Source organism: Ixodes scapularis, unplaced genomic scaffold (genome assembly GCF_016920785.2).
Source record: "Ixodes scapularis isolate PalLabHiFi unplaced genomic scaffold, ASM1692078v2 PGA_scaffold3__209_contigs__length_174095766, whole genome shotgun sequence".
NCBI classification, from domain to species: Eukaryota; Metazoa; Arthropoda; class Arachnida; order Ixodida; family Ixodidae; genus Ixodes; species Ixodes scapularis.
This window is the reverse complement of record NW_024609868.1, coordinates 97,905,244-98,046,739: the sequence shown is the minus strand read 5'-3', so window position 1 is coordinate 98,046,739 and position 141,496 is coordinate 97,905,244. Positions and strand designations below refer to the sequence as shown.

At 45.7% G+C, this 141,496-nt stretch overlaps 2 protein-coding genes and 1 pseudogene across 4 annotated transcripts; 1 reads left to right on the top strand and 2 right to left on the bottom strand.

The window, feature by feature from the left end:
• Positions 1-26,486: 26,486 nt before the first annotated feature.
• Positions 26,487-99,956, bottom strand: LOC8028011 (pappalysin-1). Of its 3 annotated transcripts, none has more exons than XM_029985131.3 (20): positions 99,545-99,956; positions 76,873-77,359; positions 65,673-65,902; positions 62,575-62,963; positions 60,370-60,499; positions 57,426-57,700; positions 55,372-55,517; positions 54,326-54,616; positions 53,019-53,321; positions 52,637-52,914; positions 52,270-52,442; positions 51,383-51,511; positions 50,896-50,981; positions 47,628-47,827; positions 46,394-47,138; positions 38,567-38,777; positions 37,628-37,835; positions 34,683-34,818; positions 27,545-27,702; positions 26,487-26,696 (listed from the first exon to the last, which is right to left on the bottom strand). In XM_029985131.3, exons 2-20 carry the CDS (start codon positions 77,264-77,266, stop codon positions 26,535-26,537), a joined length of 4,644 nt encoding a protein of 1,547 aa, XP_029840991.2. In that variant the 5' UTR covers positions 77,267-77,359; positions 99,545-99,956; the 3' UTR covers positions 26,487-26,534. The 3 variants fall into 3 exon arrangements, with proteins under 3 accessions (XP_029840991.2, XP_029840987.2, XP_042148500.1); XM_029985127.3 differs by having other exon boundaries at positions 37,628-37,793; XM_042292566.1 differs by lacking the exons at positions 26,487-26,696; positions 27,545-27,702 and having other exon boundaries at positions 34,733-34,818; positions 37,674-37,835; positions 99,545-99,930.
• A 10,711-nt stretch (positions 99,957-110,667) lies between these two features.
• LOC121837232 lies at positions 110,668-111,891 on the bottom strand (annotated as a pseudogene).
• A 7,864-nt stretch (positions 111,892-119,755) lies between these two features.
• Positions 119,756-141,039, top strand: LOC121047501 (high-affinity choline transporter 1-like). Its single transcript, XM_042292807.1, has 5 exons — positions 119,756-119,945; positions 122,812-122,919; positions 127,002-127,157; positions 140,719-140,867; positions 141,010-141,039. Exons 1-5 carry the CDS (start codon positions 119,756-119,758, stop codon positions 141,037-141,039), a joined length of 633 nt encoding a protein of 210 aa, XP_042148741.1.
• The last annotated feature ends 457 nt before the right edge of the window (positions 141,040-141,496 follow it).

Here is a 141,496-nt window from a genome sequence, read left to right as displayed (position 1 = left end):
GAATCCACGCTGATAATCCCCGGACGATAACCGCAGTTTCTTTGCGTTGCTGGGCTCCCCCGGTCTGCTTCACATAGACGAGTCCTGAAGTCAGCAGTACTACAAAGAAAAACCAGCAGGCTAGCGATCCTCAGAAAATGCTGACTCGCTCGCTTGGAGCTATTTATAGTTCTGCGGGACTGTACAAAAGAAAAACACACACACGCATATAATGACAGCGTTGGTTCCACATCAATGTTCCAACGTCGCCTTAAAGTGTTTTCTCCCCCACCTTTATTACCCTGCTGTCCCACAATACTTCAACACCCGAAAACCCTAGAGAGAAGTTGCCTCGAACGTTCCTCTCTACACCGCTTTATATTACGATTTTCCCTCTCTCTCTCTCTCTTTCACATTTATAAACACACACACACTTACACGTACACACTCAAAGACACGTTTCACACTAAAAGACTTGGTGAAGCCAAGATGCCAGCGAGTCATAAGCTCGTTACACAGTGCTGTTCACCTCCTCAATGGACGTCATGGCGGATTTAAAGCGGTGAGGCTCGTGCGCACACCGAGCCGCCTGTACTGTTCTGGGGGACACCACAGCTTGGTCCCTCTGCGCGCAGTTACACACGCTGTCCTCGCCACTTGGATCCAACATGCCTGCTAGCCCTTCCTCAGAAACGCAAGTGAGCAGCTCTGGTCGCTGGACAATGTCTGCGAGTCCATCGTCAAGATAGGCTACGTCTAGAGCACTCCCTCCGGTCCCAGCTTCGGCCGGCTGGTTCAAGACGTCCACGGACGTGGCCTAAAATATGGTCCTCTAACAGTAAGCAAGATACGTGCGGCACGTTCACACGCGGGGCCGGATTTTTTGCACGTCTACATTAGGAATGACCATCGAATCGGCTTCGTAAGAGCCCTTGAGCCGGTCCGCCTCGTGGCGGTGAAAGAGAGAGCACTATTGGTCTCCGCAGAAGGCTGGATGAGGCCGCTGATGGTTCTTGTGGTGGTACAGACAATGTGGATGTGCGCAAAAGAAAGGCTCAGCCCTGCATACAGGCAGCAGGAAGAGCGGCGTGGCTCCGGCCAACGTGCATGCCGCCGAGAAGTTGAAGACTGCTTTGCGGTGCCCTCAGTATTTGCTTATGTAGCCTGTAAAAAAAATAAAAGCGATATCATGATTTTTGAAACTTTGACTGTTATAAATTCTACTATTTATAAAGGCTGGACCTTATTAAACGAGAGTACAGCGATACTGCGAACTAGCGATGGATTTATTCTTGGGGTGTTCACTCCGCGAGTTTCGTCAGAACAATTACTCTTCACCCCACGCACAAAAGAATTGAGCGGCCGGTAGAGTTCATCAGCTGTTCTTCAGTGTTCTTCCCTTGTTCGCCACATATTCGTTATTTGGAATCCAGCCCAACCCTCGATTGCTAAAAAAAAGTTGTAGCAAAATAAATTTTGAAGGTATTTTATATGTTAAACCCGAAACCAGTTCACAGAGAAAGGGCAAACGAGCGCCCATATCCCTCTCCAATCTGATTGAGTGATGATTCAATACACCGTTCTAAATCGGGCTTCCTAGCCGGCGCCATTTTTACGAGTGTAGCGCCGCCTATCCTCATCCGGGCATTTGGGCGAATCTGAACCCGCCCGAATGACCGACCGCCATTACTGGACTGTTACCCTGCTCACGGAGTCACACCGATCGCAGCGGCTTCTGCCGGCACGGCTGCCGTATTCGGCGCCCTCGGCTCATCGTCTTCGTCCATGGAGGAAAGCACTATCCTAACTGGTATGTCAGGCATGGGGAAAAGTGCATCCTGCTTGCCTGGCATCTTTTTGTCGGTAATTTTTAGCGCGGTTCTGGGGCAGTCGTCGCTCCCAAACCGAACTCGGCGTTTCGATTGCTAGTGAAATTGGGGATCGCTAGTGAAATTGAGGATTGAAAAAAGCCAGGGTGGCACGAATTACGTCATGTGAATTTTCGCTGAACTCGAATTGTCGCAGCTTGGGGGCACCGGGAACATTTGAACTAACTGCGCAGTTATGCGGCTCAGACCTGCGCTGCCACGTCTGCTTAAATTGCAATAGGAAACCTTAAATTTCAATATGAATCGATATATAAATAGCGAGTGCAAACAGCAAGTGCGACGGATCCTTTTTTTTCTGATTTGGAATCCACTGTCACAATATTGGCCCATTGACGTGCCTCTATAATCGCCTCCCGTGATAATTATTTGTGCGCAAACTGTGTCGCGGCGTTTACTATTAAATCAGTAGACCAGGAGTCACGCAACTGTTTCCTTTTTTCAATGTCTAAGCCGCCCTCTGCTTACCTCTCGGTTGTAGCCCAGGCGGAGGAACGGCACGGGGTTCTCTGCAGTTCGCCGGCCGTCCAAGAAATGGTCGGAACACACACGGCTGCTCTTCGATGGCAAAAATACGCAACAACGTCGCCCGGTCATCTTCGTGGACACTTCGACTGCGATGGCCTTTCCTGTTTAAATTCGCCAGCCACCAGCATCGCAGTTCCGGAGCAGCGCGGAACCGGTGCAGCATAAACATGCCGCACCCACATTCACCCTGCTTGACAGCGTGGGACTCGCACACTGAATCGGCGTTTAATTTACGTTTTCTTTTATTTTTCGTTTTTTTTTTTTTTGTTATTTGTACAACCAATTAGAGCACAGAGCTGCTCGGTCGATTCTTTTCTTCCATAGGCCATGTCACGTGCGAAAACACGCTATAATATCAAAGCCGCACCTAACATTGTCGAAACAGCTTGCCTCCATACACTGCGCACGTGCTTTCTAGCAGTCCACTCCGTGAAGCAGACGAGCTTTCGAGGGAAAGGGTGAGCGGAGCGTTGGAGCAGCGCTCTATTTCAAGAGTGTTTTTCTCTTTCTGCATCGACCTACTTGGAATGGTGTATGCGTATCTAGGGCTTTAATTTTTGCAGTGTGGTAACGTATGCACGGTGAGAGTTTAAATGCTATTGAAGCAGGGTTGAGAACAGATTTTTGCCGACGAAGCTGAATCAAAAGAAACAGGCCCTCTGTCACCGAAATGAAAGTTTGGTTTACACTCGTTGGTCAATAATGGTAAAAGATTCAAAAGCGTCAAAGACACGAGGACCCCAACTCAAAAATAATAATAAAGAAACGCATAAACGGGCGCTGACTTCCAGCAAAGGAGCACAGACTTTCTGTAGGTAAAATTTTGGAAGGGCATTTTTTAGAGCTTGCAAGCATTGTGGATGCAAACGCTTGTAAGAATCGACGACCTTTTTAAAAAAAAGCAAAAAAATAAAACGGATAGAAAGGGGTGTGCGAATATTCATATTTTCGAACACGAATAGTTGGCTTTGAATATCGAATCGAATATCGAACAGTCGAAGGCAGGTGCATTTATTCGCAGATTTTTTTATTTTCACATGTTGAAACTGCAGTTGATTTTTCTTTCAATTTTTAGTCTATTGATTTTTTAACTGCAGAACTGCAGTTGAATTTTCTGCATGACAACTTGTAATCTTCCCTACAACCAGGATTTTCGTTTTTGCCTTTTAGAGCGCAGCTCTTAGGCGCCCGTTTCCGGCTTAAGCGGCGTCGCCGTCGGCGTAACCGCACAGTGCATTATGGGTAAATTTCCCCGCTAAAGCTAGCGGAAAATATCCCCGCTATATCTAGAGGAAAAATTTCCCCACTAAATCCAGCGGAAAAATTGCCCCGCTAAATCTAGCGGAAAAATTTCCCCGCTAAATCTAGCGGAAAAATTGTCCCGCTAAATCTACCGGAAAAGTTTCCCCGCCAACTCTAGCGGAAAAGTTTCCCCGCTAAATCTAGCGGAAAAACTTCCCCGCTATATCTAGCGGAAAAATTTCCCCGCTAAATTTAACGGAAAGGTATGCCCGCTAAGTCTAGCGGAAAAGTTTTCCCGCTAAATCTAGCGGAAAAATTTCTCTGGGGGGTCACGTGACCCCCAGGTCATGTGACCCCCCCCCCCCCCCCGAGGTCACGTGAATAGGGGGGTCACGTGGCCCCTTCCCCAGGTCACGTCACCCTTCCCCCCCCCCGAGAACACGAGAACACGTGACCCTCAGTACCCTTCCGTCCTCCCCCTCAAGAGCTGCGCTCTAATTCGGCGTTACAGGGAGTTGCTATGCCTTTTGGCATGCACATGTCTGTTCGTTATGTTTCAAGATTCCTGCAGAATTCTGTGGCCAGACGGAATTACGGAAAGTGTCTATTAGACCCTTTCCGAAATTCAGTCTGGCAACTTTGGTCACTATCATCATCTGTGGAACGGCATCTCTGCTATACCAATGGCAGCCTTCTAGTGACTGATAAAGGAAGATGTCGAAGATGCTCCTAAGCGGATGATGCGAGGCCTGTACATTCAGGGGGTCAGTATGACGCGACGTAGGAATGTAACACAGGAGCTACTTAATGCATTTATTTCTAATAACTCAGCTTCAGTCAGTCTGTAGGCGCCACACAATCGGCTTTAGAGCACTTTGGTATATATAATTTTCTCGAGGCATCTGAGTGGGTTGGAGCTTTCTTCTGAATGCAGGTTCTTGGTCACCATCGAACTGAAAGTGATCGAGAAAGAACTCACACTGAACAATTCCTCGCTAGCCGATGACTGCCAAAAGTGACGGTGCCGATGCAAGTTCATTTCCGCCATTGATATGGCAAAATCTAACCTGCTTTACAAACCACCAGATGGCACTGAATTTCGGAAAGGGTCTATTTCAACTATAACACAAAAACGAAAATTCTAGTTGTAGGGAAGATCACAAGTTGTCATGCAGAAAAATCGACTGCTGCACATGGTAAGGTAGGAGGCGCTCCCTTCGAACAAAAACTACATTTCCAGCCACAAAAAAAAAAAAAAAAACTCTCTCTCTTGGCAGTGAAGTGGCAGGTATTGCCAGGTATTTTATGCAAAGCTTCACCAGACTCGGATATCTTAAGCAGGCAAACAGTTCGCCCACAACACACGGATCACTCTCCTTCTTTAGCAGTGCTTCCTAAGCATACGCTACAACTTCCCATTCTGAAGCTGAAAGCACTTTGCTCTTCATTGCACTTTTGGCTATGTGGTCAAATGCTTGCCAAATATCTGTTGAGGGCGTTGAGCTCTGCTCTTGTGACTGATCACAGTACTGTGAATGGCAGCCCTGTGTCGAATGTTCATTGTGAACCGCTTTATCGTGAATTTTGGAGTGAGAAGATGGCAGGTGAAGCTCACGTAACTTTTGTTAGCGCGCGATGTCCACATGTCGCTTGTGAAGGCAACAGCGGTAGTGCCGCCTTCAAAGGCACTGTTAAGCTCTACTTTCACCTTCTTTCGGGTGTCGTCATACATGCGTGTCACAAGCACACGCAAGCGTGTAGAGCGGGCACGTAGGCGATAGTTGGGAACGGCTTCTGTCAGAATTTCTTTGAATCCGTGGTCTTCCACAATGCTGTAAGACTGTAAATCAAGTGCCACCTTGGCGGCCCCTTGTTATTTAGCTTTCGCACCCTCTTTTCTGGCTGACAGACTTCGTGCGGCGTACGAAGTCCGTCAGCCTCGGTTGATCTTTTCCTTGCGTACCTGCGGTAATCCCACGATACTCTTTCAAACACGCAGGATGTGCCTTGAGGTGGTTGCAAGGGTCATATTCGTACCTGTGGGCGTGGATACTTCAACGAAATTTGAAATATTCCCGCCGCGTTCAAAAATAGGTTGAATATGATCCACAATATCCGTAAAAGACAATCGCACGTTTGCATTTTGAGCCTGGTGGCTGTATTTTTCGTTATAAACGGCCCACTCTGGCAAGCGCTCGGAAAAGGCCCAGCGGAGACCACGTGACATCCAACGCAATCCTGACGTAGGTCGTCTCAAGACGAGCAAAGCTACGGCGAGGCTGACGTCGAGAGGATGGCCTAGTCGTTCCAGGCACCGAAGCGGCTGCTTTAGTACAAATTTTGAGTGACGGGTTAATATTCTATAATCTTGTAGGGGTTGGTTGGTTGATTTGGTGTTTATGGCGCAAAAGCTACTAAGGCCATAGAGCGCCAAATCTTGTAGGGGGAGAATAGCGACTTCTGTGACACACAAAAGGCATTCTCGGGAAGAGGGGAGTTTCTCCTGCCCCTCTTTTCTCGTCGTGGCCGGAGGTGAGACAACCTCCGTCACTAGCTGCCAAGGTTGCTGGACGGGCATTACAAGCGAGGCGTTAGCAACATCCACCAGGTGCTCTTTGCTAATCGTTTAATTCGTTTTAAAATTCTTTTTCGTGACTTTTTTAACAAGATATTGGTATGTTCGATTTGATGGTGCTTTTTTGAACACATATAGACCAAAAAATGAGCACCGAAATTTCGTTGTAGTATCCCTTTAAGCGTTGACTCGAATGCTGTACATTGCGCGATCGATTCCGTCACCCTCGCCTAATATTTCTAAATAGCGCTACTCTTTCTTCGTTTTGGTGCCATTTCCCGTTCGTTCCTCCACTTCGCAGACGGTTCCCCGCAATCACCTCCATCCGCCATAACAAGGGTGGACGAACGCGAAAGTGAGCACAGGTTACCACTACCGACACCGACGCCACAAGTTTAGGTTGAAGCCGCCATGCAGTTATGTTGCTGTCAATTGCCCTTGCTTACCAAAAACGAAACCTCAAGCGAAGCTTACGCTTCCGAATACGTTCTCGAATATTCGATTAATTTCGAATATTCGTGTTAAGACGAATATTCGAAAAATACCAAAGGCTTAGTTTACGAATCGAATACAAATATTGAATGTATGATATTCGATTCGTATTCAAAATTTCGAATATTCGCCCACCTTTAATAGAAAGATGGTAGAGGCATTCTTTATCAAAAGGAAGGGTGACAATTGCGTGAGCCCGCCTTCTATGTGTTTATTAGATAAAGAGATTAGTCTTTCTTGTGCTATTTTGCGTAAAGTGTCGCGTGGTTATCGACGTATGAGGGAAGTTAGTTTACACAGAAGGTGTTCGAATGGCCTTGCAATAAGTTGTTCAAATAGCGACTGTCCATGTCGTTCGTGTTCTCTTGTACTCAACTCTTTTGCGCTTTTTAATTCTTTACTTGTGTCATTTCCCACCATTATTGGCTCTATCTAGTGTTCCGTGTCTTCGGGGCTTATGCTTTCCTACAACTTCAATGTGTTTTGGTGTCAAATTTGGATTTGACAAAAACTCGGCGTTTATGAACGAATATTTTAAATAAAATAAGACGCGCGAAGGCAATTCCCCAACTTTCCAACCACATGCACGTGATCCAAACACTTACTTGGAAAACGTCTCTGCAGCGATAGGAAAAAAACAAATCTAGGTTTGGTTTCCAAGAAAGAAGCAGCCTTTCGAAAAGCTCGGTAGACACTCTGTTCCAGATTAACACAAGCTAAAACTGTACATAAAAATGTTCTTCTCGTTCAGCTTAGGTTTTTTTGTTCTATATTTATTTCATTCAAAGAAAAGTTTAATTCGGGGTTTTTTGGTGTCCCTTGGTTTAGATAATACCGTTTCGGAGGTTAATTTTCGGGGTGTAAACCGAAAACATGGAACCCTAGCTATATCTCAAAGAGCTATTCTTATATTATGTGCCCTATTGCCGCTTAGGTCAAATATTCCATGTGAATCGCCATTTTCACAAGCCAGAAAAAAATCATGAAACAATATATTTTATCCATACGTTAATGGCGAATACTCGATTGGTACATACCTGTAACTAGACCAGCTTCAAATTTAGAACTATACTGTATTTTCTTGTCCTTCCTTCAAGTTTTTTCTTGACCTTCCTTCAGTTCAAGCTGATCTGTTTACACTATATAAAATGTCGCGAAGTGTGGTAGGTCGTGTAAAATGCCCGTGATTGGTACAACTTTGTATCGCAGTATTAAAAGTGAAATCGTGTTCTTGAACTAAGGAATTAATTACATCACATGAAATTGTGATGTAATTAATACACTTCAAAATATATATGTATATGATCACGACCCAACTGAGTTAAAAGCAATGAAATTTTCAAAATGTAACAAAAGTTTTAGGATAATTCCTTCCAGTCTATTTTTATAGAAACACCGAGCGGCAATCCAAATTCCTGTTGTTCTAACCAAACATTGTTTACACTCAGCACCGCACGCATGCGACTAATCATGGAGCAAGAAGTAATCGAAATTGTTCACTTCGCACTCTGATCGAATCTGGCCCAAAATAGCGCTTGCCCAGGTGAACATTTTCTTATACAGAATAAGCCGGCATAGCCCGGCTGTTGAGGTTTGTACTGGACAAGACGCCGGACAATTTAATTTGCAAATGAGGATCACCCTTGCTAATTGATGATTTTAACACGATAGCGTTAAGGAGCTCATGTCGCAGAAAACCCGATGTCGGTGGCGTGACTGGAAAATCCTGATTGGTCGATAGGTTCATGACGTCAGAGCTACATACCCTCGCGCAAGAATTTCAAACAACCCAAAATGCTTACGTGAAACGTGACATCACGCGTGGAATGAGTGATTAAAACATGACATGTAATGCGAGTTAAAGCTTGCCGAATGTCTCAAATGATTTCACTTTTGAAAGTAATTCCCTTGCCTTAAAGACAAAAAAATAAAGAATTTTAGACGGGATTCGAACCCACGACCCTTTAGTTGCGAGTCAGAGGCTCTTCACTAGGCCAGGCGAGGCACGCTTGCGCGGCAAACGAGAATGCAATGCAAACGAGGCCCGCTGACCCTATCCCGTTCCACTTTTGAAGGCGAAACTTAAGCGTCCTTCGAGATTTTTTTTTTTTTTTGTTAAGTAAAACGAAGTACTATTTCACGTTCTACTCGACATGGCAGCTACTTAATTAGACACTTTCTGGCGGTTTGCGTACGTAATCGTCATAGTTCCGCCGTGCGACCCTGTTTACTTTGTTTTGTCCAGCCCACAGACACATAAAAGTAATGTTCATTACATAAAAGAGGAAATAACAAACTTCTATATGTTTGAGAAGCTATATGTGTGAGAAACACAAAACACATAGTTATTTAAATTCGCTTCAAAATCAGAAATGTATGTAAGGCCGCCCCATATAACTTACAACGTGCCTGTCGAGGATAAAAACGCCGGAAAATATTGGCAGAACACCTTTCAAACAATTTGGGGGCATAGCTCTAGGGTGGTCGGCTCTCTATGTTGTCAAATATTCAGTTAATAATTAAATATATATTTATATTGATCAATAAATTTTACTTGATAAAGTTCACATCACCGCTTGAGACCGACGCAGAAGGACGACACTCGAAACTACGCGAGCTGTGGAGTATGCGTAAAAGTGTTTTTCTGTTTTCTGATCGGCACTGTGAAACATCGGGTTTCAGGGCACGCTAAAAAGGACTGTGTGCTCACATGATGAGTCGGAAGTCAAATACACGAAATGTTCAAAAAAAGAAAGATAATTAGTGTTATTTTTGAAATCCCTGCAAAAAGAGATACGTAAAGATGGCACGCAATGGAATTCATGATTTTACATCAATAGCGCAAAGGACAGACAAATATTCTTACAATCGTAGTATAAATTGCATTTAATTAGCTTTCATGAGCTCGAAACTTCGCGACATGCTGCCTCGGGAGGCTAATGTTATATTCAGCTTTACCTGCACTTGTTTTGGGCCCTCACTTTACAACACTATGCTAGAATAGTCATGCGCTCTAACATTTCTCTAGACTGCCATATCTCATCGCGAGACTGCTATAAATACTGCACAACTTTACAATTAGGACACCTATTGCTAGCGTTGCGAATATCACATTTCACCAGAAAGCTGAACTATTTAGCATGGTATGCACGTGATGTCATCACACTGTAGGCTGGTGGTCATTCTGAGTTCTTCTTGCTGAGAAAATCGAATTCGACGATGCAAAAGGCACGCTGCAGGAGGCTCAAGCTCAGTGAAAGCCAAGTATTTGAAAGGCACGTATTATTACTCTTAGTGCATCGTTGTGAGGAACGGCGCGAGCGTCTGGAACAAGAAAAACGTGCTTTTCGGCAAGAGCGTTTTTGCAAACGAAGTAGTTTCCGGGGTCACGCTTTTTGGTCTGCGCCAAATATGCAGGGAAGAGGAACCTTTAGAATACAGTATGGTTTTAAAACTCCCCCCCCCCCCCAAACACACAGACGCACTTCTTTATACAGCGGTGCTGTTAAGGGCTAGTTTCCCCAGTGTCGTGTCCGTCAGCAAACAAATGATGGCACTAAACTGTGGAGAGGTACCGCCATCTATAAATGACGACGGCAACCAGACAACCGGCTTGTCGGTTGTCTCGATGCCACCGTTGCGCATAGATGGCGGCAACCCCTCCAGCCTTTCCACTCTGGCTTGCCCACTTGCGGACGGCCATTATTACTTCATTCCCACCATAGTACAGCTTTTCTGGTCTTCCTTCTTCACCAGAGTGGAAAGGCTGAAAGTATTCCTGAGGAGTTGCCTCCTCCGTTTGTGTCTGTTAATTCAACAATTTTATTTGACACTTGTTAACCGCAACTCTTCATTGCTTTTATTTTGCACCCTGTGAAGTTTAAAGGGGTTATAATACGATATGGGGTTGGAATGTTCATGACTTTTCCGAGGCGTGCTGGTCCTCTGGCCCAAGTGTACTCGCACAGGCCACCACCGATTCAGAAGCTTCTTTGTCGCGGTGAAATGGCGAGGATTAAACGAGACAATTTCTTTTGGTCTTGCCTTCCCAAAGATGATGTCGTAATTGTGGGATCAAAACCACCCGCCTGTCGACAGTCAAGCGCGGCTCATGGATCGGACAGGAGAACTGCGTGAGCACCGTACATCGGCTCGTAACTCGTGTCCAACCACTGCGGTGATGAGAATAGCCAAACTCTAACAATGCCGGGAGCTGAGCACGCGTTTTCCTCCTTTAAAACCCCAGCGCGGGGGTATGATTAACGTTGGCGGCATAAGACAGGCACCAGGCCACGTGGCCGCTTCTGGCTCCGAGTTGGGGGGACGAACGATGCTCGTATTTCTTGAATTTTTGGGCGACTGCCATTACCTAGAAAAAAAAAGCAAAGCCAAGTTCAATCAGTTATTAACGTTTGGGAGTGATCCTGAGCAGTATTTATGAATGTATAGCAATAGTTTTATACCTCATTTAAGCAAAATACAGAGGGGGTCGAAACTTGGGCGATAACTTGAGGACGACGCTCGTGTGAGACTTGCAGCGACTGCCAACATTCGGCTGTTCCTCTGAGGTCACTCAAATATCTTCTTTTTTTTTTTAGGTATTCCTTCCGTACACACGTGTAGTTCCATGTAGCGTCACATTAATAAGTCGCATTTAGTCATTTCAGAACTTTTATTCTCAGGGACATCTTTGGATGCAGTTCAGCAACAACGAAAAAAATGTTTCGGTGCCTCAATAATGTAAAATTGGTCTTGCAACAGTTTTTTTTTTTTGTACTTTAATAAATAGTGTTAAAAAATAACCCCTGACGTTGATAGCTTGCGGAAACATCCATTAGTTTTTCCTTAATAACGGATGCAGAAAAAATAAAGGGCAGAGATAGCTGCCGATATCTCCTCAACTCGCAATTTGAACAAGCGGCCACGTGATCTGACGCTAATTATATAACGCCAGTGCTCATCACACTCATGCCCTAGGTGGCTAGGGTTTGGAAAACAAAAGCTGGGGCTGAGCTTCAGATATTGTTAGAGGTCGGCTATTAATTACCATATTTAATTGACATTAGCTATTACCCGAATATTTGGCCATGCTCATTCTCATGAACCCGAGCACTCAACTAGGGGTTATGAAAATCGCTTACGTCACGGCGTCACGTAACTCTCGGAGCGAAATCGTAATGTCATGTTGCGTCATGCTGTGAGCAAGGTTAATACATCTAATGACTTCCTCAAATTAAATCGAGTTGACGCAGTGAGTCACGTGACGTCACGAGGCCACGTGACACTACCTGACAACATGTATTGACACCATAACGTCACGTGACAACTTTACATATGGTTACACCTAGTGCCAATACAAAGGTGCCACGAAAATCCACAATTTATCATACATTGCAATTCTCTGTATGCCGATTTGATCAATAGGTACAAATACAGCCGTCAATTATTTATTCCCATATGTTCATTTTGTGATACTAACAAAAAAGAAACATTACCTTGAACCGTTTTGAACCGGTTACCGTTATATTTCTTTTCGGTTCGGTTCCGGTTCAGTTCCAAGATGGCGGCGAAGATTTCGGTACGGTTCAGTTCCGGTGCGGCTAAAAATAACGGTTCTGTTCCGGTTTTCGGTTCGGTTCGGTTCCGGTTCGACACCCTGGCTGGAGCTGCCGTAGACACGCCAGACCTGAGCCGGCCGCGAAAGCTACTCCCAGCAGCGTCTGCAGGACTCAAGCCTCTTCGACGCGTTCGTCTGCGTTTGTTGCAACCTAGAGCAAACACACGCATTGATAGCAACCCTGCCACATCTCTATTTGCTGATTGTCCCGGCTTTGCTCGCACTTTCTGAACGCTCAAGTAATCTCGGATCTGAGGAAATACAACACGTCATCGATGTTCGTTTGGCCCTAAAGATTCACAATGTTATAATCATTATCTGTTATTCATCCTAGTCATTATGCTAGAACGTTCTCAAGTTAGCGTTTTCAAGTTCGCTGTACCAAATGGTTTTATTTTTTGGATTTGTTACATTTGTGGATTCGGGACCAGTCAAAATGCTGCAGAGCAAGGTCTAAACAAGACACTGCCTCGGCCAGCTTTTTTTAGAATGCCTTGATTGAACCTTCGTTCGGAATAGGGGCACTTTCGAATTCTGGTCTTTGCCCATGAACATATTATAAATTAATCGAATAAGAACACCATGTCTTTCAAAGAGTACATAATGAACAATACATAAATAAAGGTGGAGGGCGCCTGTCTTTGTAATTGGGCGTTTTTAGGTAAGATCGATCAACCATGTCCGGTGACCATTTATAATTTTGATGAAAAAAAATATATTTTTCTGGCTCCATACCAAGAAGAATAAAAACAATCCTTGTTTTGGGGAAAACAAATTGGTCTTTGCAACAAAAAATATCATAACCACCCTCTCAGCGCGTTTTGCGCGCTGAGAGCGCGTTTTGCGCGTTCATGCGCGTTTTGCGTATCGTGCGATGTTGGCATTTCGAGGGGATTACCCGAAAAACTGTTCTGGCTACGGGTCTAGAAATATTTACTGACAAATTATGCATAGGAAAAATTGACAAAAAGTATTAACCGCCGAGTATTAGGATTGTTATTTTGAGAAACAAAATCGCAAATAGGAAAACCACTCTGGGCTAATGATTTATTTTTTCGTGTCTAAAAAGCCAAGGTCTTCAACCATTGCCAGTGTGTTCCCCTATAAAAATAGATACCACCATTCTGTGGACATCTGACCGACGTTCTATATCCCCCGTCATCATTCTATCGCTTTTGCTTAGGGGTGGGCGAATATTTGAAATTTCGAATACGAATCGAATATTGTAGATTTAATATTCGTATTTGATTCGTAAACCAAGTATTTGGTATTTTGCGAATATTCATCGTAACACGAATATTCGATATTAATCGAATAGTCAAGAATGTATTCGCAAGCGTAAATTTTGCTTTCGGTTTCACTTTCAGTAAGTCAAGCCCATTGACAGCGACATAGCTGCATGGCGGCTTCAACATAAACTGCTGGTGTCGGTAATGGTAATCTGCGAGTTTCTGTTCCCCTGTGACACCTGACATTTTAAGTTGTGCTCAATTCGCGTTCGCCTACCCATGTTATGGTGGATAGAGGTGACTGCGGGGAGCCGTCTACGAAACGGAAGAACGAACGGGAAACGACACCAAATTGAAGAGAGAGGAGTGCTATTTGTAAATATTTTGCGAGAGTGACGGCATCGATGGCACAATGTACGGCATGCAAGTCAGCGCTTAAAACACCCACAGGTACGACAACGCCCCTTGTCAACCGTCTCAAAGTACATCCTGCGTTGTTGAAAGAGTATCGTGGAATTACCGCTGGTACGCCAGGAAAAGATCAACCGACACTGACGGACTTCGTGCGCCGCACGGAGCCCCTGCCAGAAAAGAGGTTGCGAGCACTAAATACCAAGGTTGCCGCCATGGTGGCGCTTGATTTACAGCCTTGCAGCATTGTGGAAGACCGCGGCTTCAAAGAACTTGTGACAGAAGCCGTTCCCAACTATCGCCCACCATCCCGCTCTACACTCTCGCGCGTGCTTGTGCCACGGATGTATGACGACACCCGAAAGAGGTGAAAGCAGAGTTTAACAGTGCCTTTGAAGGCGGCACTACCGCTGTTGCCTTCACAAGCGACATGTGGACATCGCGCGCTAACGAAAGTTACGTGAGCTTCACCTGCCATCTTCTCACTCCAAAATTCACGATGAAGCGGTTCACATTGAACACTCGACACATGGCTGCCAGTCACAGTGCAGTGAACATCGCAACAATTCTCGACGAAATGTGCCATGAGTGGGAGATACCCGATACATGTGCGAAGTTCATCGTACCGGATAACGGCCGCAACATCCGTGCTGCGCTAAGGAGACTTCCCTGGACTGAAAAAGCGCGCTTCGCGTTTACGCTTAAACTGGCGATTAATGACGCGAGATCCCGTTCGCCGGCCATTGATCGTCTGTGCAAGAAAGTGAAGCATGTTGTGGGACATTACAAGCACAGTTCATCAGCTCAGAAAAGGCTTGAGGAGTGCCAAAAGAAGATCGGAAAGGGCGCACTACGTCTGGTGCAAGACGTGGAGACGAGATGGAATAGCCAGTATCTTATGTTGTCTCGCCTTCTGGAACTCAAAGAATTAGTCACCCTGGAGCTTGCTACCTCGGACGGTGACATCGATGGACTTGGTTCATCAGAATGGAAAGATGCTTCTGAATATGTACAAGCATTAAAGCCATTGTTTGATGGCACTGTTATTGCCAGTGCTGAGAAGTATCCGTCCTTGTCTTCCCAAGTTCCTATGATTTTTGGTATGCTCCACTGTCTAGATAACTGTGCTGGGGCATCAGAATTTCCCGCAGAACTGATAAGATCCATCAAAGCAAGGTTCACTCTGTATGACAAGGACAAGGAAGCATGCCTTGCTATGCTCTTGGACCCACGCTTCAAGTCGACCATTTTTAAAGCCGAAAAGGAAAAATTATTATCGCTAAAAGCTCTGGTGCTGCAAGAGCTAGCCTCATGTGATGCTACTGAAGAAGCCCAGCCGGAAGCTTCAACACAGTCACAAGAGCAAGGCTCAATGCCGTCAGCAGATGTTTGGCAAGCATATGACCACTCGGCCACAAGTGCCATAGAAAACAAAGTGGTTTCAGCTTCAGAATGGAAAGTTGTAGCGTATGCGGACGAGGCACTGCTAAAGAGAGAAAGTGATCCGTGTGAGTGGTGGCGAACTGTAGGGTGCTTGAGATATCCGAGTCTGGCGAAGCTTTGCATGAAATACCTGGCAATACCTGCCACTTCAGCGCCGAGTGAGAGAGTATTTGTTCTGTGGCTGGAGGTGTAGTTTCCGCTCGAAGGGAGCGCCTCCTACCTGACCATGTGCAGCAGTTGATTTTTCTGCATGACAACTTGTAGTCTTCCCTACAACTAGAATATTCGTTTATGTGTTTTATTCTCGTTAAGTTTGCAACCTGTCATGCAGAAAAATCAACTGCAATTCAGCAGTTCAAAAATTAAAAAAAAAACATATATATTTAACTGCAGTTTTGACGTGGAAATAAAAATGCTGTGAATAAATGCACCTGCCTTCGACTATTCAATATTCGATTCGGTATTCGAAGCTAACTATTCGTATTCGATTCGTATTTGAAAATATTGATATTCGCACACCCCTACTTTTGCTTGAACTTTATGGACACTTTACCGCCCCTTTATCGGCAATTGGCACTGACATGGTAGGCGCTAAAATGGCGAAAGAACCTTTTAGCGTCTCTTTATTGACAAGTATTCATACAATATGTGTATATCGTCATTTTATAGTCATCCTATTGTTAATCTAACGCCCCGGAGGCAGTGCAATACCGGCCAATTTCTGCTGCAAGTGAAGCAAACTTCAACTAATGTACGCTAGGGGTTCAACTGGCGCGAGTGCGCCGCGGCAAATTGAAAGGTACTTTACATGGGTAAATTATTTCCAAAATGCAAATTTAATTACAATTACAATTACTTTGCTCCAAAAGTTGTTTAACCTCAATTACAATTACTACTATATGAAAAGTAATTCATCACAATTACAAATTACTTTAAAAAATTATGCAATTACTTTAAAATTACGTAATTCTGAGAGCGACCACCATGGGGCATATAACTTGTGGGAGCAAGAGTCTCCCACCACGGCCAAAGGCCGCTGTCGAATGCCCAAACTGGACAACGGCCGAGGCGCGCAATAGCGCACGTATAGGACAGGCACAGAAGCCTATAAAAGAGGGCACACGCCCACAGAAGGGGGAAGACGGACCGTGGCCACGGAGGCGTGCAGTTCGAACGCTCCGGCAATGTTTTACGTTGATACTAACAATCCATTCCTGTTACTTTAATAAATGTAGTTTCTCGTTTTGGAAACCCCGGCTTCGTGCTGTTCCTCCCGGATGAGCATGCAGCAAGGCAACCCTACCACATGGCGCCCAACGTCGGGCCCTAACCCACGACCCCGAGATTAAGAGTATCGTGCTCTACCGACTGAGCTAGCCGGGCTCAGCAGTGGGAGCAAGACTTCCCTTAGCGAAAACTAATACGTTTGAAATATACCACATTTTCATTTGTGTGTATTTGAAATACAGTTCATAATTGTAAGTGCACGAAAAATCGATCGAAAATATAAACTTTTTTTTTACTTAGTACTAAATTATACTTCTAAAAATCATTTTAAAGTACCTTTACTTAAACTACATTTCAAGTTCCCTTCATGCGTTTTGAAATATGTAAATACTAAATTAATAGGCACAAAATACCTTTCACGTATATTTCTTGAAATATTTATTTAATTCATGCAAAATATACTCCAACCCTAAAAAAATGGAGCAATCAAAAATACGTGCAGAATACTCTTAAAATACCTGAAAATCGTAAATACTGTTGTGTTTTACTCTAAGTACCTTTTGACTGCAATACTTTGGTAGTTTGACTTAAACTACCAAAATATTGAAAATCTCACCTTCTAGAAGCTCACTTCAAGCAGATATGGAGTACACTGAAGCGCCTAAATACAACATTTGATTAGTTTGTCAATTGAATTGCGCAGCATGGCACTGATAAATCAGCCCAGTTTATGTTATTGTTTCCTTTTTTTTTATCAAGAACACACCTGATCAGTTCCTTGCATACCAATCACAAACGGGGTTCGGGAACTACAACCACAACATTTACTGATGCTGGAAAGCTTCAGCAGGTGCCGTGAACAGATACGTTTGGCGTGGTTTTGTTAGCACAAAGTTAGTTCACCAAACGTGTATACTCACCATTGTACGTGATGTGAGCAGTGACTTTAATATAGTGACTTTAACTACCATATTAAATAGTCAACTACTAAAAAGGAAAGGCAAAATAACTACTGTAAAATATTTATTTTTTCGCGGGCTCAATATTACGCGATTTAGGTCAAAAGTGGAGTTTTGGAATAATATGCAAATTCTAATTTTCGCGACGCGCTGGGATTGCAATATATATTTTAATGTTTTTACATTTTGCCGGAATTGTTCACGGGACCTATTTTTCGGAATTGTAGGCGATTCGTGAACTTTGCGAGAATTAGGTCCTCACGAAAATAAAGTCGTTTACATTATTTTAAAGTGAAGAAACTGCCTTGATTCGCTTAGTCCTGAGTGTTGCTACGCAGAAAAGCAATAACATGTATTTTATGAGCCGTTTGTGTGAATATTGTTTTAGGGACTGCACAGAATTGTTATTAGTTGTACCAATGCTTTTTAGTAAGAGATATTGTCCATGAACTTCAAAACACCGTTTCCCCTTTGACAGACACCCGAGGAGAAGATCGAATACTTGGAACCTTAATAAGCGCAGAGGTGGTCACCGAAAAAATGATTACCTTCAATATGTAGGCTACATAAGGCTCTAGAGCAGTCGACGGGACTGTAAATGAGCTGTCCAGTGCGTCATGTTGTTTGTGTTTGTGTTCATTCCTAATGTAGCTTTGTGAGATGTATTTAGTACTGCCTTCAAATACCACACGGACACCATTTGCTGACAAAATCTAAAACAAAAAAAATTGTGCAACCGGTTTTTAATGCACAAATGACATCTTGAATGTGAAGGGATAATAATTTTGTTATATTTAAAATATTTTTTATTCACATTTATAATGTATTTTGAATACCTTACGCGCGTCTTTCGAATTCGGCCAAAATAATGCAGAATAAATACAAAATGAACATTCGTATTAAATATATTTCAACTTCGTTTGAAGTACGCTCTCTTTTTGCTAAGGGTTACGATAAGTTGTCCCAGACTGCGACGTGGCCCGCCATGAGGCAAGATGAAGTGAGGTATGCGCGTAGTTGCCCGTCACGCCAGAAAGCGAAGCCACGTGGTGGTCAACCCCCAGGTCTCATGCAACCAATCGCAAGCCAGGGCCCTTGGAAGATCTGTTGCTGTGACGTCATGGGTCCATTTCCACGTAGCCCACGCGGAAACCAGTACTTGTTCGTAGTAACAGACCATTTCACCAAATGGGTGGAGCTGTTCCCTTTACGAAAGTTGGATTCGCAGAAAATATGGGACTGCCTACTTCAAGTTTTCGCGCGTTTTGGTTTCCCGGCAAGCCTAATTTCGGATAATGCGTCGTATTTTACGAGCAAAGTGTTCGTCGAGGCATGCGCGGTTCTGGGAATCGAACATAAACGGACTTCGCCGTATCGTCCCCAGGCAAATAAAACGGAAAGGGCGAATCGAAACCTTAAGATGATGCTTGTGGCTCATACGGAGCGCCACAAAGACTGGGATGCAAAGCTCCCAGAAATGGCCTTCGCCACTCGCACCACGGTTAACCGGTCAAACGGGCTCACCCCTGCCCAGCTCAATTTTGGCAGAGAGCTTGCTTTCCCTCTCACTAACACTTTCCGTTCGACAGAGCCCAGGGCACAGGACCGAAACTACACAAGGTTCGCAGACGACCTGCGAAAGCGTTTCACCATCAACCTCAAGGAAGCCCGGGAGAACCTTGACGTTGCCAGACTGCAGCAATCCGACCAGTACAACCAGGGACGCCGAAACCTGCAGTTCGAGGTGGGAAACTTGGTGCTCAGGCGCACTCACCCCCTGAGTGACGCGGCGAAAGGCTTCATGGCCTCACTGGCCAACAGGTGGGATGGTCCATTTTGTGTAGGTAAAAAGCTTTCTCCGCTTACATACGCACTAATTCACCATTTCAGTGGTGAGTCCACAGGACCAACTCATGTCGCCAACCTTAAAAGGGCACTGACACATCAAAATCATATTTATTTTTATTATTCGAAACGATTGAAAACGATGCCGGGACATTACCCTCAAAATTCGAAATTTGGGAATTCAGTATTTGTGAAGTAAAAAAACAATTTACAAATGCCGAATTCGAAGTTCCCGCGCTATCCGCGCCGGTGCGTTGACGTCAAATATTCCGGAGTCCTGAGAGTCCACTTTCTTTCACGACTCCCTGCTGTTGCCATGGCGACCCAAGGCGAGGAGGAAAGAAGCGAGCGCCGGCGGGGCCGGCGGACCGGTTTTGAGCGGTGTCGCCTGTTTCCCGTTGTAGGATACAAATCCAGGAGACGGCACCACAACGACCTCCCGATTTTTGGTATTTCAAAAACAAGGGCCGTAGTGCGTTCGCAATTGCGTTAAAAAACATGTTTTAGAATTGCCGTTATTAAATGTTATAGAGATGTTGCCTACAAAGCTTCTAAATTTCATGATTATTGACGTCACGAATCAAAAGAAGCGAGGAGGCCGAGAGGCGGGAGAATCAAACGCCAAAAATAATAAGGCGCTCGCGCGCCCGGGAAATATTTTTTTTTTGCGATGCTTTTTTTTTTATTATTTGCGTGTCTATGACTGCTACTTACATCGTTTTAGCCTATAAAATAAAATACGACCTTTGGGGTGTCAGTGTCCCTTTAAACAATTCCAAATCCCGGAAGATGGTTTTTTGCAGGATCAGACCGATGCCGACGACCCCCCTCGCCGCCACACAGGTGGTACAACCTGCGACGTCGGTGACGCCTGGGGGAAGTTATAAAGCGGTGGACAAGATTATTCTTTTTTCTTCCTTCTTTTTTTCGGGTTTCGAGCATTGTACCTCGATCGCATATCATCCCACGGGTCTCATCGCCTTTCTGAGGGGGGAGAGGGGGAAATATTGCGCGATTGCGCCCACCCCATATCCTTTATCCTTTTTTTTTTATGCATCATGGAGCCAGGGGTTACACATGAGAGTAACCCACGGCAATTGCTCGTTCTGATTCACGAAGATGGATCACGGGCGACGCAACTACCAATCCCGGGCATCTGGACGCCAGGGTCCCAGGACACGTGGCGGTACCAGTCACGGCGGCAACCAGCGAAACTCACCCCACGGAACTGCGGCCAGTGGGCAAGAAGGCACCGAAAACTGCAACTGCCGGCGATTCCGGAAACGGCCACCAAAGCGACCTGGAGCGCGCCCTAGCGCCGATACAGCGCCGCCGTCCACACCCTCGACGACGACCCCTCCCAAGGACGACTACGACAACACTGGCATCGACAAGCCAGACGCTTAAGGGCGGGGAAGGGGGGGGGGGGGGAGTGTGGGAGTGTGGGAGTGTGGGAGCAAGAGCCTCCCACCACGGCCAGAGGCCGCTGCCGAATGCCCAAACTGGACAACGGCCGAGGCGCGCAATAGCGTACGTATAGGACAGGCACAGAAGCCTGTAAAAGAGGGCACACGCCCACAGAAGGGGGAAGACAGACCGTGGCCACGGAGGCGTGCAGTTCGAACGCTCCAGCAATTTTTACGTTGATACTAACAATCCATTCCTGCTACTTTAATAAATGTAGTTTCTCGTCTTGGAAACCCCGGCTTCGTGTTGTTCCTCCCGGATGGGCATGCAGCAAGGCAACCCTACCACAAACTTCAAACGAGATGTTAAGAATGCAAAGCATTTTTTCATTCCTTGCCCCGACGTTTGAGGAGGCTTAAGCGTCGCTGTATAAATGTCACGTATTGTATGCTCCTTTTGTGAATTTTGTTAAATGGATGAGAGAACTTGAAAATTTGGGGTTATGAAATCCTAAGGGCAAACTTGCTGAGCATCATCGAAAAACACTAAATAAAAAAATTAGAGTGCGATAGAAGGCATGCGGTGCATTTTACACCTTTCTGAAAAACAACACGACTTCGACGGGTTTTTAAGTTTTGGTTTGCACTCGGATTGCTTGTCGGTTTAGACGGTACCGCGCCCCGTGGAGAAGTAATGCAACCAACACCTGCTTCGCTTTCCTCGTGCAACGCAGCAGAGGCAAGTTGCACTTGTTTTCCAGAGGGCGCGATGTCGTCGGTGCCGAGAAGCGCTCCGATTGCAAACCGAAACTTAAAATCCGTCGAAGTTGAGTGTTTTTTCAGAAAGCTGTAAAATGTAGCGCGTGCTTTCTATCACGCTCCGTTGATTTTATATGGTGTTTTTTGATGATGCTCGGCAAGTTTCCCAATAAAACCATGCCCTTAAACTCAATATTAAAAAATACACGAAAATAATTAACAACCTAATTATTTCAAACTCTAATAATTTTTCTAAATGGGCCGCTGGCCTAAAACCAAAACGACACCTGCAGCTTGCGCGCGGCGCGAGAGGGTCGATGCTTAGGAGCAGCAGCAAGCTGCTTCCGTACCCGCCAGCAGATTACGCCCGTGGTGCCTTCTTCTCCTGGCGAAAACTGCAACTGCCGGCGATTCCGGAAACGGCCACCAAAGGACAACCGCGACCTGGAGCGCGCCCTAGCGCCGATACAGCGCCGCCGTCCACACCCTCGACGACGACCCCTCCCAAGGACGACCACGACAACACTGGCATCGACATGCCAGTGTTGTCTATAAGTACATTGCTTCCTTTGGCTTGTCCAATAAAGACATTTGTTTTCTTACTGGTACATGCTAGGAGACGGCTATAACACAGCACTCAATATTCTACCTAATAACATGCCGAGACCCTCTGTATTTTCGTGCTATTTCTTTCGCACTTAGTTTATTTCGCTGCTGCCCATGTATACTGGGAGCGGTGAAAATAAACATTCACTTGATAGTCAGCGTTGTCGTCTTTCTCTCCTTTGCTTTGTCCTTGTTTTGTCACGCTCTATTAAACCAAGATGCGTAATTATAAAATACAATTTAAAAAACTTACAGCAACTCTTAAAATGTAAGGAATTGTTTTTCAAACAACCCTGTTTAAAAACAATATCAAATACAAGAACATCAAGCTTAAATTTCCTAGCTGGGCTCAAAATAACAGTTGAAGGTAACGAGGTTTTAAACAACCAAACGCGACTGAGCGCTCAAACTGTTTCAGTGGGTTTAGGTTAAGATTTATTTTAGGGCATACTAGCAAGTATTTACATAACGCGAATATCTTAGACAGTGCTTCAATATCTGTAGGTGCATTATTCTTGGTATTATTTTGCTCTAAAGTGATGAAATATTCAGTTTCTTGTGTAAATATTAAACTTTCACAGTCCAAAAATGTCCGTAACAAAACCATGTCGCCCGTTAGTTTATGCCTTAAGAGCGTCTTTTGTTGCAATAGGCTAATTTAATAGTTTTGTAAACGTGATGAGGTTAACGATGTTAACAATGTTAACAATCAGATTAATCAAGCCCTACGCTTGATTAATCAGTATTACCTCATAGTAATACTGATCAATGCGGAATACGTTTCAACAGTACTGTATAATATTTATTCACTTTAATAATACTTTCCTTTTCATCGTTTGAATACACCCCTGCTCAGGTGTTTTCAGGCCACTTTGAAGAAATTCTAAACATGAGTGTTGCAAGGTACTACACTGGAAGTATCTGAAATGATTATTCTCTATAATGTTGTGTAAATTTGTGAAGCGACATCTCGCGACATTCACTAACAAGATTGTATTGTAGCGAACACATTGCATAACCCTGTTGTATGTTACAAGTCTCAGTGAGACCTATGGCCCAACTGCTCTTGAGCGCAGCGGCCTCTTTGTGCGCTTGCAAATCTTCTGACACAAAAAAAATGAAGAAAGCAAAAGCACACTCCCCAAAATACACTTTGCTGTGGTTACCTAAAGCGTATCTGAACACTCTCACCTCACTGGGCCGTCTCAATGCGGTCTTTTAATATATCAAGATATACGTTGTTTATATATATATATATAAGGTATAAGAGCCCCAACTTCACTGAAAGAACAAAACAAACAGATGAGAAAAAAAACGATATAAATTTTTAAACCAAGGAGTTTCTAAGCTCAGGAGTGCGCCCTACACTCTAAGAAAAAATGGAGGAAAAAAGTAGCAACGGCGCGTCTTCCTCCCTTCTACCGACGCGCCCCCAAGCGGACACGAGAAACAGGGAGGAACGAAACGTTTTTCTCCTTCTCCAGGCACGCGTGAAAGCTTTCGCCCTCCCGACTCATCATCTTTCGGTTTCGTTTTTCGAGCAGGTCGCGCACGTAGTTTAATTAATAGCTGTTGAGTTGATTGAGCTTCAGCAGCAGCGAAGCCCGCCTGTAATTCCGTCTTCTAGTTTAAACGTCCAGAACATATCAGTTGCATTGACGTTTTTATCACTAATTTTATCAAACGAGCAAACGAAGCCGCTAGAAACAGCGAAGTTCCGGAGCAGTGCCAGCAGCGCCACGTACACTGGGGGATGGCCTTCTCCGGATTTCGTGACTCCCGCGGCACGGAACTACAGCCACTACAGCACTACAGTCACTACAGTAGCGAAACCATGCGGAACTGTGTCGACGTTTTCGACGTTATGGAAACCGCAGGAACTGCGTCCAAGACAGGCAGGTTTTGCTGCGGGCTGCCTGGGTGCCTTCCCCCCTGAGTTCGGTTCTGTTTTCCGATGCCGAGTGCAACCGGCGTTCAACGTGGTTCTGTGTTTGTGCGTGTCAGCAACATAGCTGCAACATCGTGATGGCAGTGTTGTGGGTTGTGAACAGAAGACTGGAATTATCGCCGATGTGACCATGTGTTCGCGTATCACTGGTGTAACAAGAAGATGAGATCGTAAACTGTTGGGCATTGATGCCGCTGGTCGGGTTGTGATCGGAGGGGGCGGGGTGTCGCAGGTTGACATTCCGCTTTACATTAAAAAGTTTAATACCACTTGAGGGATTACGTGCAATCGATCAACGTGCGGATAGTCATGTTGGAACGCTGGTCTGAACAGTAGAAGCTCCTATCGTACAATGGCCAATTACTGTCGTAATTGTCTCGTCCCCGAGAGCGATTGCGCTCTGGGGCAAGGACAACAGTACGAAATCGTGACGTAAAGTACGTATATTTATAGTATGGAATTTCGCATTAAAAAACAATAGTAGGTAAAATCGAAAAAAAAAAAAGCTACCCTTTATTTCGCTGTTTAAATATACTACGGTTGCTGGAGCGTGGCGCGCTGGGATGAGCGCTAGAAGTTTTCGGGCTCGCCACGGCGTAGCTCCGTACACTTAACACCTGCCGCAAGTCGCGGCTTTGACTGCATTCAAGTTGATCGAAAAGCTATTTCTCAGTCCGTGAAGCATCACTTCCAGCTGACTGAATATCCGCACTACAGAGATTAATTCAAGACGGCAATTGCAGCTTTGCGCCAACAGCACAAATAGAAAAACATAGAAATGCAGGCTACGACGTGCCGTGTGGGGAAACAAACTCATGGCTTCGAACCGCATTGGAACGGCTTGATTTATTGGCTTTCAAATAATTACGGCATGATCGAGCGTTTACTTTATAGCAAGAGATTCAACCCCTGAGCCATTCAAAATAGTCTCAGAGGTATGATATTGCTGGGAAAAAATCAACATGCTGGGAATATTTTTTATTGCTTAGGGAGTCACCGAAAAGTACCGTACGTTCAAAACGAAAAGTATAAAAGGCGGAAACGCAGAGCACGGGTGTAGTGTTCGGGTTAGTGTGGTGTCCGTTGTATTGATATTTCTGTGTGCAGTGTATGTGCTTAATGTATGTTCACCTGATGCTTGTAATGGGTGTAATGTGTGTACAGTAGAGGATCCTCAAGCGCAGTAGTGGCCTGAGAAAAGCAAATTATTTTTTGTAGAACATGAATTGGGCAGTACCTAGCGCCACCTAGCCTAGCTACTTGCAATTACTCTGCTTCACCCCACCATCTGGTGGCTAGCGATTTAACCTTCTTTCACGCTGCGCGATAAACAGCGGCTTCGAGTTTGTTCTTTCGAGAGCGGCTTTTGGTTTCGCGGAGTGAGTTCGCCCTTCTCCGTGATGTGCGGTTGACGAAGGAATTGTGACTCGAGGAACACCAAAGGTAAGACGGAAAGTGCGCGAAGTGACTGGGTATCGGTTGTCTCCGTTTAACATCGCAGTGCTGTCGGCGAGAAGACTGAGTAACTGCTTTCGAAACGCAGGTTTCTGTATCTGTGGGGGGAATCTGGCTTCGGAAATAAACACAGTTTGCGGAAAGCTCGTGTTACGCTTTCATTTGCTGCAGCTCGCGTCCCGTACAAGAGACGTAGCATCCTCGTTAAGCCTTATTGGGCTCGATTTGCTCGATTCGGGGCCGCCATATTGAGATGCAGGCGACGGAGGAACTTTGCTCCCAGAGACGAAGGTTTCTCCCTTTCTAAAGGAACATAGGTTACAAGACCGTTCCTCCCGTAAGGGAGGACTATCCATACCCTTTTTTCTAAGAGTGTAAGGCAAGTAAACAGGTAGCATAAAAATTCAGTGTTCAGGTTGGGCGGCAAGCCTCTAATTAAATACAAACGTTATAAATATAATTTTAGTTACAAATTAATGTATTTGTACAAAGTGAAGTGCGCGCTAATACTTGCCAGAAAACAAGTATTGGCATTCTTGCTGCTTATTTTCTGTTTCTATTTTTTCTTCACTTAAATACCTCAGATGTGCACAGTGTCACATTCTGGTCTGCCGACCATTAGTTCTACAGGTGGTTGTCGGTTCATAGAGAAATCCTATTTTTCCATTGTAGCTTTTGATCCAAGTACTGTAAACTTTTAAAACTTTCGCATTTTATCGCCACCGCAAGCCTCGTGTCGACAGGCAGTTTCAGTTTTTTGCGATGCGTGGTTTATTTATCCGGACCGATAAACAGGGCTTCGTTTTCTGCGTCCGACCTACTCTACACAAGCCCCGCAGACTGGCTTCCTTACTGAAGTTCTAAAAAAGTCACGTCGGGTCTCGTTTCAATCCATTGTTTATTCCGTTCAGTTCGCTGCTCCCAGCTTCACTGGGCGTCGGGGTCTCGACAGGCGCACTCTTGGGAACAGTTTGGCGGGAACGTCCTCACAAAGCGGCCGGGCACCGTGGATGAACAGCAGTCGCCGCCGTCCCAGCCGCAGTGCTCCTGGTTGTTGGCGGCGTCACACCAACCATCGCCGATGTACTCCTTCCAAAAGAAAAAAGAAATTGGCAGCTGTATTTAGGTTTATTGATCAAGCTGTCATGTGCATATTGGCAATGTATCAGAAAAACTGTAAGTTGCAACGCGGTCCTTTTTTTTCTAATTGTTATTACTATCATTATGAATATTTGTATGACACACGGTTTCGTTTTAGCTTTTGCTTTCTGCACTTTGCTACAATTTTTTCTAGATAGTAAGAGAACCTTCCTTTATAAAAGACCGCCCGTGAACTTTTTCGCATAGCACGAGGGGGGAGGCAGTGATAGCAATCATAGAGAGCAAACAATTAATTAGGGAGCGCGGGGAAGATTCCCACTCAGAGCACTCACATGCGCTAGAAGTCAGGGCACAACTTAGATTTCCTTCTCAGAAAGCCAGCGCGTGCCAGAATTTTAAGAACGACACGTATGCCTGTTTCCTTACTAGATGGTCAGCTTCGCCAAGTGCAACTACTCGGACGGCGGGAGTAACCTAGTGGTTTTAGTGTTTAAAAAGAAATCGCTTCATTTTCCGGTAAACAGTTTATATATGACATTTTGAGAGCTCATCGCCCCAGAGAAAAATTTCCGAGTCACTGGGCTTTTGGGCGCATGTGTGTCGTCCGATATTTCGCTAAGGAGAGCAACAGCGCACGCTCCAAACGCGTTCCCCAGCCCAATATATAAAAATGGCAGCCCGCAGAATGAGGTTTTTGGAATGGTCTATGAGCCCATATAAACATAACCGCATAAATGAGAGAAACCTCGACGAAGTCGCAAACAAACAGTGAGTTTCGTTTACGTAATCATTCAAGAGAAGTAAACACTACGGCGCACGGAATTTAAGCGACTCACGGTGCGGCACTTTTGTCTGCATTGAAGACGCTCTGGATCCGGATGCCAGAGCCCGATACCGGCGCAGGTGATGTTGCCTCCCAGGGGGAGCTGCCTACCATCCAATGACACCACCGGTTCGTGATCCGGCTGGCGGCAAGTCACGTGGCACACCGAGCCTGCATTATCAAGTTTCCTTATTCTCAAATCTTAGTTTGTTTGTTTTTCTTTTTTTTTTAATGAATTCATTATTTTTATTGATATAAGTGTGGCCCCTCGAACGCGTTTCCGACTGGTGTATTTACATCGTCCTGAAAAGAGGTTCCTCGATTTCCGACTGAAGCCGTCACAGGAATGACGCGCTGTCACCTGTCGCGACCTTGCGGCGGTGTCGCAGCCACGGTGGTGTATATTGCAGACGCCTATTTTGCTGCAGGTCTCTTTCCAGCTTGTCCGTCTACAGAAGCTTCGTCAGCCAAAAGTTGAGACGCTTAGACGCCACTGACACTCAGGTTCGCCCGCACTTATTGCCGGTACTCTTAGGGCCAACCGTCGGGATCGCGGCATCCGAAAACATGACAAGCTGGTTGCTGTGACGTCATTTGTTTCTTGACCACTTTTGATGGTTGGGCGACATAAAACGCTAAACACACCAGTCGAAGGTGCATTCCAGGCACAGTCATAGAGGTTATAAAACAATCCTAAAAAAAACTGCGCCTTCTTCACACTTTTCTGACTTTTGTGCCACTAAAAACAAAAAAAAAACAACTGAAGACGTGTACATGAAACAATCGGAACATATTAGAGCACTACCTTTCCTTTTAAAACCACAAGAATGTAATGCCGTGTTACAGTGAAGCACCACACTATTTAAGCAATCTGTACAGCAGAAAATATTTCTCTCAAACCATACTGTGGATTCCTGGCATTACTTGTGTATGAATTTGGTATGTGGTTCAAGCCAGAGCCGTGTATACAGAGAGTTTGGCCATTCATTAGGAAGTATTGGAGTCATATGAGGAGACGCCATTAGCCGAAAACGTGCTGGGCGTGTTCCAGGGCGTCTTCGCAAATTCGACTCTGGCCAAACAGAAGCCAGAAATAATACACTGGCGGTGGTCGCGAGAAACTAAATTAATAAAAGCGTCGAGGTAAATCTCGGTGACTGAAAATGTGGTGCACGTGATGTTTCAATCACGGTCATCCAATATCATGGTGGAAGAGTGTAACTAGCGGAACGATCGACATAATCCGTACGCCTTACACCGATGACCGGGAATCTGTCGTCCGAGCGGTCACACTCTGTCCGAGCAAAACAGAGTTCGAGCGGTACATTCGTTTCTTACATATTTCTGCATGATCATGATCGAAACATTACGTTCACTCTATTTTCAACCATTGAACTCTTAGCCGCTTATTAAAACCACATATCTATTATTAAAACTGTTTCTTGATACTACCGCTAGGCGATTCCTTTCGGCTTCTGGTTGGCCAAGAGAACATGTCAAGCCCTCTTTCTGTGTCTGGTGCACACCCTGGCTCTGCCGCCACCTCCCTATGACCAAACTCTCTCTATACACGGCTCTGGTTCAAACCACAGCAATGCGTAGGCACATAATTATATTTTTTTACGCTAAACGTAAACTGCGTTTGAAATGGTAAAATACTTGAACGTGAATATTTTGCAAAAGCTTGTCAAATCTTCGTCATTGAAACTAACCACTGACGAAGTATCTTCTTAGATTCATAGCACATTCCAACTATATTAGAAAGCAGATTCTTCCGTGCTTTACCTTCGCCTACGTCAACGTGCTTTCTTCGCGATATCATCAACCCAACGAGAAACACACCACAATAGAAAAAAAAAGAAAATACTGCTCTTCAACTGCCATCGTCACAGACGCCCCTGAAGAGGAGGCCGAGAAGGCATTGAAACGTTGAATCCTTAATTAGAAACCCCCTTTTTCCTTTTTTATTGAATTGTTAGGTATAGTTTTTATGCTATTTTAGAAACATAAAAACTTAGGTTTTTTACGTTTTAGACATATCACATGTTTAACAATGTGAAAACATATACAATACATATACATAAATATTTAAACATATAAAACAATACATAACATCCACAATTTCTTGCTTTATTTTAGTTTCTTCGTTGATAACCCTCTGTTTGTAATTGCTCGAGGATAGTAATAAAAACGAACCTTCAACAAAAATTAAAAATACTCTGTAACCTTCATATGTTATTATAGTTTCTTAGTGAATATCGATACTGAATTACAAAGCTCGAATTTATTTGTTTTGTTTTTTCTTTTAACTTTTAATAATAAAGATACATGGTGAACTTTACGCTGCATGTACTATATATAGCTGCAAAGTACACTAGGAGCAATCACCTTTCTTCCTCTTCTCAATACTCACTCACAAATTAAAATTATTTTTGCTAAAAGTTAACTGCACACAGTACCTAAGAAATACAAAGGGCAACTTACGGAAAGCTCTAAACTGGGTGTTTTTTGTTTTTGTATTTTTAAACTTTACAGGTTTGATTTAAAAAAAGTTGTGAAAGATACACTTATGCGGTTTGTGCAGGTGAGTTATACCGCCAGAGGGACATCGAATAGGGGGCTCATCGTGATGATCAGTAGGCTAATTAAGACAAGTTTGTTAATTCACTTTTTCATTAAAAAATATAGTCATATGGTTCCAATTTAAATTTTGCTGGGCGTCATCGAAAACCACTAAATCAGTAATTTTCAGGAAGACTTTGAGCGCATGAGAAGCGTAGTATTGTACTAAAGTTACCACTCGTGGAGCAGGTATAAGGCTAGCGGTTGCGGTAAGGCGCCCGCGCGATTTTTCCGTCTCTTATGAGAGCCCAGCCTTGTACCTGCTGCACGAGTGGTACTGAATCAAAATTAACTGTTGGGCTGGGTGGCTATACATTGTTAAAATTAAAAGCGCAAACACTAACTTTAGCCCACTACTGCGCTTCCCACGCGCTGAAAGTCTTTCTAAAAATGACTGATTTAGGGGTTCTGGACGACGCTGAGCATGTTTCTAATTGAAACCATCTGACTAGTTTCACTATATAAGAAGTTAATTTAAAAAATGAGAGCCGTTTACAAATCCCTGTAACGCCGAATTGGAACGCAGCTCTTGAGGAGGAGTAGGGAAGGGTACTGAGGGGGGTCACGTCACCTGCGGGTAGTCACGTGACCCCGGGGGGGTCACGTGATCTGGGGGAGGGGGGTCACGTGACCTCGGGGGATCACGTGACCTCGGGGGATCACGTGACCTCGGGGGGTCACGTGATCTCGGGGGGGGGGGGTCACGTGACCTCGGGGGGAGGGGTCACGTGACCTCGGGGGGAGGGGTCACGTGACCTCGGGGGGGCCACGTGACCCCCCCCCCCCCGGTTACGCCGACGCCGACCAGGCTGGAAACGGGCCCCTAAGAGCTGCGCTCTAAAAATGAAAGCCGTTTACAACTCCCTGTAATGCCGGATTAGAGCGCAGCTCTTCAGGAGGAGGATAGTAGGGTACTGAGGGATAGGGTGAAAGGATACTGAGGGAGAGGTGACTCCCTGAGGTCACGTGACCTCAGGGGGGTCACGTGACCTCAGGGGGGTCACGTGACCTCAGGAGGTAACCCTCATGGCCCTCGAGAGGGTAACCCTCGCGACCCTCGTGAGGGTAACCCTCCTGACCCTCGTGAGGGTAACCCTCGTGACCTTGGTGAGGGTAACCCTAGTAACCCCGGTGAGGGTAACCCTCGTGACCCTCGTGAGGGCAACTCTCACAACCCTCGTGAGGGTAACTCTCACAACCCTCGTGAGGGTAACCCTTTTGAGGGTAACTAACCCTCGTGAAGGTTACGAGGGTTACCAGGGTTACTCTCATGAGAGTTACGAGAGTAACCCTCGTGACAGTAACCCACGTAAACCTCGTACCCTCACGAGGGTTACGAGATTTATGCGCCCTTCTGAATAGGCACACCTTGAGCGGTTTTCCACTCATCAGGTAGGAGCGCTGTGGAGAGTGTCTTCCCGTAAATTAAATAAAGGTATATAGAAATAGGTGGAACACCGCTCTTTAGTATGCGTGGAGATATGCCGTCTGGATCGTTTACCTTGTTTTCATCTATGTCTCCTAGAAGTGCTTCGATGCCCCTCACGCTTAATTTAACTTGTTCCCTTACTGGGAGTATGCTCATGTAGTATAGGGCTGCGGTTTCGTTTAGCTAAAAAGACAGATTAAAAGTACAGGGTGTCACAAATGAAAATTTACACGGTCTTTTTTACCGCAAAAACAAACTAGGCATCCCCGAACGCTCATTTTCCGCCCAAAGGTAGAGCTAGAGGTCACAACCAGATGCCAAAGTTTCAGCCCCATCCGATAACTTAATAAAAAGTTATAAGTGATTTTCTGAAAATTTCAATGGGAAAATGGAGTCCATTTTCGCCCGTTTTCGGTTTCTGGTGCCATAGAGCCCCATGTGTTTGAAAACTCCGTCGGCCGCCATTTTCCCATTGAAATTTTCAGAAAATCATTTATAACTTTTGATTAAGTTATCGGATCGGGTTGAAACTTTGGCATCTGGTTGTGACCTCTAGCTCTACCTTTGGGCGGAGAATGAGCGTTCGGCGATGCCTAGTTTATATTTGCGGTAAAAAAGATCGTGTAAATTTTCTTTTGTGACACCCTGTATATATCCAAGCACGTTGCCTTTTTCGTATCGTCTATAAAAAGTTGTTGATTACAACCAGTTTCATTTATTCCTACAAACTCTGATCCGCAGGCTTCAAAAAACTTCCAGAAATGCTTGGGATTATTTTTCAATTTGTCGTTGAATGTCTTGAAGTATTCCGCCTTTGCAGTTTTTATAGCAAGCTTATTCTTAAGTGTTACTTGAGATAATTTCTTTATGTGATTATTACCTTTATTTTTTAATAAATAACAAATTCCCTACTTCTCTTTTTTTAATTATTTTGATAATACACAAATTCACCCAAGGTTTTTTTACGTTGGTTTGAGTCTGGTAGAATTTATGCTTGAAACATACTTGTTCGCAAGTTAGAGCAGTTTGTTTTCAAACACCCGCCATAATTCGTGGACGTTATAATCCTCAAAAAGACATTCGAAAACCGGCAACAGGCAAGCTCCTGAGATATGCTAAAGTAGTCACCCTTTCTAAATAAAAAAAGCACTATATTTGATGCGCGCGACGTTGACCGGATAGTTTCTATTTTGACGTTTGCAACGACCAGCGTGATGATAACTTATTCCTCCTATAATATCAGCCGAACTAATAATGTTAGATGAAGTGCAAAACAAAAGGTCCTAAATGTTACCCTTCCAACTTGGAGCATTTACATATTTCGAAATTCCGAAAGTGCCTACCATGTTTGGAATTTCTAAATTAATGCGACTACCGACTTGCATACACAGTCGCCTCCCTTCCATTCCAAATCAAGTAAGTTAGAGTCTCCCACTACCAAGATAGGCTGTCGGGGTGCCACCGAAACTACGTCAAACAATGACTGATCTGAATTCAGTGGTTGGTAGAACGTCCCAAAAATTGTACGAAGAGTTATCAGGTAGAATAACTGAGCACCAAATTGACTCAACATTGTCGCTATCAAGATCTAGAATAGATGACTTAAGAGAATAATGAATTAGCAAAAACAACCCTCCACCGAGGCTGGGCCTGTCCTTCCGATAAGCAATAAATTATTTTGGGAACACTTCACTGTAAGCGAAAGACGGGTTCAGCCACAATTTTGTGCCAAAGATCATGTCTGCCTTAACAGTCTCTAGCGGACCAGCAATTCAACAACTTTGTTTATTATGCTTCTACATTTACTACAACAGCAACGAGGTCATGGCATTCACGTTAATTTTCCTTTCCGGGGCGTCATTGTTTCTTGAATGAAACAACCTCCTCTTCTTCTTTGTCTCACATGAAGGTATTTCCGTTAATAACAAGTTTATCGAAGTTTGGCTTTACCTTGTTATTGTTGTCTGCTTTTTTAGCTTTTGCATATTCCCACAGACGCTTCCGCATATATCGGGTCTCCGGTGAATAATTGAGAAATATGAAACACGCATACCTTATATTCTTTCTTAACCCCAAGTAAACTTATCGAAAGAACAAGCCAAGAATGTCATATTTCAATGGACAGATTTCATACCACTTAACGTGCATCCGATTATTCAATTAAAAAAATCGTAAAAACCGCTTTTGAATGAGTGCTTACAAGAGGAAATAATGACTTCAAAGTAAACATTTGGCAGAAATCTGCCTAGTTGGGTAAGAACAATTAGAAGAGGAGGAAGGAACGCCAACCAAAAATAAAAAGGAGCCCAACGTTTCGAAACCTGCTCGGTTTCTTCTTCAGGGGCGACTGTGTGCGCGAGGAGCAAGTGGTCTTCTTTTACGGCGGTGGACGTAATGTTTTCGCGATCGTAATGTGGCTGAGCCCGCTGACGTAGGCGGATGGTAAAGCGCCAAGCGACCGATTGATGTTTTGCGGTGTGGTTTGGATGTGCCATGACTCGACGAAGAGAAATAAAAAGGAGCGCAACGTTTCGAAACCTGCTTGGTTTTTTTTTCAGGGGCGACTCGTCGAGGCTCTTCGTCGAGTCATGGCACATCCAAACCACACCGCAAAACATCAATCGGTCGCTTGGCGCTTTACCATCCGCCTACGTCAGCGGGCTCAGCCACATTACGATCGCGAAAACATCACGTCCACCGCCGTAAAAGAAGACCACTTGCTCTTCGCGCACACAGTCGCCCCTGAAGAAGAAACCGAGCAGGTTTCGAAACGTTGGGCTCCTTTTCATTTTTGGTTGGCGTTCCTTCCCCCTCTTCTAAGAGGAAATAAAGCTGGAAGAGTCATCACAACTTTGTGACAACTGGTAATACGCTAAACATTATATTCGTCTAACTCATCGTCTTGCTGGGTTTCATTTCTTCTCGAGAATAGTCCCGCACACTTGCTAATATAAACAATAAAATATAATATTTCGGTTTACTTGTGTCATAAAAAATACGCGTGTTTATATTAATTCATGTTGGATTTTAAGACGCACGTTTACTTTTTGTTTTAAGAGTTTAATTAAATGGGCGAGAGAACGCGTGCTGGTATACGTACCTACGCGTGTATCAGCACATCTAAACTGTACTTTGTCGGCGACGTCCTTAGGCAGCGGACAGTGAAGATTGGCGAAGGCACACTGAGGGGGTCCCCTGTTCCAAACGCCGTCCAGCTCACACTTGAGTTCCGATTTCTGAATGGAAATTCCTTGCTTATAAACTGTTCGATTCGAGCAAGCGAGTCCCCAAAACACATTTACAGGGTTCCTTTTCACCGCCAAAAATAAACGACGCGTCACCGAACGCTCATCATCTGCCCAAATGATGTCCTAGCTGTCAATACCAGATGCCAAAGAGTCAGAACTAACCATTATCTTATTCAAAAGTAATAAGCGACTTTTGGGGAAATTGCAATGTGAGAAAGGGGCCCATTCGTGGTGAGTGGTGTCATTCAACTATATGTATTCAAGGACTCTATCGGCCCCCATTTTCCCGTCGAATTTTTACAAAGTCAGCTTTTGATTTTAGAAAATCAAATTTTAGGTTCTGAAACTTTGACATCTGGTTCGAACCGCCATGGCTACATTTGGGCAGAAAATGAACATCCGACAATGTTTTATTTTATTTATTTATTTATTTTTAAACAAATTGTAAACTTTTTAGGGGAGACACCTCGTATGAATTAAGGAACCTTCTGAAATCATTCTCATGGGATCATTCACAGACATACCAACGCCTCAAAGCAACACGTCCTAGATAGCCATTCCGTGTGCTGGATTTCCTTTATCGCCTACCAGAGGCCAACGAGCGCACATCAAAGGAGCACGAGTGATGCATCAGCGTAGTGCTGGGGACTCGTGTCCAGTCGGCCAAGACAGTGTGCCAGTCAATCTGTACCCAGTCCGGGTTTCCGGCGGATGAAGTAGAGAAATCACAGCACAGCGGCCTTGTCATCCGGGAGATGTTGCTCAAAGTATTCGCAACTTCCAGCGATAGTGCTACCAAAGTCTGATGATGAACGGTCGGCTCGCGTATTGGTACCGAAATGTGATGTATAGTGGTACCGGAGTGTGGTCGGATCGCAAATACATCACAGCGCTGAGTCAACGTCATAGGAACAGCACTAATGCAGCACATACTTTGACGTAACTTAACACTGACATAGCGCTACGCGAGCGCTGGATCACTAATACTATATCGCAGAGTCAGCGTAGCACTAACGAGATCAGCGCTATACCCGGCCCCAGCTAATGCTGAGAGCAAGTCGTCTGCTTCTTGCGCAGCAGTTGCGGCGACGTCAAACGATGCCGAGCTCTGATTCGCTTTGATTGAAAGGATAGTGGGTAGACCTCAACGCTAGAATTCTTTGAGGTCTTCCCACTACTTTTTTTTTTTCGATCAGCCAATAAGGGCTCAGCGTTCTGACGTCCTCGCCACCCCTGTGCAGACGAACTTGCGCTCCGCATAGCACTGAGCAACGTTACTAAAACACTCAGTTGGGAAACTCCCATAGAGACAGCTTTGAAAGAGTGGCCCCAAACTGTCTCCGAGCACCGAGCTAATGACGAACACAACGACACCATTTCTCCCGCAGCGGCCACTCGAGGAACTGCACGTGACTTCTATTTTGGCGTTAAGAACAGATATAGCGGTAGAGGTTAAAGGGGTGCCACCCCCGTCTCCACGGCGGACGCGCCGCGTTGAGCTATCGAAGTTAAAATGCACCTAGGGCGGGACGTGCTACCTGAAAGGCCCACTGAGGCATGGTTGTATAAAAACAATATTAATTGTGCCGCAAAACCCTGCAAACTAAAGATTTTAAAAACATAACGCGCCCCTCCTTTGGTACTAAACTCCAATAAGTTTCATACAAAAAGAGTCTTTTTCTTTTGTTTTTACTCAAAAACAGGCTTTCAAAAAGCTCAAGGTGACCACAGTACAGACAAATGATAAAGAGTGGCGCTGTTGTCGCATTTAGCTCGGTCTCGGTGGACGCCAGCGGCCCAGGTTTCGACGGCGAGTTTCCCAACTGAGTGTTTTAGTAACGTTGGCACTGAGGCAGCGCTGTGGTGTCTGCTAAAAGGTCTTAAAGATGCTCGATGACACCCTCCTGACATAAAAATATAATGTAAGGTTCTAAATTGTTTTTTTTTTTTTCATTTTACAAACAAAATGACATTTTTTACACATCACGGGTCTAACCAAGTACTGCTCTTCAACACCGATCATCCAGACGACAGCCATTTTGTTTGGCGCCAGCGCACCCCCTACGGATCCAGAAAGTTGCGAATACTTATTACGCGGTCGCGCGTCTAGAGCGTCATACTTCTTACGTTAGCGCTATGATACATCATACTTCTCGCTGTCACAGTGGCGTGTCACAGGTTCGTCACACGTGACGTATTTCAAGCCCGAAATCTAGCCGAACTCCACGTTTATTACCTTCGCCCTATGCCTTTCTATGGGCGGAGACAGATATTTCCAATTCGTTCAAGTTATTTTTGCGTCGTAATTTACTGCGCCGATCAGGGTTGTTGGTAACAGAAAAGAGCGTCGACTGGTACTCTGTTTTTAAACATACCCGTTTTTATTCGGACCTAAGATGATCCTGCGATCGCGAATTCGACCCGTCGGCGACCAACATGGCCGCAAATAAATGCCGCCGGGCCCCCCTCCGAAAAAAATAACCAAAGCAGGGTAAGCATTGATTTCAAAGCCCCCGGTCACGCATACTGAGTGCTGTAGTCAGCAGAACCAATCGCTATATTTGAGCATTTCAACAACACCAATAACGACGACAGTAACTAAGCGTTTACGTGAAAAACTAATAGGGAGAGTGGCGGGTGCAATTCATCAAGATGGTGGAACGCGGCTTTCCGGAAGTGAAAAAGGGTTTCGTGGAATCACCTTATAACTAAAATTACGCCAAGCTTTGCAACGCGTTTAGAGAACACGAGTGATTAGGGACAGGTGCACGTGCAGTCCGTTCCTGTGCGGTCTTACGCTGGCAGCGCCCGGACAGGCGAAGGCGCAGACAGAGCCCGCGTACCAGGCGTCTGTGCAGGCGTACAGGCCAGTGTAGACGGGGGGTAGGGCCGGACACGAGACCGGGCTGCACCCCGGGCCGGACCAGGCCCCCGTCTCGCTGCACACCAGGTGGAAGGACCGCCTGTGGAAGCCAGGGTCACGCGTTTTTCCCGCTGCCTGGAGCCTTGTAAAAACGTTCGTCGAAATAGATTCGAGTGCCATCAGTGCGCGCCAAAATAGTGAACGCATTATGCAACTAGGTGCTAGGGAAAAAATACTGACACAAAATCGCGAAAACACGTGCATCATCGAAAGATCGCCTCCCTCCTTTTTTCTATATCTCCACCGGGTGATGTAAAAAAAAAATACGGAGTGTTTACTTTACCGCGAACCACCTGGGAAAGCTGATCACTGCAATTTAAAGGCACAGCTCAAAGAATGACCAGGCTGAACCTAAACAAAGATTACGTGTTGCGGTACTGAACATCGAGAAACGTCATGCCCGGAATCACATCGCAGACTGCTTCTCTAGCTCTAGACATAATGTCAACCTCGTCATTCACCCAGCAGTATCTGTAGATTACAGTGATTGACCTTCTCGAGTGGTATGCCGGACCATTCACTACCCAACCCAAGTTTTTTGTAAAGTGCTCAGTGGGCGTTCATTTGTTATTCTAGGGTTTCTTGAACGCGCAAAGTGACCCTGGCTCGTGATTCATTCATTGGCTAATTCACACACACTGAGTGATGAGTTTGTTTTTTTTTTCTTATATTTCGGAAGCTCCTGCAAACACTTGCAGTGGTTCCTGTCATTGATATATTTCACTCAGCTACTGTGATTAGGGATAGCCTTCAAAGTACTAGTTGACGTTCATTGATCCGAAATAGTTTAACTCAGTACATGACGCTGCTCACTTTTTGTTAGCGTGCCCCTTGACGTGGTAGCCCGCCTTACAATGAAAGCGGCATTTGTGACCAAATAGGAGTGGCTCTGCTCCTCGGCAGTTGGTCATCACGGCGTGCGGAGGCGCCGAAGGTGCCGGGCATGCCACGTGACACTGATGCTCCGGCTCGGACCAGCGACCGTCCTTTTGACAGCTGATGCTAGCGAGCCCGCTGATTCCACCTGCAGAAGAGGTAAACCTGGTATCTTCAGCTGCTCAGGTTATCACTTTGTAATATCTAGTGAAATCACGTTAAGAGCTTTGATTTGAAGTTTATAAGATTTAACTTGTAATATGTCACCCCACCAACAAACAAACACTGTTCGAAAAAAAAAATAACAGAGGGGTGCCTCAAGCGTTTCTTCAAGAATTATACATTAGGTCAAATACGCTAGACAAACATGCTAGCCAGGAGCTGAAGAGTGACTATACGGCGAGCAAGTGTTTCAAGATGCGTCTTTCGCGCATCGGAACGCAAAGAGGAGCACGTCAATCAAAGGGCCAAAGAGAGAACGCCCAGGGAACGCGTGGCAATGAGGCAGCCGAGCGAGCGCCATGATTGGTTGAGGTCGGGGGGAAACAAAAGCACGTGGGCGCGTATTGGGGTTAAACAAACGCATGGGCTGAGCAAAAAGCAAACTTGCAGGCCGTATACACGTTTGCAAGTGTGATCTCAGAACGCCGCCATCTTGCCCAGTGAAGTGCGCTTGGGCGTGGCCATAATCCAATTATGACGCCTTAGCAAGGCTTCGTAACCGGATTAGGTCGCGTACAAGCGCACCCCAGCGAGCAAAACGGCGGCGCCCTGAAGCAGGACTTGCAAACGTGTATACACTTCGTGCGACGCGACCGGTTCGCCGCCGCACGGCCGAAACGAAACATTTGGTTCGCATTGAGGTCGGAATGGTGCGGTTGCACCGGGTTGATATCATGATCACTCGCTTCGTTAAGTGATTGAATAGTTGTGTGTAGTTTCTAGTGAGCCGGAGTTTTTTAATAGGCCACTTTCGAAAATCCCTCCATGCAACACTGTGCGCGCTGCACGCTGGGAACCAGTTAGGCACGGAGCGGAGTGGCATGGTTTCGGTTTCGATCAGACAGCCGCTGTCTGTACTCCTGCAGTCCAGCACGTGTACTTCCAAGCCTGCCTGACGTTTCTTCACACGCACGCGAACCTGCTTGCACAACAGGTGCACCAAAAGAGACCTTGCAATTCATCGTTCTACATTTGCCTACCCGTTTTCTCAAAATCCGGCACATCGGGAACCACAAAAACAGTGCCGAGTTTTTTTTTCGGTATCATCTCTCGGCAACACTTACAGTATTGTACAATCGCTGACAGTATGAGCTGAAACAGCGCACCGGCCTGTGCACGGTACTACCTGCGCCGCCTGTCGCATCGCTCCGCAAACACGGCGCACCCTGAGGCCGAGATAAATTCTCACTTCCGCTCACTGCCCCGCTGCGCTCTTCCGGCCGTCTGCTAGCGAAAATATTCGGCAACGGAGCCACCATCACGATGCGTGTGCCGTGCAGCCCAATGTCCACGTTTCCAGCTAACTTGCATTTCAGTGCATTTCAAGAAAGCGCCGAAGTGGAAAATGCGTTGTCACGCTCGTATCTCCTCGAGGAGCGCTGCCAGAAGGAGCTGCCTTGGCCCCCAAAAGATGCCATCTGAATATCATCGAACACGTTTGCAGGCGTATCAAGCTAGCCATGTCACTGCGTCCCCTCTACCGAGCCACTGCCGACAAATTGTGAAAGCGGTGAGTCGTGAATGGCTTCGGGCCGAGCCAGACTTCGTGACCGCGCTCTATGATTCCTTACCAGAGAGGGTGAGAGCCGTGGTCACGAGTTGGGGGAGAATGACGCGGTATTAACTTCTTTCGTAAGTTTTACTGCGCCTCGGGACCCCCTGAACCGGACTTCTGATGATTGGAACAAAGCTTGCTGCTACGGTTGCGACACACTGTTTGATGCCGTTAACTAGCCCATATTTTTGTATAGTGCATCCATGATCCTAATCTTCTTGTATAGTGCAGTTGAACTTCCACGCCGACTAAAAATCTTTGGCGTCTGACATTGTCCTCTGCGAATATTTTTTCGATGAAGTTTCAAGCTCCTTCTCCTGGCAAATATATGATGGTCACACCTTCTTAAGAGTAGGATTTTGTAAATAAAACACTGGTGCCTTGTCAGCAACTTGTTTTGCTTGAAACAAACACGTGGGCCCAGTAATAAACAAATACTATTTTTGAACATTTTACACAAATCAAGGGTACAAAACCTTTGCAGTAACATATATGGTTACAGTTTTCTTTTTAGACAACTGTGCTCAGTGAAAGAGAAAAAAAAAGTAAATACCTTGGAGCCGGCCTAAATCCAGTATACAGATTTTGGCCTATATATTACGATATCCTACTTTGGGCATGCACTTAAATAATAAAAAAAAACTGCAATGTCTTTTGATGTGGCTTTCAAAAACAATAATCGCAGCTGCCATTTAAGATACCTCAACATTTTTTTTTTCATTAGCAGTAAGCGTTTTTGCACGCAATTCTACGCGATAGAACGAAGTAAAACAATTGCAAAATAGGGACGACAACTGTAATCCCCCCCCCCCCCTTCCCTGCACACACGCCCGCTGTCGCACGCGCCGTTTCGCTAGCAGACGGCAGAAAGAGCGCAGTGGCGCAGCGAGCGGCAAGTGTTAATTTATCTCGGCCCCAGGGTGCGCCGTGTGTGCGGAGCGAGGCGACAGGCGGCGCAGGTAGTACAGTGCGCCGGCCAGAGCGCTGTTTCAGCTCATATTGTCCGCGATAGTACACTTGTAGAAAGTCGCAGCAATGAAAACGCAAGCAACGTGTTCCGTCACGACACGATGACCATGGCAAAACCTGAAACTGAAACCACAACTAAATGGTCAACTGGTACCTAGAATTCATTTCGTGCCACCGTGCCACCAGAGGCGCTTCGATTCAGGGAAAGATCCATTCGGCGTTGTTTTTTGGGAGCAGCGACAACGATGAACGCGCGCCGGACGACGCTAGAAGTTTGGTTTCCCGATCATGTCGGCCACTCTTTCGGCACTGCGGACATATTATACTCTTACGTTTCGCGTTCCTTTTCCTTTTTTTTTTTTTTTTTTTTGTCGGAACGTTTTTTATATTTAGGCGCCAATGGGACAGACTGGAATCCCATCCCCCACTCGCGAGTATGCGGTGCCCATTTTGTTGGAGGAATTCCCTCCAAAGACGTTTCTTTCCCATCGCACGTGTCGATGACAATCCCGGACCAGTATCGCATACGATCTGAACTTCGTGAAGAAAGATTCGCACGGCACAAAATGTGAATCTAAAAAGTCACTAGACTATCGACGTTTGAATCTAACTGCGTATAGGCTTGCCTTCTTTTTAAATTAGCCTCCTCTCATACGTGGAAATCGCCTTTTCTCACATTTGGAGCCGTCGGTAGGAAGCAGCTGATGGCAAAACAAAAGGCCGGAATAATTTTGGATCAAATGAATGCAAGGTAATTGCTACAACTAATTCGAAACATATCACCATTAAAATATCGAATAAATAATTTTAATGTAGATCAAAGATAAATTAGAGAAATATAACTTAAATCACATTACTTCAAAAAGATTGATTTTTATTTCACTAGTTGTATCTTTAAACACGGGAAATGGATTCTTCAGTTCTCTCTATCACTGAAAACTTTATAAAAGAAGAATTCACCGTAAACTAATTTTAATGTAAAGAGCAGTATAATTCATTATCTCTTTTTTTCTTGGCATATTACAACAAAAAGAGCTTGGTTTGTCCAGATACAGTGAAAGCTTTTTTTTTTTTGTAATTGAAGTGATTTTTTGTTTGCACAGCAAGCAGTGAATCACTCCGAAATTCATATGGAAATCCCATAAAAACAGCTCCTTTCCACCAAATTATTCTCTATCAGCTGCGTGCACACAATGCCACTGCTGCCATTGCTTTTGAGGCTGGTTACAGACAAAATATTAAGGGTCTATGAGCTGCACCAAAAGTGAAAATCAACAAAAAAAATTCAACGACGTATATTAATGGTTTTTATACTTGAGCACAGTTTGAGAGTTGTTTAATGGTAGTAACTTTTCTTCTTTTTTTTTCTTTTTTTTTTTTTTTTTTGTTAAGTGAGCAAGGCGGTGGTGGTATACGCTCCGAAAAGAAACAGCAAGTTTGTGCAAATCAAAACATATATCCTGGCCGATGCAAGATCAACCTCACATGTGCTACTCGGTCTCTCTGTCTGTGCCTGTATCAGTCGCTCTTTCTTTGTGCGCGCGCACACATACTTTGTTTTCGTTCATTTCATTCGCATTTCAGTTTGCTTGCTTGAGATACCACGCAATTTATAAGAAAAGAAGTGCAAGAAAAAAACAGAGATTACACATCCGATTAGAACAGAAGAGCCCTGCATTTTGCTTGTGCTCAGCCTGCTTTACGCTTTTCGTTTGGTTGATGACTCTTTTTGTTAAAAACAAAATAAGTGCACATGAGCAGAACTAAATTGCAAATAAGCCATAAATAAAAGCGTTTTTATAAAGTTAGTTTTGTGGAAACGTTTTCTTTTTGTGTGTGTATGTGTGTGTGCGTGTGTGTGTGTATGTGTGAAATATAATGTTTTTTGCGAAAGTACTCATTTTGAAACTGGTGTGCCTTAAATCAACTTGATCCTTATTCTCACCTTCAGAACTCAGTGGTTTAGTGGTAAGGCTGATTTCAGGATATGGCTGCCCCACGCGACTTTCTGAAAATGTGCAGTGGTTGCCTTCTCTGGAAGACGGGAAGGTTTCCCGTCAGAAGCCAGCCTGCATCGTGATTTATTGTAAATGTTCAATTTATTTCCTGGGATACATAAAAAGCGGAGAAATGCCAGTTGCAGGACTGCCCCAGCCCTCATGCAACGCCACCATCGACCCATCGACATGTCGGCTTGAGGAGCCGAAGTTCCGTTTGTGCGCGCTTCCGCCGCCACGTCTTCAAACGCGAAAAGACGCCGCAGGCTGCTGGACGCCTCTCACGGTTGAAAGCTAGCCCCTCCACTACTGGCACTACGCGCGTCTTTCAAACTCCGACCAGGACCGATTGGAGCGCTGCAACAGCTGGTGACGTAGTGACACAAGTATCACGTGACGAGACCAGGTATTTGCTCGCCTTTGCTTTGCTTTGGTTGCGTGCTATAGCGCGTACAGGCAGAAACTGTTCGCTAAGTGCATTTTGTTTTTGCTATAACGCAAAACGTGCTTAGGAAGAAACCTAAAAAAAATTCGTATCCGCCAAGCGAAACGATCGAAAGAAATGTGTAAGTTACGATGGAGTCCTCCAACAGCTTCATGGCCGCCAACACCGCTCGGATACTTCGCCAGGTAGACCCACGAGCATACTTCTACGTGGTTTTCCAGCGTTTCCCTAAAGGAGCGAACGAAAGGGAATGCGTACTTGAAACTACAGTCCTCGGTGAATGCCGCTTGATTCACGGATTTCGGAAGCAACGAGAATAAACTTAACGACTTCAGCGGCCGCTCAGGTCTGTGGGAAGGCCTAGCATGCAGGGTGGGTCGGGGGGCCCAGCAAGGCACTCGTCACTCGATCGCTGCCTACGACCAGCGGCCCCGTTGAATGAATATGTTCGCGCAACCTTTTTCTTTTGTTAGGTTGACCATTTTGTATGAATAATTTGAACCTGTCAGAATGTGAGTTTTATATCTTCGTCGTCCCCTTGTTATTTTCAGGGTGTTGCGCGAAGGTGGCGGATGCTCTTTTCGCAGTGACACACTCGTCACTTTTATTTACTGCTTTCTTTGACGTGAAAATCAAATAAATACGCTACGGATTACCCTCGCAGCATGTGGTACAGTTAATTAATCGTGTGTGTCTCTAAAACCGCGCGAGCAAACTACGAAGAAAACCGACGATCGGAATGCCAACTTCAACGTCTGCGCGGTCATCCTCGCGATTGGTTTTTATTTGCTTTGTCTGTTTCAGAGAAGCGTGGAAAAAAAATTTAATAAAACTCGTCCCGGGAATCAAGCTGTCCCTAAATCTACCTGTTTTGTGACCTGACAGGCCTCCAAAGCCACGACGACGACCGATTTACTCGTGGTCAGTACGATAACTCGAGGTGGTGTAACATGGGTCCTGTTCCCTAGGCCGCGACGCCACTGTTGCCGCGCTGCTTAAGTTTAATTTTGACGAGAAGTACAACGGAAGGTCAGAAGCAACCCTAAACTCTCGTTCAAATGAACGAATCAAATATGAATTGTGAACGACACACCTCAACCTACATGCTACCAACGAAGCGCAGAAGTGGTCACGTCATCCTTCCTACTGCGTGAAAAAGAGGAGCCGCCAGGTGGCGCCACTCTATCTTCTCGGGCGTAATAGTTCCCGCACGGAGAGTCCAGATATTGACACTGCCTAAAAATAAAGGAAGCTAATAAAAGGAACAGGAAGTTTTTAGGGGTAAGCCTAAACTTAGCTAAAAAACTTTGCTTAGTTTCGTTTCAATTTAAGTTCAATATACTATACATTCCCTGCGTCAACTAGGGTTTGCGAGCATCATGCGCTAGTACCACCTTACAGTACTAGCTTTTGTCATATAAAGAGATGCATTGGTCTAGTCGTTGTGAGGTACGCTCCTTGGCGTTTAGGTAAAGCTCGGTTAGTCCAAAACTATAAACTGTTCTCACAATTTTTTTTTTTTCAGCATTATGAGCTGCAGGATATTGTTGGCTTTTATGTGCCGCAACATAGCACACCAGTGAAATTCTCGCTCACACGACTGCCTGTTTCTCTCGATTAAGACCAGTTTAGGGGCGTTGGAAATATCTTATCTCGCATAATAGATCGTACTATATTTTGATTTTTTTTAAGGCTCCCACACTAGCTTATTCCCTGGAAACACGTCATCTTGCATTATAAAAAATTTACTGCAACTTGACACTCCAGGTTTAAATAGTGCGCTATTATTAAGATAAAACACCGATAGGTAAAACGTAGTGCAGCTTGCGTCAGCACTGAGCACGGCAAGGCAATTTAGACTTTTCTATTTCATTAATTGAAAAGAAATTTAATAATATCAAATTCTTTCACGCTCAACATTGAAGGCAAGAATCACATAAGATAGATCACACGATATAAAGTCTTTGTTGTATTTGTGTATAGAAAAAAAATATCATTTATAATTCACGTAGTCAGGTCTAACCTTCGTTGCATCAACGTAAAGTCGGGGCCCTAGATGTCGATACAGTATAGTTTTGGCCCATGCGGAAATCAGTCTTCAGTAAACGGAACCAACTGCGCGTCCAGTCAAGCTCAGAAGGGCCCACGCAAAGTACCCGTATAAAACACGACGCTCTTGAATAGGACCTGAAAAGAACTGCTCCTAGAGCGACTCGGCTGCACTTATAGCGTGGTTTTGCTTGCAGTTGTAGCGTTAGTTTGCACTCACAAGGTCCATTATGTTAGCACAAAAAAGCGCTTTGAACCAGTCAGATCTGTCAGAAGGACAGCTCAACATGCAGACGTGAGCTAAACACCACTCATGACGGAGTAATGTAACGATAACATGGGCCGACAGCTAGCCAGATACATTTCTTGCTCTCTCATTTGCTAGGCTTTATGAATCACGACCAACAATAAGCTGCTTATTTTGCATGCAACGAGTTGTAACGCCATGAGCAGCCATAGTAAAATGCAATTTTTCACGAACTTCAGTTGCGTAAGAAATAGGAGCTCAAAATGCTATGGCCACTAACCTTTAAACCTGGCCGGCGGCCTGCACTTGAAGCTGCAGGTTTTACCGAACGTTGTCCCTTCTGCACACATGGGGTCCGCGTGAGCAATCACAGGCATCTTGCAGTCCACTGGCTTGCAGAGAGTTCCTGAGCCCCTCCATTGCCCGTCATCACACACCAGCAGACCATGGTCCCCCTCCCCTTCGGCCAAAGCGTATCCCTCGTCACACAGAAGCTTGCAAACATCCCCTTCTCCGAGACCCTGGCACATCAAGCGAGCGTTCTTCACCAGGGGCTTCTGGCACCGCGGTCGCTCGCAGCTGTAATCCACGCATTTCTGAAGACCTGGATGATACAACTGCGTAGAAGAGCAGCTCGAGAGCGCGACAGGGTTCAAGGCATTCGATGAACGCAGGCGAATCGCCCCGATGGACACGTCTGGCGTTGCCAGGGTTAGCCGCACCGATCTGGTTAGGTGAAAGCTCTTGCTTAGGTCATGCATGACGTTCACTTCGATCGGGTTTGCCTTGCACGAGACGCGCCGGGATTGTACGTAATGAGGGGTTCTGGTGAAGTCTTCAGGTTCGGGCAGGAGCTCGACGGTGAGCAGAGGGGAGATATTGGCTCCACCGTCCGAGGCTATGTAGACGTGAACGGCCGTGGCAACGACGGGTCTCTCAAAAGAGGCAGTTAAGACGGTAGATGATGCATCGGGTGCCTCGCACGGGTACCAGGAGTGAGTTGTGTTCAAATCTGAGCTGCAAACCTATTGGGAAAAAATTTAACAAATCGAAAATTAGCTTCTCTTTTTATTTTATGTGGCGGACTTGAGGGTTCAGAATTGCAAGCATTATCTGTTAAACTGATACAGTCCTGCTTGCTGCTGAGGCCACGTTGAATAAAAAACAAAAGTAGTCCCAAGGAAGTTATGTTTCGCATCTCTCTCAGGATTTAAGTGTCATTTTTTCATACGTGCTGTGTGTGTATTGATGTGTCTTTTTGGTCATAGAGACCGACCTTTTGAAGCTCGGTGCTGGCATTCCGCTTTCTTTGCCAATTTTGCGGGAGATAATCCCAAAACGTTGTTACTTCTTCGACTAAAAAATAGTTTCGACTATATCTCCAATAGCACGTTTTGGTGTTTTTGTCGCAAATGCGGATTTATTATTTATACACTCCCTCGGTTCTTCCGCAACTAACAGGAATTATGGTTTCCCCGTGTGCGAATATAGCGTCAAATTTGTATACCGCTTACCTGTTTCTTAGGTGGAGGACCCAGCAAGGCTTCCGGTCGACACCTATGACTAACGGCGTCTTCAGAGACGACCACCGAGGACGCCCATTGGTCGAAAAATCCGGGAGGAGTGAAGAATCCACAATCTCGGGTATTGAAGTGCTCTTCCGAGGGCTCGCAAATTCCGTCGTCTTCGTGCGCATAGCACAAGCTTGGTGAGCCTTTTTGCCAAGAAAGGAAAGCGCGAATAAGCGATTTTACCTTCATAATAACTAAAATGTTCCCATTCCCATTATATATATATGTATATATATATAATGGGAATGAGTGACGATTAACAAGTGCAGCCGTAGTAATATTGTGAATGAAGAGGAGGGAAGGTGATTATTGAATTTATTGCATTAAAGTTAGGGAAAGGGAAAGGGAGATGGCGAAAAATTGGGCCAGGAACGGGCATTGAACCCGCAGCCTTCGCCTGTCCCGGGCGACGCCTTAACCGACTAGACCATCCCGGCCACTGGTTTCGGCGGACTCAATTTCTGACCAGCTCTCTGTGTACTGTTTAGTTTTGAATTCGCTTAAGCGGATACAATATATATATATATATATATATATTTGTTTTGCGGCGACGAGTTGAAGTTGCTCGAGCGGTTGTCAACTTTACTTAATTTTATACATTGCGCGATTGCGACTTTTTTTTTTACAAAATAAAGTTAGGAAAGAACTGGGGACAGGCCTTAAATTAAGGCGATGTATATATATATATATATATATATATATATATATATATATATATATATATATATATATATATATATATATATATATATATATTGCTTGTTTAAGTTGACCGTACATTAGGTTTTTTAGTACTCTAAACACTCACCGACAACTTAAGACAGGGCGTAACGGGTACTAAGCATCCCATTATCACTTCGCAGCCAAAGAGATTGCAGCATTTGCCGAGAAAAAATGCTCAACAACCAATCACGAAGTAAGAGGCGTAAACATGGTAAGCCACACCCTACGCTTCATCCGTCAGTGACTATGGTTAACAATTATATTGCGTCCGCGCCTTTCGGCACCCGATTGTGTACAGTGGTCAAGGATCTTAATAAACTTAGTGATCACCGAGTATCACCAACACAGACGCGTTGAGTTAGTATAATAATCTAGACGGAAGTTACTATGCATAAGACCCCCTTGGGAACGGCGGGGCATTGACGCCGACATCGATAGTCCCAGTTGGGCTGGCCCCGGTTGGGCCCATATTGCTGGTGACGCCTTAATATGCGCGAGCGACCAGCGAAACATCGCCTTAATTTAAGGCCTGTCCCCAATTCTTTCCTAACTTTATTTTGTAAAAAAAAAAGAAAGTCGCAATCGCGCAATGTATAAAATTATGTAAAGTTGACAACCGCTCGAGCAACTTCAATTCATCGCCGCAAAACAAACGCGCCTAACCTTTCGTCTGCTTTTTTTTCTGCTCTTTTGTCGTTGTTTGTCTCGTCTTTATCTCGGGACCGCCAATGTAAACGCTCAGGATTTGCAGTGTTCTGCTTCCGCCTCTAGCCCATTGCAACGGCGAAACTTTGTAAACGTTTCTGAAAGTCTTCCTATGAAGCTATGTGCAGCCACAAACTTTCTCAGGCTCCCCTGTCCAGTTGAAACAGTGGTTAAAAACGAGTGTAGCCTCCTTGTCCTGATGACTGTAGGAATGTTGGTTGTGAGGGTTTTGATTACGGTGGTTTTGGTCGTGACTGTGGTCTTCTCCGTTCTTGCTGTTATTTTTAGCTTGTGGCACCTACAACTTAATCCGCCGTACGTGAGCTCTCGTGCCGTCGGAGTAGCCGTAGCTCATCGTGGGTGTTACAACACACGAAAGCAGATACACAATTTGCACAGGCACATAAATAAGAGGACATTCACGCAGCGCTAATTTTTTTGTTTTAAATTTCGTTGTCATTATTTTTTCGACGCGTTAAAAAAAAACAATTAAAATCCTCTGCTACTGCCTCCTTGAATTTCTGGCAAAGTAATATAGCTCCTTCCCTAACAAAGGTAGAGACGGGGTGCTAACACACTGGTCGTTTAGCCACTCTACATTTTTGATCTCGATAATCTTCCTGTTGATATGTTTACCATTCCCCCTAGTAGGGTGTAGTTGTTTAGATGTGCCACACAACCGCCATTCCGACAATTAATCCCTAGGTATTCAAAGTTGCCTTTGAGAATGCTGTTCTTGTGTTCCCTAGGTCAGTCATTGAGACGACGTCTAGACTTGGCTATAGAGCGTCTTCCACAAGAAAGAAAATATAGACCGGCTAAACGGCCAGTGTGTTAGCTAACTTAGTCAGGGAAGGAGCTATATAAATTAGCCACAAGTTCCAGGTGACAGTAGCAGAGACTTTGAATTGGTTCTTTTAACCCGTCGAAGAAGAAGAGAAAACGATTACGATATTAAAAAAACAGGTTTGTTAGTCAGCGCTGTGTTAGTGTCTCCCTTGTTGTGCGCATATGCAAATTATGGGTCAGCTCTTGTGCTCTGTGACATCGGAGATATGAACAGCCAAATTACCCAAGCTGCAGTCATGACCCGGTGGTTATGCGTAAAACAAAACTAGGAAGGCGATGCTACTACTCTCCTTTCGCACAGTTAAAATGGCCAAGATGGAGGCCGCAAGCTCAGGCGCATTCTTTCAAGGCAAATCTATTATGAGATGTCAGACATGTTCTGCTCGTCAGCAGCCTCATTTGGTTCTTATTATTTGCAGCACCTTTCCAGTTACACTCGCGTAATTGGTCTCCGCGAGCCAGGATTACACTTCTAAGATTATTTTAAATCTTACGTTATATTATTTTATTGAGAGCAATAAAGCTTATAGCGGTTTAACACGATGCATGCATTACCATATATGTTTGCAAGGAGTTTTAATCATGTTAAAAATTACTTGAAAATATAAACATGTTTTTTATCCGCATTCTACTCGGATGTTCAAATCAATCATGATATTCCACGGCAACATTCCAATATACGAGTATCGAGTGAGTGGTGAAGGAAATAGACCTTGGGAAACATAAAAGAAAAAGGAAACAAATCTTATGAACTCCTTAATCACTGCCTGTAAGGAGACATTAGAATTTTAGCCAGATGGAAAGATGTTTTCTAGATTGTTTTGTGAGCAACGGCTGACACCTGCTTGTACAATTAGTAGATCCCTTCCGGCTGTAAAAATCCACTTGCATGTATGTGCCTTTACGTTTCGAGAAAAAGCAAACTAGGATTCACCTTTGCATTTAAACTTATTTTCGAAGTTGCATTTTCCGCCACAGCCGTCACCCGGAGAAGTGTTTCCGTCGTCACATTCCTCGTTACTGAAAAGCAACGAAGAGAATACATTGCATATGTATAACGCATGCGGCATTTAGTTCGTGCGCGTCCTGTAACCTGCCAATTGTTTGCCCTTGAAACAAGATGTTGCAATAAACGTTTCACTATATTACTCACAATTACTAAAATACAAAAACAAATCAACAAAAATTAATTAAAGTTAGAATAAATCTTGGAAATCGAAAGTACTTTTTTAACACGTACGTCGCTCTAACAAACCCTACGGTTTCTAAGGACGAAAGCAAAGCCCCCATTGAAAAAAGCAGCCGTTGAATTGAGCTTTGAATCTTCGTTAGACATATTACTATCGGGGTATTTTCTTTAACTGCTAAAGAGACAACAGCAGGGGAGAGCGGCAGCCTGTAAAAACAGAAACAAATCTCACGCGTCCAGCTTGCCGTCACCGCAGTACCCTTGCCCGTGCACATATCGAAGCACGGGAGACATGTTGCTGACTCTGTTGCCCATCCAAGCTTGAACCTGGTAACGGTATTCTCCATCGGGTTCCAGTTCTCTGCGGAGCGGGATGAACAAGCAAAAGGGTGTCTGGTCCACGAGTTTCGCTGGTGTATTCGGGAATATTTTAATACGGAGCTGAACACACATGCGCGCCATACCCTGAAACGATCAAACTTTTGAGGTTGTTTGTTAGAGCCAGTGTGAAGGACAGTAAAACAGACGATTATGTTTATATATAAAAACTCATGAGCTAAGAGTGTGGATATATTTTACCGTGCAAACAATAACGACCTAATCAAGCTGACATGCCTCATGTTATCCCCCTTTCATGTTATATTTTATTTACTTTTATTGCGCGAACGAGCTTCCAGACTTCTCCCAAGTGTAGGCTTCGGCAATGTACAGTTTTTTCTATTGTGGCACAAAATGGGAAAACATTCGCAGCATGGCATTAATTTGGGCTAGTTCGTCTTTAACATTAAAATGGTACAACGGTATTAAAAATACGGAGCACACAAAGAGGAATGAATGAATGAATGAATGAAGGAATGAATGAATGAATGAATGAATGAATGAATGAATGAAATTGGGTTTTTTTGGCGCATCAGCAACAAAGGCCGTAGTGCGCCAGAACTATCACAAAGAGATGTACATACAAAAGGCACTGTTCTACTAGCACCAAGGATGTTTAAATCCCCCCCGTAAAACGCCTCTTAAATCATGCACAAAGACACCTCTCAAATCGGTTTTAAACAAATATAAAAACAGGTCAACAGGTTGCTATCCCTCATAATTTACTAATGCGGCACGCACACATCTGTGAAATGAAGTCCGTCGGCCAGTCGTGAGTCTGCTGTTGAGAACGGCGGCTCCCTGAAGACGCGGTAACGAAGAGGCTTGCACGAAGCACACGATGCGTGGTTGGCCAATGAGACCACTTGCACGGAGTCCAGGGCCACCATCGGACTAGCGGCGACGGCAACAATCTGCGTGTAAATATGGACAAAACGTATGTCTCAGAAAAAATATTCGTGTCTCGAAATAAGAGCGACATACGTCTGACATCATCTGCTGTGCACATTATCACACCTAGAGCGAAATTTATCCTTTGGACACATTTAGAGTACATTGTTAATTAAGACAAGAGCAATGTCGACAATGTAGAGAAATATAAGGCTACCTTGACTAGTTCCTTGTCGGTGTCAAGCTGCATGGTGTAAGGCATGTCACAGTACGCGGTAATGTCCTTCATGATATGCTCCGACTGATCCGCATACACCAGCACCAGTTCGCTGAGGCCCTCCCTCGAATTCCAAGGCATCCATAGGGACAGCGCCGCGGGCACGACGGGTGTCTCCAGTTCCAAAGTAAGGGTGCAGTCTCGCCGGTCATTGCAGGTGTCGGCTGCCGGTAACCATGCCCTGTAGCTGAGTGTGCAGACATCGGCGTCCGGTGGGCCTGCGTTCGACATCAATTGAACATATTAGTTTCATGGTATCTGTTTCACCACCAATGCCTTACTTTAGTTTGTAACGTGATAACGACTTTTTCTACAGACTTGCCAGTTGCCTGTCGTGGTTCCCAGGCATCTCTGTGGTTGGCGCCATCTGTCGCCCTGATGGCGTACTGCGAGAGGGCTCGAGTTTCGGTGCACAACGAACACTGGTCTTTTTGCACGCTAGCCACGGACGGCGCCCACGACAAGGTCACGCTGTGGGGTCCCGACACCACCGGCACGGGGGCCATGGGGGGCTCGGGGATTCTCGATGACCCAGCACCCGGCTGCCAGGAGCCGTAGAAGAGGTCCGCGTAGCAGTGCATTCGAGCCACCTGCTGTTGGCTGAACACGCTGGTGCAGGCGTCATCTGGAGACAACATACGACTACCGCTATGTATTACAACAAGCATTCTGTAGCTGCGTTAGAACCAGACATGTACATGTCACTAAAAAGATGTAGTGAAGTTAGTGAGTAGCGGCATTAATGTAATTTGAGTAGATGAAAAATTACACAATTGCAATGGTAATGAAGTAAACTACTAACTACCGTGAAAAAGTATCGATTTACTTCCTGAGGGTGTTTTTATCTTTATGGTAGCAAGGAAGAATATAAAATTTTTATTCGTTAACAAAATCCCATTAGCCTAATAAAAAGACAGCTATTTTTCTTGACCAAAATGCTCTGCTTGCTTTCAAAGGCAATCTATGAAGATTTTCTTTTAATGTGCTTTTGTGCCTGTGTATGTGTGCGTGCGTGCGTGCGTGCTTTCTTTTCGTTTGTTTTTTTTTTTTTTTTTTTTTTGTCAGGTGACGTACGAAGAGGTTCTAGTTTTAGGCACACATTCGGGACGCACAGTTTTTACTGTGAATTTTCGCTCTATCTGAGTCTGGTTTTGCAGGCAGTGCGTTTGTTTGTTTATTTTTTATGTAGAAAGGTGGCAGATTTTTTAAGGTTTTTCAGACGATCTTAAATCCCAGTAGACTCGCATATCGTGAGTAAAGCAAGAAAACTGCACCGCAAAGAGATCCCCTCCACAGGCGGGTACCGTATTGTCTCCTCCGGTTTCCCTTCTTTCCCTGCCACCGGCCAAACCTTTACAAATACTACTTCTCAAAAAAATAATTTCCAATTTGTTTTATCACGCGACTCGCTATGGAAAAAAAAAGACCTCACGTTCAACCAGCAAAAAAAATAAAGAAAAGAAACGTGATTTTTGAAGTCTAGCCCAAAACATAAGAAATGGCGTTTACTGCACAAAAAACAGATTTCGAGTCCCAACTTCGAGGTCGGTGTCCGGTTCCTTCTGTTGGCGTGGCAGAGGGAACCGGTGTAAAAGAGTTTTAATAAACTTGATGGGTCAGAGTGCTCACCTCCGTACCCCATGTAGTTCCGAAACGGTGTATCCACGAAGTTCGTAAGCCCGCAGTGCGCCAAGTCCGCTGGCGGATCGTGGCACTGGTGGTTCATCGGCGTGGGACCGGTGTCTTCGCAGAGGTCTCCTGTGTCCAAAGACGCCCGCGTCTCGAGACAGTCGTCGTAACACTCCACCTCGGACACTCCCCGGTGCACGTGCCAGAGGCCCAGCACGTGTCCCATTTCGTGCACGAGCGTGTCCAAGCGACCCGGGCGCCCGAAAGACTCGGGCTGCACAACCACGCCTCCTAAAAAAAAAAAAAAAAAAAAAAAAGAAATCCATAAAACTCCTTTCAAGATTTTTTTTTTACATTAATATGGAAAGTTATTTTCTCCACTAACTTACGCACTGCATATAGACTAAGAACTAAGCAGCGCGTAGGTCGGCGCGCTCATTTTCTCGCAGATATTGCGAGCATGACGGTTGCCATATACCTTTGCAGATCGATCTCATCATAGACGCTTTGCAGCAGGTGTGCGTGTGAGCCGCCATAACCGACCTTCAGCTTTTGTTTCCTTGTATTCCGCTTATTTCAATTCATCATTACCACAGCCGACCAGGTCATTGCCACTTTAGGTGCCACTGCCCCCTTGTACACAGCATAGGCCTTTATAGAGGCTCGTCAATGCCCGCTTCACTGGCTCGACATCTCGCTAAAACAAAAGAAGGTCAGCAATGGCGGCTGTAATCGGCAGTGTGTGCAAAGCGTCTATGTAAAACAGACGCCTTCCGGGCATCATTATTCACCGAACGATTTCAGCAGAAATCCTACAATCTGTGTCGATGAGACAAGCAAAATTCATAAAAATACTCTCATTCATATTCCAGCATGCGAGCCAATGAGCATTTTTATTTCCACGCTAAAACGGCGTTCAAAAAATAGGCCACGAAAGTTGTTGGATTTCCAGGTATAAATGGTTGTGTATCTGCTCGCATAATTCGAACAAAACGCTCGAATGCTAAGGTTATTAGGATAACGCTAAAGTATAGAAACACACTCACCCTGGACAGAGAAGACCTCTTTTTCCCACGGGAACGTAGCAATACCGATTATGTTTCTGTCGGTCCATTCAGCGAAGAGCACATTCACGTGGAACGAATTATTGAAGCCTAGGAGATCTTTGTACTCTTTTACTTCCACGTATGACCTGCAGAAAAGCAGAGAATCAGAGTACAGGTAACAAATTAACCATGATTAATAATATTAATTTTAATAATGAAAATATTAACCATTGAGGATACACTAGCAAAGAAACTTTTTAGGTTCTACTCTAGGGAGACCATTTCTCAAGGTTGACCAATTTCTCGAATTATTTTACACTTAAACAATGTGTCAATAAACGTTTCTTTTCTTTCTTTTCTTTTTCTGCAGAGTGCATTTTAGCTGAGTTTGCGCTTATTGAAGTTTCTTAAAACGCAAATTTATGTCAGTACAATGCTATAACAATTTTTCTTTCTCACACAACCAGTTGCCGAGTAAGACCGTGTTTATTTATATTTGTTAATTAGTTAGTCGTTTATTTATTTAATATTTATTTTAACTGATTTCTTCTTCCTTAAAAAAATGAAACCTCAGGAGGTGGAGACCCTAATCTCGATTAATTATGTAACTGAAGGAGTGCAAAATTATATTCTTGGCGATGCTATGAAATAACTTTAAACATTTTTCTACACGCTTCAGGCACAACTCTCTAAAGCAAAGTCGCACTACGCATGCATCATACAAAAGACAGTCTGCAAACACGAGTCATCTTCCATATCCGTGGTTCTCGTTTCGCGTGCCAACGTTCTCCTTGAACTCATTGCCATGTTGCATTCGAAGCACGGATCTCGCGGTGACTCGCATTCGAATCTGTATGGGTATGAGACGTGTGTATGATGTACAAGTAGTCTGATCCAGCCTTTAGGCCACTGCTGTCTGAAAAAAATATTACATTGTTTTGTCCACTTTCGATGCCCTCGCATTCGGTTTCCCATAAATGTTAATTATGGTTCAAACCCTGTCTGTGGATGCCAGTTTAAAAAAATGTTTGGTAGAGAATTACCTAAACTATATACTGTTTACGACCTATAGTTTCTGTAATTCATGAGGTGAAATTTAGACCCCCCCCCCCCCCCCCCCCCATATAAAAAAGCATAAAAATAAAAATGTTAAACCGGCAAATTATACAGAGCACTGTTGCGAAAAGCCGGTGATGGTCGCTTCGTCACATTTGGTTGTAGCTTGGGAAGCTTACTGAAATAATATTCAAAACTATTCATTTGTTTTACTAGATTGATCAAATTAAATTGAAAAACCAGCACTTCATGATGAAGTTCATCGCAAATAAATAAAATATCTCAAACATTGCTTACAGTAAAATCCTGCCACTTGGTGCAGGCAAACCTTATTTGAGCCGTTCCGCTATAAGACCTAATTGCGACACCCTGGGGTTAAACTGTAATCACCCTTAGAACTCGCATATTGGGACAAATATCATAGCATGAAATCGCAGAAATTTGTTCGTTCGTCGGTCAGTCCGTTCGCGCATTTACATGGCATAATTAGCGGGAAAATCGACATCACGTAACCTGACGTCACGTATTCCCATACACCAATTGGGTGGTTTCCTCGCTAAATTTGACGGAAATATTGACGTCGTGTGGTTTTTATACCGATGTTCTTTTCCCGCTAAACTTTGTGAGCAAATTGATCTCGCGTCACCTGACGCCAAATGACCTGTACACCAGTGCATTTTCCCCGCTAACTTTAACGGGGAAATTTACGCCACTGTTATCATGACATCACGCAAGCTATACGCTAATTTAGTTTTCCCGCCAAATGCAGCGGAACAATTCACGTCAGCCGACCTGACATCATGTGCCGTGGATTTTACGGCTGAAATTAGCGCTGAAAATAATAAGCAATTGCATGGTTTTTCGCTCCCAAAACGACTGTTCATTTACTTCTTAACGAATGTACGCGATTGCTCTTTAAATACTGCTTTCGTTGCATTTCATAAATTTAAAAATCGAAAACGATGAGATTTTTTTTAATCGAAACAGTGAATGTATACCTTTCTGGAGATGCAGGGTCGAGGCAGTTGCCATGCTCGTGTCCAGCCAAACAACAGTCTCCGCCGTCCCAGGCATGAGCGGCCTGGTTGCACTGCCTCTGACAACGGCCGTCTCCCACCAGCTTAGGCTCGCACGGTTCCGGGTTCGAGTCGCAGTCGCCGCCATCGTTGCCCACCAGCTGGCAGTCAGGGTTGCAAACGCCGTCGCCCAAGCTGTGCGACTGACAGCCCAGGGTGACCTGCCTCCTCCGCAAGGAACTGTTCAGCACAGAGGCCTGCGCAGAAAAGCCGTGTATCGCATTCCGTAGTAGCTGTCTGCTTCACCGCAAATCCTACGAAAAATTACGCAAGTTCGATTACCATGAGCAGGACTAGTGGGCACCGAATGTGTTGAGCGCAAACCACACAGTTCGTGAGTGGATTGTCCAAGTGAGGCGGATGTGAGCGTGACGGGCCCAACGGAAACCGCACACATCATTTCATAATGTCATCTGACAGCATGACCAACGTTATCTCAGTTACGGAACTGCTCATAGACGCTGCGCGCACGAGCAGTACCCCCCCCCCCCCCCCTCTCTCACCGAAGCTCGCCTCCCGTCGTTCGACGCGCCGGACGACTGCTATGGGAACTGCAGTGTATTCTAGGGAGTACGTACGTTTTGAAGCACGGGGGGGGGGGGGGGGGGGGGGGGGGTACTTCTCTCCGCGGGAGTTCTATAAGTAAAGTAATCTAGTAACGGTGACCATGGTATTGCGTGACATCATAAGGTCACGTGGTGCCATGTAACCTCACGGGACCCCATAATGCCTTCAGTAGAACCAGTATCAATATCTTCAACTCGGATATTCTACTGTTAAAGTCTTCTCCAAGTAATATTTAAACATTTATTGCGTATCCTAGAGACGTGCTGAGTTTTGTGTTTTTTTTTATACTGAATTATCATCTTTCTATTATTTGGTATTGAGGTTTAGTGATACGACAAACGTAGTACACCATCTTAGCTAGTTTCATATCCCACATAGAATACTGTTGAACGACATCAGAGAAAGGGCAACGACGTCTCGGAGTGGGTCATCTTTTTCTGTGCATTATAATCAGGACAATTTTGCTGTTCATGAGCACATCTTCATCATCATCATTATTATTGTTATTATTATTGTTACCATAAATATAGCATCACGTGATGTCGTAAGGCACGCCGTCATGCGGCGTCCTAATGTTAAGTAAGGTCACGGTGTCACATGACATTATGACGTTGTTGTGGGCTCTATGGGCTTTGCGTAACATGTAACGCTGGAGTCTGACGGCCGAACGTAACGCTCTTTTCCATAGAAAACGGCTCATAAAATGCATTCTGTCTAAAGCTGTAAAATAATTATGTTTTCTTTTACGTCTCGCTTCTTTGGAAATTAACGGTATTATTTGTTATTGTGTGTATGAAATTCAAAGCACGAACGCATTTCAAGAATACTCAACCCCATAAAAATTAATACCTAACAAAATATGCCATCCCAGTTACTTTTTTTTTTAATGCGCGGAAGAAACCAGTCATAGAGTAACAACCAGCTGGGACGCAACGGAAGGGCATTGGCACAGTAAATTGCTTCACGAATTATGACTGTTTTATGTAATACCTCTCGTCTAAATTGGTGAAAATCTGCATTTCCAGCGGGTCAGATATTGCAATGTTTAACAGAGCTTTAAGATTGCCTATCGTTTAGGTAATTTGTCACCCTGAATAGAAACCTGGGAGCTCGAGCACCGAATGTTAGTTTAAAATTCTATTTTCTACAGATTACGCGATGCAGTTGGCCCCGGAGCGATACTGACCTTTTACCTCGAGTTATAATTATAAAAGTTACTTTAGAACAGAACTTTTCCGCTTCTCAAGTTCGCTTCTTGTAGAAATTGTTACTTGACAAATTTCTATAAGATATTTTATTCGTCGGAAACAGCCAGGCAAATGGCAGTCTCACGTTTTCCGCTCTTGGCATCGCGCTTTATACCTCAAGCGTAACTTCAAACATGCAGTAAAATGTAGAAAATAGAGCCCGAATGGGCTCTATTTTATGACTATTTTATGATTAATTTACACCTTCGTATTAATATCAGATTATTTGACTTTTACCACCTATTTTGTATAACTAAGTGTGCTCAGCGTCTATCGGTAATCATGGTAGGAAACGTAAATGTGTCCTTAGAAAATAAAAGCTTTTGCCTGACTCATATTTGTTTAAAATGGTGACCGCGTTCTGTTAACTCGCCTTAACTTATGGCTGTGTTTGTTTGTTTTTTATATATTGTTTTTTGTTACTGCACTAGCAGTTCCCGTACAAAGAAGGTTGCACCTCAACGACAACTTCGTGCAGCGCTAGTCAGTTTGCAAAACAAATGTCGACAGCATCCCTCGCATCTTCAACCACAAGACACGGCAAGCTGAAACTCTTGGAGGAAAGGGTAGGTAGCCCGAAGTATCGGCGGCACAGTATTCCCAGATACCTTACTAGGAGAGTATATTCTACTCCGCTTATTCACATAAGAGAGTGCTCCAACAGCTTTAAATTTTCCGCTGGCGGTGTGTACATATCGTTACCAAAAGAACACGTGCGCATCGCGCTATGCTTAGGCAGACGGCTGCCGCCGACGCACCAAGATACCGCCAAGACAGCAAACACGATTGCCATCGCTGTCTCGTTGGCTGCACGCCCACGACGATAGATGGCGGCAGGCATTCTTCCCAATTCAAAGAGGAAAACCCCAAGGCTGAACAGGTCCAGCCGTTCCTACTACGCAAAAGCTATCGGCGCCAAGGACATTAGATTTTCGCGGAGTGAGATATGTTTCCCTTATACACACATGGTGTCAAATGCATAAAATTGGAAAGGCCCTTTTTTCTTCTCTTAATTGAAACATGTACGTTGAGCTCGTTCTTGTGTTGCCTACCTGAGTGACGTCCCAGGTAATGTTATAGGGGGAGAAGGCGTCGTTCAATGCCGCATGCTGTCGTTGAATCTGTTCTTCAGTCACGGTGGGATTAGAGCCGTCAGAGTTTTTCACGTTTATTACCAGGTACCTGCGAAGTGCATTGAGAGGGAGGCTTGCAGTTATCGTTCACTCTAAAATTCACTTCTAAGCATTTTTTTTTATTATTATTATTGACTAAACAGTTTTGAACACAACTTTATGCAATATAAACGCTCGTTGTTTTTTGGTCAAATGTCACTCGTCGCTACTTGTGGTAGCTACATGTCCATCATACCACTTTTTAAGACAGAATGTTTTAATGGAGACAAAGCTCTAATTTGTGCGTCTCACCGTTGCCTCACCGTGCCACAAGAAAATTGGCGAGAGGCGTCATTAACTAAATTTAGAGAACTAAAGTACTGCTAAGCTTGGGTTACGTGGCCCGTGCCTCTATCGGTCAGGTGGTCACGTGACTGGTGCCACTATGGATCACGTGATGTAAAGTCAAAAGACTCATGGTGCAAAATCGTGGTTCCACGTGATGTCACGGATTCAACAACGTTATTAGATCTACTAACGTCAGATGTCAAATAATGGCGGTGCAATGTTAATCATGTCACGTAACCTGACGTCACGTCACAAAAACCCTCGGGTCTTTTTATGAGAAAAAAAAAGATATAGCATATAGGTAGTGGGAGATAACCCCATATTAGCGCAAAAGCATGCACGAGCACACACAAAAAAATATATTTCGAGGATATGCTTAGCGTTTTCTCGAATTAAGTATAATTGTGTCTGCATATTCGTTTTACTTTCAACGCCCATCATTAGTCTGCCTTAATTTAGTTCATTCAGAGGGAAGGGGGAACAATATGGCGCCTCTATGTCATAATGACACAGTGACAACATGCGTACCCCCCACTCCTTTTTGCCACTAAATTTGCGTAGTCATGGGATAAAGACACCTATCGTCCCTCTCATTGGCTGAAGTGATTAAAGAAAGACCCATTACGAGTGTTCCTTGTGTATCGCGGATCAGTGAACACTCAGCAACTTCTGAAGTGTGTCTTATAATTTGGCGCAAGGAACTGGTTTGAACACTGTTACTCGAGGCACTGAATTTCTGAACTCAAATGGAGACGGCACAACGAAGACAACGCAAAATGAGGCGAGGGACAAGTCGAAGAAACTTACACAACAAGTGCTGAATAACATATTGCTACAGCAACGTTAGAGGACAATCATTTCACACTGACTTAGATATGCTTTCTGGCATTCATATCAGTGTAACTGGTAGTGAACTGATGCACGTATAACCCTCCATGCAATGTGGAACGCTTCAGAAATTTTTCTCGTTCTCTGGTTGCTATTCCGCACCATGACTTCAAGTCCGTGACAGTAAACTTTGGGACACAGTTTGCTGAGACACAGGTCTTGACGCGGCATGGCGCCTGTAAGTGTGGATCTCCACACCTACAAGTGCTGAAACCAGAGTCGGCGCCGTACGCGAAGAACAAGAAACTACTATAATATGATACAAAATCTCACTCGTGCAAAATTGAAGATCATATCCCGGACACTACTGTCACCTGCCTGAACTTGTTAAGGTAGCCTTAAGCCGCAGTAACACAGCTAATACATCATACAAAAGGGAGTCTGCGGACATTGTCTAAGGCACACATATGTATAAAGTAGACATGCTTCAAACATGCGTGAGTCGTGCAATTATATAATTTTCTCATCATCTCCACAGCGAACTCCGCGTCTTTCGTATGCTGTATCGTAGCCTCCTATATACTGACAAACCCTGGCAGATCGCCATGAAAAGCGGCCGCTGAAATGGAAAGGGTGGAGCTGCAGAACACGGATGAGAGGAGAGCCAGGTGACTGGCGCCGCGCTGCGGCGAGATGCCGAAGCACACTTCTCCCGAGCGAACAAGTGTGTTTCGGGTCCTCGCCGCTGCAAAAGCTGAACGCTGACGTCCAGGTTCCCAAACAAATGGCTCTTCGATGATCTCCACTACCAGATCCTAGCGCTCCGAAATCTGCGACCGGGCACTCTATGGCGCCGCCGTCGAACTGCCAGACTTTGTGAGTAATAGAGGAGGCTATGGGTGTATAGGCACCGTGACCGCTGCGGCTTTCGAGAATAAAACTGTAGGAGAGAATGGCAAATCCGAGCACCTCAATGTTTTCGGCGTCCTCAGGTGCCAGTGCTCTTGATAGCTGAGCACAACTTCCGGTGCGTCGCAAACCGTGAAGCCACAGGGCACCGGTTGCGCCCGAACCCCGCTGGGTCGTGCGGCTGCCGGCGCCTGCACCAGGCGAGGAGATCCCGTCCACTCCCATTTGTCCAGGGAGTCGAAGGCGTCGGTGAACAGGGCACCCTGGGGGTCATCTTGATGCCACAGGTCGTGTTGCACCTGAACCTGGCTCAGAGCGCGACCCCAGGTCCGCACGCGGTCCACGAGACCCCGGTAGTAGCTGCGACGACCGCCCCCGATCGACAAGCTTCGACAAGAGCTTCCAGATTTCTGGAAAATGTAGCCCTTCTGCTCGCCTGTGATGGCTACCTGGGAAACCGGTAAAGGAGGAAGGGTCAGAACCAAGTTTGTGCCGATTTATCAACTTTTTTATAACCACCAAGACCTCTACTAAACTGTTGAATGCCTAATCTGGGGTACCTTTCAAACATTTCTGCTACGAAGAAAAAACGCGAAGACGACCAGGCTCTTAAGAGAACGAGAGAAGCTTGGAAAGCTTCTTGTCGGTCGGAAGTCTTGGAAGTAAAACGGATATCAAGAAAACACAGTACACATCCCGTTAGTTCTACTATTTGAAAGCCACAGAAATTTAAACAAGGTAATTTTACAAAGTCTCAGATGGATGACACCCGATTCAGATATTTATAAAAGCTTCCATAAAGACTCCAAGCCTATCCAGTATTTGTTACGCAGTTAATTTGGTGCTTGAGCGCGATTTGCTAGTACAAAAAGAAAGATAACCTGCTTGCTACTTTTATTTATAGCAATAATGCTTGGGATTTCTTGCCTCCGATTTAGCAAGATTCAATCATCAAGAAACTTGAAATAGCTGAAAACCCTGCAATCGTGAGATTTCTAGAAACAGGATATCAACCCGAAAGAGCAAAAAGCATTTTTCATACAGCAAAAAAAAAAAATTAAAAAACCACCTTTGCCGAAAGTTTTAACTGCTCTTGAATGTAGCGCTACAAAGGTTGGGATCAGTTTAGAGAGCTTTAGAGCTGAAAGTTATAAAATTTAGAAGGAAGAACATGAAAGGTTTGCAGCTAGTATTAACAAACGTCATTTTTGCGTTGAACATTTCTAACACTGCTTGTAGCTTTTCCATCCGATAATATTGAGTTCTGGAACTGTGGCGATCTACTTCAAGCCCCACACTTTAAGTAAATCTAAAAGTCCCTCAGATGTTTAGCTGATTTCTGCGGTCGGGAAACAATGTTTCGAGCTTCAAGCTTTTATGTCGGGCTCCGATATGTACAGACATAGTTGAGGGAGTACGTAATATATATTAAGCCCAATTTATTTATGGCTTTAGATACCCTTGTATCTCGCTGGAACGCGACAGGACAGCACACGAACAAGCAGCACCCGACAAAACAGCATGATCCAAACAGCACGATCAAAACAGCACCGCGTCAAAACAGCATAGCGACAAAACACCGCGCGACAAAACGGCACATGTCAAAACAGGAGAGCGGCAGAAGAGCGCGTGTCAAAACAGCACGCGACAAAACAGCACAACAATCAGACAGCACGCCGTTAAATGCATGCTGTTTTCCTGCTGCAGGCCACATGATTGGCAGCACGCGCCTAAATTAGGTATTTTCTCCTAGCGTGTTCAGCAGAACATGTGCATTGTCGGTAGATTTTATTATCTACCGTTATCTGACTTTATATTATTACTTTATCAATGGACGAAGAGAGTGTTGGTGCGGATCAAGATTGAAGAAAGAATAAACATGTAGGACAAAGACGACATAGCCACATATTTAAACTAGCAACGGACACGATAGGAATTCCAAAAGCGAACAACCGATTAAATGCGGGAAAAACGAGGAAAGGGAAAGCAACTAAGAAGATGGGAAGCAGGAGAGAAATGGGATGCCGCATTTTTATCGATATTAAAGGTTAACGCATTAACAATCAATCGGCCATTAAAGAGACGGCAAGAAATATAGCCTCATAGGCATGCAGTGGGAGGGTTTCATATCAGTGAGCATGCGCGAAAAGCTAAAAGAATGGGTAGCAAAATAACGGCGCAGCCAATGATATAATGTCGGTAGATAATAAAGTCCAACGGGAGTACCCATGCAACGGTAGATAATAAGATAAATATAAAAAAGATAATGAATGGATCAAAATAATGCTTGATAATAAAATGGAACGGCAATACACATGTTCTCCTGAACACGTTAGCAGCTGGAACTTAATTTAGGCGTGCGCTGCGAATGATGTGTCCTACAGAGAAAAACAGCTTGCATTTACGTGCGCACTGATTGTTACTGTGCTGTTTTGTCCTGCGCTGTTTTTGACACGTGCATTTCTGTCTCTCTGCTATTTTGACGCCGTGCTGCTTTGTTGCATGCTGTTTTGACGAGTGCTGTTTTGTCGCTGTGCTGTTTTGATGCATGCTGTTTTGACCGTGCTTTTTTGACCGTGCTGTTTTGACCGTGCTGTTATGTCGTGTGCTGTTTTGTCGTGTGCTCTTCTGTCCTGGTGCCGTATGTCGTAACCTTAATATTTGGCTTGTGTATAGTCCATTTAAACTAGATTGATAAACTAACGTATCAAACAAAATAAGACAAATAAAAGCAGCAAGAATATGATTTTCCGAGAAATATAACTTTGGAATTAAAGAACAAAAGTTGGATTCAAATGTACAACACTAAAATTCTAAGAGCTCAACAACACCTCTAATCTAATACTTCCATCTCAACACATCTTAACTTCTGATCCCATGCACCGCCAATCGGTACAAAGAAATAACTCCGAAAGATCTTGTATGTCAGTGTCTCTAAATTCTTCACAAATTACTACTAGTGCGTATCTACTTACTACCAAGTGGAATGTATGGCCGTATAAGTTGTCTTCTCGTCATTTCTACTAATCTTAATTAAAAGTTCGCTATAATGCACTCCATCATGCGCAGCTCGGAAAATAAGCCATTTTTACACGTTGCAACCATGTATGCGGGTCGCCCTGTTGAGGGACTTAGACGCATTTCTTTAAGCACTGCACCTGTGCTCCGTTAATGTAAAGCCTGGCGTAGGTGCCGTCGAATGTGGCCGCCACATGATGCCACTCTCCAGGAGCATACACGACGGGGCTACGAAGCACCGAAGTCTCCTGAGAGCGGGCTGCTTGAAGCCTGAAGACAAAGTGACCATTGCGGTCGTCGTCTCTGCCACTGGCCTCGATGCGGAGGGACCACTGCTTGGCTGTCAGTGGTGAGCACACATCGCGGGCCTCTGCAGAAACAAACGAAAAATTTTAACAAAATGGTGAGTTGAGCCAGTTGGTTCATAATGGAAAAAGTCAAGTGCCGAAAGACTAGGACAAGGTAAGAAGACGATGACACAAGGCGCACTCGCAACTGAAGTTTTATTTTATGGAAAAACATAGTCTCATATACACTTTTAAAAACACCCATGTCACTTTCCACGTGCCCACTCTTTATCCAAGAATAAACGCTCTTTTTCTGACAGAGTCACAGAAGGGCTCGCTTATGCACTTATCTGCACCCTTCCTTATTGCATACGCCTCAAGAATTTCCCTTGTAGTCTTTTTGCTGTATCGCCCCAAGATTGCCACGTCATTGGCATTTGGCTGTGCATTGCAACCGATGTGAGTGCACACCAGTTTTCAATGACGTGGCAATCTTGGGACGATACAGCAAAAAGGTTACAAGGGAAATTCATGGGGCGTATGCAATAAGGAAGAGTGCAGATAAGTGCATAAGCGAGCCTTCTGTGACTCTGTCAGAAAAATAGCGTTTATTCTTGGATAAAGAGTGGGCACGTGGAAAGTGACGTGGGTGTTTTCAAAAATGTATATAAGACTATGTTTTTCCATAATATAAAACTTCAGTTGCGAGTGCGCCTTGTGTCGTCGTCTTCTTACCTTCTCCTAGTCTTTCGGCGCTTGTCTTTTCTTAACAAAAAAATTGCCCAAGCTTGATTACACTAACAATGACCGAAGAGCACAAAATGTCTTAAACACAAACTACTATCTCGCAGAACCACCTCCCAGAAATTGGCATCAGGTAGCTTAGCGTAACATGACGGTCACGGTACTTGATCATTTGATGATAATTTCTTTCGCTAAATTTAGTGACAAAATTGACGTATTGACGCGAAGGATCTTCGCGACAATTTTTTGATAAAATTTGACTCATAAAACCTTTTCTGTACTAAAATTCAGTCTGTGTAACCCTTTGGTTTCTAAGCAATACATTTATTTGTAACAGACCTCAGCTGGGGACCTGAAACTTTTCCTTAATAAGCATTGCAGGAAGCGCTAAAATTGCTCTAGGGCATTTTCGGTATCGGTAGTTTTGTACACACACAAAAATAAAAACAAGTGTTCACATTTCCCCAGAATTCGCAAGTAACCAATCACAATGAACAGCGACAGCATCTTGGTGAAGGAGGAAGTTCAAAATACGACGCGCTCCAACCTTGTGATTGTGCAGGGAGGCGCGATGACCGCTAAGTTGGAGAGATGTGGTCAGCTTTCGGGGAACAATCAGGGTCTAAAAGCCAGTTTAGAATGCCACCACTTTTCTAATCCTGTTAAATTAAAGTTCTACGCCTATCGTATACTACCCCAGCTGCGGATGTTTTACATTCCAGTGGTAGTATTGTTCTCAACTACGTGAGCTTTTTATACAGTTCAATTAACACTTGTCACGTTTCTCGCAAATAAATTTTAATTTAATACTGTAACTAGCCAAATTTCGTCGAGTTTTAAGGCGCATTTATTTAGTTTGTTTAATACTCGTGCTTCTGTTATTGCTTTAAGGAAATTAACTGCCGTTGTAATATACAGTTGGCTGTAATTTTTTGTACAAATTATGTCTACAAACGTGTGTTGCCTGATCCCACCGTCCATTTTGTAACTACGTTCTTAAAACCCACAAATACAACTTATAATGAAAATAATAGCAATAGTACTTTCAGCTTTTTTTTAACTTCTTAAGGTTGATTTGTGCTGGCTCAACGAAGATGCTGAATTTGGTTGTTTTGTTGCAGAAGCACTGCCTATGTAATCCCTACAGTATAATAATTTGTATAACGCATTTTTCTCGGTATCTTGGCCACATAAAGCGCTACTTTAACACTGTCTATATCACTGAAAGCTTGATTTACATAGCTTCCCCGTCTAACACACTTCCTTTGGATCACACGCCTTCTCGTATCTCTGCCATGTCGACTGCGTTTGATAGCGCCTAACAACGCCAGACTCTCGAAAGGCCGGCAAAAAGATAAACCATCAACCACTAAGAGGCAACGCACACATCCCTTCAGTCTACAGAAGATGACTTTCACGGATGCACGTCCACCAGTTCAATATCGCTCGCCGTGCTATAACTGCTTGGCAGGTCACAGCTTCTGAGAAGATAAGCCAAAAGGAGAGCATCGCGGTGAGAAATGGAACGACATAGAACGGTCCTTACTGCAAACATGTGATTGCACAATCAGCTGCTCTTGCAAACGCACGGTGAGGGTGACGAAACATCGGATAGATATCTGTCGGCAGGGCTCCTGCTCAATGAAACGAAGCCTTCGGGTATCTTCTTTCGTCGTCATCATTTGCGTCCATTTTTATACTGATGAGAGCCGTTGAGTGGCTTTGGCTTATTCCGCACACACTCTTTAAAAAAACTATGGGTTATTAAAAAGTCCGGAATGTAGCCTGTTTGAACAACTCTGGTTGTCTTTCTTTGACGAGGTCTTTTTATGCCGAAAGCAAACTCGTTCGCAGCCACCAATGGCAAACGGTAAGTTAAGAAACAATTATTTTTCTATAACAAACCCAAGATACTTGGAGGACGTACATCATAACAGGCAGAGAAGTGTATAGCATTACGAGATTGTAAATGTTAGATTGTCTGAAATGGGTGCATTGTTGTATGCTTTATAATTTCGAAGGAATTGCTTGAGTGCGTGGTGGCAAGCAACGATCGAACTTTGATTCGGGATCAACAAGAATGGGGCTTCACTTGTGTGTAATCCTGCTTCCTTAACTTTGATAACGTTGCGATTGCGCACGTTTTGTTTTGTCTCGTGTAAAAGTTCTAAAAGCAAGGGACACGCTCCGACCGTTTCCCTCGCTATCTCCTTTTTACGTCCAGCCTGGAGGGGACTTTTAATGCGAAAGCATTAACTGCCTCGTGGAGCGAGCTGACGTCATCAGTCTGAAGCGCGAAAACGGCGGATAGTTTCCTTCGGTTGCATTGGCTGGCGCGCGTCGACGGCGCAGCGACCCATTGGCCGCCGCGCTCGTCAGTTCCCGAGACCACTCACTCCACAGTGCTGCGTAGTCATCAGCGCGGAGCCTCCAAGGTCACCAGGGGAGCACACGCACCGAGCGGCGACGAAAAGTACGCAGCAGACGAAAAAGGGAGCGGACGAGCGGCTTGCATGCTTTAGTGTTTACAACTCATAATGAATGCTTAGGTGTACCTCGATCTTTTTTGTTTTTCTCCGTTAGGGAAACCGTTGTAAGCAAGATAACTTTCCCGCCTTTGTGCGAGCGGGCGTGTGCAGAGTTGATTCAATTGACGAAGGTAAGATATACAGTTACTCTACTTTAGGCGAAGAAGGCTACTGTTGTCTCCTTATTCTCAGAAAAAAAAAGATATATTCTTATACCCCTTGTCCCATATAAGACACCCCAAAACTTCAGTTGGACGTACAGCGCACTCACGTCGAACCGACTGTACCAACTCTCACGAGCGGTGCGATAGCCGAGTGGTACAACTTATGAAAATAGCTAATGTATGTGTTACTGACTACCAAAACAGTAATCGTGGTTTTCTTGGCCCTACTTCAAAATCTCCGTGCTTTTTTTTTTTTTCTTTAGACTTTAATACATGCTTTCGCTGTTTAAAGGAGCGATGCAACGATATTTAATTGGAATTTTTTTTTTTTCACTTTACAGGAGCTTACGGCACTAGTGGGACTCAAGGATACTCGCACGCAACGCCACTGGCCACGAAACTCCTTTGTTGCAGTGTAATTTCAAGGACAAAAGCAATCATTTTCGTTCAATCTCTTCTTTGCAAAATTTGATGACGTAACGTGGGAATCGCAGTACACCCCAATGACGACATTTGAATGCGGTTCATAGATGGGACCCGAGCATTGCGTGGGCACTCGATTTGGGCTCGTGATAATCGATAGCTCGAGAAGCGTTCGGGTAGTGGCCCGTGGCCCGTCGCTGCAATGACGACAATAGCCGAGCCATAACAATGTCTGGAACTCAGCGCGTGTCCTGTGCTTTGCCAACCCCAGCGCGTGGCTATGATCAACATTGGCGGCATATAACCGGCTCCAGATCAGGTAGCCGCTTGTTCTGGCTGCGAGTTGAGGGAGTGAACGCGGCTCGTTTTTCTTTATTTTTTTGTCTGGAACTTCTATTGCGTGGGGTGAAAAACAAACGCGTGTTTCATATGTCGTTAACGTCAGGGATCCGTTCTAAGCGGTATTTGCGCAAATTACAAAAATGTATGCATCGCTCCCCTTTACTAAGTTCAATCGCACCGCTATCAAACCCCTCGCAAAAGTTTAGGCCGTCAGTTCAACGTCCGTGCGCTGTACGTCGAACTGGACTTTCGGGGTGCACTATACGGCACAAAAGAAGTGTAAGACTGGACCCCTTTATTTTTAATATGTTGACGACGACGCGCGGCTTCTTTGACTCTCTAATCGACGGTTGTCTGAGCCTCTATGACCCACTGCTCGCTCGGCGCGGTGCCTTTGTGAAATTGTGCTTTAATGAACGCTGTTCAATCAAGATCACTGCTTGATGTGACGCTACTCCTTGTACTTGTCACAGTCACCGAACGTAATAGGAAAGGCAACCGCCTTTGTGGTCGGAGTAACCGCGTGGGGGGGGGGGGGGGGGGGGGGCAGTTCCTTTGGGACAGCGGTTCTTTATTTCGTCCAGGTGTGTAACTTAATCCTCATGCAGTCGTAAAATAACATTAGCAGACCATTCTTCTTTTTCATATCCAGATTTTCGCAGGCAATAGTTCTCTGGCGCTTGCACGTCAGTTTAAGACTATTAATTTGATATACTCGCGTCTGTACAACCGAAACTCAGACTATATTACAATAGGATAACGTTAGACATCTCCACGCACTAATATACAATATAATATGTACAAAAGGTTACGTGAAAGTTGACTCGGATTTTTTTAATTGGCATTGCAACTTGTTCCTTATCAACGTTGCCAGATTACAAATAGGTCACGACACCAATATTTCACGAAAATTCCACCAGATTTGACCGGATATTAAAATTAACATAAAAAATGCCTGAAAGAGTAAGAGCAAATTCCTTGCTAAATTTAGCGGGGAATTTTTCTCGCTAAACTTAGCGGGGAATTTTTTTCTGCTATATTTAACGGGGAAATTTTTTCCGCTAAGCGGGGAAATTTTCTCGCAGGGAAATTTTACGCTAAATTTAGCGGGGACTTTTTCGCTTAACTTGGCGTGGTATATATTTAGCGGGGAATTTAGCAGGGAAATTTACCCTCGTGACATCACACGTGACGTCAGGTGTGACGTCATTATGCGAAACGTCCCATAATGCAACGCGAGGTTACGCCGACGGCGACGCCGCTCAAGCCGCAAAACGTTTGCCTAAGAGCTGCCCTCTAAAATAATCTTGCTTCTCGCACTTGAGACATGTACAGTGCGCTCAATTGTTGGACATAAGCCCCGAACGGTGACCGAAAGTCATATCACCGCCACCTAGCGACGAAAGCGACGACACTACAGAGATGAAAGAGGCGCTGACGGAAGCTGTCCCGCTCCCCGATACCAGCTGCATAACTTCCTCGTTTTGTTCCCTGCCTGCCTTGCCTTTAAAAGAGCTGTGCAACGATATTCAGTTGGAATGATTTTCACTATACACGAGCTTACTGGCACTAGTGGGAGTCAAGGACACTCGCACGCAACTCCGCTGGCCAAGAAACTCCTTTGTTGCGGTGTAATTCTAAGGACAAAAGCGATCATTTTCATTCAATCTCTCCTTTGCAAAATTTCATGACGTAACCTGGGGATCGCAGTACACCCATATGATGATATTTGAATGTTGTTCATAGATTGGGCGCGAGCATTGCGTGGGCACTCGATTTAGTCTCGTGATAATTACTAGCTCGAGAAGCATTTGGGTAGTGGCCCGTGTCCAATCGCTGCAACGACGACAATAGCCGAGCCATAACAATATCTGGAACTCAGCGTGTGCCTTGTGCTTTGCCAGCCCCAGCGCGTGGCTATGATCAACATTGGCGGCATATCATCGGCTCCAGATCACGTGGCCGCTTGTTCTGGCTGCGAGTTGAGTGGGTGAACGCTGCTCGTTTTTCTTTAATTTTATTCCGGGACTTCTATTGCGTGGGGTGAAAAACGAACGCGTGTTTAATGTGTCATTAATGTCAGGGATCCGTTCTAAGCAGTATTTGCGCAGTACAAAGATTGTTGCATCGCCCCTTTAACATTTTAATTCAAAAGCATTAACAGTCCCATGGAGCGAGCAGGCATTGCTCTATGGAAACCGCAGTGCTTTTAGCTGCGCAGAGCAGAAGTGAATCTTCCATTTCACCACAGTACTGGTTGTGCCCATCTCGTTTTTAAAGAATTTTGCCCATCTCGCTGAGCAACTGACCGAGCAAACATTGGTCCTTGCAGGCAAACACCGTAAATAGAAAAATAAGTTTTTTTATTTTTATTTAAGTATTTTTTTCGAAGCAAAATGCTCCACAGAGCCGTATCTTTCTAATAAGGTTTAGTATCATATGTCAAGCGAGGACGCTACTCAGGAAGGGAAACTTTTGAACCGTTAGCCTCTTTTGTATGAAATTGGGAGGGCATATTTATAGCTGGAAAAGAGGATGACACGCAAAGTTTTAAGTTTTGAAGTTCATCCTTTAAAGAGTTACGTAAATGTAGATCAAACAAACACTGCGAAACCCAAGGAAAACTATTTTTCAGAAATGGTAATCATAATGAACTGTTCTTTTGGTGACAAATATAGTATAACACTAAAGTGACGCGGCTATGGAGTACCGTTTTAAATAAAAAATTATTGTTTTTTTTTTTGTTTTTTTTTTGCGTACATCGGGGTGAAGATGTTCAGCTTTTTATAACAAAATATCGTGAAAATGTTGAAAGTAAAAGCCAGGTTCGTTACAAAATTTTAATAAAGAGACTTCAAAAACCGCAATCAGGGAAAGTATGCAGGCGAGCTGGTTCGGAAACATCATAATCTAAACCCTGAGGCCAAAAAAAAATAATAATAACGGACAACACGACAAAATATCTCAAACGCAGCTGCTTCACACATAAATGCATTATCAGATTAAAGTTTTCCTGAACAGAAATTTGATGTCATGGAGTGAAACTGAGATAAACGCGTTTCAAAGTTCACAAAGTTGCACTTTAAATGGTACTGGCATGTCGGGAATAATTTATTACGGGAAAACATTTAAGTTATAGGAGTGAAAAGTTCTGACAGTATCCATCGGGATATTTTAAAGCTGGTAAAACTGCTTGTTCAAGATGTGACTTTTAAGAAAAGAAATTGCTGTTGTAACAACACAGCGTTTTCCCTTAAAAATCTGATTTCTCCGGTTCTTTATAAGGGCTCACACGCCATCAGATTCACCGTGTAAGTCGTAACGCGAAGGCAACTGGAGAAAGTGCTCGAGCAAAATGACGTCACATCGACCGTCGAGATTCGCGAGGATGTGCGGCCTTTCCGAGAACGCAGTTCTGGACAGATTTCCCGAAGGGTTTTCCAACCTCCAAAGCTGATAGGGCCGACAATCGTCCGTGACCTGACACGCGTAAAGGTTAGAAAAAAAAGACTTCACCAAGCGTGGAAAAATGCGCTTTTTTTCCTCTTCCCCGAGCAAAACGAGATAAACCATTATCGGTCGCGTCCTATCTCTTTCCTAGCCTTTGCAAATGACGCAACTCCAAGCGGCTCAGTGAGGGGTAAGTATCAACACCGCCAGCGTTACGAAAACTGAAATGTAATCATGTTTATGATGATGTGGATGCTGATTGCTTCAGAAATATCACACCAGTAATCAGATCATTCTTTGACATGTTGCACGCTCGCGAATTATACTAGATTTGTGCATCGGCTAAATTATTCAATCGCGCAGAAGAAGAAGCAGGATGACGAAGCATTCACTGCGCGTGATTGATTTAGCCGGCCATATAGTAAAGACACAAAAAAATACGAGAGTCCTGACGATGGACTTTTGACGCTGCTTGAATATCTCCGTCGCATCGCAGCGTCGGCTCCGGCTATAGTCCGAAACGGAGTAAAACTAACGTTCTGGAGGCTAGGGAATATATTAAAACTGACGACATCGTATATAGGCAACCTGCGATGCTGTTTGGTTTGGCGCTATCTAGCGACTGAAGCAAGAAACATTGGGTATGCCTGGGAGCAGCGGTTGCATAGTTCAAACGTGAGGTATCATTCTAGTGTCGCCGCTTAGCCTGTGTCTGAAGCAAGAAATAGTGGGTAAACTAGCACTCTAAAAAACGTTTATGCGTCGACTTTCACGCACAACACTCAGAGCGCCAATCACCGCAACTTACGGAGGCAGCTCAGCGAATGACACCGCCGAAACATATGTTTAGACCAAAAAACGCAGTCCGAGTTGTGACATTAAGCAATGAGCAAGTGTCATTCGCCGAGCTGCCTCCATAAGTTGCGGTGATTGGCTCTACGAGTGTTGTGCGTGAGAGTAGACGCACAAACTTCGTTTTAGAGTGAGGAAGCGGGGATCGTATAACCTGCCAGTACAGTGGAAGCTACGGCCCTGGCGGGCCAATCGGAACGTGACTACGTATCACCGGAGTTCTCTCACTCTAAAAAAAGTCTGTGCGTCTACTTTCACGCACACCACTCGGAGAGCCAATCATCGCAACTTACGGAGGCAGCTCAGCAAACGACGATGCCGAAACATATGTTTAGATCAAAAAACGCAGTCTGAGTTGTGGCATTAAGCAATGCAAGCGTGACGTTTTGCACTGCTTAATGTCATAACTCAGAGTGCGTTTTTTTGGTCTAGACAGATGTTTCGGCATCGTCATTCGCTGAGCTGCCTCCGTAAGTTCCGGTGATTGGCTCTCCGAGTGCTGTGCGGGAAAGTACATGTACGGGTTTTTTTAGAGTGGACGACAAAGGGTATAATAGTGGGCTCTCCGTCTGCTGGCGCCACCTGGCTGTTGCCGGCTGGCTACAGTGCCGTCACTGGAGCTAACTTATCAAAGGTTCGTTCAGTGATAGTGTAGAAATAATCGTCTCGTTGGCATTTGAAGATACGAAAACATACGATGCAATAAGTATTGTAATTATAAAGGTTACAACAAGCGTACTAAGCAAACATCCGTAATTTCTCCGTTAAAGTTAGCGGTATGTAACTAGATCTCTGCGCGAGCAAAACGCTGGAAGATACGAAAAAGGTAAAGCCAGAACAAATTCATTCGTGTCTTGTTGTTTGTTTTACTTTTTTTGTAAGTTAGTATAATATTAACTATCCAAGGCCCAGATCCGGTCACACTAATCATATTAATTTCGCTTTCCCTTTCGGTCTCTCATTTTGAAAAAATAGATTTTATATTGTTGTTTTTTTTTTCTCGCAGGAAACTGTTCTGAGTATCCTCTTAGTTGGCAACGTTTACTTTAACTATTACAGTAGTTTGTAACCGATCAACGACAAAGCCCTATTCTTTTTAAAACGGCACATTTTTCGATTCACCAGACGGATTAAACGCAGGGTGATTTTATACAAAATATTTCATAAATAGTACTTATTGCAGTGGCTGCTCAGAAACAAAAGCGCCTTTCTAAGTTAGCAGTCACGTCGAAGTGTTTAGGCACTTTTTTCTGAATATTAGTTCAGAAAGACCCGTGGAGCGGGCGAGCTATCAACGTGGACTCTTGAGTCCCGACCCTAAAGACGACGACACTGGCTACTTTCTCGTGTCTCCCGAATAATCAAGTTTCGATCGAGGACCCTTACCAGACACGTGCCCGTCAGCAGCCAAGGGCAGATTAGATTACAGAGAGCGAGAAAGATGATGACCTAGCTGGGAAACTGAACGAGACGGAGTAGAGATGACCTTTTAAGAGGAAACTAATTTGGCGTTCCATTTGTGCGGACCATTCTCAAGTAAACGGAATTCACGTGATTAAGTTTCTCGTCGCCTACAGTTGATGATGTTTTCATGTATTCCCGAATTTCAATTATATAAGAACGCGTTAACTATTTACGGGGTCTTATACGATGTCGTTGCTACATGCGCTTATATCAGTCTTTACGGAATACTGCCTTTCATATTGTGGAGTGGGAACCATGGGGCGTCCGATGTCTCCGTTGTATGGAATGACTGAAATAACCATGCTCGACCTAAAATGGGATGTAAAAATCGGCACGAACCCGTACGAAGCTATCTAATCTTCTTGTTAAAGGTATAATTCACTGGTCGGTTTTTTTTTTTTTTATGTAAAATTACAAAACGTAGTTCCCTTTCTGTAAAAAAATAATGCCAAAACACTTGCCAGGGTCAGCGGGGTGGCGACGCAGACGACTGAGTTGAATGGCGGGACGCGTTTGGTGCACGTACTGATAGATGGCGCTACCTCGTTATCGAGACCCGACGCTATGATCGAGACTGTTCGCGACGACCGTGGTCTGCTAAAATGAACATAACCCTCTTATAATGTACGAAAACTCGAAGTAAAAAAAATACGCGGTTGCATAACGACGGCGTTTTGGCTGCCGACGGATTTCGTCTGCGCGTCGTCTGCTTTCTTTCACTGGCCGCCTTCACATTGCAACGCTGCTCCTGACGCCATCTATCAATACGTTCACTAAACGCGCCCCGCTACTTGAATCTGTCGTCTGCGTCACCGTCCGCCGTTCTCCCTAGCAAGTTTCTTGGCCCTATGTTTTAGAGAAAGGGACTTACGCTTCATGATTTTATATGGAAACACCAACTTGTGAAATATACCTTTGACGACAGTATAGTTTGCTACGTGCAGGCAACGTCTGTTAATGCCCATTTTAGACCGAGCCTGCTTATCTTAGTCACCCTATATACACAACGGAGACACCGGATGCCGTGTTGGTTCCCACTCTACAATATGAAAAGCAGTATTCCGTTAAGACTGGTGGAAACCTTACCTAAGACAACGGACTCTCTCGGTTGACCGCCCTGGGGTTTCAGCCACAGGGCGACGCTGAAGTGACGCCAAGGAACCTTCGGGTCGCCGTCCACGTTTAGCGCACCCGCCGCCTCTTCCAGGTACAGCGCACTGTTGGCCGCGGCACCGTCGGTCACCTCCCTCCTCTGCTTGGCGCGGACATACTTGAAAGACGTGGCCGCACCGGAGTCTTCGAAGGGGCGTCCAGGCGGGCCGTTGCTGCTGCACTGAGACCAGCCCTGCCTGAGCACTTGGGCCTGTCGCTCAAAGGCTAGATTCTTCTGGCGTGACAGGCGAAATGACGACTCCGCGGTTCCGGGACGTGGCCTGGTTATCCAAGCCAAAAGAACGATCATGAAGAGTGGGTGCTTCATTGCATGTGCTTAGTTGACGCTGCTGTTTAGTCCTCGATGAGCTTGTACAATGACCCGATGGCGCGGAACGATGATGGGATCTGTACATGGGTTCTGAAAAAAAGAATTCCGCTTAAGTCATGAGCTTATATTACCCTCGAACATAATGGTTTTTAAAGGAACGCATGGCTTTCTGATAATTACTTTGTGAATCGTAGTAAGTTGGTAATGAATAGTCAAGAGAAAATACGTTCGTGGTACTATTCAGCTAGTGCGAGAACTTTACACTTGTATCAAAGTACATAGTCCCTGATTCTTCTACAATTTAAAAGAACAATTAACCTTTTTTTTATTATGTTTTAGCGGTAACCAAATTAACCCCTTCACGCTTGTGAACCATAACATTTGATATATATTTCTTTTATTTGCTTTAACTAATTTTGGATGATAGGTTTCATAAAATTCTGAGAGGTTATTTTTTTTTCTTTACTAAGGTTTTTTGCTTGTTAGTTTTTTTGTTTTTTTTTTTGTGTGAACGGAAAGCAGGACCCTAGCCTCCTATAGACTGATAAAGCCTGGCAGATCACCATGAGAAGCGGCCGCCGAAATGGAAAAGTTGGAGCGGCAGACAAGGGATGAGAGGGGGAGAGCCACGTGACTGGCGCCCCGCTGCGGCAAGACGCCGAAACACACTATACTTTTTTTTTTCCCCCTATTGGCGAAGTGCGTTTCGGGTCCTCGCCGCTGCAAAAGTTGTGCGCTGACGTCCAGGTTCCCCGAGAAATGGCTCTTCGATGCTATGTGCTACCAGATCCTCGTGCTCCAAATCTGCGACCGGGCACACTATGGCTCCGTTGTCGAACTGCAAGGTTTTGTGACAATAGAGGAGGCTATGATAGGACTCGTGGTTTGTATGAACTGCAGCCGACAAAGCCACCAACAAATGTTTCATCATTTCTTGTTCGTGAATAATCGTTATTTAGTAGAACTTTAACAGGCGTAGCCCCGGCAGTCTGCGGCCCGGACCAGACATGTACGTAACGCGTAACTAGCAACGAGATACTTCTACCTAGTGACTTGTTTTCGGTAACCAGTAACGTATTTCGTTACTTTTTTTTAGAAAAAGAATGAGTAACGTACTTAGTTGCTTGTACAGCCGTGTAACAAGTAACGGTTTAGGAGTAACTTGCACAGAGTGTCCAAAAAAAAAATTAAAAGTTTTTTTTTTTTTTTTTTTTTTTTATTGCAGAAATAAACTGCGTATCGCCGAACTCTCATTCTCCACCCAAAGGTAGCTCTGAAGGTTCGAATTAGGTGCCAAAATTTTAGCCCCAACCATTATCTCATTCAAAAGTTATAAGTGATTTGTGATAATATCAATAGGGCGCCATGCATTCGAGAGCTCCGTTGGACACCATTTTTCCATTGAAATGTTAACAAAATCCCTTGAAGCTTTTGAATAAGATATCGGTTCTGGCTGAAACTTCGGCATCCGGTTCAGACCTCTTGCGCTAAGAACGAGCGTTCGGCCACACCTAGGTTATTTTTGCGGAGAAAAAAAAAAACAGTAAACTTTTTTGAGTGACACTCTGTACAACAGCATCTATACAGCGTTGTTTTAATTCTAACCTGAGTAGGCGTCTATTGTGACAAAGGCAGATGGGCAATCCAAAAAAACACTGAACAGTATGACAGTATAGCAACGTTAATCCCTGAACCGTGTCAGTCTAACTCTGCAGCTGGGAATGTCCTTCACCCAGCGAACACAATAAGGTTCTTTGGTTGAACCTTCTAGAATTGCATACAGACCGAATGTAAACCCGGAGGTTGCCGACACATGAAGGCACAAAACCCATTGTCGACTTGTAACGTGAGGAGAGAGAGAACAAAAGAGAAGGAGGAATCCCAGATTCATCAGCACTTTCTGAAGCACAACAGTGCCGTTCTTTCGACCGCGCCAGTAGAACGACGCTTCAACGCCGCCGGAGATGTGTTCTCAAGCAAGCGGGGAAACGTAACTGGTGAAAACTTGGAGAGGCAACTGCTGCTTAAGAGCAACGACTACTGAAAAGAAAACTATAAACCATGAAACAAGAGCAGATATGTATTTGGTCGTCAAAGTAACGAGAAAAAAGTAATTCGTTACTTTAGAGGTAACGTAACGCGTTCATATCGAGAATCGGTAGCCAGTAACGTATTTACTTACTTTTTGAGGTTGTAACAAATAATGGTACTTAATTGTCGTTCTTGTTAATGTTTCCTTTTTTTTTTTGTGTGTGTGTGTGGGGGGGGGGGGGGGGATTCGTCTGTTCAGCTAAACGAAATGGACCAGCGGAGCGCGTGGCCTCGTGTACCTGTGGCACCATCTGCCAGGTGAAGCGGTGTATTTGGTGTCACGAGTTGCACACGCGCACAACTGAGCCAAGCACTCGGCGGCTGTTCGCGCTCGGTGCACAACCCCTGATAGCTGATCAACGCTAGCCATAAGTTTGTAACATGAAATCGTTTTGTTTTTCTTTTCTTTCTGTTCCAGTACTTAGCATGAGTGGGCATGGAAGCTGCTGTCCGTTCGAGTCAGCTAACCAAAAAACGTTCTTCTTTGTACAGCTCCCGATTTTCGCCTTCGTTTGGTATCTGCGCCCGAGGACGATCGTCGCTGCCGTGACCGTGCTCGCCGCAGTAAACGCTGCGTCATCGCCACCTTCTTGCTACACGGAATCATCCCTTTCTCCTGCGCGTGGCGTCCTTGTGGGCCCCACGTCATCCGAATCGCCATCGATGTACCCAGGATGCAAGTCTGTCGGCCTTTATAAGGATGTTCCAAGCCGTGGCCGCCTCAGTGGGCATGGGAGCTGCTGTCCGTTCGAGTCAGCTAACCAAGAAATGTTCTTCTTTGTACAGGTTTGTAAACGATATTCTTTGCATGCTAAAAGGACGAGTAACCTGTTTCTTGTTGTGCTCCCATGCCCAGGGGTGCTTGCTGATATTGCTTGCGACTCTGTCAATGTGATTAGACATATCTTGATGCTTTCCGGAGATGTCGAGCTGAATCCGGGGCCGATGTCTGCCGCTGAACTCAAACAATTCAACGAAATGTTCGCTCTCTTACAAAAGATCGACTCTAACTCTTCCAGCCTCCATGGGGGACAAGGAGCTATAAATTCGGACATAAAAACCATACTGGAAAGACAAAAAGAGCTGGATAGCGGCCTTTCCTGACTCGACAGCAGGATTGCCTCAATCGAAAGCGAGATATCCTATATTGGTCAGGCTAAATCCGCCATAAACGACTTAGAGGACACGCTGAATGTACAGGTTGCTACTATTTCGAATTTATTGAGTCGTATTGACAGCCTAGAAAATCATTCGCGTCGTTGCAACCTTCTTTTTTACGGAATGCCGGATGACGCTGGGGAGTCATGGCAGACGTCCGAGCAAAATATAATCACCGTCGTGAAAGACAGACTTGGTGTCGCCTTGGGAAACGCTGATATTGAACGGGCTCACAGAGTGGGTGGTTCTCGGGAAGGAAACATTAGGCCAATAATTGTGAAATTCGCCTCATTTAAATTAAAAAACCAGTTGCTTCTTTGTGGCCATAAGTTGAAGGGCTCCCCCTACTCGTTGTCGGAGGACTACTCGCCGAATGTTCGAACTGCGCGGAAGTTTTTTCTCGACTTTGCCAGGGCGCAGAACGTATCATTTAAGCTTCGTTTCGACAAGTTGCACATTGGTTCCAGGATTTACAGTTATGATTCTCAGTCTCTGTCCGTAAAAGAAATCCCCAGATAGGACGCGCCGGGGGTGGCTTTCTTCATAACCAAAAATCAAGTAGCGGTATTAATGTATTGTACACGAACGCACGTAGTATCCTGAATAAACGCGACAATATATGTTCTCTTATTTCTTCGTGTAATGCTAACGTCATCGTCTTAACTGAGACATGGCTATCACCTGGAATTGAAGATAGTGAGATATTTCCTGAGCACCCTAATCTGGTTATTTACCGGCGTGACAGGGATGATCAACGTGGAGGCGGTGTCCTTATCGGGGTCGATGAAAGTAATGAAAGCACCCTTGTTCCGACTGCTTCGTGCCTCGAAATGGTCTGGGTACGAATACAATGCAGTTTCAAACCTATTTTGGTAGGCGTTTGTTATCGACCTCCTTCGGAATCCCATTCGTTCACCAGCCGTCTGCACGACGACTTGTCTACCCTGTTTGCTCTCTATCCGGCGCACCCTGTTTTTTTATTCGGTGACTTTAATTTTCCATGCGTTAATTGGAACTCTGCGGTCCCCGTTTGTCCTAAAGGGAATGGTTTGTGCAAGGAATTCCTTGACATGTGTTTGGATTTTAATCTTTTTCAACTTGTGTCCGTCCCTACTAGGGTGACGGATTCCTGTTCTAGTATTTTAGATCTCGTGCTAACTACTCATCCGGGTTTTGTAGAATCACCTCTAACCTGTTTTGATGGCGTGAGCGATCATCGGGTAATTTACTGCCCTATATGCGTGGAAATCCAGAAACCGTTGCGCGTTCAAAAGAGTATACTGCTGTATGAGAAAGGGAATTATGAGCAGCTCTGCAACAGTCTGTCCGAATATTTTGTCTTTTAATACTAATTTTGAGAGTAGAAGTGTGGACGTAAACTGGTGTCTCTTTAAAGATAAATTATGTGATTTAGTGGAAAAATATATACCTTGTATTGATATAACAACGAAGTCTTCGAATCCATGGTTTAACCGCAGCCTCAAATCGCTACGCAATAAAAATCAAAGGCTCTTTCGAGTTGCCCGTCGAGCCGGTACGCCCCAATCATGGCAGAGCTATGAGGACTGCGCTAACATTTACAAAATTGAGTTGAATAGATGTAAAGACATTTTTTATCGTACGACTTTGCCATCATTATTGATTGCCAATCCGCAGCGTTTCTGGAATGTTGTTCCCCCAAAAGACGAGTGTTCGTTACAACTTGTTTCAAATTCAGGGGACCCTGTCCCAGTGAACTTGTGCGCTAATGTGCTGAATGATGTTTTTTCTAAAGTGTTCTCCCGTTCAGACCTCATTACTGTTTCCCCTCCCGTCTCCAGTATATCGTTCCCAATGGATCCTATTCTTATTAATTACGATGGAATCGTAAACATTATTAAATCCTTAAAAGTTTCTTCGACATGTGGAATTGACAGCATAAATTCCAAGATTCTCCGTAACACTAATCTAACGTCTAGCCTTTTTTTAACAAAAATCTTTCGTCAGTCTCTGGAGACGGGAGTCGTGCCTGAGGACTGGAAGTTTGGGAAGGTCATTCCGGTCCACAAGAGCGGTAGTAGGTCATCACCAGCCAACTATAGACCGATATCTCTTACCTGCATCTCGTCTAAAATAATGGAACACATCATCTTCAAGCATTTGGTTTCATTCCTGGATTCTAACTCTTTCTTCAGTGACGTGCAGCACGGTTTTCGCCGTAATTTTTCTTCTGAAACACAGCTTCTTCATCTGACTAATGACTTGTTCTTGAATCTCGAATCCGGATACCCCACTATCGCTGTATTTCTCGATTTCGCTAAAGCATTTGATAAAGTACCTCATAAACTTCTACTTCTCAAACTTTCCACGCTAAATATTGACGCTCATGTAATGATCTGGATTGAATCATTTCTTTCTCAACGCCGTCAATACGTCTACGCTAACAATACCTCGTCTCACGTCTCTACTGTTTCTTCTGGTGTTCCTCAAGGCACCGTGCTTGGACCGCTACTTTTTCTCATTTATATTAACGACCTCCCACTGCGTATCACCTCTGTCATTCGCCTGTTTGCTGACGATTGCGTTGTTTACCGTAAGATTACTACTCAAGATGACCTTCTAATTTTGCAAGCTGACCTTCTCAAAATAACCGACTGGTGCCAGAATTGGAAAATGTCTCTCAATACTAACAAATGTAAGTGCATGCGTTTTTCTAATTTATTGGCAGAAACTAATCCTACGCTATTTTTGGATGGGACTATACTCGAATATACAGACCACTATAAATACCTCGGCGTGCATCTTTCACCTAACCTCTCTTGGAATACTCATATTAACAACATTGTACAATCTGCTAATCGAAGTTTAGGCTACATCCGTCGAAATTTTATATCTGTTCCCAATAACCTTAAGCGCCTGCCGTACGTTACTCTTGTCCGTCCCAAATTAGAATATGCGTCTTCAATTTGGCATCCTCATCAATCAACGCTAACTGATTTAATCGAATCTGTTCAGAGCCGTGCTGCGCGCTTCATTTTTTCTGATTATTCCCGTTTTTCAAGTGTCTCGTTAATGAAAGCTCACCTTGACCTTCCGCTGTTATCTTCACGTCGTAGGATCTCTCGCCTTTGTCTTCTTCACAAGGTATTTTATACGCCCATCTTTAAACAATCTCTCTTAAACCCCCCATCATACATCTCGGCTAGAATTGACCATCCTTGTAAGATCGCCCGCCCACAATGCTTCACTCTCGCACACCAGAAGGCGCTCTTACCATCTGCGATTGTGGACTGGAATGACCTCCCCGAGAACCTCATCGGTATCACCGACAGTGGAAGATTTCGGGACGCCATCACCAACTACTTCATGTAAACCCACTCCCCTCTGTAACGCCACTTGTGGCCCTGAGGGTATTATAAATAAATAAATAAACAGATTTATTTGTTTCCAAAGGTTGAAGCCGTAAAAAATTTACAACCACTCGCAATGATCTCACTGCTCATACTAAATAAATGTGCAGCGTCATGGCACGTGTGTCCGTCTTCTAGACTGAATAAATAAAATCTCTTCCTTTCTTGTTGTTGTCTTCTTTCTTCGTATATACATTTTCAGCAATATAACTTTACATCTTGAAGGGCAAATAAAGATTGCGAGTGTCACGCGATGGTGAAAAGAAGCCTTTAAGGCCACGGTCCCACTGAATGTGGCAGTTTAGGTACTTTTTTGGCAGGTCATTACTCATCTCCTTTTAAATACTGTTTTGTGGGATTGGTGTCATTCGAAAGGCAATGCAATCCTCTTTCATTTGATATTACGTATGTGTTGGTTTTTACTGTTCATGCGCGTTTGTAGCGTTGCGAATATGATGGCGCGGACTCTCACTTGCTCCGCTAGTTCATGTTTTATGAACGATCCATTAAAGATAGCACGGTTCCAATATAGCAGTTTCGTTAAGATGATGTCGGAGCAGAATGTAACGATACACTTTTTTGGTATTTGCACTATTTTGTATTTTTCATCCCTCCAAATATTGCCCTAAATTTGACATTTTTTAGCACAAATATGTTTTTAATGACAAGCGCTAGGGCAATGAAATTAGCTACAGATATAGTGCTTATAATTGGTAATATGCAAAAAAAATTTAATGTTGTGCAAAAATTTTTTGTTTAGATATTTTATATCAAACGTAGCACTTTTTTGTGCTTCGAGTCATGGTACTTCAAATGCCGCTGAGGAAATTATTAAACTATGATAAAACCTTTTATAACATTTAGAGCTACAATGGTGGCCCAAGCGGTGGACGATGGATTTTTTTCATTTTCAAAGTCATAACGCTCCAGGAGCCGTTCAAACTTACCTGTTTTTGACACATATCTTTTTTGGACATCAAACAGATTTATTTGCATTTAATAACATTTATTGTTTGCAATAGATATACATTGCGATGTATTAAACTTTCACAATGATCGTGCTTTGGTTTGTTAATAGGTGTAGAGCTTAGCTAATTTTAAAAACAATTAAAAACTGTTTGGGAGTTTTGTTGCTCTACCTGGTGGATGGCAGAGAAACTGCTGATTTCTAGTGTTCAAAAAATTTCCGACGTTGGCGTTGGCGTTCCGGCGGCGTTGGCGTTTGCGTCATCATCAATCTCCGTATCTTTTTACCTTCACATTTAAAAAATATATTGGAAGATTTACTATCGATAAATGAATGGTTTAAGTACTGAGTCAGGTTAATAAATCTAAGACAAATAATTACATACGCGTAGCGTGATATAATGTGTTCATTATTTGATATGATTGAAATCAATAAAGAATAAAGACGACGAGGAAACTAATACACCCGAGTTCACTTCATGCCTAGAGTCACTAAATGAGCTTTAAAGTATCGGCACTCCGTTCCCCAAAATTGTTTTGGGCGCCGCCATTTTGGGTCTTGTTCAGAGCAAACGCAACTGCCGATCGTCATGATCCAAAAGTACGACTTCCTCAGCATTAGATGCGGTGCTAGGAAGCTGATGCAATATTGCAATGGTCTGTCGCGGGTTGTTTAAACATTTGTGGGGGACGGAAAAGCGTTTCCTGTGATTTTAGATAAAGCTTCAGGTAACTGGCAACCATGATTTTAAGCCACAATATGGCCAAGTGTCGTTACTCTGAACCGTAGCTAATTTACTGGCACAAGCGGGAACAATGAGGAAGAGGCAGGTGTCAAAAGGTAGTGGCTTGTGGAATCCACGGGGCTTACGTCATGGCCCCTCCAGGTATTACAAGCCTCTTGAACAAGAGCATGAATAGTGTCATTAAATAAGCTACGCGTCAGAGTAGCGACACTTGGCCATATTATGGCTTAATATCATGGTTGCCAGTTATTTGAAGCCTTATCTGAAATCACAAGAAACGCTTTTCCGTCCTCCACTTTAAACAGTGTGCGACAAAGCAAAGCAACACTACATGAGCTTCATAACGCCGAATCTAATGCTGAGGATGTCGCACTCTTGAATCATGACGATCGGAAGTTGCGCCTGCTCTGCACAAGCACCAGAATGGCGGCGTTCACAACACTGTCGGGGAAGAGAGTGGCGATACTCTAAGCGCAGCTAATTCATTTGCTCTAGTTCCCGCGAAACTCCTTTTCCCTGACTGAAACTGAAAGTAAATATGAATAATACACCTTTATTATAGCTTATTTAGTTATAACCAACTATACATAATGAGAGGAGGAAGCGGCCGAGTAGGAGAAACGCGGGTTTTATGTGCGACCGTTCTAACCGTCTCAAAAGAGAGAACGCGCGAGCTTGCGCTGATTTAAAAAAAGGCATCCAAAGAAAAAAGGCGGCACGCTGTGCTCTTTGTTATTATGCGTCTAATTGCAAATTGTTGTGTGTATGCTTATACAGCCGGAAGTTAGTCCGCCTTCGTGGGCGTCTGACTCTCAGCTGTAGATGAGCAATTTAGCCAGAGCGGTACATCCGCAAACCTGGGGTATTTAAAGGAGCGGTGCAAAGGTATTCAATTGTAATGTTTTTCACTTGACACGAGCTTACTGGCACACCTGGGACTCAAGGATACTCACACGCAACGCCACTGGCGAGGAAACTCCTTTGTTGCGGTGTAATTTCAAGGACAAAAGCTATCATTTTCATTCAATCTCTCCTTTGCAAAATTTGATGACGTAACGTGGGGATCGCAGTACACCCAAGTGACGATATTTGAATGCGGTTCATAGATTGGACCCGAGCATTGCGTGGGCACTGGACTTGGGCTCGTGATAATTGCTAGCTCGAGAAGCATTTGGGTAGTGACCCGTGTACAATCGCTGCAACGACGACAACAGCCGAGCCATAACAATGTCTGGAACTCAGCGCGTGTCCTGCGCGTTGCCAACCCCAGCGCGTGGCTATGATCAACACTGGCGGCATATAATCGGCTCCAGATCACGTGGCCGCTTGTTCTGGCTGCGAGTTGAGGGGGTGAACGCTGCTCGGTTTTCTTTAATTTTTTTCTGGGACTTCTATTGCGTGGAGTGAGAAACGAATGCGTGTTTCATAGGTCATTAACGTTAGGGATCCGTTTTAAGCGGTATTTGCGCAAAGTGCTAAAATTGTTGCATCGTTCCTTTAACGTGCACCACGCAGTAGTGATACACGGCCGCACGCCGGTACGATGCTCTTCCAGATCGAAACGGGCAGGGGCGGGGTGGCTTCTGCAGCGCGAGCTTTCGCTCCAAGTTCTCCGAGCTGGTGTGCGCTAGACCATGCACTGGGCCACCCCCCCCCCCCCCCTCCCCCCCCCCCCTTTCTGCGTCTAATTTATATACAGGTATAAGTATTTGAAGATCGGCGATGGACGTCGATCGTCTCGAGGTAATGTAACGTAATAACATTATATAAATAATAAACTTGTTGAAGGACTGAACGACTCAATTTTTCAATTCTTGGATTGTAATATGGCAGTAGCCTATTGTATTTACTGTTGATGAAGAGCAATATGAGGTGAAGAGGTAATGATTAAATGATGAGGCTCTATAAGGACGACGACATTAGTGGGTGTCGAACCACAACGTACAGTGCCAGACTTGTTTCAAGTATCGTGTACCCAAAGACTTTCTTCACCCGCAACAGAATATGGTAAAATCAATGAGGATGCTGCTTTACAATTGTACGTGGAACAGGAAAACTGCACTGTGGAGAAGTGCGGCTTATTCGTTAATAAGAGGGACGGATTTCTAGCAGCATTCCCTGATTGACTACTTGGAACAAATGGCCTCGTTGACGTAAAGTGTCCCCGTTCCAAAAGATTCTTGAAGCATACTTAAACCGCAAAGGAGCATGAGGCGAAAAATAAGAAAAAGGAGCCTGGTGTAAAAGGTCCAAATCACCACCATAGCTTATACTATCAAATACAAGGGCAGTTACACAATACACAAAGAGAGTTTTGTGATTTAGTTATATTTACACTCAAGGGTATTGATATCCAACGTATTCAGAGAGATGACACCTTCTGGTCAACCAACATAGAGCCTTTTCTACTGAAAGTTTACATGGATGGCCCGACTTCCGCTGAAATTCCTTACGTAGACGAGTTGTCCGACCGAATAAACTGCAATTACTCCCGATCTGGGAATCTCTCGATCTTCGTTTGTAAGCCATATATATGAGATCGAGGGGAGTGGCTCTTCGTCCGCCGAATATTGCTTCGGCGGGTGTTTTTACCGTGTAAGATGAGACCGTCGGCGTGCTGCTAGAACAACAACCTGGCGATTCTTCACTGAACTGCTTCTTCCGTAAGCTTCAAAAGGGCTTTTTTTTGTTTCGCACACCATCTGTTCTGCATGCCCGTTAGTTGCAGGATGGTATAGTGCACTAATGTGATGCCTGATGCCGGTTTCTTTTTTTTTTTTTTTTTTTTTTTCTCTTCAAAAACTTGTTTATTTTGTTTGAAGCAAGATTTGGCGCGTTATCAGAGAAAAGTATTTTCGGTAGGGCAAAAGTAGGTAAAAGAGACCGTAGAACGTCAATGACGTGTTTGGACGTCGTAGCAGGCATCGTGTAAACTTCCAGCCACTTAGAGTACGCATCGCCCATTACTCCGCACAAGCGGATACGTTTCGCCACCCACCGATTGAATAGTGGATCGTTTTCAGTTACTGTTAATGATGGCGTCGGACTCAAGGAAGACTTCGAGACTTTCCTGGGCCCGTTTTCTCGAACGCGAACCGTGGTTTAAAGTTAAATATTGTCCCTAGAAGGGGGAATTCCAGGTCACGTGACTGGGAGAGCAGGGGCGCCGAGGGAGGAGCAGTGCCTAGAAGCAAAATGGCCGCGACGTCGCTTAATGAGGGCTAATAGTTCTGCTTGGTTCTGCTGAACATTCATTTCGATCTGGCTGTTATATTAATGACTCACCATCAACCTATTAGCACGTCAAGCAAAGCGATAGTTCAGAGGGACTACTAAACTAACCGACTGCAGCATTTCGCGAACGCATCACTCTTCAGCAGTCCGGGATCCAAGACATATGACGGTACATAAGCCTTGCAAGTGTTTTTATGGTGAGTAAAAAAAATGTTTTGCGAACGAGTGTTGCTACATATTTCTACTAAGACGTTTAATTTGTTACACTATGCACGCCAACTCGTGAGCAGCGATTACTTTGAGGAGAAAGGGGGTTATCCTCAATAAAGTCTTCGTTCCGGGTAAACAGCTGAGATATTGTACTGTTTTTTTGTTCACAGTGCGCCGACAATATGCCGACAGCATTGAGGTTTCTACATATCCCCGGTGGCCAGCAATTCAACGGTGACGGGAAGCTTAGCTTCTCGTCACCGGTGAATCGGTTGGGCAAACGGAAAAGAGGGCAAACAGTTGAGATCAGCAGGAATCGCAGAAACGTGCGTCGCAAGGAACGTAAACGAGACTACAGCACCGGCGTTGCCAGACTGGAAGAAACACGGGAAAGTTATGCGTTGTTTATGGCGAAACATATTGAAGGAAATGTTTCTTACATTTTCAAATATTCGTCGACAAACTCTAGCATAGTAGCTAAAATTGCTTCGTACCATCGGAAGCAAATAAATTGGTCTTCAAGTACAACATTACTATATTTTGACTTAAAATACCATACTAGATCGATGACAACCAGCGGAAAAAGAGGATAAACAAAATGCTTGGCTTGTTTCACCGATAGATGGCGCATCTTATTGCCCAATCAAAAATAATTATTGATGTTCTATATCCAGCCGTTTATTACAGTACCTAGGTACTTTGGGTTTACCATCGCTTCGAGAAAACCGGCCCTGAAAGTTAGCCTAGGTGCCAGGACCTTTGTCGAAAGCGGTAAGTGTTCGGAACGTCGACAACGTCGGTAGCCACGCGTTGTGCTTGACAGTGGACACTTACCATTCACTGAGAAGGAACTTACTTGTTCGTCTGCCACGAGTCGTCCGATATCAGGTCATCACCGCAACACCATCTCCCGACAAAAACGCATGTCCATAGTTAGCAATCACGTGAACTTATAAATTCCCGGACGCTCATAACTTGCCGTCGCTAAACGCCGTTCATCCATAGCTTCATCATTGCAAATAAACGTCTTCCTATTGCTTATGGTTTTCATCATATTCCTCCTAAGCTGTACTTACAACATTATGTGTGTCGGTACTTCCGAAAATATTGCAACGGCGTTTGTTTTCTGGGAACCTATAATGTAACAACCTTTACAACATCTTCCGGGCCCCGTAAAACACAATACTTCGTGACGTTATTTTAGTCGTCATTAAAATGGTGAGGTAAGTACCGTAAATCGCGAAGCAGTTTACTTGACGTCCGCTTCCACTGGTGTCTTGGAAGATTGAGTCTACTGAGCGTGCATTGCTGCAGAAGAAATTTTCATTGATAGAATATTAACACGTCAATCAACATTTGATTCCTTCTTGGTAAGATTTATTGCGAAAGCCCGTGACAACCGCCGAACCGCATCTCCCTATAGACGCTTGGCAGCAGCTGTGCATGGGCGCCGCCATAACTGACCTTCAGTTTTTGTTCCCCCTTATTACGTTTACTTCACTTCATTATTACCATAGCAGGTCAGGTTATTGACATCTTAATTTTTATTCTGTCTTGCTCCCCAGCATTGGCCTTTGTGGAGGCTCGTCCACACTAATTTCAGTGGCTCGGTATCTCGGTAAAACAACAGAAGGTCAGCAATGGCGGCTGTATTCTGGCGCGTGTGTGAAGCGTCTATATCAGAGAACAATTTATACCCAGCCCAATGAGGTAGAGGGGCTTAGAGTGATAAACCGGAAGTTCGGAAGTGGCACCCCCCCGGTTGCCGCCATGTTTTACGCAAATGTGACCACTCGTCACGTGACCTCCCAAGAGCCGTGACGTCCCAGGTAAGATGGCAGCGCCCAGAGCTGGCGGATGCGAGCTTGTTTGGTGCGCGGCAGCCGTGATGTGCAGCTGCTTTCCGACGATTTCGTGCTTTTTCGTGCTCGCTGACGCAGGTATAATGTGAAAATATGAAGGAATGAGACTTTGTACCGTTTTTGCGCAAGATCGCTCTGGATCATCTGGATATTAACACCTGTGAGACAGCATCAGCCGTATCGCCGTACCGGTGCTCGGATTCGGGATCTGTTCGAGGATCGATAAAACTGATAAAAGTTGTTTTAGCATAAACTTTTCGCATTCTCTTAGCTTTGTTTGAACGTTGGAATGTCTGAGAATCGATGCGAAAGGTATACGTCGCGTTAGGACCTAGGAGAAGTTGTTTCAGCCCTGCGTCACCGAATAACCATAGCAACGTTTAGCGAGGAAGCTCCTGCGATCTTTAACCCTTTGTGCTAATCGACGATTCTACATTCGATCGCTTTTCTTCCTTTTTTGGTGAGTGCGAAGTGCACACTTATTTTCAGCTACGAGGATGACGTTTTATTGAGTGTGGGGATGAATAAATCGTTGCAGGCACCTGCTTCAAAGCTATTTGACTTGCAATAAGAACAACTGTTTTGGTGTATGCATAGATAAACTGCAGTTTTTTCTCTTTCGTAGAATTTATTGCAGCAATACTTTTTTTCATCAAGGGTTCATTATATTAGTCGGTCAATTATTTGCTTGTTCTAATTACCTGGTAAGATGATTCATATTTGTGTTCATCCCTTGCCTGAAGAGCAGTCTTGTTGAAAAATGTTGACCATCCCTTTCGGTCTCTTCAAAAGACCTTTTTGAAAAGTGTGGGTTGCCTATACTTCGTATCATTCTAACCTGGAAGAGGGCAACCACCGCAGCCCCCTCGAACCAATCAGAGAGACAGAGCGAACGTGTGTGACAAATCTGTGCAGACGAGCACACTGAATGACATGTTGTCATGTGCCTCTCTCCAACGTGCATATTGGCTCACCGAGAGTGTAGCCTTTGCCAAATTGGGATGAAACGAATTACAGTAGCTACTACTCTAATTAACTCAGGCTTTCATACTTATGCCATTTGTTCGACAAGAATGTTATGTCCGCCATCACTGTGAACTCTGCTCGGCACCTATTGGACTCGAATGTGCATTAGCATCCGACATGAACTGGGGCCCATTTGTGTGCTCTACGCCGAAAAAATGGTAACAGTTGTGTTGCTTCATGGGGTTCTGCAAAGGGTCTATTGTGTCATACATATAGAAAGTGTCCTGCTATATAACAATGCATCAACACATACTATTAAAGTATATGCTCAGAGGTGGGTTTGTTTTTGCAATTAAGAAGTTACATCAATGTGCTTTAATGTTATTATAATGTGTGTAGTTTGAAGTATCCTCTCTGCAATGCCTACGAAGGCCCCTGGAGGGAATAAATTAATAAATAACATTTTCACATCACTGGAGTTGGTTTTTGGATGTGTCACATGTTCAGGAGAAGTGGAATGAGTGCAGCCCAATGCAACAAGTCTGCCAGTCTGGTATGTCCCATTAATTATTATTGAAGGGTCAGAGATGCGAGTGCCCTCAAAAGGACCTGCGCGTGCGGTGAACACAATTCTCGGTGTATAAACTCTCGAGGTGTAAAGGCAAGCGGAAATATGTTTATCTGGTTAGTGTATCAAATATGTTTATTTCCACTAGATTACATAATTATTGATTCTTAGTTAGTGGTTCCAGAACGAGTTCTTTCTGCGACAGTCTCCTGTCAGGCGTTGAGTCGTAATACCTGGGGACCTTGTTGTGGGATGACGCTCCTGGCACGTTGGTGTTCAGTTTGGTCGAGTAGCAACTTTGACCGACTGATGCCGTCTTGTAATCATACGTCATGTGCGGCCACTGACATCTGATGCACTGATGCTGCAGGGCTGGCTTCTAATCCGCAAAATTTTCCTGGTAGTTTTCTGCATCAATGCAGCAAGCTCGGGCATGTATTGGTTATGTGGCTGTGCCTTTTGCTGTACCGTTGACTTGATAGCTGGCAACAATGTTTGTTTGCTATCCAAGCCACTTCACTTCCGTTTCGTAATGGAGATTTATTCTGCATCCCGCGACCACTGCAACTTGTGTAAGTCTCATGTGGAAAAGTGAAATCTGGTGATGCTTGCAGTCCACTTTTGAGAGCAACCAACCATTCTATTTCTTTAAGTCACTGAGCGGCATTCTCCCTCAAAGTTGGAAATTGTGTGCTTCGTGGCGTGGACACAAACAATTAGTGCCAGCAAATTATTAGGTATTGTCCTTGGACGACAACCGACACCAGATCAACTCTCCTTGCATTGCCGCTCACCTGCTTTGTCGTGCTTACCTCCCGTCCAGATGAAGTAAATCACGAGCTTCGGGGTAATGTCGACACCAGGGACAAAGACCGCCGAAGATAATCCTCAATCTTCCGCGGACGCTCGTCGAGACGTGGTCGAGGGCCATTCGGCACGAACCTTTGCAGGCCAATTCATTGGTACGGGCACCTCCATGTAGACATGGTCGGCCTCATGCAGTGGTAGCAGAGTGGTTTTCGGTCGTCCATTCGTAATACCTCCGTTTTCCTCGGTGTACTTTGTTTAGCGCGGACCTACACTGGTTCTTTCCGATGTCGGGAATGCTTCGGCGTTGGGGATGTCTCGTTGAATTGGCATTCAATAGTAACAGGTAGCCGGTGGTGGTCGTTGTGACTTTGTGGCATAAGTCGCCCTCAGTTCGTCAGATGCCGCTTCACTCAAAGAAGTCTCCAGTTGAAATGCCTGTCGAACTGCTTCTGAAACAATCTCGGCGATCAAAATAAAACCCGGGCAACTGATGGCAGGAACTAGCTTCCTTATCTTTTCCCGGACACCGTTGTGGATGATGTCACGGATGCCTGGCGTCGAAGTTGCAGCTGGACAGCTCGAGTGTCGAGACGCTGGGGAGTTGTTGATAGGGACTGGCTCGGGCCTGCAGTGTACATTCAATGTTAGAAGCCTCATTTATATGAACCCTTCGACTGTTGTCGTAAAGTTGCGGACAAGGCTGCTGAATGTGTTGTCCCTCACATGAGGGACATGGGATTCTTAGCTTCTTGTCTTCTGTAGCATCAGGGTTGGCGTGGGAGCTCGATCAGAAGCAAAACATCCTCCACGAAGGTGGTGACGCTCTCGTTGGGGCTGTGTCCTGGACTGAATCATGAATGCGGCTCTCTCTCGCCAATGTTGACTCATGAACGTGCACTTACTCGATCTTGCAAACTTCCCACGACATTAAGGAGGATTCGTGGTTCTCAAACCAGTGCCTCGCAGTTTCTTCCACGAGAAGTACAGGTTCTGCAGGAGCTGGTTGTCCATCTACCCACTGTGGCGGGCGACACGGACATATTGTTCAATCCAGCCCTCGATGTCTTACGTGAAAGTGCGTCAGAGTGTGAGATGCAACGGGCATGCAAACGATGGTGGGAGCGGACGTGGTTTGCTGCTACAGGTTTGTCATTGTTGGCTTAGTCCGCTTCGGTTTTTCTGGCAAAAGACCTAATTCCGGTGGTTCTTGCTGATAGCAGCGACTGGCTTGGATTTCAAGTTCTTCTTGGTGTATTTCCGAGTTTCGTCCTTGTGGTACTCTCTCGTCTTGCAGTTTTTCTGCCGGGATCGGGATAGGACTTGGTTCACGGCTTGCCGGGGGTTTAAGACTCGGGATAATGTGCCACCCGTGTCTTCTTATCGGGCAACTCGGCTGAGGAGCCGCCAGGGTCCACACAGAGTGAAGGACTATGGATAAAGTGCGCCGCACCTCCACCAGAACATACAATGACAGCTGAGCATGGCCTGGAACTTTCCAGAATAGTAAATATTGATAGAAAATAGGACTGAAGCAAGCATCCCTCACAATATAACAAAACAGACAGGAAAGAGTCTATCCTGACCACTAAAGAAGCTGCATTGCTTTAGTGGCATTCTGTCCGAATAAATCCTCTCCTTCGGGGTCTGGCGGCTGCCGTGGACGAGCTGAACTGAAATCGATGTGGGACCACTTTTCTGGTAATAAGCCCCTGCAGACTGCCGTCGCAAAGCGGCGTGAACGGGTGGACTGGGTAGGTGACACGCGCGATGAAATGTCCATACAGCTTGCAATTCGCGTAACGAGTGTTGATGAAACTTTGGTGTCGACGAAACGTGCGACAGACCAGCGGAATCAATACCAACTGCAACACCTGTGCTCCGTGAAAGTGCACGTTTACGCCAGAACAATTTGGGAAGCAGCACAGCATCACCTAAAGCATGGCATAGGAACTACCAGCTTGAAGGCAGCTCTTCGGTACGTCGCACACCTGTGCTTCGTGAAAGTGCACGTCTACGCCGGAACAGTTAGGGAAGCAGCACAGTATCATTTAGCACGGCACGGGAACTACAAGCGGCAAGGCAGCTCTCCGGTGCACCGCAAAACCAAAGTGAGCCTTTCGTCATTTGAACGAAACGGCACCACGATTGCACACTGCCAAGCACGACTCACGCAATTTCCGTCGCTAAACTGTGTATCCAAGTATATTGTACACGCTTTACTGCAGATCTCGAGGGTTCCGATGGTCAACGAGAGCACAGAACGTCGCCTTAAAATTTATCCTAGCGGTGTCCGAATCAATCCGAGGTCCGAGCAACGTAAGGCCGATTGTCTCCTTCGTGGCAATATCCCCGTCGGTCACTAGCGAAATGCACACCGTTCCTCCGTATTTTCACGTTATACCTACGTCAGGCACCACGCTGAACTCTGAAGTCGCTTTCGATCGGCCTCATATGACGGATTTCGTGTCTGAAATCAGCTCACCGAGACGAACGACAACCAACAAAGCATCCGACAAGCTCCGGCCCAGCTGGGGCCAGCCGCTGCATGGGCGCTGCCATCTTTCCTGTGACGTCACGTCTTTGGTTTGGTCATGTGACGAGTGGTCAAATTTGCGTACAATGGCAGCCGCCTTATGGGGGTCACTTTCGAGTGCAGGCCGGAACCCCGGTTTATCGCTCTAAGCCCCTCTACCTCGTTGACCCAGCCTGACATTCTCGCATACATCCGTTTGCTGGGCCACGACTTTAAGCTAGCTGAGCACAGCTGGCAGCGGCGCGAGCAAGGCCACGAGGGGAACGTGAAGGTGCTCGAGCCATCCCACTGTGAACCAATGTTTCGTCCACCCCACGGGTGCGTGTCGCCATCTATTGGTTGAACTAACGCCTTGTTCAAGATGGCTGCCGTGGGACCGCAGCCTTAACCTTGAGAATCATGCTTTGTAATCACCCATCGGGGCTTGCGACCCGAGCGCGAACAGCCGCGACTGCTTGGCTCAGCTACGCGCAGGTGCGACTCGCGACAACAGATTGCGCGGCTTCTCCCGGCAGATGTCGCCGCAAGTGCGCGAGGCGACGCCATGCGCTCCGCTAGTCCATTTTGTTTCGTTGAGCACTGTACATCTCTGGCGCGGGCCAACACCTCTTAGATCTCTAGTCCCTGAGAGCTTAAGAGGCGCAGGATGTGGTACGTCCCGAGCATCTCATCATCGCTCATCAGCCAATGAGGTTACGGCGTCAGGCTGAAAGAGCGAATCACAAAGCGGGAAGCGCGAGCGTAATGAGCCACGCCCTGCGCTTCTTAAGCAGTCTGTGTCTCTGTGGAGATCAAGTCGTCTGCTTCTTGCGCAGGGGTTGTGGTGACTTCAGGACGACGCCAAGCTCTGGTTGGCTTTGATTGAAAGGATAGAGGCTAAAGCTCAATGCTAGAAGCCTCGATGTCTAGCACTATTTTTTTTTTCCATCAGCCAACCAGAGCTCGGCGTAATATAATATAATATCAATAAATATATTATTTTTCGAATGAAAGATAAAAAAAGTTCGCAGGAAAGAACTTGCGTCAAAGTGAGCAAAAACTCTGGTGCAACCGGAGGGCCCAACGTCGTATGAGTGGCGTCACACAACAAATTTGATATGAAGCGTCCGTGTTAACGTTCCACTGGGCTATCTGCGAGTGATAGCTGGTCCGGATCCCAGCAAGACGACATGCCCACGCGTCACGCGTCGTAACTTTTTGTTTTACCCCCAGTTTTTTGTTGTCGTCTTTTTAGCAAAAGTCAGCAAATTTTTTTGGTGACTTGTAATTTTTTTTTTCGATAAAAGACGATGAACCATATTCACAAGCGAGCTGCCAGTTACTTTCAGTTGCGTTTCCGATTAACGTACCACACAGACGTGCAAACGTAAATAAAGGTTGCATCAGCAAACATAGACATAAGCAATGAAGTGCGCCTTTGTCAGAACATGTATGTGTGTTTGGAGACCTTCGATAGTACTGAACATTTGCCGGATACTACGATGTAAACTGCAAATAGTGTATTTCACGCCACCTTGGGAGTAAAATATTCAGACATATTGGTTTATATTGTTCTTGTTTTTTTTTTAATTCAGAAACGTGAGATCAATACTACTATTTGACTGAGGTATGATCCCTCCTAGTTGGTTTTTAGACTGGGTGCTAAATGTAAACGTACAATAATCATCGTTATTCTATAGTGCCTCTGACCTTACGTACTCAGGACTTGATAGTTCATGTTAGTACTGTTGGCCGTTAATCAAATCAAGTAGAAGGATAACACATATTGGAAGCTTTTCTGGAAATTAAAGATATATAAAAACATGCGCAAAAACTTAACCGAAATTCGCACAAAAAACAAAACTAACAAATAGTACCGCATCATTAATTTTTTTAGAAGTCAAATACACATAGGCTTTTGCGGTATAGAAATAATTAATATGCTATTTAACCAAACGATGTGTGCAATTGGCGTGCAAAAAATACGATAACTTTTTTTTATTCTACAATTTTTTACACGTTCTAGTTGTTTTTTTTTTATATGTGTTTCAGCGTTTCTTAGTTTGTTTTTGCTTTGTTTTTTCGTAGATTTAGCCCACTAGTTTCTCTGGTGCACTTGAACCAAACTCCGCTTGTTGTTGTTGTTGTTGTTGTTTTTTCTCCTTTTTATATTGGTAAGGCAAACCACAACGTTTTCCTCTGCTCCAGACCGCTGGAGCTTTACTTCTCGTGTGGCAGATAAACTAGAACTTGTTATCTGAAAAAGGGTCTGGTGGTCCTTTCGTGTGGTTACAACGTAGAGAGATAAGAAACGTCTCGTACACATGAATACACAATCGCGAAGCTGGCCCCTGCGTACGTGGCGCCTGCTCTATCCTATATAGTGGCTGGCAAGTTGAGAAACACGGGGCGGACCTTACATTATGTTCACGCTTCTTGCTTTGTGATTGGTTCCTCGGCGTCCGTATCGCTTCATTCCGCGATCTTATTGGCTGATGAACGACAATGAGATGCTCGACGTTCATCCCGCCCCGCCGTTTCTTAAGCTCTTTGTGACTAGACGCGCTGTCGTTCTCGTTCCGTCTTCGACTACGGACGGTCGCAAGCAAGGCGACTGGCCGCCGCCATATCCCTGCGCGTGCGGACAAGTCAGTGCAAGGGCAAACTTGCTACAACTATGTTCACGCGCAAGCTGCACGTGCCTGCACGCGCGGGGCGCCAGTCGGACGGGCGCCGTGCATGCAACTGCCTACAGTGCATACGGAATCTGCCAACTTGGGACACCAACCTATATGCTGTAACGCGTGCTGTAATTCCGCGAGGTCCTCATTTTGCCAACTTCCCGACTACAAAATATCACGCGAAATAAAATGTAGTCTTGCAGTATATCACTCCACGGCAACGAATATATAGGCCAACGCGCCGTTTCCAAACAAGCGCCCCGCACGAGGTGTGGCCCAGCGCGCAGATCCCGCACGAGGTGTGGGCACTGCGCACGCGCAGAAACCAGATTCGCGCCAAGTGGAGCGACTGCGTGAGCGCCTCGCCGATAGCAGCGCCACGCAGCGGTGTGACGTCTCAGCGCCGCGTGTTGATGTATAGCATATCACTCCAAATCGCGGAAGATTCTCCGAACCCGACTTCCCAAATTTTGCCTAATAGTGAGGCCCCAAAGTAAAGTTGCTTTCAGAACTGTTAAACATTGCAAATAGCAACAAAAAAAAAAAGAAAAAGGTGATGTCATGTTTGAATTAACGGCACATTTCGGCGGTGTATCACAATCCTTCGCGCTTCTTTGGCGCGTCTGTCAATTGTTCAGAAATCTGTAATCCGAACTAGAACTGGAATGTGAAGTCAAAATCCCATACCACTGACTATTTCAAAAATTACGAGATAATAGAAGAGTTCTAGCAGACGCTACGGATTGCCGGCCTAGCGGACGCGTGCTCAATCCACGCTCCAAAGTTACAGCACGAACTCCAGCTAGCAACGTAAAGCTCTAGCGTATGGTCTGCTAGGAGTTCTTCATAGAGCTTGCGGGGGACCGTAAACGCAGAAAAAGGATGGATCGGATCGGGTGTTTCAGCTCAGATTAGAGAGTTTTAGGGAACCGTCTTTGCACATCGGACATATGAGTCTTCAGCTGTAGCGCAAGCGCAGTTCGTATACCGGAGGGCCAATCGTACCGTATCGGATGTGCAAAAACGTTTCTGTGAAACTGTTGGCGGAGATACAGTGAAAGCAAGCAGAGCGTTGCACCCACCTGCCAGCGCTTCGGCTCCTCGGCACTCCCAGGGCCGCAGTTGACCGGCCTCTCCGACCGATACCGTGACCACACCACAATCGATGGGTGCACCGTCCACCGTCCTCGGGATTCAGCAGCCGAAACCCAACCGAAGGTGCTTCGCAGCGGCAGCAGCCCGACGCAAGCCAACGCTGCAGCGAGGGTCGCTGAACTTTTGACAGATGCTGGCCCCGATGCTGAAGACGGCGCAGCGCCGGTGTTGGCCCGCGGCCTTGGGGTGTCGGTGCTGGTCGGCTGAGCGGGCGTAGTTGGCCCCGACGAGAGCTGGATGCATGCCCGGAAGAGTGTCGTGCGGCTTGATCGGACTTCGAAATCCGGCCGAGATATTGCCGCTCTCGCGGACGGCGACTGGGGCGAGAAGTAGAAGAGCGCCATGCTCTGATAGGGCGACGAAACCGAGGGGGGCGACCTTCCGATAACGTCGCGCTCCCGGCGTCCCTCCGCCGGGCTTCGAACTGCCTCGACGGGGGCCAGTGTGCCCATCGCGGAATCGAAGCATCGGAGCGGCATTATCTTGCGCTCGTCTTCGTTCGCGCCCGAGGTGGCTGCAGGACGAAAAATTCGCCGTTCAAAATCCTGCGGTCAGCATGCACCTCATTTTTAATGTTCACAGAATCTGTGTCATCAGCCGAATTCCATGCCACAACCGTCACGAACAACCTTCACCAAGATCCGTCACAAGAAACCGTCACGAAGAACTGTCACGTCAATATTTTAGCGAGGGAAATTATTGACACGCGACATCAATTTTCTCGCTAAATTCAGCAGGAAAATTTGATGTGCGTGACGTGGCCACGTCATGTTACCTCGAGTCACGCGACGTCAATTTCTGCGAGGTGGTTGTCTAGGCTCAAAGCATTCTGCGCTTTCCGGTCTTTGGCAGCATGATCAAGCTTGTCTAATTTATTTCAGGCTATTGTCTGTCGTAACATGGGGGGTGTGGGAAACCCCGCGACGACCCTGGCCTTTACTTCCGCGGAATCCTTCCGTTCCCGACTGTAGACGACGGGAGAAAAAGCGAGGACTAACACCTTTTCGAAGCCCTGATTCTCCCTCAAGGCCACCCCACAACCAACCGCACCAAAGGCAGAGATGACGTCATCACCCACGGCGTCAACCCCTCAACCTCGCCCACAAGCTCCATTTGAAAGTTGAACCAACTATTTTATTGTATCAAGCTACAGCTCAAGAAAGTAGGGCGGGGGAAAGGAAGGCTGGGAAGAAGCAGACGGAACGCTGGAGAGGGGGAAACCTCCTCCTTTGTCCAGCGTTCTGTCTGTTTCCTCCTTCTCGTACTTTCTTTCCCTGGCCCTACGTTCTTGACTTACTTGCGACAGACTATACGAGAATGTATTCTGATCCACTCATTTGCCGTAGCGAGCCTACAGCATCAAAATCTTTCCTACCGTTGGGGAACGTATGAGCGTGGCGCAGTACATCCTGTCGCGCTTTCGCGCTGTGCCGATGGAGAGGGCTGCCGCCGACACACTGAGATACCGGATTCGCCATGTATACAGAGACCGCTGCCTTCCTGACCGCTGAAGCTTCCGGGGACTGTCAAGAAGGAGAACAAGCTGCGGGAGAACGGGTGTCAGTCATGTTCACCACTACTCCTGGCGATATCACCAGGTTCGCGGCCGGCGACAAGGTCAATCTTTTACGACGTCATCAATGCGAAATCAAGGAACCAGTTTTTAGGAGGAAAGAACGAAGGGAGGATGTTCTTGCAGGTTCCCTCGGGACACACCGGTGGAGGAGTGCGAGGAGTTTCGGAATGCAATTGGATAGTTGTTTCTATACCCGGCCGAGAAACATTTGTTTATTAGAAAGGCCAGGACGTTAAGCAAGCTTAATTATGTTGGCTCGCTACATCAGCGGACGCTATAGGAGCCATCCCAGCTAATCCAGCACTGAGAACGAATCACGTGACTATACGTGTCCGCGCGTCACGAAAGACCTGTGACGCCCGCACGGCTATGAGTCGGCTTCAGTGGCTCGTAGTCACGTCCTCTGCGGCTCACCGTAAGGTGAAACTATGGTGGCTAGAATAGTTAAAGGGAACAAAGAAGTCTGAAAAGTTCCGACCGTCGCGCGCGTAGCTATGCGGCCTCGATCATCGGAGGAAGTCTTTAACAAACATGAGAGCTGCAAGCAGACTTGTACGGTATACTCATTACAAGTAATGAAATGACTCGTAAACGATTACTTTTCCAGTAATTTTGTAATAATTTCGTTATTTTTATTAGAAAGTGATCACCATAGTAATTAGACTACCCGTGAAAGCACTAAAATTACTTGTGACCGTTACTATTTTCCTTCCCTTTCTAATGGCGCACTTTATTTCTGCGAGTCTCAAACCGACGAGCCCTCGAACCATATAGAATGCTGCGCATCCGCCCATACCACACTAAGCGCCCATATCCTAATTCGTAACATCTCAGGAAATATACACAGCACATTGATATGTAAAATTGATGACCGGACAAGCGCACATCCTTTATTTCTTTGCGATTATCTTTAACTTTTAAGAGGGCGCTTGCCCGGTAATTTACGGTATGTCTCCGACCACAAGATGGCCTGCGAATAATGGTGGATTGAGAAGATAAGTAGCTCGTAATTGGGTGATTCTAATCCAATAATCGGGTGTTTTAGGGAGCCGTTTTTACACATCCGATACGATACAATAGGCCCTCCGATACGAACTGCGCATGAGCGAGCCTCATGCGGTAGTATGTGGTCAGTTCGCCGAAGTACCCATCGTGCCAAATCGGATGTGCAAAAACAGTTCCCTAAAACTCTCTAATGTACAAACTGAACAAAATCCAGTTTTCAAACCGCCAAAATTTTTTTAACGTAAAGTAATTGGAGACAACGGTTTTTTTTTTTTTGTGTTTTTAAGTAACGGTAATTTACTTTTCATCTCAGGTAATCGAGTTATCTAATTTCACACGTTTCAACCGAGTAATTGTAATTGTAATGTACTACTTTTCTTCGAGTAACGGGTACAAGATTGACTGCGAGAGAGTTTCCGTCAATGAAAAAATAGATGCTACCTTCATTGTTCATTGCGACGAGGTACTTCAGCAATAGGTGGAACTTTGGATTTTTCGGGCGAGAATCTTTAGAAAAAGGACGCTGACGGATGTTCATTTTTCACCGACGTCGAGAAAATGAAGCATTCATAGTGCTTCATTTCTCTGCGAGAATTTAAAGACGAAGCATTTCCTGGATTAAGTTATCGCCGTATGTCGTAACACACTAGGCTGTACATGGCTTGTACTACAGGTAATATCGTTACTGGTGAGCGGAAACATCGTGCGTCATTAAGGAGTACTTTTGTTGCGTACAACTCATCCAGTGTGCTATTTTTTTTTTCGCTTTAACATTTTGATAGATACACTGACTCATCCGCCTAGTAATTGGATTTTTATTTGTATTTTGCCTCACTTTTATTTGTGTTTGACCATTGACGCCAATAGACCCTTCCCGAAATTCAGTGCCATCTGGTGGCTATAATGGAAGTTTAACTTTTGCCATACTAATGCCGGCCATGAAAATGGCGTCTGCCGTATTTTATCGGGCGCCGTCACTTTCAAACGTCAACGGAAAACGACAGTGTGCGCTTCACTGTACATTTCCTTCTCTATCTCTTTCAGTAACGATAGAAACAAAGATGCAACCAGTCAGAACGAAGCGTCAACCCACGTACACGGCTTGATAAAGTTCTGCAAATCAAGGGGCTTTGGATCATCTTGATGCTACCAACAGACTGGCTGGGTTCGAGCTAGAAATGAACGCTTACGCAGATCTTACTTTCAATTCCTGCTTCGCATCGTGCTAACGTCACGAATGTATAAGCCTCCAATTATCTGCTAAGGAGCATCTTCAACTTCTTCCTTCATCAGTAAACAGAAGGCCGCCATTAGTACGGCACATATGCCATTTTTCCGATGATGATGGTGATCAAAGTGGCCAGACTGAATTTCGGAAAGGGTCTCTTCAGCGTTTTGAAAATTAAGCATGCAGGACAGAGTATTGTGGAGATCAGCTGAATTCACGTTTTTCTAGAACCAGGCCCAATCAGACTGCTGACCTGGGGTTATCAGCGTGCATCCCTGAGTCGAAATTGCTCGACCGCCTGCGTGCATTATTATTGTCTTAATTTAGACTCCCAGGGTATGGAATTCAACTCTAAAAGTACCAAAGAAAAGCACATAGAACATTACGAATTCTTAATGTCGGTCCGCCCTTGCATAGGCGACGCTGATTCAGCGTTGTAGATGGGCAATTTTGTCGGCGAATTTGAGCTGCTAGTCTGGGGTCTTTCACGTCCTTAACGCAGTAGTGATTACACGACGCACGCCAATACCGCATGGATCTCTTCAGATGGTCAGATTGCCATTCTGGGATATGCTGGCGCGTGTGCTGTTGAGCAAAATGATAAAATGTCACCGCCCTCAGGGACAGTGGATGTATGGTCCAACGCAAGGTCAGGGAGGATAATTTCGCCCAGTTTTCTAAAACGAAGGTTTTACGACTGCTTTTAGCACAATTGGCGGTCGCGCGCGTTACACCCTCACTAAGCCTATTGTTGTTTGTTGTTTCAGGTGCAGTGCACATTTTTTTGTAGATAGCTAGTCTCAAACTTCGTTTTAAGGATATGTGGCAAGGAAGCTTCGAGAACACAGCTACAGTCCTCTCGTGATTGTCCATATGAACACCTCCGTTCCCAGTACAAATAGTTCATAATGTGAGACTTCTATAATAACAAATCAAGTTCTGTATAACAGATAGTAAACAACAAGCGTGGCCACAAAAGACAGCTGATTTAGGGAGAACAAGTGCCAGCACTTTCGTCTGCACAGACGGTTCGGTGCTTACTTTCGTATCTAAAAAAGCGTAAGATACCTGCTACCAGTAAGGCACGTTCTCCGTGTCGTTCTTGCTCTAGAAAACCAGTAGACTCTTTTCAAAAGTCCACCAGGCAACCTTGGCATTCGCCATTTTTGGGGGCTAGCTGGCGCGACCTACCGCCCGTTACAAAAGGTATAGTCATTAACATCATCCATCCATCCATCCTTGGGCACTAAGCGCGTGGTTGGATCCGAGTCTACGCCGAGCGCTGACCTACGTCTTGTGTTCATAGTACACGCTCAGAGTATGTGCCCAAACAATGGCGGACTCGGTTGATTGACACAGCTGCTACTAGATGACGCCCACTTTTGAAAAAATGTCGTTTGCTGTCTCCGAACCTCGGCGAGTTGCACATCGAGAAACAGTTCACGCTTGATGACAGGTAGTCTCGCCTCCTCCTAAGGAACGTCGGAAGCGCCTTGACTTTACTTTTTTGCACAAGGGGCACACATCAACTACGAACGTTTTTCGGGCTTGACATAACGCGGCCCTGACACGGGCAGGAAAACAAGTGTTCGATTTCGTAGAAATGCGCCGAAACCTCGAACCTGATTCGATGCTCAGGTATTATCCCTTTCTCAGGAATGCATATAGCCAACAGCCAACGGTAGTGAAACTCTGGGTGTACTCCGTGGTCCAACGACCTCGCTAACTTTTTACTTTTGTTTTTGCGATTGTGAACCATTTACAAGTTGTGACTATAAATAATGCAACAAAAATACATTTATTTACCCAATTTTTTCTTTAAAAACTGAAACGTCTTTGTTTTTAAACGAGTGAATGCATCTCATGGGCGTAGATTTTCCTGGAGAATCTAAATATCACCATCATTTGTCCTCAAAACGACCCTAAACGTGAAAAGTAAAATAGAAAAACATGCAGCCGTCCGCCGCCGTCGAACGCCGAACGTCGAACGTCGAGCCCTGACGTCATAAAATAATCAGGCGCGATTCTCATCACATCTTTCGCACAACGATCAACTAATAATCCTTACTTCGTTCCGTCTGCGCTTCGCGTAAGCTCCTCGGATTCGCTGAGTTGCATCCGTCTTCTGTGGAAAAATGCTCGGAACTGCTAGTTTAGCAACCATTTACTGAAGATAAACCTCTTTTTCTTCCACGCCTTTTAGTTCCGAAATATAGAACTAATGGGTGGAAAATATCTTTAGTAAATGGTTGCTAAACCAGAAGTGTGTTAGTCCAATTTTTTCTTTCTCCTTTCGTGTATCGTCCTGCGTTCAGCAGACACCTCTGAGAAGAATAAATCCCCTTCAGAAACATGCCGTGGTGTAAAGTCTAAAAAAAAAAAATTAGTCGTTAGTTGTTTATACAGCAGGAGTTTAGTCTGCCAGACAATGGCGACATTATTACCCACTGTGGATAAGCAATTTAGCCAGTGCGGTACAGCCGCTAGCCTGGGGTCTTTAACGTGCACCACGCAGTAGTGATACACGACCGCACGCCGGTACGATGCTTATCCAGATCGCAACGGGCAGGGGTGGGGATTGAACCCAGGATCTCTGGGTTCTGCAGCGCGAGCTTTCGCTCCACGTGCTCCGAGCTGGTGTGCGCTAGACCACTCGGCCACCGATCCCTTTTTTTTTTTTTCTTTAATGCATGGAAAATTTTGCAAGTGACATAACATGTTGATACTTATGGGTATACATACTAACGAAACATTCACTTTCACACTGTATTTACATACCAATGTCGCACACGCACCTTATTTTTGGCATCTTGTACATGTGGCCAGTAGGTGTGATAAATTTAACCACAAAAATCTCGACAAGTATAATACAATGTTTCCAAAAGTATATATCGTCAATAGAGTTTTTCAGAAATCTGGGAGACCTAGACATGCATTGAACAAGGCAAACAACTCTGGTTGACTAAGAGGTGAAGCGTATACGCTCCTCACTTACGCTACAAGCTCCAGGAAAAGCGATTCCGTTGTACGGGGTTTCTCTGCATGTCTATCAATCATTCGACATTTCCATGGGCTATGTAGTCCCAACAGAGCGAACATGTCGTACGGGACGGTTTCGTTGTCGGCGAACGGGAGGAAGCGGAGACTATAGTCCTTAAGAATTAGATTTTTTTTAGCGTCCGCTGCGGAACGTCCCAAAATAAAAATGCGTCGTTGCAATAAATAAAACAGTGCTCTATGGTTTCTGGCTTGTTACAAAGTCTGCAATTAACAGTCCACGGTACAAATATTCCTTTTTCCTGGAGGTAAGTTTTTACTGGTAAGGTTAATGTATGCAATTTGAAGAAGAAAGTTTTGGTTGCGGGAGGCACCCCATTTTTTTTTACTCTTTTGAAAACATCATTGATGGGTTCTAGCGTGAAGCGGGTACGATAAAGTGGCAGAGAAAACAAGCTTTCCGTAATATTCCTCGACAGTAGGGAGTTTTAGAATAGCGCACGCTAAAGCTTTGCGTGCGCAAAGAATAGCGTCGTCGCCACTGCGCATGCTCCGAACGCAAACCAGGTTCTGCGCTTTGCGTGCGCAATTTTAGCGCGCGCTATTTTTCGGAAATAGCGTGCGTACGCAAAGAATCTTTGCGCTTCTCCAAGGAGGATTCGTGGTGAGAAGTTGGCTCAATCCAAGACGAGCACAGTTAAAAAAATGTCGGCTTCCAGGATTATGTCGGCGGCTGCTTTGGCGGCGTCGTGAGTGCGACGTCGGCGGCATCCTCGCGACTGCAATTTTCAATACGGGACGACATTGTACTCGGTTTGGCAGCGATCACCGGCAACTTGATGCTTGCGACGCGCGAACATTTCACGGCGAAGGAACGATGTGCGAAGGTCAGTACACGAGACCTCTCTTCCCGAGGCGACGCAAGCGGACACGACCGGTCAACCGCTCGCGTCGCGTTCTCATGTTTAAACAAATTAAAATGCTACTCTGGACCAAAAAATAGTTTTTTTTTTTTTAAAGTTACATCATTTCGTGTGTGAAACAAAAATTTTTACTGTATCTTGGTGGCCTCGCAAGCGCCAGATGTTTGGGCTTTTGCGTCGCGGCGGAGAAACGCTATTCTAAAACTCTCTCGCGTCGCGTACGCTAATGCAAGCGCTAAAATTAGCGCTTGCGTGCGCTAAAATTGCGTTCGTTATTCTAAAACTCCCTATTGTCTTCCTTGACACGCTAAACAAATATTCCAATGAAAACCGTGTTCTTAGGAAATTGAAGGTATCGACAACTTCCTTTAAAAATCCCCAGGGCCTAATTTTCGACGTTTCGCCCGTTAAAACAACAAGATAACTTAAACTTTCAGCAAGGCGTGATTGGAGTATGACTCTAAGGAACTCGTGATTTGCCTTTTTAAAGAAAAAGAATCTTGACACTAACTGGCGGACAAAAATGTGACATAGTCCTAAACCACCAGATTCGAGAGGGAGGAAAAGGTTGTCCCTTTTTACACGTTCCCACGTTGAGCACCATATCAAAGTGGCAAATATTCTATGGAATTTTTGGATGTCTGTTCGAGCGCAATGGAGCACTTGAAGGACGTACCTTTGAGGCAAGGAATATATTACAGACACTTGCTCTTGTAAAAATGGAAATGTCTCTACCTTTCCACGCATCAGCCTTCCTTTTCAGTGCGGTCACAAGGGAGGACCAGTACGTCGAGCTACTACGAATTTGTAAGAGTGGTACTCCGAGATATGAGATCGGCCCCTGGTTCTGCGCTATCCCCCCAAAAGAACGTGGTTTTGTGGCCCAGGAACCGTACCAGAAGCCGTTGCATTTAGATGTATGCACTGAAGCCCCTGTGATTGCGCAGTAACGCGCTGTTTGATCAAGCGCTTTCTCGACACTCTTCTTGTCAACGCAAAAAAATCCGACATCGTCTGCGTATGCGAGGACTTTTACCTCAACATTTGCTACATAGTATTCACGAATACATTCTGTTTTCAGGATGCTAAGACATAAGGGCTCTAAATACAATGCAAAGAGGAGGGGAGAGAAAGGGCAGCCCTGCCTTACGGAAGATTTGATCTTAATTTCATCGGAAAGTGTGTTATTGATTTTCACTCGTGTCGAACTATGCATGTAGCAAAGTCGGATTCCTTCCAAAAGTGTCTCTCCCACGTTTACGTGCTCAAGAAGGGCAAATAAATATGAATGGCTCACACGGTCAAAGGCTTTTGTAAGGTCTATTTGTACAAGTGCAACCTGGTCGTTATTTTCTGACACAGACTCTAGGATGGAACGGGCAACATGTACGTTCGTTTGGATAGCTCTGCCGCGTATCCCACAAGTTTGGTGCTCACCTACCAGTTTTTCTATTACGCACTGAAGTCTTTCATTCAGCACTTTAGCGTAAATTTTATAATCTACGTTGCAGAGTGATATTGGCCTGTAGTTTTCCATCTTTTTAAGCATTTCAGGATCTTTTGTTTTTGGCAGCAATACCGTTTGTCCACGGTAAAATGAAGGGGGGAGTGTTTTCTGAAAATAGGACTTCTCAATTACAGCGAGTAAAACAGAAGATATGATGTCTTGGAACTTTTTGTAAAATTCACCGCTTAGTCCATCTGGTCCCGGAGTTTTCCCCATTTGGGAGAGATTTAATGGCGGCCTTAATTTCGTTTAATGTTATGGGACCTTCAATTAGATTGCGATCTTCCTCGTCAAGTTTTGGCATCTGTGCTAGTAGCTGTTCTATTTCAGTTTTCTCTTTTGTAGGTATTACTGTTCCAAAAATATTTGTGTAGAAGTGGTGAAAAGATTTAACTATATCAGTGGCGTCGGTGATTATCAATCCACCTTTGTTGATTTCTACTATTTCCTTTGACAGTGCGTTACGCCTTTCGTCATCTAGAGATCTTTTTGTAGGTTGTTCGCCGAGGAGAAAGCGTTTTCTTCGCGAGCGAATTAATGCTCCGCGGTACCTTTCGGTTTCATATTTTTGAAACTGGGCTCGTACTATGTTGACATCGTCGCTGTACGCGCCTGGATTTAAGCATTCAAGTTAATGCAGAGTTACTAAATTTTTAAAAAGGTCACGCTGCTGCTGTTTGTTCTTATATGATACAACTGTAGAGCGTTCGATTGTGATGTTTTTTACTTCTTGCTTGAAACTATCCCATTTCGCAAAGATGTGCATGTCATTGTTTTGCAATGTATTCGACAAAAGTAAGGAGGTGTTAATTAAAAATTGCTCATCACTTGGAAGCCTAAGTGTTGTGTTCACCTAGTTTCGATTTCCACTTCATCTTCTTCACAGTGTTGTAAATAGTTCGATGCTATCATCATTATTCTCTTCTTCATCTTTCTTTGCTTCTATTGGCTCGATCTAATAAAACAACAGTCTATCAGAACGCTCGGACCAGACTGGCTGCTCACTTCACAGTGTCCCCGTAGCCCGGGACACAACACTAAGGTTGAGCTTCCAGTGTTCCCACTGCTGATGAACACCTCGGAGTCTACGCGGCCCAAAGCAGACTGATACCAGGCAGTGATCGGAAAAGAAAACGGGTTTGACTTGATAATTACTCATGGAGTCGATTATATCACCAGAGACATATATTCTGTCTAATCGTGCGTGAGACGTTCCTTGGAAATGGGTGTAGCGTATCGATTCGCCTTTCTTATAAGCAACATCAACAAGGTTATGGTCTTGAAGCGTGCTACGTAGAGCAGCGGCACTTCCGTCGTACCTAATTTCTGACACCGATCGGTCGTCTGGACTGCAAACACAGTTAAAATCTCCCATTGCAACTATTGTTCTGTTTGTAGTGAAAAGCGGCGAAATAAGTTCAAAAATGATGTTCTTTCTCTACGCGTATTTGGAGCTTACAGGCAAATAAAGCGCCACTCTATCTGCCTAAAACAAATGTCGCAGGAAATAAGACTCCTTCCAGGTCATTAAGAATGGAAACTGATGATAGCTCAAGCTGTTTACGAAACAAAAAAAAACATCCGGCAGAGACTCCTTTGACTTGGCTAACGCAGATTTTGTAATCCTTAAGAAAAGGTTCTAATGCGTCCGCGATGCCTTCATCCGTAGATAATTTTGTCTCCTGTACTGCCGCAACGTCAACTTTCTCTTTTTCCAAAAGACGCAACAGCTGACACTGCTTCCTTCTAGACCCTAAACCTCTAACGTTTAGCGTTAGAATATGTATTGGAAGGGCGGGAAACATCAGGACATTTTAGGTGCTGTTCTCGGTACCCTTGAGGTTCTCCAGTAGCTTGGAGTACGGCTTGTGCCGCATTCTTGCCGGCTGGAGGTCTTTCTTAGACCTCTTCAAAGGGAGCTCTTCGGAAGAAGAACTTTTGGTCGTGCGGGGAGTTGAAGTTCCTTCTGGTTCATCAGTTGTTCTCGACGTCTCAGAGGCCGGTGTGATGATTGTGGGTTCCGCATCCGCCTCGTCATGCTCATCGTCACACTCTGTAACCGCTTCACCGTTAATCGTTGACTCTGATGATGAGGATGACGTGCAGTCCTCGTCAGGCGGTGGTGGCTCCGAGAGGCCCCCAGGGTCATCCTTACATTCGTTGACGGCGGGTGCTGCCCTTGGGTGTTCCTGTTCCACGACCTTTTCGATCGTTGATGCCGATGGTGTGTGCCCTGAGGCGTCGAGGACCTCCGTGACATCCATAAGCAGCTCACTTTGTTCTTCGGACTCTTGGGTTCTCGGTCCAAGGAGCTTACTTGCGTACGTTGTGACACACGTATCAGTCGTGTGCCCGTACCTTCCACATTTAAAGCAGCGGGGGGTCTTGCACTGGCGGCGTACATGCCCAACTCTGTTACACCTGAGGCATAGCGGCGGACGTCCTGGAACGAGTAGGAGGCACTGGCACCCAAAAATCTTCAGGAGATGTGGCACTCTCTCAATCGTGATGTCGTCGTGAAGTGTGATGTTCACTTCTCTGTTTAACGTGTCCATATGTTCCATGCCGGGGCATCTCCATTTCTCCCGGCCCATGCTTCGCACGGTTCCGTAGGCCTGCAGAGCCTCAGTGACACGTCGGTCTTCAAGATGGTCTGGTAACCAAATGATTTTTATCTTGATGCCACGAGTGTCTGGGTCTATGACCAGACATTTTTGTCCTTTGACGAGAAGTTCTCTTTGTTGGCACAGCTTCGCTTTCGCGAGCGCGTTTGTGCAGGTGACCATCCAAATGTGGCTCATCTGGTATTGACCGGTTGCCTTTACGTCTCGGAGATCTATTACGTCCTTGAGGGCATCACGAAAGTCTGGCGCTGAGTAAGGCCTAGCGCTTATGTCGGCATGAAGGAATACGGAGTTTCAAATGAGGTTGCCGGTTGGAAAACGGGGAAGGATTACCTTGTAGTCGCTTGTAGTGTTGTCGGATGATACGGGGTTAACTCAGCCAGCGGCCGATACGGTGTTTCCACCAGACATCATGTTTCTCGCTGCCGTTCCGAACGGCTTCTTCTTCCTCCCTCCTCACCGGCCACCGATCCCCCTGTGAAGTCTTCATTCGCTTTGTTTGACACACTTCGAGAAAACTTCAAAAGCTGAGGAGGCTGAAGATTAGGCGGCGTGCAGAACTTCGGTCTAAGGCTTAGAACCTTTTCTATTGAAAGTGGAATTCGTATGCACCCAAGGGAGGACAAATTACATATTGGAGCTGGAGCGTTCTTCCTTGTTGGTAACTTCCATTGAGCTTGCTGCCAAAAACACTGGGCTACATCTCCCGACGACTTAATAAAATCAAAGTTGGACAGTCGGTGTATCCGTGCTTGGCTTGGCGGGATATATGGCCCTCTCAACTAGACACTCCAAGCGAATTTGCAAAATCTTACGGTCGGAGTACTACGACAAGCCCGATTCCTCAAGGAATGCCTGTGGACGCTATATGTCGAACAAAAGAGAGCTCCACGGAGACACCGACTGTCCTACTTGGATTTGAACAAGTTGATGGGAGATGTAGCTGAGTGTTTGTGGCAGCAAGTTCGATGTAATTTACCAACAAGAAAGAGGGCTCCACCTCCAACACGTAGTTCTTGCTTCCTTCGGGGCATACGAAGGCCACCTTCATTTGGAAATGTTCCAAGCTTTGGACCGAAGTTCTGCACGCCGCCTCATCTTCAGACTCCTCAGCTTCCAATGTGTTCTCGAGATGTGTCAAACATGAATCACCAATAGACCGATCTCACCAGCTAGTTTGAATACGCCATCGCTGCCAATATGCACCGTGGGAGCTGCAGTCTTTCTGCACGCGCGACAACCCTGCTGGAGGCCTGCGCGAGCAGACCACGAGGCAGCATGAGCTGTCGCGTGAACTGGCGTCTGCCTCCTACGAACTACAGTTATGGCAGCGTCACGCATGCGTGGAACGCTTGGTGAGATCGCTTAAGGCCGGTTCAGACACTTGCGTTTGAGTGCGTTTGACTGCGTTGCGTCGAGTGCGGAAAGCTAGTCACCGGCACATCTATGCTTCGTATGAAGCGTGGAATCCAATCCAAGGAATCATCTTGGCACGCGATATAAGCAGCAGGGATGTCCTGGTTTCTCGCTGCCGCAACGCAGTCAAACGCAGTCAAACGCAACTGTCTGAACCAGGCTTGAGTATCGACGACGCACGACGCTGGCTTTGCGAGCCGAGGAGCACGCGCGAGGAACCTTTTGTAACGTCACGTTTTCCCTTCTCCTTTTACCTCCCTCTGCCGCTGCCGCGAAGGGACGCGGTTTCAACGCAACTTCAAATGCGTCTATTTAGGTAATACGAACATGAAATAGCCTACTTTTTGTGCTATTATCAATGCTTTCAGTCGGATTAAAAAGAATCAAGTGTTTTGAATCAAAATCAAAACCGCTTCAGCTTTTCTTTAAATTAGCTGTCCATTGTCCGGACTGCAGGTTCTGTTTTATAGAATGTCCAGCGCAGCGCGAAGCGCGAGGCGCGTGCTCTTTAATTCCTTTTCCTCTACAAGCAGTACATATATACAACGAGACTACAGTGCTATATAGGAGTCTGTGTCTCACATCTTTCCTTTTCTAACAATTGGAAAAGTCAGGTGGCGTCACGTTTTGGTCGAACAACAGATGCTGACGCCTGACGCCACTCCGCATGCTCTCACGTCTCCTCGTCGGGTGCCTCTACCCCTGTATGAGAAGACAAAAGAGGAGCTTCTACGTATGCAAGAAATCGGCGTCATCAACCCTGAACGGCCATGAAAGCGTCGAACACGTTTACATCCTTCCGCTACTCCGCACCGCACTTCTCGGCAAACCAGCCATCAATCGCTTGGGACTGTTCAGCTCCTTCAACTCTGTTTCGGTGTTGAACGTCGAAAAAGACATCCCTGAGGTCTTCCAAGGTCTTGGCAAGTTGCAACAATCGACACTGACATTGAGAATTTGGTGAAGTCATGTCGGACTTGCCTCCAAACAAAAGGAACACGAAAATGCCACTGAAGGCCACGGAGTTTCCAGGAAGACCATGGCAAAAGGCCGGCATGGACCTTTTTTTTGTTGGAGGGTCGTGGTGGCTGATTGTCCAAATTAGTACTCGAGGTTTCCCGAGTTAGTGAAGCTCACTAGCTTCACTGGCAACGCTGTCGTCCCACACTGCAAGTTCATCTTTGCAAGACACGGCGTACCGGAGGTAGTCATCAGTGACAACGGACCACAGTTTTTCAAAAGACTTGATTCATCGTTTGCAATCCTTGAGAAAGAATATGGGATTAGACACAAAACTTAAAGTACCCACTATCGACAAAGTAACGGTCTGGCCGAGGCTGCTGTAAAAATAATCAAGGGATCTCTGAAAAAGTAGGGAGACCCGTACCGAACCCTTCTTACCTACAGGGCCAGCCCCCTCAAGAGCGGTTACTCACCTGCGGAGTTACTAATGGGTAGAGGAATCAGAACAACTCTTCCAACTTCTTCAAACAGCCTACTTCCTCGTCTCCCAGACAAAGAGAAACTGTGCGCATACGAAGAAGAAAGCAGGAAGAAGCAGAAACTCTGGTTTGATTCCCGCCATGGGGTGCGAAATCTTCCCGACTTGAACATCTGGGTAGTGGACCTCGAGAAGTTCGGCACTGTCCACAGGTCAGCTGAGGAGCCGAGATCATACTGGGTGGACACTGGCGATACGTCCGTTCGCCGCAACAGGACACACTTAGTCCCGATGCCAGAAGCGACCGCCGAGACCACCCAACATCTAAATAGTACACCGAATGTACCCCTGTCCGTTCCTGCATGTACCGACACGAGCCACACACACACGAAAAGTGGAAGATGTGTTGTTCGACCAAAACTTTACGCCACCTGACTTTTCCCTGTTAGAAAAGGGAAGGTTGTAGAGGAGAAAGAATTAAAGAGCACGCGCCTCGCGCTTCGCGTTCCGCTGGAGATTCTATGAAACAGTTTTTACGAGGTAGTCATAAAAAAAAACGCATTTTATTTGCTGACAGTAAGCGCTCCGAAGAAAAATACTGTAGACCTTTTTCTTTGCAAACGCCAGCAGGCTGTGCTCCAGTCTTTGACGCCAGAGCAAACTTCGGTTTCATAAAAATAATGAACAAAGTCCACTTCAACACCGCTGCTTGAAACGTCGATTGAACATTTAGCCGCCAATAGACCTATCTCACCAAACGTTCCGCGCATGCGTGAAGCAGCCATAGCTTTAGTTCAGAGTGAGGTCACTGGATCCTGGGAAAATAGCGCCCTTGTCTTACCTACCTACTAGCCGGACACAAATGGGGGGTTGTGGGGATATTTATACAGCGTATAGTTGGTCAGCCATTAAAGTTGCGACGAGTCACACGCTGTAGATGAGCAATTTAGCCAGTGCAGTAGAACCGCTAGCCTGGGGTCTTTAACGTGCACCACGCAGTAGTGATACACGTCCGCACGCCGGTACGATGCTCACCCAGATCGAAACGGGCAGGGGTGGGGCTCGAACCCAGGATCCCTGGGTTCTGCAGCGCGAGCTTTCGCTCCACGCGCATCGAGCTTGGTGTGCGCTTTGGCCCACTCGGCCACCGATCCCCCCCCCAGCCGGACACAAACGGATACTTACAGGTGACCAAACCTCGCAAGGCGATTGGCTAATCTTTATGGAACCAGTCGCACCAAGATCACTATGGAGCATCATCGTACTGGAAGCGTTTCTCGCCAATATAAGCGCCTTTGGCACAGTGTATGCAATCAACTTATCAATCATGTCAATCTCCACGGATCTCTTACAATTATATTGTTCTTGTAGCGTATTTGAAAACAGTAGATTTCTTTTTCAGTGCCTCCAAGCAGCGATACAGCATGTGGTGGTGGTACGAAGATGTACACTTATTTCACCGGTGTCTGGATAGAGAAATTTTGGTATACAAGAAACGTCTCCATAAAGCTACTCGTCACCAGCGAATTTAGATCGGCTCACCAAGAACGGAGGTGTCAAGGAGAAATTTCTCATTTCACGGACCAAGATGGCGACCATACGGGGAGCTTGGCACTACTTTCCCAAGATCCAGTGACTTGAGTTCAGAGGAGGCAGGCAAGAGTCCACGAGACGGCTCGGACCGTTCTGTGGTCTATACACACGCAGAGCCCCAGCGAGGCTGTCGCACACGCAGAAAGAGTAAACTTCCCTCGATGCATTGCGACAGCGGTGGCGTAGTCAAAATGGCTGGTGAGATCGGTCAATTCTCCAGGTGATTGCCAAAAAAAAAACCAAAGAGCGCGAAATCTATCTGTTAATTATTTTTTTCAATATTCTTGTAACTAACTTGCCTTTTCCAAGACATTAAATCGTACAACCAACGGCCCTTGTTAAATCTCCAACCTTGTTGTCTGTGTAGCATTTATGCTTTCTAGCACTGATGACATAACCAAACTCGACGGGCTTGCAAAGACTGAGCGACCCAAGCTACCAGAAGTCGCTTGGGACTCAAGCAGCGGTTTAAGTAAGGTGTCGCCGTAGTGGATGCCAAAACATTTTGTCGGGAAACGCTCTTTCACACGCTCCTGAGAAAAAAGGAAACAAAGGCGTCGCGACCGGAAACAAAAAGAATGTCGCCGCCCTAAGCAAACGCAGGTGAGGACATCATAATGGCAGCCAGTGTGAATAGTTACAACGAGTTAAGACTAAAGCGTACTATATTCGGATACAAGTAAAGAATCCACCAAATAAATATCACTGCGCACCAACCACGGCATTGAATTACTCCGCGGGCCAACCACGAAATACAGGAGCCATCACGATATAGGTGCGGTGTGGGCCAGTGTTGCGGAGTTGAAACTCCGGAGTTGGAATGATTCCGGAATCATTCCGCACTTTCGCGAAGCGCAACGTGGGAGAGGTGCAGCTCGTCGAAGTGCTTCTTCAGCTTTGTGAATTCTGACCCAATGGGAAAAACTCTGAAATCTTGGCGTACTGCATTGTACAACTCGAGGAGTAGTGACAAAGAAAACTATGTAAAAGTTTATATATATATATATATATATATATATATATATATATATATACCGGGTGATTCAAGGAGACGGCAGGCTCTTTAAATTGACCGGAAAATTCGGTTTCTGAACCTATCGCGCTACGACCTTGTGCAGCGTTGCCCACGTTGCCCACAGATGGTGTTTTTGTTTTTTTGTTTTTTTTTAATTTGCAAAGAGCGAACTTACCTGAGGAAAAAGTAAAGAAAGAAAAAGGCTTAGCTCCCATGGAAACGACACCGGTCTGCGAACAACACGGCGCCGTTTCGCACGGGAGACAAGAGATGGCGCAAGCGCTCGCGACGCCAACTGCCGCCAACGAACGAGCAGACGACGCCGAGAGCCGGCGTATTTAGCAGACAAGCAAGTGCAGTTCCTTGTTGTTACCAATATTGTTTCTGCGACTGTCGCCGCCCGCGGAACGCGCTCCGCTTTTGAGTCGAAAAGATAATCTGCTAAAGACGCTGGCTCTCGGCGCTGTATTACAGTGGCTTAAAGGGGGTAGTGTAACGAACGAAACCGGAGAAGCGGCACAGCGTTGGAAGACGGCCGCACGTGGCGCTGGCGCTTGCAGCACTGTCGTTCCGGCTATTCGCGACTCCAACTAACTATAGGTGGCGCCACTCACTTTCCAAAATGTGTGCCGGCTGTTGAGCCTGTCTAGTGTGCTGGCTTGACTGAGCGACACAGATAATTTCTGGTAATACGAGGGAGCTAGGGTGTTATGGGCGCAGGTCACCTCTTTATCCTGAAAACAAAAACGGTGTTTAGCATAATATTTACGCAAGGATGCGCGTTTTAATTCTGAAGCGAAACCGAAACTGATCTTTATTTTGGATTTAATTTCTGGTAATACGTGGGAGCTAGGGTGTTATGGGCGCAGGTCACCTCTTTACCCCGAAAACAAAAACGGTGTTTAGCATAATATTTACGCAAGGATGCGCGTTTTAATTCTGAAGCGAAACCGAAACTGATCTTTATTTTGGATTTAATTTCTCGGTATAGGTTTTAATTTCGGATTCTTTCATACCTCAACATGTGTCTCACATCGTAATTATTTAGTTAAAGAAGTTGTTGGCCGAAACGTTATTTTGTGCCATACATGTTTCCATCCAGGCTGTTATTTGTAGTTGTTGAAAAAATCAGCGATGATATTTGTGCAAACAAATAGTCAGAGTGCAGGCGAGCTGGTGTAAGTTGAACATGATTGTAAACCTGAGACTGGGGCAGGAAGAGAACACAACAGAAGGAAGTAAAAGAGGAGGCAACGTCTCAAACTCAGCTGCAAAGTTTATTTCAAACACGCTTTATATACCCCGTCTCCAACGCCGTCTCTACAAAAAAAAAAAAAAAAAAACACACATGACAAGAGGACAATGACACTTCGGTAAACCTTCTCTTATCTCTCTTGACCTTGGCTGTGGGACACTCACACAAAGGGACACATTCTAGCATAACCTGGTCTCGAAATAGCAACAAATGATAGTGAGAAAATTGTAAGGGTGCAGGCGAGCTGGTGGAAGTTAACCATAGTTTTGTTTAACCCGAGACTGGTGTATTTCGGAAAAGGGACGAGAAGAAAAGAGGCCACAAGGAGGCGACGTCTCAAACACAGCTAAGGATTTTATTCCATCGTATGCACTTTTGTGCATACGATGGAATAAAATCCTTAGCTGTGTTTGAGACGTCGCCTCCTTGTGGCCTCTTTTCTTCTCGTCCCTTTTCCGAAATACCCCAGTCTCGGGTTAAACAAAACTATGGTCAACAAATGATGTCAGAAAGGCCGGAATGTCATGCTGTCGGTTATCGCGATTTTGACGGTTGGACTCAGAACTATTGGCAAAAAAGGTACAAGAGAACGCTTGTGTCGCTGTCGTCGCGCCGTCCCAACGCCTCGTTGTGGAAGCCTCAGAGGGCTGTCTGTAAAGCGGAAAAGGCAGCAGCCAAGCAACACCGCTGCTTCGACACCGCCATAATCACCAGGGGGGTAAAGGTGGGTGAGGAGGAGTGGCAAATCCCGTGCGCCGACACCCGGGGTCCCGAGTGAACGATCGCAAAAGAGAGCGACAGAACACGAGAGAAAGAAAGCAACGTTGCCATGGTAAACGCGAAGAGTGAAAACTCTCAGCAATATAAAGAGTGATAATTTAACGTTGTAAACTAAATTCTGGGCTATTCTAACGCTTATAAAAAGCAATAAAGTCATTACGCTGCATTAACTTCCTTTCTGTCGAAATCTCGGAAATCTGGTGGTTGCGCAGTTTCGTATTCCTCAACCGCGCCCACCCGCGCCCCACCGGCGAAGCCGGGTATATGGTTTAGTTTAACGTTAACGCGAGGCCGTACATCTGCGCGCTATGCAAAAACAAAGCTTCGAAAGGAACGCGAATATCTTTCCACCGGTAAGTTCGTGGATTGTTGAAGTTCACGAAACTGCTCTGATGATGTAACCGTGTTTGGGACCCCGAGGGTCTGCCTGCATGATCCGCCGCTTGCGGCAGCCAGAATGTATGGGAAAATGGCGGACCTTTTCCTCTAGAGTTAGTATGTATGATCTCTATGATAATCACGGCCGGCGAGAGCATGACACTTGTATGACGTCATCATGTGAAAATCGAGAGACCACTTTTTTTGGACGCGGTAAACACACCATTGGGAGACGCGCGTTCCGCACACCATAGTCGCACGAGGTCCTAAAAACGAGTCGTTCTGAACAATCTCGTGGTATCCTTGCATTCCAATCCAAGCACCTCGATATTGGGCCCCTCCAGTTCAGTTTTGTGGCGGTTCGAGGCCCCCTGCACCGCCGCTCCCGCTTTATTTCGCAATGGCGATCAACGTTCCCGGCCTGGTGGCCGTCCTCCTGTTCTACGTGGTCATTCTTTTGGTCGGAATTTGGGCCGCCCGCAAGGGATACGCGACAGCACCCAACCCTGCTTATGCAGACGCTGCCGGGTCCCACGCAATGCTCGCGGGCAGGAATATCAATCTCTTCGTGGGAGTCTTCACGATGACAGGTTAGTGGTACGCTGACTTTACAACCCCAAGGTGGGATTCAGTTAGGGAGTTACCATCACCCTAAGATGTTGTCGGTTAGGGTGTTGCCGACACATTAGCGAGTTTTAGAATAGGGGGTCCCACAGCTTTGGGTGCCCTAAACAGCTTGGGGCGTCCCACTGCGGATGCGCAGAACTTCTGCGCATGCCCACTGCGATGCCCCGAGTTGTTTGGGGCACCCAAAGCTTTGGGGCCCCCTATTCTAAAACTCACTACTAAGGTGGTACACGTCGCCGTACAACCATAAGGTGTTGTATACGGTGACATGTATACACGGCAACGACTTATTCACTGGTGGCCATATTTCTGTGTACTCCCGCTTAGAACGTGCTAACGGCGAGCTACACAGTTCTTCTGCAACGTGCTCTCCACACCATTAACATTACCGGTCTCAGCAGCCTACTAATGTGAGCCAGTTCAGAGCGTGCGCTCTGAACAGAGCCCTCAAATATGGCGTCCAGGGAATACTAAATTAACTGGATCATGGGAAAGTAGCACCAAGCTCCCCGTATAATCGGCATTCCGGCTCATGAATATAGCAGAGCCGTATATGTAGAGAGTTTGGTCAATGGGAGGTGCGGGCAGAGCTAGGGCGTGCGGTAGACTCGGAAAGAGGGCTTGGCATGCTCTCTTGACCAACCAGAAGGCGAAAAGAATCCCCTAGCGGTGGTAGCGAGAAACAGTTCTGAGCCGATCGATCATCGAAGGTCTTTGTTCGTATATGGTTTTAATAAGTGCGTAGGAGTGAAGTGTAGTAGCTCTTTGTGGTTGAAAATACGGTGCACGTGTTGTTTTCATCATGATCATGCAGAAAGATGTAAGAAACGAATGCGCCGCTCAACTCTGTTTTGCGCGGACAGAGTGTGACCACTCTGACGGCAGATTCCCGGCCCTTGGCGTTTGGCGTACGGATTATGTCGATCGTTCCGCTAGTCGCATTCTTCCGCCATCATTTTGGATGAGCGTGATTGAAACATCACGTGTACCATATTTTCAGCCATCGAGAGTTACTCCAATGCAGTTATCAGGTTTGTTTCTCGCGACCACCACCAGGGTATTATTTCCGGCTTCTGTTTGGTCACATTCGAATTTCTGAAGACGCCCTGGAACACGCCCAGCCCGCTTTCGGCCAATGGCGCCTCCTCATTTGTCTCCTATACTTCCCAACGAATGGCCAAACTCTCTACATATACGGCTCTGGAATATAGCAATTTATCCATGACCTCTATATTCTTGACGAGGTGACCTAAATTCGCTTTTGTCTGATATACCCCAGGAAAAAGCAACTGCGCATGCTCAGAAGGGGTTCCAGAGCCAAACCATAGCCTCCTCTCTACGGAGAAAGCCTGGCACATCGACGACGGAGCCATAGAGCGCGCGGCCGCAGGAAAAAGGAGAGGAGGAGCGCGCCGAACGGTGACCAATATGGTAGCGCAGAGCAGAAAGGGCAGACCTAGACAGCGAGCGCTTGGGCCATGAGCGGCCGCTCCCCGAACCACGCTTGTTTTTGTGTTTTCGTCACCGTCGTTTTCGTACTCCGGGAGAAACGGGCGCGGAGATTCGAAAGGGCACAGGGAGAAACGGGAAAGGGTGGACGTTGAGTTTCTCCTCTCCACGATAGCGACAAGAAAAGAGAGAGAAAAAGAAAGGATTGTTTCTGCGTTTGGCCGCTCGCTCTTTTGTGGCGCTAGCGGACAAGGTTCTCTCCGCTCCCGTTTCTCCGCCCCTCCTTTCCCATTTACGGCGGCCGTCTTTTCACGCGACGCGCCAGGCTTTCTCCGTATAGTTTATTGCCAAACAGACCAGCACGGTAGAGCCTATGAGGCGATTACTGGAATAGGCTTTTAGGTCGGTGACGTTCCGAATTTAAGCGCGAGACACATGCGCGAAAAATCCATCCGATCCGACGTCCGATCCGGCAATGCGACTGCCTGATCCGAAAAATTTGGTCGCTTCAGACGTCGGATCGGCGATCCGACGTGCGTCCAACGCGCCAGATAGTTTCGCACGGCGGACGGATTGTCGGATGCGTCCAGCCAATGACAGCACAGCTAGCGCGAACGTCATGATGACGCACTGAGTCTGGCGGGACGAAGCGAACGGCGAGGGGAAGCCGGAAGCGTGGATCCCGCTGACCTAGGGTGCCTTCATGTGCGCTCTGCTTAGGGTGGAGACATCTGGCCATTTTGTCTCACACTTTTATTTTTATTTTTTGTTCAGAAGCGCGTGAAAGAGCGTGTTCCTGCACGCGTTTGTGGCGCTGACTGTGCTATGGCGACATTTTGTTTTCGTCGATTTCTTTGTATTTTCCCCGTGAGCGCGTGCTGTCGGCATCGGGTACTAAAAAGGGTGGCATCACCCTAAACAGAAGGACATTGAGGCACCCTACGCTGACCCATTCGAGAAATATGGCTTCGGCAAAGAATGCACGCGCTAACGAGAACGAGCTTCTAACTTCGCTCGTGTGAGCGAAACCGTCAATCTAGGACCAGAGATCTGTGAACGCGGCCCTCCGCTGGAGTGCTTGGATCTCCTGGGCGGAGCCGAACGGGTAGTCGTGTCGCGTGCAAGTTCGGAAGCGTGTGTCTCAAACTGTCGCGTGCGGCGATTCGGAGCGGCGTTCGTACTGTCGGATCAGACGTCGGATCGGACGATTCTGCCGTCCATGTGTCTCGCGCTTTACGCGCTAAGTTCGTCGCAGACGCGTGATAAACCGGTTTGAGACATATGTCATTCTATCTGAAGGATCTACACGCTGTGCCATGAAATTGTTAAAAAAAAATATGGCGTCGTATTCATTGACTCGTTGCAACGTCCTTCTTGCAGCAACCTGGGTTGGCGGAGGTTACATTAACGGCACATCCGAGCTTGTCTACACGGCCGGGCTTGTTTGGACTCAAGCCCCCTTTGGCTACGCACTCAGCCTGGTTATCGGTAAGCATTGCCCATCTGTCGCGTTCAAAATCTCTGAAACTTTGATTTCTTCTATTATTGTCTTTAGTCACGAATATACCGGCTGTTTAGAAGGAAAAAGAGCCCTGTCTTTCTCACCTCAAAGCAAAAACTATACACTTCTCCCAGACGCCAAGTTTCCGCCTAAAAGGCAGCTCTAACGGCAGCTCCATCATTCCAAGGTTTCGAAACTCACCATTATGGGATTCAAAAGTTGCGAGCGATTTTAGAAAACTTTCGATGCGAAAATAGCGGACAGCGAAGCCCCCAAACACATAAAGATGAATGGCGTCTTTTTAGCAGAAACGGGTACCCTATTTACCCGTTGAAAACAGAAAAAAAAAAAAAGCTTTTATAAATGTTTTGTTTTCATTGTTTTTCCGATAACGGTATGCTTTGAAATGCTGTCATCTGGTACAGACCACTAGCGCTCCATTTGGGCGGAAACAATATGTTCAAAAAAAAACTTTTTTTTTTTTTTTTTGTTATGAGAGAAACAGGGTCCTCTTTCCTCCCGAGAACACGTACGCGCTGCTTTAAAGTGGAAATTTTTATGCTTGACTCAAAATTGGTTTTGCAGAATAATAGAGAGACCTAAATAAGTGACCCAAATTATGTCCCAAAATTTGTTCTTTCGCAACTTTATTGAATTTCCACATGTGTTCTGAGAGGGTGAGAATCTCTGCTGGCAACACCGAAGACGTAACGTCAAATGTGGCAATAGTTTCCGGCGGGTTACAAGAAGTTGATGATGTGAAATGTAGGCTAAAGCTCACACCAGCAAAAAAGAAAAAAAAAGACAAACTGTTTTGTTGCTTTTTTTAGACTGCCCGCTCGACTTTTCAAGTTAAACAGTGACGTGTCCCCCCCCCCCCCCCCCCCCCCCCCCCCCCGGGTAGGGCGCGTGAAAGCGTTTTTTTCAGGCACAGCCTTCAGTCAGTCAAATTCCGTTGCCATGGAATTTTTTCAGCTCTCAAACTGTTTGCTGCTGAAAAATAACTTTGAAGAACGCTCTAATTCTACTTTTGCTTGTTTTCACGTTAACATAAGAAATATTCGGAAATACTGGGAACAATTTATGGTTATTGTGCGAGAGCTTGATTCGGTTATGGATGCATTCATTATAACCGAAATTAACATTAGGGAAGACAGAGAAACTCTGTTTTGTATTCTAGGACATGAACGTCTTACGGTTCCAAGACCATCTGGTACGGGAGGAGGAACATCCGCTTACGTCAAGTAATGGCTGGTGCACGACTCCGATTACGATAACGATGACCCATTCTGAGCACATGAGTCTGCAGATTAGCCGTCATGATTTTTCCGTCATTCCGATCGCAATATATCGACCCCCAGCAAATAATGTGAACTTGTTTTTAAAAGAATTTGATAAAGCCCTATTACAATCTAGTCCGATAAATCAGTTGTGTTTGGCCGGCGACTTTAATATAAATACGCTAGATTCCTTACGCCCAACTGTTGTGATTATTTAAATTTAATGTCAACCTACGGCATCGAAACCGCTATACAGGCTCCGACCCGAGAAGAATTTTTGGACAACAGTTTAGTGTCTTCATGTATCGACCACATAAATCTTCGTGTTTTCGAGAGTACTGTGAAAGCATCGGTTAGATCGGGAAAATTAGCAGATCACTATTTTATAGCGTGCCAGATAATGTCAAAAAACAAGGAAAAGAGAGCTGATGAAACTAAAAAAACAATAACAATAACCGATGTAGCTAAATTTGATCAAATGGTTGGCAACTATAACTGTGATGGCCTTTTACCTTCGATTGAAGGATCAAAAGTGTACGATAAGTTCATAGAATTATTTTCGCAATTCTCGGGCACGTGTAAAAAAACAGTAGTTATTAAAAGGCGTAATCCGGACTATGTATGGCTCACACCAGAGGTGTTGGCAGCTATAAATTACAAAGATTATCTTAGGAAACGATGTAAACGCTCGCCGACCAATATTGCGCTTAAAGACGAGTTTGAAATCGCCAGGAACAAAGCATGTGCCCTAGCTCGATCGGCTAGGCTTCGACACAGCCAAAAACTTGGGAGCTGACAAATCAGATTCGGGGTGCAACAAAAAAAAGCGCTCAATTGACGAAATGATCGAAAAGTCCTTTGCACCCGTGACACAGAAAACTATTGATGATTTCAACTACTTCTCAAAATGTTTAACGACATCATTGAGTAGGGAGACTGGCCTATAGCAATGAAAACTGCCGTTGTTCGACCACTGTACAAAGGAGGCGCAACTAATGACTTAAAAAACTATCACCCCATATCAATACTGTCCTGCCTTGCGCAGGTGCTAAAAAAACATATCTTAAAAACAATGAGTAGTTTTGTAGAACGTTTTGGTTTATTGTCTGATAATCAGTGCGGCTTTATAGCGGAGCGGGGAGTGCAGGCTTTGTGGGAAGATTTCAGTGACTGCTTGCACACGGGCTTCGATAAGAGTCTTGTCACTCTTACGCTGTGTTCTTGTATCGAAAGCGTTGAACAGCATTAACCATGATACTCTTTGTAAACTATACAAATTAGGATTTAGGGGTTCATTTTTTTCACTTTTAAAAAAGTATCTTTCAGGACGATCCCATGCAGCACCATTTAAATCTCAAAAGAGTAGTAGAACACTCTTAACGGCAGGGGTACCGAGGCTTTGTGTTATCTCCTTTGCTTTTTAATTTATGTGTAAACGATCTCCAAAGTGTTGTCTCAGTTTTCAGAGAAGTTCAATATGCATATGATACGGTTTTAGTCTCCTGGTGATGCGGATTATCATGTGGCGATTCAAAAACTCCAGAATGACCTTGTTTATTCTATGGACTGGTTTCAATCTAATCTTATCAAAGTGAATGCTGTAAAGACCAAACTGGTCTGTTTTAAAAACCTGCTTACGCAAGTCGCACTTTCAGTTCCGATATGGCACTACACAATTCTAAATGCAGATCGTGCAATTTTGAAAGTCTTGAATACGTACAAACGGTCAAATATCTCGGAATATATTTCGACAGTGATTTGGCCTGGAACACATACATGGCACACTTATGCAAAAGATTAAGAAGCGTGTCATGCTCTCTCTATAATATTAAAATGTTTCTTCCTTTCTCCGTTCGTAAAACTTTAGCGCATGCTCTCTCGTATAGTTATTTACGATATAATATAACCCTTTTTTCAGGATGCTCTCTTTCTTGGCGCAACAGAATTAATTCCTTACAGAAAAGTGTTTTGAAAAGTGTTTCTTCCGGTAGGCAAGATACCACGAGTGACAGTATATTTAATAAACTCAATTTGCCGTCCTTTATGTTTTTTTTTTTTGTTTTTTTTTTTTTAAAGAAACGGTGGTCCTCCGACATTTATAGACCTCTGATTTCAAAACGCCCTACATTCAGCAGCGTCCTATGAGGCCATCACTTAGATTTGATATACCCCGTATCAGGACCAAATATGGTGAGCGAACAGGGATATATTATGTACCACAAATTTTGAACAACCTGCCTGATAATATAATGAATTTAACGTCAAAACAAAAGCTAAGAAATCACTTAAAAATCTCGAACAGTGAAATAACGTTCCAGTTGTCTTTTTTGCCTTTCGAATTTTTTTCTTTTTTCTTTTTTTCTTTTTTTTTTTTTTTGTTGTTGTTGTTTTACGCGACATGCCTGCATCTCTGAGATCTCAGTGTTATCATTGTTAATCTACCTATGGTCCAGTTCTATTGGCACTTTATGGATAATATTGTTTTGCTAGAGTGCAATTTTTTTTTCCCCTTTGTTGTTTACTTTGTCAACTGCCGAGCCAGGCACACAAGCCCCCGAGGCTTCACCCGGCTCGTTAATGTGTTTTTTTTTTTTTTGTAAACTTACGTGACAAATAAAAACAATGTTCAATGTTCAATATTCCCCGTTTTCTCAAATAGCCATCTTGAATTTAGAGATAGCAAGCCAGGAAGAGCAAGAACCTGTGTATTCCGAAAATGTGATTTAGGTTTGGTATATCAAGAAACCGCCCGGGCTCCCCTTTCCAAGCAAGGACCTCGATGTGTGCAGGCGGCTACCTCTTTGCCACCAGGATGCGCCAGGCCGGCTACAGGACGATGCTGGACCCGTTCCAGGAGCACTTCGGAAGCCGGATGGGCGGACTCCTCTTCCTTCCCGCCCTCTGCGGAGAGGTCTTCTGGTCGGCCGCCATCTTGGCTGCTCTGGGTCCGTCTTTTCATGCCGTTCCAATTAGAAACCCTCTATAATCACACAGATCTTAAGAAACGAAACTCATGATGGCTCCGCAGCCAATGAGATCGCGTTATTAGCTGATAAGAACGCCGATAAACAAATCGCGAAGCGAACATGAAGCGGAGCGCAAATTCGTCTGCTCCTTGCGAAGGGGTTGCAGCGGCGTCAAAACGCTGAGCTCCGATTGGCTCTGATTGGAAGGATAGTGGGTAGAGCTCAATGCTAGCTGCCTTGAGGTCTACCCACTATCCTTCCAATCAGAGTCAACCAGAGCGTGGCGAGCTCCGAAGTCATGGCAAATCTGCGCAAGAGGCAGACGAATTTGCGCTCCGCATACGCCACGATCTGCGATTCTTTAAGCTGTCTTTGACCAGTCTGTTGAACCGGAACCGAACCGTTAATAGGGAGTTTTCGTAGACCGCGCTACCCCCTCCGCTAAGCGTTCCGCAACGAAGAAGTCGCTACTGCGCCTGCGCGCCGATAGCCTTGACTGTGGAGTTCCCGCTATCGTAGCGGATTGCGGAGGGCCTTGCGGGACTGCGAAAACGATCTACGAAAACTCCCTATTTTTGGCCGAACCGGAACTGAACCGAACCGAAATCTTCGCCGCCAACTTGGAACTGAACCGGAACTAGACCGGGAAAAAATATAACGGCAACCGGTTCAAAACGGTTCACGGTAATTTGTGTTTTAGAGCGCAGCTTTTAGGCACCCTCTTCCGCGTTGAGCGGCGTCGACGTAACCGCGCGCGTTGCATTATGGGACGTCACAGTTCCCCGCTAAATTTAGCAGGGAAACTGAATTGGTTTGGAGGTTATGTGACGACAGTTTTGCCACTAAACATAGCGGGGAAATTGAATGCCCAGTCTTGCATTATGGGACTTCACAGTACTACACACCAATTCAGTTTCCACGCGAAATTTAGCGGGGAATGAAATTGGTGTTGAGGTCACGTGAAGTCCCTATCGAAACACCGAAATTCAAGAGACCGAATTATGAAAAGGCCGAACGTCAGTACGCCGAAAAATTTAAATGCCGGAAAATCAAAATGCCGAATCATCAAAATGCCGAAAAGACATAACGCCGAAAACCACGTGAAAAATAAATGACGCGCTTTGTGACTACCACTTGTTCGTTTTCCGCCAGATCACTTTCCACTGACACGAGCCTGTATAACTCGTTCTGCAAAGGCACCATGTATCAATAAATTAAACTAATGTAAATATTCGTGCTCTTTTTTTGTGTTTTTTTTTATTTGTCGTTATGCTACGCATATCAGAGCTCTTATTGGTCACAAGGAAAAAAAACAGCGCTGCCCAGCGCTCAGAGTACAAGAGCAGCAGCCATGTACAGCAGTAATCATTTCATTGACTCCGAGGGAAATGGACGGAGACGCGGCAGTGTCGTGCTCCCAGAAGGGAAAAGCAAAACTTAGCTGCAAAGACGGTTATGTTTACGTGCTTGACAAGAAAGTAGGTTCTAGACACTATTGGAGGCACGAGAAGCGAGGCGAAGGCAACGCTAAAGTGATTACCGACCTTCCTGTAGAAGGTACCATTCAGGGATAGGCAAAATACATGCAAATATGTATCAAAATACGAATACAAAATACTTCATAAAAAATGTATTTAATTACAAATCTAATTACATTTCCAAAAAAGCATTTAAAGGAGCTACGCAACAATTTTTGTACTTTGTGCAAATACCGCTTAAAACGGATCCCTAACGTTAATGACCTATGAAACACGCGTTCGTTTTTCACCCCACGCAATAGAAGTCCCAGAAAAAAATTAAAGAAAAACGAGCAGCGTTCACCCCCTCAACTCGCAGCCAGAACAAGCGGCCACGTGATCTGGAGCCGATTATATGCCGCCAGTGTTGATCATAGCCACGCGCTGGGGTTGGCAAAGCGCAGGACACGCGCTGAGTTCCAGACATTGTTATGGCTCGGCTGTTGTCGTCGTTGCAGCGATTGGACACGGGTCACAACCCGAATGCTTCTCGAGCTAGCAATTGTCACGAGCCCAAGTCGATTGCCCACGCAATGCTCGGGTCCAATCTATGAACCGCATTCAAATATCGTCACTTGGGTGTACTGCGATCCCCGAGTTACGTCATCAAATTTTGCAAAGGAGAGATTGAATGAAAATGATCGTTTTTGTCCTTGAAATTACACCGCAACAAAGGAGTTTCTGGGCCAATGGCGTTGCGTGTGAGTATCCTTGAGTCCCAGGTGTGCCAGTAAGCTCGTGTAGAGAGAAAGACATCCCAATTGAATATCGTTGCACAGCTCCTTTAAGTACAAGATACAAATACAACCAAATGTATTTGGTCTCCTCCAAATACTTTTCCAAATACATTCCTCGAAATTTGCGTCAGTGACTTTAGGGCACCTGCAACGGGTTTCTGGGTATCTCATATTAATTTTGCATCGCACACACGGGAGTTAGTGTGCGATAGTAACGTAATAGAAATATAATCACAAAAAAAAATGCAATCAGCTTGGACGTAAAAGGTGAAAAAAGTACAGAGGCCAGATTCATAAAAACCCTCTTACCTACGACAACTTAGCTACGAAGTTCGTAAAGTTACGATCATCGTAAGATGAGGCGAGAACGGTATTTACAAACGCGTTCTTAAGTGAGAGGAGGGAAGTTACGACCTCTTACGGAGAAACGATGACTTCCGGTGCTGTTGCTATGGCAACGGCGTCTTCGGCAAAACGAACAACCAAGTAGAGAGCTTGGCATAGTTCGGAGCACGTGGATTTTTAATAACAAACACAGGCTAACCACTCGTTGATAGACAGCTCTGTGTATGTCCTGTCCTGTCTGTGTGTAAATGTGTAGTGTTCAAGCTGATTCTCATAAACACGGGCGACCTTTCCACCACCGCTTGTCCGTGCAGTGGTATATCGACGCTAACACGATTTAAACGCTTCGTTGACTGCTACAAACTCGATCGCTACGAAGTCAACACAACTGTCATCGTTGGTAAAAGCCCCGTGCCAGTCGTTTGCAGAGTGACGTAGAAGGAAACAAACCGCCGCGGCGTTTCTCGCGGCCTCGGAAATGTAGGAGTGAGCCGACGTTAAAAAAGATACGTTTGAACTAGGAGAGTGTCAGCAATAGTCACGCAAATACCTGTTTCTCACTCGGAGCGGACGCGTGCGTTTGATCGAAGTGCTGGATTCAGACTGCGTTTCGGTAAGCGCTTCGGGACCGATCTTCTACGATTGCAACTCGATACTGACGTGACACTCGGCAAAGAAAGGTTGGACCGGCATCACGTAGCTCCCACAAACTGATACAGCTCGACAGTTAAAAATGGCATACTAATAACAAAGTGTACATACCGTGTTGTGAAGGTAATCCATACGGCGTTTATTTGAGCTGTATATCACACAAAACAAGGAGATAGAATCGAGGAGTCCCTTTTCGACGACAGCGTTCGTCACCGCTGCCTCGGAAAACAAGGTGATCGAGATGATAAGGGGAATCGGTTGACCTCTGAAATTTAGTTCAGCTATCAAACTATTCATACGGGGAGGGTCCACAAGGGTCGCGCGGGCATATTCCATTCAGCAAGCCAGCCGGTCGTGGGCAGACGGTCTTGGCCAAGGACCGTCTGAGCAATGCTGCGCCGGAACGGGTCGGAGTGCCTGCTAGGCCTATATATTCTGCCGAGCTCGCTTGGTCGGTGGGATCGTCGCCTTTGTTGCCTTTTCCGGGTGTCTGTGGATCCAGCGTTCATGTTCGTCGTGGACGGTTTCAAGTACTTCTTCATTTTTTTCTTGCTGCTTGAAGTCGGGACGCGCAAGAAGAGCAGGTAGAAAAATAAATGTCCGTTGGGTCGCGACCGAGCAACTGAGCGACGTTGTCGGCCATGTTAATTTGATCGTAGAAAGTGCGTAAGACAGCTTCGGAGCTGTCGTAGGATTTTGTCGTAACCTGCGCAAAAGCTACGACAATTTTGTTTCGAGAATACGGATTTTCTCTCAAATTTGTTGTACGCATTTTTTTCGTCGTAAGTTCGCTTTGAGAATCCGGCCTCAGAGCTTCAAGGAGCCTTTTTTGTCGATTACATCTTGGTATAGACCAACAAAGAACCGAGACGACCAAGACGCGCAGCACTAGCTAGAGAATCTTCGATTGTTGCAACTTGCACCAGTTACGAAAATCTAGACGACCCGCGCATTTAGAATGTTCCAGGCGAAAATGCGGATGGAAATCAGGCTGGAAAGCATCACAAGTTGTCACAGGCACTTATTAGCCAGTCTGCCTGTGAACGTCGATTTCGTCACTATTCTTGCCCTGGACTAGCACCGTAATCACAAAGTCACTAAACGCTTGTGCTTGATTGAGAGACACTGCATACGGTACAGAACGTAGTTTTCTTCCTGCTCTGGACAGTGACAATAAATTTGAGGGATGTATTTTCGCCCACAAAATTGTATTTAATTACAATTGTATTTGAAATACCCACATTTTAGTGTTTAATACATACGTCAAATACATTACACAATTTGTAATTAAATACAAATGCAAAATACACAAAGTATTTTAAATACTGCCCATCTCTGGTACCATTGAGTACCTTCTACAGGAAGGTCGACAATCACTCTAGCATTGCATTCGCCTCGCTTCTCGCGCCTCCAATAGTGTCTAGAACCTACTTTCTTGTCAAGCAGGTAAACATAACCGTCTTTGCAGCTAAGTTTTGCTTTTTCCTTCTGGGAGCACGCCACAACCGCGTCTCCGTCCATTTCCCTCATCTCGAAGACAGTGACCCACGCAAGCCATGATCCGGATATCTGAGTTACAGTTCTTCGTACTCAAGAACGGATCAAAGCTCTGGCGGCGGCCTTGGGCGAGTCACAAATACACAATTCACGGTTATCCTCATGGCCATGTGTTCACTTTTGTTTACTGCCTAATGACTCGACGAACCCAGATGGCGTACGAGGCGCTCTTCAAAGAAGTGTTGAACTTCGCCGCAGATATGAGACTTGCACGAAATCCAAAAACTGTGAGTATACAGACTTCGAACTGGCAGCAACCGATGCTATTCGGTAGTTGCTCCCGTCGTCGGGTTGCGTGGTTGTCTGTTCCGCTTATGCCAATCAGTATGGAGGAGAGTGCAGCACCTAGGACTATCAGTGTCCAACAAGAATGATGTAGGTGGCTTCGCCATCAAGGTGAGGCAGCTTGCACCCCTTCGTTATTGCTTACCAAAGAAGTAAAAGATTCCTATGCGTCCTTGAAACCATTTTTCCCGCAAAAAGCCTCTGACATGCTGCGATGGTGGGGGACAACTACCTGCTTGGGCAATCACGCCGCCGTGTTGCCGGAGGTAACACCGCCGTGATCATACGAAATCCACCGTATTCCCGCCATTCCTCTTGAATGTGCTTGCCCTCGCTCAGAACGGATTTCCGAGGAACAACAACGCCGTTGAGGCATGGCACCGACAATGGGAGATATTGGTTGGCGGACACCATGTAAGCGTCTTTCGGTTCATCACCACCATGAAAAGGGAGCAAGCTAGAGTCGAAGACGACATCGAGGGAGCGATTAGGGGCCAACTCCGCCGCTCACAAAGCAAGAAGCAACATTTGCGCTAAAATCGCTTGGCAGCTGCTCTGGGCACCCGGGACAATGTCGACGTTCTAAGCTTTCTTCGAGGAATTGCAAACAACTTATCTGTCTGAAATGCAATGAACAAGAAATCGCTCTGCTATGCGACGAGATATGCAGGAATATATTTTTCCTCTTTCGAAGGCTTAAACCATGCGAGGGGAAGCTATACTCGGGGACAACCTGTTATGGCTATTAGAAAAGAGGGCAAAAGCGCGTGCATATCGGCCGGCGGAACCTCTCCCCTAACTTTGATCACATTGCCAAGAAAATTTATCTTGCCAAGAAACTTTATCTTTCACTATAACTAGGTGATGCCAGTATTTTAATGTCTCCATGTTTTGAGTTTTTGCTTTCCTTAATTTTCGGCTTTTTGTATTTTCGAATTTTTGCATTTCCGTTGTTTTAAACTTCGGCATTCCGATACTTCGGCATTTATAATGCCACCCGGTCACGTGACGTCAATAGACCTTATGCGAAACTGCTTGGTGGTCTGACAACACTGAGAGCATCGCCATTTTAATGTTGGCAAGCTTTGTCGGTGCCGAAGCACTGTGGAGGCATCGGAGACTACCGTGCGGGCAGTGTGCGATAGCGCGGCAGCTGTTTTCCGCTTTCTGACCCTGAAATGTGGACGAACTGTTTAAAGAACTGTGTGTCCACATTGCATGCGCTCTGTGTCCATTTCGCGGTGAGCTCGGACGAGTTGCTGGCTCGGAGGGGTTCGGAGGCGCACTGCTGACACACTAGTGACAGATGCCACATTCTAATTTACTTTTGTGACTTTCTTGGTTTTTTTTTTTTTTTTCTTTCTTTCTTTTTTTGCGACCGGAGAGAAAATCGCTTTTACCTGCCTGCTCTCTCAAAAACTGGCAGGTAGTCAAGAAAAACACGAAGGACCGTTTCAGCTCATGATGTCCGCGATAGTACAGTCGAGTGCGGTTGGCACGCGATCGCACGCGGTTCGGTCGCGAGCATTTGTCGACCTATCTTCCCTCGGTAGCCGAGGGCTCACGGCTCACATCTATTTCTCTAAGCTCGGGGCAGAGAACAACGAGGAAACAGCGACATGTACTCCTCGCCCAGCTTAAGCCTTCTGGTCGGCCTCACGACCGTCGGCCAGTGCGATCACATCCAAATCGCTCCTGCCACCGAACACACGACGTAGTATAGTGTTTGCATGTGTGGAACACAAAGTAATAAAGACTCGTAACCATCCCCCCCCCCCCCCCCCCCCCCCAAACCTTGCGAGTGTACCGGCTTTGACAAGAACGGGGGCTAGTCTCTCTAAAGCATGTAACTCAGCCGCGAGGTCGTCCAGCACGGAAAAAACATCATGTTTCCGGCCTTACATTGCAGTAAGAGCTGCTACTCCGCCTGTACATTCATTCAGTTAGGGAGACTTCATTGTCACCGTGCAAGCACAATTCCCCGTGCACCGTTAAAAGAATGCTGAACCGAAATCTGGATTCCCCAAAACACGGCCGCAAAAGCGTGCAGAGGGATGCTACAAACACCAAAACATCACTTATACAGCGACATCTCGAACGGATGACCCTCTTTTCTTTAAAAAAAGAAAAAAGGAGGCTTATTTGACAGGTATGTTGACGTCTCGTCGAGAGGGAGGGGCAACGGCCTCGCGTCTTCCCCGCCTCACCACCTTGAGGGGGCCAAGCGAAGAGAAGAGGAAACGAGATATGTTGACGTCACGCGCCTAGTCAGCCTCGTTCAATCTCGACCTCTTTTTCCAAAAATGCGGCCGTCCATTCGAGGTATCGCCTTACGAGTAGTGTAGTAGGGATTGTAGCGTTCCGCCTACAGCTCCTGTATTGTTTTCTGAAATCCAAATGTCGGTTCACCATGCCTTTCTTTAAAGACCCTACCTCAGCGTGCCTGCAAACACTCGGACCGGTAGACGACCAGCATGCCGCGACTTCACGAACCGCTTCTTCAGCTGTTTCCGTCTGCTCCGTTTACCGACAAAAATCAAACTTCGTGCCACATACCTTGTTTCCGTTGCTGTACGTGATTCCGCGTTGTTTGCTGAACGGCACGCAGCAGTGTACACGTATCTTACCGGCAACGAACGGAACGGTAGCATACGCACGCAGACCCGACCAACTCCGCTTCTCGCTAAAGTTAAAATGGCGCAGGAGCTTCTTTTTGCGTTCACCAGATGGCGCAGCTAATTTCGCATAAAGTCTTTCAAACTAAATTTGTTCATAGGTAACACGATAAAAGTCATATGACGTAATTTTCGCCGCTAAGTTTAGCGACAAAATTGAACTGGTGTTGAGGTCACGTGGCATCAATTTTCCAGCAAAATTTACCGGGGAAGTTGGGAGATGGGAGGGTATGGAGGAGGAGGAGGGGAGGAGGAGGAGGAGCAGATGGTACGCAGGAGGAGAGTGAGGGCAGAGAGGAGGAGGAGGATGAGAGTGCACGAAGGAGGAGGAGGGGAGGAGGAGGAGCAGATGGTACGCAGGAAAAGAGTGAGGGCAGAGAGGAGGAGGAGGATGAGAGGGCACGAAGGAGGAGGGGAGGAGGAGGAGAGTGAGGGCAGAGAGGAGGAGGATGGGAGGGCACGAAGGAGGAGGAGGGGAGGAGGAGGAGCAGATGGTACGCAGGAGGAGAGTGAGGGCAGAGAGGAGGAGGAGGATGAGAGGGCACGAAGGAGGAGGAGGGGAGGAGGAGGAGCAGATGGTACGCAGGAGGAGAGTGAGGGCAGAGAGGAGGAGGAGGATGAGAGGGCACGAAGGAGGAGGAGGGGAGGAGGAGGAGCAGATGGTATGCAGGAGGAGAGTGAGGGCAGAGAGGAGGAGGAGGATGAGAGGGCACGAAGGAGGAGGAGGGGAGGAGGAGGAGCAGATGGTACGCAGGAGGAGAGTGAGGGCAGAGAGGAGGAGGAGGATGAGAGGGCACGAAGGAGGAGGAGGGGGAGCAGATGGTACGCAGGAGGAGAGTGAGGGCAGAGAGGAGGAGGAGGATGAGAGGGCACGAAGGAGGAGGAGGGGAGGAGGAGGAGCAGATGGTACGCAGGAGGAGAGTGAGGGCAGAGAGGAGGAGGAGGATGAGAGGGCACGAAGGAGGAGGAGGGGAGGAGGAGGAGCAGATGGCACGCAGGAGGAGAGTGAGGGCAGAGAGGAGGAGGAGGATGAGAGGGCACGAAGGAGGAGGAGGGGAGGAGGAGGAGCAGATGGTACGCAGGAGGAGAGTGAGGGCAGAGAGGAGGAGGAGGATGAGTGGGCACGAAGGAGGAGGAGGGGAGGAGGAGGAGCAGATGGCACGCAGGAGGGGAGTGAGGGCAGAGAGGAGGAGGAGGATGAGAGGGCACGAAGGAGGAGGAGGGGAGGAGGAGGAGCAGATGGTACGCAGGAGGAGTGAGGGCAGAGAGGAGGAGGAGGAGGATGAGAGGGCACGAAGGAGGAGGAGGGGAGGAGGAGGAGCAGATGGTACGCAGGAGGAGAGTGAGGGCAGAGAGGAGGAGGAGGATGAGAGGGCACGAAGGAGGAGGAGGGGAGGAGGAGGAGCAGATGGTACGCAGGAGGAGAGTGAGGGCAGAGAGGAGGAGGAGGATGAGAGGGCACGAAGGAGGAGGAGGGGAGGAGGAGGAGCAGATGGCACGCAGGAGGAGAGTGAGGGCAGAGAGGAGGAGGAGGATGAGAGGGCACGAAGGAGGAGGAGGGGAGGAGGAGGAGCAGATGGTACGCAGGAGGAGAGTGAGGGCAGAGAGGAGGATGAGGATGAGAGGGCACGAAGGAGGAGGAGGGGAGGAGAAGGAGCAGATGGTACGCAGGAGGAGAGTGAGGGCAGAGAGGAGGAGGAGGATGAGAGGGCACGAAGGAGGAGGAGGGGAGGAGGAGGAGCAGATGGTACGCAGGAGGAGAGTGAGGGCAGAGAGGAGGAGGAGGATGAGAGGGCACGAAGGAGGAGGAGGGGAGGAGGAGGAGCAGATGGTACGCAGGAGGAGAGTGAGGGCAGAGAGGAGGAGGAGGATGAGAGGGCACGAAGGAGGAGGAGGGGAGGAGGAGGAGCAGATGGTACGCAGGAGGAGAGTGAGGGCAGAGAGGCGGAGGAGGATGAGAGGGCACGAAGGAGGAGGAGGGGAGGAGGAGCAGATGGTACGCAGGAGGAGAGTGAGGGCAGAGAGGAGGAGGAGGATGAGAGGGCATGAAGGAGAAGGAGATGAGGGAGGGTACGGAAGAAAAGGAGGGGAGGATACGGAGGAAGAGCTAGGGTACGAACGGCAAGAGGACACGGAAGAAAAGGAGGGTCCGGAACCAGTATGTGAGGAAAGTGATATCTCTATCTGTACACATATTTTTTTTTCTCAAATTGTTTAGCATGGTATCGCAAAATCAAAATGCCTGAAGAGCTGCGCTCTAATTTTGCATTACTGAGATTTGTAAACGTCTTTCATTTTTTTTTGTATTACAAAATAAATGTTTGAGAAATACAAATAGGCAGCTGGGGGGTATTTCTGACACGAATCCCCCGTGTCAGGTTGTCGGGTCCACAACGTGACGATGGAGCATTCTGCTTTTAACTAAGAGGGAATAAGTGTGCACGCGAGCTGGTGTAACGTAGTCATGTCTTAACCGGAACTCGAGTAAGGAAGAACTGGATAATGCCTTCCGTTCTTTGGGTGCGCGCTAAACACATTCACGTCCTGCGACGTTAGAATTGAAAACAAGCAGAAAATATCAGACACTGGCAAAACATTTGAAGTTACAGCTTTTATCAACAAGCATCGAACCAAAGCTTTCCTCGGCTCTGTGAAGTTCCGACAAAGTGGATTCTGTCAAAACTGTTAACCCGCAGCTCATGGTGCCATACTTATCGCCAGCACCAAACACCAGTTCAATTCTTCTTACGTCGTTCTAAAAACAAATATATAAACATATATATATTTCGCCCCGACGTTCATTTTTACGAGCGGTTAAGGCCCTTACACACTCTTGCCACCTTTTAAAACTTGATGGCTTGAAACCTCTTACAACAAGAGGACACACTGGCGCCATCTATTGGGTAGCAGTGTAAACTTGGCGGTCCGGGATATTTTCTATTTCTCTCTCACATTATCCTCGCTTTCTAGGTTCGAAAAACTTTTTCCAACGTTGTAAAGAAGCCTTTCTTATAGGTATTATGCACATTTGACCTCGGGAATCCCGCAAAACCTCAGCTCTTGTGAAATACAGTTCCAGGGTAATCGCATAGAAAGCGCCAGAATGCCAGTGTGTTCCCTCGTCCTAAAAAATTTTAAGAGGTTTTAACAAGTCTCAGTCTTTCTCGGTCGTACTCTGCTGCAAGAGTGTGAACGGGCCTTTCGAAACATTCAAAACGCAAAGAATAATGTATGTGGTCTGTGAAAGGTGGGTATTTTTATGATTTCCTATGCCGGGAAGCTTTATCGGGCATCTGTTTTCTGGCTTCTCTCAACACGTTTGCGCGTGCGGGTGATGTTTTGAACGTTGAACAAGAATCCTCGCACGGAGCAGAAAGCATAAAGCAGTACTTATTGAAAATCGCACTATATTACATGGCATTCAAATTATTTTGACGGTTCATGCACGGGGACTTACTGATTCAGTGCTACTCCGTAGTTCTTGCCATTTCTCTTGGTTTTCCAGATGGCCTTCATAAGTTTGGCACGTTAACCCCCATGCTGAAAAGCACCAACCTCGTGTTCGCGCTAAGAGTGTCCGACACTGCACATAAAGACATGTAGTACGAAGCCGTTTCAGCACCATTTTGTAATGCAATGAATTTGAAAGAAAAACGCCGTAAATGACCAATTTTTCCCTCTCTCTGACTGAGAAAGGTCCCAAGATACCTATACGCCTCGCAAGTGGGCTCATTTTCGTCTTCTGCGCATCAGAAAGGAAGTAGCGGTGACGTCAGAACGCCGAGCCCTGATTGGCTGATCGCGACCCCCTATCTGAGCGTCGTCTGCTCCTTTGCGACGTCGTCTGCTCGCAACGTCGTCTGCGTCTGTCTTACGTTTCCTGCGAATTTCGGAAGTGCAGGTCTTCACGAGCGAGCTCGACTTCGCCTTTCAGAGAGGGCAGACGAAGTAACTCGAGCGGTACGTTGTTTTTGTCTAACAACTAGCAGACGCGCATCATGGGAGGGAAGTCAAACGACTCACTGGCCAGGTGTCCCGAAAAGCCGAGGTTTGTTTGCTCAGAACCGAGAGTAAGCGTGTTAGTGCCCGCAAGTTCCCTCCCAAATACTTTTTCCCTCCTTTCGTGTGCGGCGAGACCCCTCATTCTTTAACGGTGTCGGCGGGTTGGCGCAGTTAACGTCGTATGCTTTACGTCTGCTAGTCAAAGTGATGGCTGCTTTACCTTTCCCGCGTCTGTCGCAGATTCACCGCTTTTTCACCGGCGAGAGTCACCGTTGCCTCGGGAAACAAGGAGATAAAAAGAGGAAGAAAGTGACCTCTTAATCTAAAATTGAGGTCAGTGATCAAAGTATAATACGGGAAGGTTTCACAAGGGTCGCTCGGGCATATTCCATTCAGCACGCCAGCGGGTCGTGGGCAGACGGCCGCCGAGTCGCGGAGTGCCTGCTAGGCCTGACTGCCGTACTCGCTTGGTCGTGTTCGGTGTACTCGTGGCCGTTGGAGCTTTTCACGGGTGTTTGTGCATCCTGCGTTCTTGTTCGTCAGAATCTGTTTCAAGTGATTTTTACTTTTTTCTTGCTGCTTGGAGTCGGGACGCGTGAGAAGCGCACGTAGAAAAATAAACGTCCGTGGGTCGCTGCGACCGCGACGCTGTCGGCCATGCTGATTTGATCGTGAGAAGTGCGTAAGACAGCTTCGGAGCTGTCGTAGGATTTCGACGTAACCTGCGCAAAACTTACGAAAATTTCGTTTCGTGAATAGGAATTTGTTCTTAAGTTTTGTCTTACGCACATTTTTTGCGTAAGATCGTTTCGTAAATCTGGCCTCTGCACTTCCGAAAGTCGCAGGAAAGGTAAGACAGACGCAGACGATGTTGCGAGCAGACGACGTTGCAAAGGAGCAGACGACGCTCAGATAGGGGGTCGCCATCAGCCAATCAGGGCTCGGCGTTCTGACGTCACCGCTACCCCCTGCGCAAGAAGCAGACGAACTTGCCCTCCGCATAGTACGTACAAATTATTCGGGATATTTGCTCTTATAATCGAGCACAGGGAGAAAATGCACTCACTTTTCTCCACTGGTTGCTGTCTGCTTCAATTTGCGACAGCACTCTAGCGCCAGTTAAACCTCTGGCGTACATTATAATAACTTTTTTCTTTATTTATTTCTTTGTTTGGATTTTCTCCAGTAATACGGGGAAGGGAGGCAGGGGCAAAAGGGATTCCTGCCTGACGGGGCCCTCGCGCTACAGTTCAGAGCAGCACGCACGAGTACATTGCAAATAGCAATACAATGAAAATAAAATAGCACTAAAATTGGAAGCAGAAATAACAGTAGCACTTGTCACAGCCTTCAGTTGTTATAAAAAGTAACAGTCTGAACGGCAAGAAGAGACATGAAAATAAATGGTCTCAACCTTCTGGAGACGCGACGTCGTGTCAGCGCCGCCATGTCTTTCTTTTGTACATTTTTTTTTTTGTAGCTAGCAAAGATTTTTTTTTAAGCATTTCGGAGTGTTTTTATTTTTTATTTTATTTCGTGTTTGTGTGTGTGTGGGGGGGGGGGGGGGGGGGGTTCACGGTTGCGCTGTGTGGCCAGTGAAGCTTGCGGTGCAGGTGTTTAGCGGCCGGCCAACTAGGCCAAAATTCTTTTGGACCTTGGCACGCTTCACCCACTTTCTTCTGTGCTAAATCAAAGCTAGCTTCAGTAAGATGCAATTCTCCATTTAAAACAAAAGCTCTTTACTCATAAGGAAGTGTGCTCTCTCGCTCAGGCGCCACCATCGAGGTGATCTTGGAGTGGGACCGCACGCAGTCCATCATCTTATCTGCCGTCGTCGCCCTCCTCTACACCATGGCGGGAGGACTGTACTCCGTCGCTTACACAGACGTCGTTCAGTTGTTCGCCATATTCTTCGGACTGGTACGTACGGGTATAGCGTTGCGAGTCCGGTCCGCATCAACAGCTCCGGAAGTTAATTCGGCCTCTGACACGAAATGCGGAAAGCCCTCGCAGCCGGAAAGTAGAAAGGGCCAGCAACAAAGAAGTCATTTGTGGCGAGCAGATAGCCTCGCGCATTGGCGTTCGAGCGTGACCGAGTGCATTGTGCCAACACCACCAAGGATAGACGAAGCCTGTGTACTAGAGTTCTGACGTCAACGCACTGAGATCGAGCCAAGCACAGATAATTAAACCTCGAATAAAATCGATGTACGGCAACATATTAGATAAACATATTTTAGCCGGCAAATATCGCCAAACAATGGTACGGCAATTAGCAAGACACTGTAATTACACATAATAATTAAATTTTACGTTATTTTTTTATATAAATATTCCATTAGCTTTGAACACATGTCGGGCCTTGGTTGCGACGTCAGTAAATAAAAAAGTGGAGATTTCTTTTTTTATGACCACCAAAAACATCAGGAGATCCCTCAGAATAGAAAAAAAAATATATCGATTAAAACGAAAATGAAGAGGCACGTATGCTGCCTACCGTTTCATGATGCCATCCAAAACGCATCTAGCACGGGTTGGCCGTACCACAG

Bases quoted from the DNA above. Each gene is read 5' to 3' on its own strand.
- LOC8028011 (XM_029985131.3), bottom strand. From the start codon at position 77,266: ATGAAGCACCCACTCTTCATGATCGTTCTTTTGGCTTGGATAACCAGG. The intron at 62,964-65,672 runs GTGCAGTGCTTA...CCGGTTTCCCAG, and splicing joins TTTACATTAACGGAGCACAG to GTAGCCATCACAGGCGAGCA. The intron at 51,512-52,269 runs GTGCGTGCCGCA...CCCGCTCCGCAG, and splicing joins GGACTTCATTTCACAGATGT to AGAACTGGAACCCGATGGAG.
- LOC121047501 (XM_042292807.1), top strand. From the start codon at position 119,756: ATGGCGATCAACGTTCCCGGCCTGGTGGCCGTCCTCCTGTTCTACGTG. The intron at 127,158-140,718 runs GTCCGTCTTTTC...TCTCTCGCTCAG, and splicing joins CGCCATCTTGGCTGCTCTGG to GCGCCACCATCGAGGTGATC. The intron at 140,868-141,009 runs GTACGTACGGGT...TGTGGCGAGCAG, and splicing joins TCGCCATATTCTTCGGACTG to ATAGCCTCGCGCATTGGCGT.